Here is a 144179-nt window from a genome sequence, read left to right as displayed (position 1 = left end):
GGTAAAATTCAAGACTGCCGCAGTCTGGCTGGGCACGAATAACCGAGCCGCCACAAAGCCTTGTAGGTTCAAACAGCAACTACTTTATTTCAACTCTTACCAGCACTGGACGCGCGCTTTTCCGCCAACGCCACCCACTTGGCCTTCTCCCGGGACACACCACAAACCAACCGGAGAATCCTCCTCCCGCACTTCCCCAACCAATGAGAACTCTCCGGGAATCCTCGTGAGAACTCCAAAGTAGCGGGCGCCAGAGACAGCAAGAGCCGCCCCATTGCCTGACAGTAAAGGTCAAATATACAATACAATCAATCCAGCATCACAGCAATTTTATATATATATATATATATATATATATATATATATATATATATATATATATATATATATATATATCTTAACTCAAATCATCAGCTCAATGGTTCGCTGGCATCACCTTTCAAACATTCCCTCTGGCAAATGCCAGGCGTCATTCTGACTGGCCCGTGGCTCTCAACACAAGACAGAGAGACATGTTGAGCTCTTGAAGAAGTGAGAGCATATATGTATCTCTGAGATGTCTAAAGACCATAGTCCAGTTGTGGAAAGGGAATGAATGAAGCTGCCACAGCCATCAGAAGACCCAGGCTGGTGCTGTAGGACTTGGGCAAGGCACTCCTGGATCCTCAGCTGCTCATTTGTGAATGAGAGGGACTGTGATATGCTAAATACACAAGACAGTGAAAACACTGTAGGACATTGCCTGGGAGGTTGGAAAGCAATGCACCCATGTGCACATACTTGCATGCATGCACATTTGAACATATACACAGAGTATATGGCCATAAGCAAGGAGGGAAGCTTTGGTGAGATCACATTTTATTTCTCCTGTCCAGGACTGGCTCATGGGCAAGTAAGTATTCAAGTGAGTAAAGTTTTCCATGGCTGGGCTCCTTCTCCCCAGCCTCCCTCCTGGGTCTTACTCATAGAACTGCTCAACGCAATCAGCTCAGAGACCTCCACTAGGGCACACCGAGAGACTACCTAGATAGGCTCCTTCCCCTTTCTATTGTCCTCTCTCAAAAACTGCCAGTCCTGTGAACAGTTTCTCCAAAGTCTCCAAAGTTCAAAGTCCTCTAAAGTTGTTTCACTGAGAAATTCATCTGGCAGACTAATTAAAGCTAAAGATGACTGACAAGGTAGAGAGAAAGATAATTGAACAATTAATCATAGCATAATGAGGACTATGATGAGGGAGGCCCAAAGAAGGGGAACCTAAGAGTACAAAGGCTCCCTATAGGCAGGGGATTTATGCTGGACCAGAAAGGGCAGGAGGAGTTATGGAAGAACATGAGAGGACAGAAAACAAAAAAAGAGCCATTGAGTAGAAGAAAACATGACACGTCCTGATGGTGACAGGGTGGGTGTCACCTTTGCCTGAAATTTCTACCTCCTAGTTCTGGAGCCACACTGAAGTCAGGACCTCCAATATCTCCAAAGATGGTGCAGGATGATGTTGGTCTGCCAGAAGGTCACAGGGAGCTTCCTGAGAACCTTACTCCATTGAGGCTACAGAAATACAATGGTTTGGGTGACTAAAACAATAAACATTTATTTTTCACAGTCTAGAGGCTAGGAAGTCTGAGTTTAAGGACTTGAAGATCCACTGTCTAGTGAAGGCCCCTTACTGACGCACAGATGGGCCCATCTCCTCTCTGTGTCCTCTTGTGACAGAAGCAGAAAGAGAAAACAAGCTCTCTTGTGTCTCTTATAAGGCTACTCATTTCCATTTGTGAGTGCTCCCCCCTCCTGATAGCATCTAATTTTAATTAACTCCTGAAGGCTTCACTTCTCAGTACCACCACATTATAGGATAGGACTTCAACATTTGCATTGTAGGGGACACAATCATTGAGTCCATAACACTGAGTCAAGGAGCTATCTGGCTGCAGAGGAAAACTTAGTACACAGAAAGCATGATAAGGTGGGGCCAGTCTCACAATGCATCCCAAGAAGCAAGAGAAATTTTACTTCACAAGCCGAGATCAAATTTCAGGACTTGTGGAATGCATCTTGCATCCAGAATGCAGCCCTTGTTACCTGTCTGCAGAAGGCTGACTAAGAGACATCTCCACAACCATCACCAGCCTGGATCAAGGCCAACAAAGTAGGTGTTCACTCCTCCCCACAAGCCTGCTGTTCAAATTCTGGCATTTCAATGTACTATGTACATTGAAATGTGCTGTGGAACTGTGCTATGGAGAAAGGAGCAAAAAAAGAAAGATCCAGCTCCTGTTCTCAAGGAGCTTGGAGTTAGCAAAGGCAACAGTCAAGCCAGTGAAAAGCAGTGAGTGAGAAGCACCAACCTGGACACAAGGCAGGTCCCCTAAGCTGGCTCCTGGGATATCTATAGTGATCACCAAAGATTGGGAGATCCAGCGTCTAGTCCACAACAGCCCTGCTTCTCCCAGAGTCTCCAAAGAGCTTCTGAGACCTTCTTGAGCCAGGAATCACTGCCTTTGACCCTGAGAACACTGGGGTCCAGAGTACCATGAAGTGTTAACACTCCCATCTCTATTTTGTTTTCCATCATCAAATGGACAATAATAAACTCTTGCAGCCAAGGACTGGGTAATGTATTTTTCTTCATCTGTCATGGAGTTAGGCACATATCAAGTGCTCTATAAGTCTTTGTTGATCTGGAATTAATTGGTTCCATTTGTTTAGCCATTGACCTTCAGTGGTTTACAGGGGAAGCCAAGTATCATCTGGTCAGTATCGTTCAGTAGCAAAGCTATCAGTAGGCTTTGGTATCAAAGAATGCTTGCTTTAAATTTTAAATCTTCCACTCACACTCATGTGACTTTGGGGATATTACCTAAACCCTCTCAGTCTAATGGTTTTCAAAATCAACTTTGGAATAATGTCTCTTCCCAGTGCTATGTGAGGATTAAATATGAAAATGCACTCAGATGATATTGAACACAGTAGGGTCTCAGTAAGTATTTATTCCAAATAGTAGAGGTAGGAAAAGTAGGCTGATCCTCTAGTGTGTGTTAGGTGATTGGCTAAAGAGCTTCACAGGCTTCATCTCTTTTAATCATCTTGTTGTTCTTATACCTTTGGGTCAAATGTCACTCCAAGTTAATAGGAGAGAAAATGGAGTCTCAGAGAGTTCAAATCATGTACTCAACAACAGGCACTGGTCATTGGTACCCTTGCACCCTATGCCAATTCTCTCCCACGCCAGAGCCTAAGTTTTAATCACAACCTTGTTTTCTCACATATGGTCTCCAGCTTTCCCCATAGTGAGAGAGTCAAGATCATGAAAGTCATGCAAATTGCACAAGGTCACCGCTGATTACTGGCCGTGGTGCCATGTTGACGCATGCGTTCCAGTAAAAGGACCGTCTCATCATCATTAAGCAACAGGATCCCCAATGTCTCTACTCCTTTTGATAACTGGAAATGATGTGAAATGAGAATATATGAAAAGTTTCAACAATGCCTGATGCCATTGTTTCCGTCACCAGTGACTTACTGTTCCCATTCACACTCTCAGAGGGAGGAGGAAAAACAAAATCCCAGTATGTTCCCTACCCGACACAGAATGTCCCCCAGGAAGGCTCAGAGATGTCAGAAAACATACTTGGGTTCTACAGTTAGCATGAGAGTAAGGTGCTGTGTGGGCTAGCTCCTGTCCTTGCCATATTCTGTCAAAGTCCATAGTTTGCAGGTCATACCCATGAGGCCATCTAGACTGCCCCCCAGGATCTATCCCAGTCTGAACCAGCTGTCAGAGTTAAAGAAGCTCAGAATTAGAGCGAAGCTCTATTGAACAAATTGATGGGAATGCACTTAAACTCCCGTATGCAACAGCCTTTCATTTTGGGATCGCAATACCTCCATGGAAAACAAAAGATAACAATTTTATATTTAAAAACAGCAAGCCTTAATAATATGCCAATAATCATAAGGGTAATGTGAATATGTTCCTTTAGCCTGTTGTTCTAACTTCCTCCAACTCCTTCTCAGGGGATAATATACACTCTCCCTTATTCACAATCCTCCTCCTCTCTTTGTAGCCTTGTCCTGGTGGGGCGGATATAAGAGATAGACAGACATTTTTGGAGAATCCATTCTTTATCAAGAACAATGTCGGGAACTTATTCCACATATGTTGGGTTGCTCCTCACAAGACTAGATACCGCCATTTCCTTTCTACAGATAAGAGCAATGAGGTTTGGTGAATATAAGTGATTCACTTAAAGAGTACATCTTGTGAGTGTCCAGTTTCTTGGATCTTCTTCCCATGAATTTTCTACCATCTGGGAGAGAAGCTAATAAAAAGGTAAGGAAAAAATCTGCCCCCCCCAAAAAAAATGAGTTAGAGCTGGATGATTCACCAATCGTATGATACAGCCTTCAGGGTCATGTTTTTCCACTAATATGTCTCTCTGTCCAAGGGTTAAAAAAAAGAAAAAGTAAGTATATTTTAAAAGTCCAGTAGATGCAAGTAGATTTAGATGATAGAGAAGGCTGCTGGAGTTATTTGAACTGAACCCCTGATTTACTGGTTGATTCATTCATTGTTTGTATTCGTCACTTGCTTTGTACTAGGCACATGTTAAACCTATAGATAGGAGTGTCTTAGATATAAGTGCCTCGTCCAAAGTAGAAACGCACCTATTCCTTTGAAAACAAGGAAGAGAAGAATAGAGGAAATAAATGAGATTTAGTCCTTGTCCTCAAAGTGCTCAAGGTCTAATATTAATCTGAAAGTAAATTAATGAAAAATAGTAACTACAATTATTAGATGTCAGAATTGATGCAAGCTAAAGGAAATAGAGGAATGTCGTGCAAGGGTTCCCAGAGGGAGAGAGGGACTTCCAAGTTAAACCTAAGTGGGAAGTTGCAGGAATATAGATGTCCTGGACAGTCGTATGTAAAGTGCCAAGGTTTGGGAATTCCTTTAGGAGTTCAAGTACCTCACTGAGACTGCAGTATAGATGGTGGGTTGATATGTGAGTGTGCCTGCAATCACATTGTTGGGGGAAAGAGATGAGCTGAAGATATTGGCAGAGGCTGGGCTTTGCAGAATCTTGAAATAGTCTAAAAATATAGACTTCTCAGAAGAGCAGGCTACAGGAAGACTTTCAGCAGGAACAACATACCTTTAGATATCTAGTCTGTCTTGCCTAGAATTGATCAGAGCCGTTGAGACTGGGGGCAGAGAGTCAAGATAAGACACAGCTCCTGCAATTCAGGTGGGAAATATTGGCAACCTAAGGAAAGACAAGCTCAGTTTCAAAACATCCTATGATCCAAATTGATAACTGGAGATCATCAAGATTCTGGAGACTTAAGCAGAGATTTTGATGCCAGAATTCATGGTGTAGCCTTCATGTGGTGTACCTTTGTGGACCCAGCTTTAATTTTTTTCAAATAGTTAACTACAACAATATTAATTCTTTCTAATTACATAAATCTTTCAAATGATAAAGTGTTTCCCCTTATTTTTAACCCAATGTCTGCTATCCAGTAAGTATTCAATAAATGCATGCCCTCACCTGATTCCCTCAATTATCCTTTAGATGAGCAACAGAGCTATGATCAATATCTCCATTCTCCAGGAGGTGGAGAAATTCAAGTTAAGAGAACTTGAGAGCCTGAGGGTCCAAGAAAATCACAAAGCCAGGGATGAAACTGAATCCCATGTCCTTTTAGCCAGTGTTCGACCTCAAGGCTACAAATGCTCCCTGCATACTGTTTCCAATCCCAAAGAAAGAAATTGGCAGACTCAACAGAGAGGTTTTGACCATTTATGTCAGGATACAGGGGTGCATCATGCCTCTGGGTTGGGGAAGCATACACAGGATATAGACAGTGTGCCCATTGTACAGATGGCTTTTCAGGTATTTCATGAGTAAATCCTTTACTTTAGAACCAAGGTCACTCTGCTCAGATCCTCTCCTAAATACTGGAGATAAGGGAAGTGGCCAGATTCCCCTTCCCAATTCTCTCCTTAACACAGTCTTTCAGAGACCTTCTTCCATCTCTGCAAGCTTTCCTAGGTACTCATTAGTGTTTCACCCAACAGCTGGGTGTTCTACCCTGCCCCCCCCCCCAAGTGTTGGGAGGCAAGTCATAATTCTTGGGATTTATGAGTATTTTAAGGACAGTTTGGGTTTTCCAAATAATGCTGAAAAGCAGGATTTGAATGCAGGGTACACAAACACAGGTTGGGGGGGTGGCAGGAAATTGAAATGCCTTAAGGGGGCAGAAAACTTTCTGTCCCCTTAACACTGGGGTCTTTCTTTCATGGCTCAATAACTTCAGGTCACACTGACCCACTGGCTCTGTATGTGCTAAAATCAGAGCTGTGCATGTTTATTCCTACTGACAACAAACAAGCGTTCTGGTCATTGTCCCTGCTCACATCCCATTTCCCGCCAGCCCCTCCATATACCAGAAGCCAGTCTTCACGACTGGCATGTGCTGAGCCAGCTCTGGCAGACAGCTAAGATTTCTGAGGGGTCTGAACCACCAGCCTCTGTATTCCAGGATGACTCCCCCGTGAATGGCATTAGGAAAGACAGATGGCAAAATCCATCTTTCTAGCTCCTGAAAAACCACATCCTGCCAAAATGCTCTTGGCTCTTGGTCCCAGCCCTTCCCTCAGTCTCCCTTCCTGGACCAGGTGGAGATGAAGTCAGCCTCTGGCTCCTCCAGCTCTTGGGCCACTCAGCTCAGCCCACAGCTCTCCCACACCAAGCGAGGTGAATGGCTGGTCACTAGGACAAGGAGAAGAGACAGAAGCAGACCCGAAGGAACAGCGAGCACAGTGAGAGCCTGCCCTGGCTCCTCGTAGTGGGCGTTACTGCTCACCCATCCCTTGCCCCGTACTTGGAGGATGCTGCACCGTCAGCTTCTGCATCCTGGCATCCTGAAACTTGGCCAACGAAGCCTGAGCACAAGCAATGTGCGTCCCTCCTAGGCGGCAGCTTCTAACAGTCAACGTGTGGTTGCTGCCTTCTGTTCTCTCTGCCAATGTTCCAGACCAAGGCTGCTCAATCAGCGTGGGTCCCAGCTGAGGCAAGGGGAAGTGGAAGAAAGCCACAACTGAGCCATGTGGCATGGTGGAGAAATAAACCTTGTGGTTGCACAGTGGGGCTTGGGGCTCATTCGTTACCTAGGCATAAATCCATCCTCTCCTGATGGGAGGCCACTTTAGATCTCCTTCTCCCCAGGATGGGCTATGCACTCCTTCTCTGGGTTCCCTCTAATAGCACCTATCTTTTTTCTATATCATCATACGTATTTAAATATATCAGAACATGTATTTATTGGATATCTGTCTGCCAGATCTCTGACCTTCTGTTTCTTAATTTGTATCTATATGGTTCCCAGCATACAAGCATGTTTGATAAATAAATGCACGTTGAAATGAACAGAATTTATCTATTCTTGCAATGAATGTTTCATGTTATCCCATCTTTGGGCATGATATTATATTCTATGCTTGGAAGAAATAGGAAAATAACTCACATACCAATGTGGCCTCCCTAAAGCTCCCAGGACAGCTGGGTTGCTATAGAAGATGCTTGTCAGTTGGCTAAACTATCCCCCATTGCCAGCGACATTATCCCTCACCTGCCCCATCTATTGAAGCTGAAAAAAGCAAGCCAGAGTGGTGACGTAATTTAGTTCTGGACAATGAAATCTAAGTGGAAACTTACTGGGTATTCTAAGGAGACTTCTGCTCTTTGGATAAAAGAATTGAGGGTAAGTCGTGTTGCCCATCCTCCCCTTCTTTCTGACTTGAATGTGAATGAGATATCCAGAACTGTGACTGCCACTTTGAGATGATTATGGAGGAAAAAAAAAATTCAATCCAGACACCAGCCTTGACTTTCAAGGCCCAACTTCTTGACAGGTGAGAACTGCAGTCTCAAAGTTGTTTCTTCCACTGTGGATCAGATTTTCTGTCACTGGTGACCAGGCACATCCTAACTGATACCAGGAAATAAGTGATTTATTTCTGGAACATCAATCTTTGCCATCTTTCTTTATTACATAACTCCAACTGACCCGTCCAGACTCTGCTCAGTCTCTACATCACTCCTGAAGTTTACTTTGTATTTCAGAGCACAAATCCTAGATCCCTTAATTTTCCAAGAAGGGCTGGGTATAATATCTCTACTATTAAATACTAGGGATAAATTCTGTTCCAATTTTTTTTTCTATAGATGTCCCCTAACTAATCCATTCTCTTTGGACTGCTATATTTTAAGATTTTTCCCCCACTTGAACTTGAGAATTCCTCTGTTGACTACTGGGACCTGACAGTAACCTGGGACCAACCTGGGACACCAGTTAGACACGGAGTCTGCAGGGTCAATCTCATGCTTCATGTTGGTGAATATCTTCAGACCTAAGAGTCATCTGTGGGGAACGGGTTTATTTGTACAGACTGAAAAACTTCTACATATTTATCCCAGAATCATCTATCACTGATTCTTCCCCTTGACACTGAAGTTGTACTAAGTGTGTATGCATCTTGTTTGGCTTTGGTGAGGGCTGTCAAATACACTGTCCCCTGGCCCAGCAAGCCTTCTACTCCCTACTAGCTGGGCCTTCCAAAAAAAAAAAATCACATGCCTCCTTGTGTAAAATGATCTTAGAGACCAGGACCTGGGCTCAAACCCCTCCCACAGTAGGTACTGAACTAGAAAAGAGTAGCACATCAGAAGGGGAGCATAAAGACAAATTCCAGACCTTTGTGCATGGAGATCATGCTGTTATGTTAGGGTAAAAGAGTAACCTATAACCTCAAAAAATCAGACCTCAAATATTGGCTCCACAACTTACTACTGTGTGGTCTTTGAAAGGTTAGAGAACCTCACCACGTCTCAGTTTCTCATGCAGAAAATGGGGATTATAAGTGTACTTACTTCATAGTTTGCAGTGAGGATATGTTAAGTTCATACATACAAAATGCTGAGCACATTATCTGGCCTATAGCACTTGCTCATTAAAAGTTAGCTGGCACTATGAAGCTACAAAGATAGAGGTGCATTAGTTGGTCCCTAGGATCAAAGTTGGGGGTCTCTGTAACACTTTTTAAAGTGAAAAATGCATGCAAGTTAACAGTCGAGATGAGGTACCAGGAAACATAAAAGCACAAATGTCAATGAAAACTAGATTAGTCAAAATACAATTCTGAAAGCCAGATTTGTTAACTCATGGGAAAAATCTCTGGCAGGTGATCAAGTAACTCAATTTGGAGAAATAATTAGACTGCAGACTGGAAACAAAATGACTAAAAGGAAACAAGGGTTAGTTTGGCCTCGTAGTTAGGAGCCCTTTCTCACTGCACCACGCATTTTCCCTGGGATGAGCTCAGTTTAGGAGACTTGGTCCCCTCCACCGAGAAACCAAACAGCTGCTCTTCATTTTCAATTCCTGTCAAGGAAGTTGGATGCGAGAAGCTGAGGCAGGAATGCGAAGATGTGACAGTGAGAGAGGCCACATTCACTAGGGGGCCGTGGAAATGAGGTAAACGCAGAGGCATCCATGATTTCCAGACTGAAACGTAAATTAGGAAAACATCAATGTGATGAATTCTCTTACTCCAAACACACATTTCCTGCTTCAGCTTGGAACTGGTTAAGGTGCATCATGGCTGTGTGGGCTGGGTACGTAGGTCTGAAGCCTGGAACGGGACCCTGCTACCTCCAGCTAACTTGCTGAATGAATTTGAGTAAATGTCTTCCCCTCTTCAATTGCTACCAACTCCAAATGAATGAGTGGGGCCCCACAAGTTCCTTCCAGATGTAGATGTATAGTATATATGGCCATGAAGAACAATAAGTAACCAACTGTTATTGTGGTCTTGAGGACTCCAATCAATGACACCCCTTTTTTCTCCTCCTATCCCCAAATTCAGAACCAACTGCAGAAGTTGAAATTAGAGTCATCTTTGAATGAAGGAATCAGAGTGTCAGCTTCCTTAGGTAAAAGCTTGGTTGGAAACCATGGTGTAGGTATGTGAAGTTGTGTGCTTTCCAAGACCGCAGTTGAAATTAACATTGGAAACACCTAGACCTCATGTCCTCCCCCACCTCCACCAGGCAGACCCCGGAAAAAAAGCAGACCAGAGCACAGCCCCTCTGCAGGCAGCCACAGAGGGGACGGTGGAGCCAGCTAAACAGCGGTTTCATAAACACCAAAGGGCTTCTTATTTTATGGTATACTCACTGCTTGGAAAAGTCATTGCACTTGGTGCCACAGGGCAGGATTATAGTTCATTTGGCTACTTTTTAGTTGAGGGGCCATGGACATGTCATAGCCCCTCTCTGATCTGCTTCCTTCATCTGTTAAAATCGTGGAGGATAATACCTGTAGACGGCTGTCTTAGCCAGCTTTCAAACATCACTGAGACAAAATGCCTGAGGGGGGATTTTTTAAAAAAGTGTAAAAGTAGGAAAAATCTATTTTGACTTACAATTTTGGAGATATCAGTCCATGGCTGCTTGGCCCCATCACTATGAACAAAGAGAGAGAGAAAGGAAGAGGCAAGAAACAAGACCTAGCCCTCCAGGACATGCCCCCTGGGACCTACTTCCTGCATCTAGGCCCCAGGCCCCACCTCCTAGCTGCCCATTAAATTATGAATTCATCAACAGATTGATCCCTTGGAGGGTCAAAGTTCTCATGATCCAATCACCTTCCTAAAGCCCCACCTCTGAGCTGCTGTACCGGAAACCAAACCTTCCACCCATGAGCCTCCGAGGGACATTCCAGATCTAAACCATGACAACAACCGGAGGGTCTGTGCCCCCTCGTCTTTCTCTGAACAGCCCTGAGCACTTTCTATTTTTGTACGCTGTTATTTCATTTGGTGCCGGTTGATGAAGGGCCCTTAAAATCAAGCAACTCATCTCATCCAAATAAAGCAGGGGGGAAAATGATGGATGCTTACGATGCTAGTGAACTGCTGGCTGTCAACTTGATCTTCTTTGCAGCCTAAATTGATTTGATTAAAGAGAAGATAAGAGTTCCTCTTACCCCCCAGGTCTGAAAAAGAGCTCTTTACACTAAATTGGCAGCTGTAAGGAGTTTAAACTTTCCTCCTGCTTAAGAGTTGTTCCAAAGTTTGAAAAAGCTAAGTTAAGTCAAAGTGTGTCCTCATGGAACATTCAAGAGGAATGATTTCCATCACACAAGTACTACTAGGAGAGCGTGGTTTCTCTGCTCCTCAAGGAAATGTCTAGTAAGAGGATTTGGAAACAGGTAAAGAGGAAACAGAAGACGGGACTGGAATAGAAATAAGGTCCATGGAAGGTCACTCTGAAAGCCATTAATCAGCTTGGAGTGGGAGTTGGCTGAGACTTAGCATTTCCTGCCCACACACAGGAGCCAGCTCTCTGGTCCTCACAGGGCGCAGAGGTCCAGAAGCCATCTGAGTCCAAGTCCAGACACGGGAAAGAGACGGTGGCAAAGAGGGTGGACCTCAAGAGAAGAGCATCAAAGCCGTCCCCCATGGGAAGCTAAAGATGTCAGGGACAGAGAAGGAATAGGGTGGTCCAAGAAGAAGGATGGAGCAGACCAATGTGAAGGAGGACACTTGAGCTGACTGCACAGGAACAACCTGGTAAAATCAGCACCAGGAAGATGGCCGCGGAGTTTAGGAACAAGAAGACTGTGCTGAGCTCCATGGGAACAGACCCAGGGAGGGGGGTGAAGGGGAGAAGGCTGTGTTAAATGAATTGATAAGCGTCTAGGAGGTGAGGAGAGGTGGTGAGTAGGAACGCAGCCAGATGGGTGTCACACAGCCTGACACAGAGCGTGTAATCAGAAACATGGAGACCAAGAAGAAAGAATGAGATGAAAGTCAAAAAGGAAGGAATGTATATCCCAGGGCGAGAAGAAAGCCTCGGACAGAGGATGGAGAGGCTAAGGTTTCTACAGACTCTTTTAGGTAAATTGATAGTTATGTATTATTCAACAACATGCATCCATGAGTTAAATTACAAACCTGAGGGAACAACCAAGAGAAAGTTCCCCTCCCTTTGGACAGGTTCTTTGCCTCTTTTTTGGCACATTTTCCATTCAGCCTAAATATTTATGCAGACAGCTTTACTAGGAGCTGCACCCTCCCTTTGAAGGGATGTTAGCAATATGACCAAGAACCAGAGAGAAATGACAATGAAGGTAGAAGGTGGGGCAGGGGGATGGGCATGCTGGGCCAGAGGCTCGGGCACTGCACTTTCCAGAGAGAGGTTGGGTGAAGTCTGGCCTCGTGAGAAGGAATCAAGAGCAGCACCTCCAGGTGGGCAGGGAGAATGGTTCACCTGTCATGTGCTCCAACTTTCCCTGTGCATTCATGTCCTGGGGACCACAGATGCAATGACGGGACATGATGGGAAAGCCCTTCTCCACCTGACTGCCATCCACCCACCTGTGACCTTGTCTATGTCTCCTTCTCCACTCTTCCTTTAAAACTCCAGTATCCCCACCCTGACTTTCCCTCTTATTCCGGTTCACCACTCTAGCTCCTCATTCAAGATACTGCTCTGTTTTTTTTTTTTCTTCTTCTTCTTCTTCTTCTTCCTGGGAAACGTTTATCACAGATCAAAAGGCATTGATCAAAAGGCATTCCCTTAAAGAGACCTTCCCTGACCACCCTTTTTAAAATAAACCCTCACACGCACATCACTTCATCAAACTCCCCTATACGACTGCTACTTTGAACGGGACTTTGTTTAATCATGTGCATTACCGAGGAAAGCTGTTCCTTCATGACTGCTACACCCCTTACTACCTGAAAGAGCACCTGGCACAGAAGAGGTACCTACTAAATATTAGTCATATGGATGATATCATTAATTTGATTGAATCAATTAACCCTCCAGGAAGGCCCCTCTAATTTCCTTGGCTGGACTAGGTGCCCCCATCTGGCTCTTACACCCCCTGAGTATGTATTACATATGATTCTATAGTGTAATAAAATAGGCCATTGTCATGAGTAACTCTCCAGCTTGTTGGTAAGTTCCTGAAGCTCATGAACTATGACTGATTACCTCTGCATCTCCAGGGTCTCACCTGCCACTGGTGATCACTGAACTGAAAGGGAAAGGCTTGACAGAGCAGATGCTAATAGCCAACAGCCAGAAAAGCAGGAAAGGAACAAAAGGTAGACCCCTGGGTCTGGTCAAGTACTTGCCTAGAGGATGAAGACATAGTCTGCCATGTATTCACGTTATTTTAATTGACTGGAAAAATACAAGAAGCATCCATTCTGTTATGGGCCAGGCTATATGAGCAATGACCACACACACTCCATTTTGCCCTGAGACTTGCTATCATGTAAGAAATTCTTCTCCTACCTCTGCACCCATCAACAGGTGCTTAGCAAAGCATGTTTGGCAAACAAAATGGCAATTCTTATACAATGTAAAATTGTTCTCTTTTGGGTTCCCTTTTTTCTTGGACCATGTACTCTGTCAGAGAATGATTGTCTAGATGTTAGTAAAACTATTCTTTAACTTGTACTCAAATAGGGTCATTTTTACCCACTTCCTCTTCTGCTTATGATTTTAGATCTCATGATGTTTGTTTATGGTTTTGGATCTTAGCAACAGCCATTTATGATTAATGTACTGGCATGATTTTCTTATAGTATAAAAGGTGTACTCAAATCCTTGGAAGGGGTCACAGGGTGTAGACTTGTACACTTTGGCCCGTGAGCTGGTAAATCCGAACCACCAGCTGGTAAATAAAGATGGTTCCGTCTCCTACTTTAAGATCACCTTGGTGATTTATTGCAATCTCACCATAACAATTCAGAGAGGTGGGCTGGTCAGGAAGAGCATTCTGAACTGAGGGTCAACCTACTTTTATTCTGGATCTGACCTTATTATGAATGGGAGCAACACCCTTCCCTTCTCTTGGTCCATTCCCTTGGATGCAGTGAGAAGACTGGACCATGGGATCTTAAAGGCCATTCCAACCCTGACATCCCAGGACACTACAGACCTAGGACAGTGCAGTGGAGGAAGAAAAAACTATACATCACATAGCCCTGCTATCAAGACGTGACTGCGCAGACTTTCGAGATAGATCCACTTGGCTTTGTACAGAATCCGGAACTTAGGAACTTAGCAAAATTTCTTAATCTATCTGAGCCTCCATAAAATGGAAATAGTAATTTCTAACTGCATGCTTCTTACATGACAGCTTGCTCTGCATCTCTTCCTCATATATCCCACAGCTGGCCTTTCAGCCAAGCTGACTTGAGACCCAGAAGATTTTATAAACATCTTCCTGGCAGAGCGGATCTCTCAAGTGTTGCAGCTTTAGCTCACCCAACCCAGGAGAAGACAGCCTCTCTCCTGGGGACAAAGTGCTCCACTGCTCCCCTTTGATGCCTCTGAGCTTCTCTATTTGTGTTACCCATGAAGACTCTTGAGCCTTCCTTGTGCTAGAATTCCATGGTAAACATTTCTACAGATGACTTACTGCCTGTCATAACTTTCTGTTGCTCCCTTTCCAGAAAGGATTCCTACAGAATGAGGTCAGTCACTTACTAACCATGACTCCCATTTTTTTTTTTTTTTGCCCCTTTTGGTCTTGCTTTTCAGATGCTGAGCCATTGCCTCGGGTTGCGTCAATGGGTCACTTCCAGCAGCTGCGAGAGGAAAATATTCCAGCAGTCCAAGACAGAGCCCAGAGGATCTGCACGATGAAGCACAGACTCCAAACCCAATCAGAAGCCAATGGGGGAAATTCCAAGCTAGTAGGGACAATAACTATGGAATGGAGTTAATGAGAAGTTCTTCTATGGGTTACTAAAAGATCTAGAAGTGGATGATATGCAAAGGGGCTGGCCCTCTCATAAAATTCCTTCCTTCATCAGTTCCAGGAGGATGTTTCTTCCCATGCTTCTGAAATGCCAGAGACCCTTCAAAGAATTGAGCCAAGCACACTATGAAGTACGCATAACCTCTACTGGAGCGTTGGGGGCAGCTGCCTCTGTCCAACCACATGGGAGCACAACCAGGGTCCTTCATGTAAACACTTTCGGTATTCTCAGGAGGATCACTGATGTCTCATGTGATCCCAGAGTGGGCACACAGGCATGTGCTCACCCTCACGGCCTCATGTTACTGAATTCTGAATAAATTTGCTAAACCCCTTTGTCTTTCATTTGACATGTGAAATGCATGATGGTTGCTAAAGTCAAGATATATAGCTTGAATGAAAGACTTGGCCAACCCTGACATAGGAAGCGGCTCCTAGTCCCATCTCCAGTAGATAATCACTTCCCTATGATCTCTTACTGCAATGACATTTTGGAAATAGCAACAGATGAACTTCATTTCATTTGATCAATCAATCGTCTATTCAGTTATTTGACAGGACTGTACTATGCCCCTAAGAGAACATAGGTTCCGAAGCTGTACTCCATGAATTTCAACCGAGCCTCCTGAGCAAGTCACCTCATCTCCTACAGGCGCAGTTTCCTAAGTTTTCACAGTTCAATCAGAACAAAACCCACTTCCTCGGGTTGCTGGGAGGATTACGAGTCTATATATGTAAATTAGTAGGCACTAATTGAGTAGAATCTCAATATGTGTTAGCTATTATTTCTGGTAGTAGTAATAGTATAGAAATTCTGAATAGTAGTGAGACAACACTGATAGTATAATAGTTTAGTACTAGTATTACTACCAGTATGGTAATAACGGTAGTATGAGAGTACTGATAGCATAGTCATGTAGTAGTAATAGTGGTAATAGGCAGGAGTGATAATATATTAGGAGCTGCAGTATCACAGGATAGTGGGAATGATATAGTAACAGAGAAGCAATGGTGATAAACATCATGATAGCACAGGAAATAGAGTTAGAGCTGTGGGAGTAGAAGAAGTCATTGTACTGAAGCATGGGGGTGATGCTGCTGATATTTGCCAGGCGCCATTTACAAGGCCCTCCCTCCCTTGCCATCAAGGAGCTCCTAGTCCCTGCCCCCACCCGACTCTCTGTCTGAGGTGGAGGGAGGCTTCAGAGAGCCCTAGAGCATTGCCTGCATTACACAGGAAACTAAGAAAAGTGAAGTGGCCCCACAGGACCACCTGAAGAATTCACGTCCAAGTTTGCCCTCAGACCCTAACACCCTTCCTCTCCCTCCTTGCCTTTTTCACAGACAATAGGGCCATTGCAACCATGTATGAATATCATTTCATCATGGACACATACACACGCACACACACACACACACCTGTCCAGATCTGCTCTGCTCCAAGTGCATGAGCAAGTGAAGGCGTCCCCGACCTGTCATGGTCTCTGCTACCTTTGTGTGCTTGTGTGACCCCTCTGCTTTACAGACACTGCCTTTTTTTTTTCAGTTGTCAATGGACCCCCATTTGGTTTATTTATATGTGGTGCCAAGAATCCAAACCAATGCCTCATACATGCTGGGCCAGCACTTTGCCACTGAGCCGCAATCCCAGCCCCGACATTGCCTTTCTTGAGAACTCCTACACATTTGATTTTGAGACTCATCTTCTTTTTAAAAACATTTCTTTTCCTAAGTATCCCCTCTCTCTTGGCTCCCAGGCAATATTAGGAAAGCCCTCTGCCTTTCTCCCCTGATCCTTTACAACAAGGTTTATCCTAGCATTTATTGCACAATGCTGGGATTTATTTTTAGGTACAAGCATTTTTTAGGTACAAATACCAATTCATTTAATCCTCCTAAGAACCCCTGTGAAATTCTTAAAATTCATTTTTCTTGTCTGTTTTCCAAACCTTAGTCTGTTTCAAGAATAACTGTTGAGCACCCACTCTGTGCTATGGATTAGGCACATAATTGGAATGAGATCGCCTTCCTCATTCTCAAGAAGTTAAGGGTCCATGAGAATTCATGAAAGTGGCACAAACCCAGCATCAGAGCAGGTGACAGAGTGGGCTTCCTAGGAGAGATGACATCCACATTTGGACTGGAAGAGTGAGTGAAATGGATGAAACAAGAATGGAAAAATATTCTTGGTGGAGAGAAATGCATGATCAAAGACAGAAGAAAATTGGTAGGGAAAGTTGGGGTCTGGGACTGGGAGAACAGTAGTGTCAGGAGGGAAGGGCAGTTAAAGATGAGGCCCCAGAGAGGGGCCAGGGCAGCAATGCAGTGCTCTGCAGGCTGTGTGACTCAGTTGTTGAGTTTGACAGACCAGGGGCTCCTCGAGGATGGGATTTTATCTGACTTGTGACAATGTCCTTCACACCCAGCAAAATGGCCAACACAGAGAAACACTCAGCAAGTATTTTTCAGATGATTACATGATCAATGAATAAAAATAAAAGTACTTTGAAGAAACTCCCTTTCTTTTTATTTTTTCTTGAGGGGAGAGACCAGGGGGGGAGTCTGTTATTTCAGAAGGATAATGTCATCCCCAAATGCTGTAAGTACAACCTCTTTAGGGCTGAGCGAGTATAAAACACAATCTACATGTCTTTTACATGAAGAATTGCCCAAGATATTCAGTTTCCTGGATCTGGAATGAGGAGATATGTTTGGGGTTTTATAGATGGGTGGAAAAAAAGGCAGATTCCAGAGAACCATCAAATCAAGCTGAGCCCAAGTGATAAGAAAATTTCCTAAAGTAGGAAAAACATTGAAAAAATTTTTAGAAAATACCCAAAGTACACTGATCATCCTAAAACCATGCTTTCTTGATTAGGAACCAAATAAGAAGGAAAAAATTTCTTCTGTGCTAATATTTCATCATCACTAGCAGCTCAAAACCCAGGGGAACTCAGAATTTGAGGATCTGTGAGTTGGGAGCTGGAAGGACTGATCTCAGAGCATTACCTTGCAGCCAGTTCTCAGGCAAAACCACAGCACAGAGTGTGGGCTTCCGGAACCCTTGTGGAGACGTCTCATTCCTGTGGAGCTGCACAGAGGAGACAGGGCTCCCTCAGGGGGTTGGCCCACAAAAGAAAGAGACAGTTAAAGGAAAGAGTCATAGTAGGAACAGTTCCAGACCCCAATCCTGGGGTTCAGAGTGTAAGGACCAGGCTGTCAGGGGCCTGACAATCAGGCACTGTGCAGCACCCTCTGGGCCTCAGATGGTACGTGGTCCACTGAGATCACAGTCCTGACCAACACATGGGGCAGGGTAAATACAAAGAGAAGAGGTTCTGTAGTCATGTAGCCATAGATTCAAATGCTGGTCCTCCCACTAGACACTTAACCAAGCTAAACTGCAATGTTCTTGCCCCAAAATTTAAAAAGAGAAGAAAAGAAAAATGTCTTTATAAGAACTAAGTCAAATTGTACATTTAAAATAGTTCCCAGCACACAACATAACCTGGTTAAGTATCAGTGCCTGTGCCTTGCTCACTGTCAACATTAGGGTTTTCTTAAATTTCTTTTTTACTCAGTTCAGAGGCCCACAGATTTGTCCAAGTGCATATAGGTTAGCTGTACTACTTGGCCCCAAATGAATATGGATTTCATAACACTTCATACTTGGGGAATGGCTCAGTTTGGGGACAGGAGGAATATACCACACGCATCTGGAAGTGTTTTTGATAACCACTTCTCTCATGGCTTGCAAAAAGCCTTTGATGTTCTTGTGTTTGATTTTGAAAATTCAGAATCCTAATGGTCTATAGGATAGATTTGGGATCAGTCAGCCTTAAAACTCAATTCTTAATTCCACCAATTACTAGCTGGGTGACTCTGGAAGGATTACTTAATCTCAGAGATACAATTTCCTGAGCCACAAATGAAAATAATATCCAAATTTCACAGAGGTTATATATTAAATGGATATATAAAATTACATATATATAAAATATGTATCATTATATATAAAATACATATAACATAGATTATATACATTTTATATATATAATTGTCCAACAGAGGAGATGCTCATTAAATTCTTTCATTTATTCAGCAGATATGCTTCAAGCACCTCCCATGAAGCAGGAGGTACTCTGGGGACTGAGGATGCACCATAAACTAAACAAAACCCCTGCCCTCATGGAGCCTGTACTCTAGCAGAGGAGGCAGACGATCAACAGATAAACAGGTGCATGTTATGGAGAAAACCAATTCGGACTGATAGGCCGCATGGTGATAAGAGAGGTGACACAAGGAACCCTGAAGCAGACTCTTTTTTCCTGTGATCACACAGTTCTCTTTTGAAAACCACGTCTCCTACCCTCTGACCACTGGCCTCCAGGAAGGAAGAATAAGGGCTTACATTCTGTTGAACTGAGTCATCTGACATCCTTTAAATAAAGCATGGGCACCAATAGAAGAAGAGTAGATGGTCACCAACAGGATGGACAGAGTTAGGTGTCGCTTTGGAGACCCCTGGAGACACACAGCTATGCTCTGTCCCTAGGCTTGTCATAGCTGACATCACCGAGGCGATTCTTGGGGAACAAGTCTTCCCCCACCGAGCAGGCAGTCCTCAATAATGCCATCTTTGTTGCAGCAGAACATCGGCGACCTTGTTCTGAGCTGGGTCCAAGCTGAGGGGAGAGAGTAGAATGGCCAGCTGTGAAAAGATCAATTTGTTTCCAATCCGCTCTTTCTGATGGTCGGAGAGGCTGGCTCCCCACACTGGCTGGGTCTGTCAGGGACAGATGCCAAGTAGGGCAGAGACTGAAGAAATGCACCCCGTTCCCACCGAAGCAGGAGCATTCAGCCTCTGAGTGGAGTGTGTGGCATTAGCCATTCCCCAGCTGTATTGCTCTGGAGAGAGAAAGGTTGGGATAGCAGAGAGGGATGCCTCAAGTCCAGTTCAGAACTAGAACTATTCAAGTCCTGCACTTATTATTCACGTTTGAAAATACCGAATGGTAGCCAGATGTGGGAAAGCAGGTGACCCCCTATACTATGGCTGGGAATGTAAATTGTTATGGGCTCTTCAGAGACCCATTTTCCAGTATGTATGGAAATTGAGTGTGCATAGTTCCTTTGTTTCAGTCAGTCGAAGGAACTTATCCTTCTGATAAAGTCTCAGAAGTGCACCAGGATGAATGTACAAGGAAGGGGTTTGTTGCAGTATTGTTTACCACAGCAGAGGTCTAGACAGCTGAATTCTATGCTGTAGCTAAAGAGAATGAAGTACATGCCGATGTATGTAGAAGAAGAGCTAAGAGAAAGAAAAAACAGTATTCGATTTTGTATGCATGCGAAAATCCACTTATTGTATATAAAGTTAACCAACGTATCATGTATATGTCTTCTTGTACCTCTGCTGAGACCTCTGTTAGCTCTTACCCTAATCCTAAGATTTGGCAAGAGGACCATGTAGGACCCTCCCATACCTATGGAGGTGTGAGATGCTAGAAATGGATAGATATCATAGATAGATGTAAAAGGATGGAAACTTCATGCTTCTATGAATCTCCTCTGTAGACCTGTGTTCCTGGAGAGGCCATTGGAAGATGGGAAAGGAGTTGGCCATATGTTTTATAATTTTTCCTGAGCACTATTCGAAAGGACAGCTAAGACCATACACACAGAATTATCCGTTCTTCAGTCTTTTCATAATGGATGACCCATTTCCTCCTTTCATCAAAGAGCAGAGAGAACAAATGTGAAGGAAGCTAAGAGCCCCCTAAAAGAAAGAGCAGTTCATGTTCACACAAAAAGAACTTGCTTCCTTCCAGCTCTAAAACATCCCCAAATTTTCCATTTGCAAATGTTACCAGCAAAGTCACAATGAGTACCAAATGTTGAAGAAGAAAAAATAAGTAATTCTACCCATTCTGCCACTAACTAGCTGTAGGATTTTGATCAAGTATCGTGCTCTCTCACTGGGTTGTTTTCCAGTTCATATTGACTATACTTCTTTGGACCAGCTCAGAAATGACAAAGGGGTGATAAATGAAGAGCTATAGGGCCCCTTCTTTTCCTGCTTCTCCCAATAACTAATCAATTTACAAAATTTCCTAGAGATCTTTGATGATTCCTCTGAATCCTTCTAGACATGGAACTCTGAGCCATCACGAACAAGCCAAATTAACATGTAAAGCAACATTCATTCGTTACTTAGCTTTTTTTTAAGGTCCATGTAAGTCCCTGGGGACTGGACTTCTGGTGGCTTTGCCTTGTTATTTCATTGTTATCTTACATCCCTGCTGTCTCTCTGGGGAGAGTTAATTTAAACATAGATAAGATAGTTCTCGTAGCAATTATCAAAATGTGGTCTATGATACCCTGCTAGATACTCAAGAATTTTCCAAGGGATCCGGTTGGCAAAGATAGTTGTAAGTAAAACTTTCAGATCATCAATTTCCATTTGCACTCCTCGGGAATCCGAGAGTAGAAACTCTTTTTACAAAAGAAAACCCTACCTCTCTTTCATCTTGAGTTACTCTCTTTGGGGGGGCTGGATGGTAAAAAATCAAACAAAAGCACAAAGTTCTGTTGTAGAAGTGGAAAAAGTGAATGACTATTGATCTAGTAGCAAATTATTTTGCAAGTCAGATGACTTCCAATGCTATGTTTACTACTAAACTGAAGGGGAACCTAATTAAAGTATCAGTGAGAAATAATTAAAAATGCTTTTTGAAATACATTATACATTGTTGTAGACTATAGGTAGTTGACTATGCTCTAGGGCTATGGAGCTGATTCCTCCCATCCACCAGTCAAGAGACTAGACATTCCCAGCACATAGGAATGATAAATATTTGAGAAAATGGAAATGCTCAATACCCTGATCAAATTACCATACACTGTATACATGTATCAAATTATTGTACCACTACCATCAATATATACAAATATGTGTCAAGATATTTTTTAAATTAATATGGAAAAAGTACTTTGCTCTTGGAAAACCATCAACAAAATATAAAATTTTATTTAAATACAGAAAAAAAATAAATATTGAAAGAAAATGTTTTTTGATGATTATTCCCTTCTGTTTTTTGAAATGTAATCTGAGAGGAAGTTATAACACTGTTATATCAAAAGCCTTTCTTTTCCATCTACTTATTTCTTTGAGTAGATTTCATATCAAAAGCCTTTCTTTTCCATCTACTTATTTCTTTGAGTAGATTTCTCAGTGCTTACAACCAAAAAAATGAAAACAAGGAATAAAATTATGTAATACCATTTCACATTAAGTTTAATGAATATTCCTTAGACAGATGTCTGATCTAAAGTTTTTGAAAAAGTCATCTCATTCAGAGAAGCATTTTTAATAAAACTTTATGTTTCATGTCATATATACCAAAATGTTAGTCAATGCATGGTAAGTAGATCAATTGGATACAACTAACAATTGTTATGACAATTTAATCCAGAAGAAATTGCTTCCTGTTCGAACATAATATTTAAAGAACATTGAAGAAATTGAATATCAATTTATATGCATGTTTTGTTTCAGGGGAGTATGATAACACAGTCAGTGAAATAAATTCAAATATAAAAATGTGCTACATTACAATAAGCATGTCTGAATGAAATGGATTGGAAATATACATTTAAGGGGGAAAAGAAGCTATTACGTTTTCCACTGTGAAGGAAGATGTTATTGTTACATTTCTTTATGAATGAATGAAATATGGTTTTCACTAAATCTATTTAAAAGAGTGATAAAAGTTTTATTTTTAAATAACTATATTTTCAATATGCTTTGCATCATATAATTTGCAAGTATTTAAAAAAAACCTGTCATCTTTTAAAAAGTACAAAGTTTTTCAAGATGAGAGGCCACAGTTCTTGAGGACCCTACATTTCACCACAGGGGAATCTTCAACAATTGCAATAGGGGGAATCAAATGGTGAATGTTCAAGGCACCTGACTTGCTGATGGACTAATCTTTGTGAAGAAGAATGGATGACCTGTGCTCTAAGTGTTCCAAGCGAAGCTGGGATGATGACCAAGTTTGCACTAAGTCTAGGCTTTCTTTTTCTTCTGTCAGTCTCTGTGCTGAGTCCTTATCCCTGGACCCACACTGCCTCGTGCATCTTGTTACCTAAACTGCATTAGGAAACCAAAAGAATTTTAAGCCCTGAAACTTTGCTTAGATGTTAAAAAAAAATAATGACTTTAAATGCAGAATTTAATGTTGGTTCTAAGGGTCAACACCTTATCAGGGGAACACAAGCAAAGCAATAAATACTGTATCATTTCCCAGGATGTTTATTCCCCTCTGACTGGTTCTAGATGCTCTCTAGTCTGAGCCGAGTGCTGAGTACAGATGAAGGCCAGGAGAGGCTGGAAGGACAGGTGCATGCCATCCACCCCCTGTTGCTTCAGTTCAAGTGGGATTTCCTTATCCATTGGTTCATTCAGTTAGCCTTACCCAGTCACGGACTCTGAGCCCAGCTCCATGTTAGGGCTGGGGGTTCACAAGGCCAAGACCACCCAGGTTCTGTCCTTGAAGTTCTTTCTGCTACAGTTGATTAAGGGAAAGGCAAATTCATGAACAAATAATTAGGCTATTCTGTAGTAAGTGCTCTTTTATAAGAACAAAGAAAGTGCCAGAGATCAGGGAAGATTAATCAATTCTTCAAGGGATGGTGATATTTAAGTGGGGTCTCCATTGGGAAGTGAGAAGCTAGGGAATTCCCTCCATACATCCTGATGTGCAGAGAAATATGATCATGAGATTTTGATAAATAAAAGGTATATTGCAGCTCAGGCTGATGATACAGTTAGCATTTAGTAGGGAAAGCAGGATATGAAGATAAGGAAACCAGCTGGGCATTGGTTATAAAGAAACTTGAAAGCTGTCTTAGACTATTTCCGCTGCTATAACAAAAGGCCAGAGCCTGGGTGGCTTATAAACAACAGAAATTGATTTTTCAGAGTCCAAGATCTAGGAAGTCCAAGATCAGGGCATCAGCAGATTCAGTGTCTGGCAAGGGCCTGTTTTCTTGTTCTGAGATGAGGCCTTCTGGCTGTCCTCACATGGTAGAAGGAGCCAGGCAGCTCTCCAGGGTTTTATAAGAACACTAATCCCATCTATGACAGCTCTGCCTATGTGACTTTGTCACCTCCTAAAAGCCCCACCTCCTGATACCATCCCGTTGGTGATCAGGTGTCAACATATGAATTTGTGCGGGACACAAACATTCAGCCATTTGGTGTTTGAGAAGGATTCTTTGAGCAACAAAAAGAAACATGACTAGATAAGGATGACAATTTCAGATGACAATTCTAGGTAACTATGCCACAGAAGACATAAGAAAATACCTATCATAGCACTGGATAAAAAAGGATACTTTAAAAAACTTTTTTTTTAATTTTAAAAAGATAAAAAAGAAATCTTGGTTGACCTCTTGACTCCCTTTGCTCTCTCAAAGAAAACGTGACTATGAATCCACAGAATGCAATGGGTCCCGTAAGTGTTTTGTCCTGAATCCAAAATAAAGGAAGAACTATGCATTTGTTTTATCAATATTTTTCAGATGCCTACTCCTTTACATGAGGCTTTATGCATTTTTTTCTATAATGTATTTGTCAGGAACAATGATCTCCACTTTGCTGATGTAGACATTGAGTCACAAGTCATAAGTAAGTTACCTGAATTTACAAATGCAGACAGCCTGGTTCCCATGCATTCAACCATAGTAATATCTCTGTATGTATTATGATGTCTATTTTACTGCTGTGGATTGTTGAGACTAAAGACCAGTAAGTAGAGGACTTCTAGGGATTGACTGCCTATCCTTGTCTCTGTCTTAAGTAAAGGCTACTCTGTACTGGGCTTGCAGGCCACACACCGAGATGAATGGAGTATTGGCAGTTCCCTGCTGAGGCCAGGCTCACAAAGGAGTGCTTACATCAGAGTGATTGCAAAAGTTGAACGAACTTAGCATTGTCACTAACCCATTAGGGCCACCCAGCATCCCTCTCCAAAAAATGGTAAAAGGCTTCATCATCTCTCTGGGATCATGTTCCTTTCAGCAGGAAAACCAAATTCTCCAGCTCACTGGAGCTCACAAGTATTCCCTCTGCAATTTTAAAGGTCTGAGCAGGCCTTCTGACCGTGGATGAGAACATGATGAATATTTCACACCTGCTTTTCCAAACTAGAAAATAATTCATTCCAAACTCTACAAAAGAAGAGCTCTTGTAACAATTCCTTTTGGGGAGAAATGGTCCATTAGAGTGGACCCCAGACTAGTGAATGGAAACCACATCTCACTCTTTCCTTCTCTGTAAGACACATATACACACTTAGAAGCAGGTATTGAAAGAGATTCTGAAATCAGGGGTTAACTTAAGGAAGGGCTGTGTTTCATAAGCTATTTCATCAAGTGAAAGAGACATTGGGCTTGCCAAAGGTCACAAGAGACAGGAAAGAACACAGGGTGGTCCAGATGCCCAAGACCTGCTCACATTATGGCCCACAGTTTTTTAGGAACAGAAGTTTTGCAAATCTGATCCTTATATGTATCATGACATCATGGAACATTCTATTACAATGAAGCACAGAACAATGTATGTCCTTTACTCTGTGGTAAATGCCATGATATTTAATGCTCTCATTCCTTTGATATACTGAATTTTCCTAGCATATTTTAATATAAAATGAGCCTTGGATAGAAACTGTATTACTGGAACCAGGAATAAAAGGAACTCAAGGATTTCAATTAAACTTATTCTGTTCCTACTTTTTCCAACAGACTGTTATGCCACACTTATGGAGCATGCAAAAGTAGATACATTTTTAAGCCTTCTAGGAACTTAAAATCTTGGAACCTCTATTGATTCATTTTCAGTATGGTGTGGGTCACATCTGCCCATACTCAATTTAAGAAGTTTCAGCAGAATGCAATTTATTAAACAATTATCTCAGAACCCAACACATAAAAGTCATAATAAATATCACCCTTTGTTTTATAATCTTATGAGAGAGGCACATATGGAGACAATTATATAGGATCCAGGAAAAGCAGGGTAATCAAGGAATAGAGATACAAGTAAAATGTAAAGAGGCATTCTGAGGTGAATACGGAAGAGTGATTTACAAAGCAGGTGGCATTTGGGTTGCACACCAGAAGACGAAATGGCGTTTTAGATAGGATGAGAAGGCTGACTTCTCAGAAGCGTGGGTAACTAAAGTGCATCATGATGTGAGTGTCGAAAGAAACACTTCCTGGCTCACTTAGTTACGTTCGTGTCATTTGTTAACATTATCAAATCTTTTCCATGTGGTTTTGCTTCCCTTCCAAAAATAGATTATGAAGGAGCAACTTTGATTCTAGTTCCCAGCACATGGGTATCCTTTGTCTCTTCCATGAATATTGATGGCTAACGGGTACCCAGCCTCCTTGTGATGACTGCACAATGACTCAGTCTTCTTGTCAGTTCCCCTGTGGATGGAGGGAGGGAGGACATTGTACTAGGCATGGTTCTCTGGAGGAACAGAACCAACAGAATATACATATACATACATACATATACATATATATATATATAAAATATGTATATTATATATTATTATTAAAAAGGGGGATTTATTAGATTGGCTTACACCACCAGAAGCTGGATATTCTCACAATGGCCATCTGCAGGCTGTAGAGCTAGAGGAACCAGTCCAAGAGACTGAAGCCTCAGAACAGGAGGGATCAAGAAAGCTACCTCAGTCCAGGACCAAAAGCTTCTGGGAATTCCATGGAGAATCCCTGGGCAAAGTCCACTTTGGAAGAGTGAAGGAGTTGGAGCCTGGAGTCCTCAGGTGATCACAGCAGCAACCAAGAACTCTTGTGAGAACTGAGCTTGGGTCTGCTGCTACTTCCCAGTTCTTCCAACCGTTGGTCCATCCAAACCCCAACTTTTGGACAGTGCTACCCACACTGTGAGCAAGTCTCCACTTCAGTTCATTGTCCCACATGCCATTTATTCCTAGAAACACCCTCATCGAGATTCCCAGAAGCCTCTTAATCTTAGGCATCTCTTAATCCAATCAAGTTGACAATGAACCATTACAAACATTTCATTGAAGAGTACCTGGCAAAACAGAGAGTGGCATCTAAATAGGTAATCGGTGCCCACTCTGGCTCATACCATAGCTATGAGAGATTAGAATATGTAGCAGAGATTGAGAGTGGATTACAGCCTCAAGGGGCACTTGACTGAAAGAATTCCTTCACCTGGAGGCAAGCACAGGGGGCTGTGGGTGGTGTTCAAGTCATTATGGAAGAGCAACAAGTTCTCATCAGAGCCAACCGTGGGCAATTCATCTGTGTTTATAAAGTTCTCCATTCCCAAGTGACATTTTCATTTGGGGGAGATCAACAACATTCATCATCATCTATTCCAGCTGTTCCTTTCCCCTATGGATCTACACCCATCTTTCCTAAACTACTCATTGTTCCTCAGTTCTCTTCCATGCCTCTGTGTCTTTGCACTTTCTGTATTTTCCACCAGAACACACTTTTCAAACTGCTTTGCTTTGGGCATGTTTCAAAACTTGGTCCAAACCTAAATCAGCTGATCTTCCCCACAGCCTGTGTTAGATGGCTCTCTCTAGCACCTTCCTCAGCCACAGAACTTATTCTGCTGTCCTGCAATAGTCCATTGCTTCATCTCCTTTTCATACTTGATGGTGAGCTTCTCAAGAACAGGTTCTGGTACATCTGGTATGTGGGGACACCTGGAACTTGAGATAGGAAGGAACAGTATCCGATCTGCATTGGGCGAGGCAGGGAGTGCATGCCTAGGTGACAGGTGGGAGGCACTTGAAACTAAGTTCGCTTGTTTCATCTGTTTGCTGAAGATCAATGTCAAGAGGAATTGATGGCACGCCTCTCACTTCTTAGTGGCTGGAAGGTCTTGAAAAAGCCATACTTTCTGCAAAAGATTGGCTCTCTCTAGAACCAAACTAAAGCACCTAGTGAGAGGCATCTAACTCCATGGTTAGGACCCAGGCCTTAAAGGAAATGAGACTTGGGTTAGAATCTTGGCTTCTTCACTTAGCAGCTGTTGCCTGTTGCTGAGCTAGCTTTCCTGACTCAAGTGAAGATATTAATCTACACATCATTGCTTTATAACTACATGAGAGAAGATTTTTAAAAGAGCTAACTATTGGTTATTATAACTACTCAATAATTAGAAGCTATTTTTACTCATTACAAATTGCTATAGACTGAATTTTTTGTCCCATCCTCCCCCCCAAAAAAAAAATTCATATGTTGAAACCTAGTCCCCAAGGTGATGCTATTGGCATTTTAGAGGTGATTAGGTCACAAGGGTGGATCCCTCATGAATGGGATTAGTGCCCTTATTTAAGAAGCCCCACAGCTCCCTTGCCTCTTCTGCCATGTGAGGAGAGTGTGAGATCACCTTATATGCACCAGGAGGTAAGCCCTCACCAAACACTAAATCTGTCAGCTCTTTGGTCTTAGACTTCCTAGAAATGTGAGAAGTAAACTTATTTTGTTAAAAGCCACCCAGTCTATGGCATTCTGTTATAGCCGCAGACACACATGGAATATATGTTCCATCAAAGTTTTTCTTATTTATGTATTTCTTGAAAAAGTTACTGAATATTTCTCACCTGTCATGGTAAGCACAAGCAATAAACAAGACAGAAATATCCAGTCCCTGCTCTTAACAAAAGATATTAACATCCTTTTGACTTTTCCTATTTCTCAGCCTCCTTGCTTCTAATAAATAAAATACAAACTATCCCCCCCCTCCTTGATGCTCTTGGGGTGAATTTGGGTCCTGGAAGGTGAAGGGCCAGTCCAGAGCACACCAGGCAACTTCGGGTCTCTCCGAGCTAGAGTTGCTGCTGATGCAATCCGATCTGGCTGCAGAGAATGTGACTAAGTGAAACCCCATCTGCTGCGAGGTTTCCCTGGGTTCCCAGGAGGGACCTGAGCAGGATATGAGGCAGCGGCAGCCGTGAGGTGAGGGGTCTGCACGGAAATGGTGAGATCCCCCACACGTACTGTGTCTCACCACAGGCTGGAGTGGGTCTCCTGAGCATGACATCATCCTGGAACACACTGGGGCTCCAGGCTGTATGCACTGCGCCTTCCCTATGGACAGAGGATGCAGGAAGTGCATGTGCATGCACATAGACATGCATGTATGTGTGCATCTGTGCTCATACACATGCAGGCCCATGTGAGTAGCAATGGCAATACAAGCTAGGACTTCCCAGTCTCAGCACTGTGGACATTTTCCAGCAGGACAATCCTTGTTGAGGAGGGCTGTCCTGTGCTACATTCAGTAGCATCCCTGGTCTCTACCCACTAGGTGCCAGCAACATCTCCACCCACCCCCAGCTGCAACAGCCCAAACATCCCGAACATTTCCAAATTCCCCCTGGCAGGGGCAAAGTTGCCTCCAGTTAAGAACCACTGACCTAAATCAAGAGGTAGAGCAAATCAGACTCCCTTCCCACTGAAGTCAGGGAAAAGAATACATGAGAAGATAAAATACAGTAATCCTCAAACTCTAGTTTTAGACATGAATTAAAAACTGAGCAGGTAACTTTATTTGGTGGTTCAAATGACAGGTATTACATAGAGAGGAAACCTAGAAGTAATAATAATAACCAATCACTTAGCACTTTCTTTTTAAGCATGGTGCTAATTGCTTCTCTGACTCCTCACTTCAGCCCCAAAGGTGGGTGCTCTGACCTACATTTCATAAATGAAGACTCTGATGCCTCATTTCATAAAGGAAAATAAACAGTCTTACCCAGGAACAGAGCTAGTAAGTAACTGAACTTGGATTTGAACCCAGATCTGCATGATTTAGTGTCTGAATTCAGGGTCATTTGGTTCTCTTCATCCATTGCTTTGGAATATGCATCCAACACCATAAAATTTTCAAGACTGATGATTTAAACCAATGAGAATTTTATAAGGGCTTCCCATCTAGCATCAGCCTAAACTGAAGTAGGCGGATTTGAGTGGGAGAGTCAGACTTTCCATGCCTTTACCTAAACAAGGCTAATCCACACTTACAAATCGACAGGAGATAGTACATAATTAACCCCCTAAGTGGGTGGTACACATTAAGGGAGGAAAAGTAAATAATAAGCTGAAATAGAAAGAACACGTTTTAATAAATATGTTTCTAGTGAGTGAAGCTATCCCGAATGGGGTGGCCCGTGTACCATGAGACTTGTCACTGAGGACTTGGGGTTGAGAACATGAATTTGGCATTGGATGGTTCTGGGTTCTTATCCCAGCTCTCCTACCTTCTAGCTGTGAAACTTCAGAAAGAATCTTATAGCTGGGATCCTCAATTAATGCCTCAGCAAAAAAGAGATTTAATGTGATTAACTAAATTCAGGTAGTAGGCATAGAGTATTCCAGTGGCCTGTCTTATCTTCATTGCACCCACAATTCTTTGTGTTTAATAGTTTGTGTATTTATGTGTTTAATAGTTGTCTCACCCATAAATCTGAAAGTTCTAAGAGAGCAGGGACTATATCTCTTACTACATACAGCACTCCATATGATACTCGGCACTTAGTAGGTACCCATTTATAACAAAACTCAGAGAACAGGAAATGTTAGTACACTCTCTTTCCCTGTATTTCCTCCTAACGTAATGAGTTTCCAGACATTGGAAATATTTAAGCAATGGAAAAATGATTCCCTATCCCTCTGTGTTCCTATCACAGGCTCTTATGGTGATTTGCACTACAGCCCATATTACATTGTTTTGCAATTACTGTTTCTATGGTTATACACTCCTTCACAGTTAAATGGATCACCTTTCAAGCCCTGTGACATGGTCCCATTACCAGTACCCAAGGTGTGACATATGTCTGAGTCCAATAAGTGTTTTTAAAATACAGACATGGATGTTTTAGGGAACATGGGTCCACTGAATTGGAACTCAGACAAAATTACCATTCTGATCTCTCACAACTTATCAATTCTAAGCTTTGACAATTCTGGTGCCAACTGTGCCCACACAACGTCAAACAACCAGGAGAAATAGACTGGGCTGCTATTTTTGTTGTTTCAGAAAAACAGACAATCAATTATTCTGCACTGAATTAAATTGGCTGCTTTTACAAAGAAAATTGTGAGCCAGATTTTCCATATCCAAGCTATCACTTCAAAAATAGATTCAGCCATTCAAACATATAACAAATATCTAAAGAGTGCTTATTAGGAGTCAGCCGTGGCTCAAGGTGCTGGTTAAGTCCTGACAGCTCTTTCAAGACTCAGAGAATGAAATGATTTTGGCACTGGGCATGTTCTCAGTTACCAAAAAGAAACCCCAGCTACTCCTATTGGATTGCTTAGGGCAGACAGGAATAAAGAGCTCAAAAATGTTAGAGACAAACTCTTCATCCTCTGGTTTCAGCCCCACTGGAGAAGGGAACATCTGATTCACAAAGGAAACAGTTAATAAACTAAGCCATGTACACTTCCTGGCGAGAGGTCAGCATCTGAAACAGAATGCTTAGGCATTGGAAAGTTTGGTATACCTGTAGGCTGCATCTCCCCAATGATACAACTCCCCTGAAAACAGGAAAAGCTATTACTTCATCTGTGATTGTTCTTCATGGGAAGGAAGAAGGAAAATAGTCATAAGCTGGAAACTTCATACATATAGTCCTAATGCGGGTACATTATGGTACTTGAGCTTAGGACATCTTTCCTTTCTTTATTTCTCTCAACCATGCTATTTTGTTCCAATTTATTATACAAAATATGATCTCAACTGTTCTGTGAGTTGTTTCCCTTGCCTACCAGCTTATTCAAGAATCTGGGATCTCACGAAGGCCGGGTCATTCATAAACCAGGACTCTTTCTCCTTGATCATGGCAGATATGCTCATTGCCTAGGTTTGTATCCCTGGAAGGGAGTAACTCTGCCCTTCCATACCCACTGGATGCCAAGATTTGGGAAAGGCTGGGAGCCCACTCCAGGCACAGTCTCTAGGTGTAGCCCACCAGCCACAACCAGTTGAAGTCTCCTCACCTCCTCTTGGGGTTACATTGGAAGACAAAGTTTGTCTCACTTTTTACATAATCTAAAACTCCTCACGCACTTTGTCCCATTCCAAGTGTGTTGGGTTGGTTCTGCCCAAGGTCTTGAATGTTACAATGTGATTTAGGGGTTCAAATGTAGGTCTCTCTAATCTTAATCTGATATATCAGACATTTGTCATGATTCTCACATTCTTACATACTCACTAGACTAGCACCACTCAAATTCAGCACCGTTGACGCTGGAGTCCAATGATCTTTGTTGTTGAAAAACATCTTCCGCATTGTAGATTTTTAACAGAATCCCTGGCCTCTTCCCACTTGATGCCAGTAGCAACCCCAAGTTGTGACAGCTAAAATATTACCAGACATCACCAAATACCACTTGGAGTGCAAAATCACCTCTGGATGAAAAATATCGCCCTAAGGTAAGCTCAAGAGGAAAGAGGCTGTACCTGTGCTGTTTGCTGCTGCGTTCCCAGCATCTACTAACCTAGGGCCTGTGTACCCCATCAATATAGAGAGAGAATGAAGAGAGAAAGAATTAGTCAATAAAAGTAGTACCACACCCTTTCCTTGTTTCCTCCCTTTTCGAGGGACACCCTGAACAGAGCTGAGCACTCCCCCTTAGCCTTGCATAATGGAGGTGTAGAAATGGTACCTTCCCTTGGCAAGGAAGTGCAGCTCTGGGTTTGAGTGTCACCCAATGGGACTGGGTCACACCTCCTGTTTGTTGTAACACCACAATCCCTTGCCTTATTGGGGTGGAATATTCTATTGAATGTCTTACCTCTTGCCTCACTTGCTTGGCTTGCCCTCCAGTGCAGGAGCTGACCCTGAGGCCACGGAGTCATCCCTGACCCCAAAAAAGGGTATTTTTGCGTTTGTGTGGTCTTTTAGTTGCCAGCCCAATTCACGCAGAGTGACCCTGAATCCGTCCACGTTCCACGCGGGCAACACTCCCGACCCTTTTATTCCCTTCAGTGTGCAGAGCACAGCAGGAAAACATCTTCTTTAGGAAAAATATAATAAAGAGGATCTTGAACAAGATTTTTTAAAGTTTTGAGTCCTAAACCCACATCTGATACTGATTTGTGATTCTTGGTCAGGTAACTTCTCTTTGCCATGTCTCTACTTGGAACTGATAATACTATCTATTGATACAATTGTTATGAGGATTAAATAGGGTTGACATAAGTAAAGTTCTAAGTAAAGCATTCAGAACACAGTAAATGTTCATTAAAAATTAGCATTCACAGTTGACAGGGGATCCTCAGTGAGAGAAGTAATAGGGCAAAACACCTTTCCCTGTGAGGGGCCCTTTAACATAGCAAACATCCACTCACACATTCACCCAGGTGTGGCCCAAGGACACCATGCCTCTGACCCTTGCACCTTTGCTTATCTCCCTGGTGCTCTTAGGGCCTGAATCTGACTCCAACACTCAACATTAGCTTGTTATATCTCCTTGATTAGATGTTGTATTAGTCAACTTCACATCACTAAAACAAAATACTGGACACAGTTCACTTAAGCAATTAAGAGAAGTTTACTTTAGCTCACAATACTGAAGGTTCAGGTCCAAGATAGGGCAATCCCATTGGTTTGGGCCTCTGACAAGGGCAGCATATCACAGCAGGTTTGCATGTGTCAAAGTGAGTGCTCATATCTTGAGCCAGGAAGCATAGAAAGAGATAGAGACCAGGGTCCCACAATCTCTTTGAAGGACATACCCTCAGTAACCTATGGACCTTCCAAAGGCTTCACCTCTTAAAGGTGCACAGCACCTGCCAATACCACACCCTAGGGACCCCAGGTATCTTCCTACTCTACCTAGGTTCTATGTATAGCTTTGATATCATAGAGTATGTACAGGTGGAGGAAAGAATCCATCAACCAACCAGAGCTTTCAAGACTATGGGAACTGAGCCATTTCAATGCCCTTCCAAAAGACCCTCCCCTCTACCAACCTGATTTTCCTTTGAAAGAATAACAGTGAGCAAAGCCTTCTTAAATTTAGACAAGTTTCAGTCTGGGACTTATCTTTGTCACAACTTTAGTGATAAAGTTTGCAGTGTATTAATTTTAACAATATGACCTTATCATTTATGTAGGTCTGATATGATTGCACAAGGACAATTTCCTAGGAGTTACTTATGAGATGAACCTCAGGTAAGACTGCAATCTGTTAAAGAGCCAAAGTATTTGCAGTTCCTTCAAAAGCAACCATTTACTACTGACTTCAGCTCTTTAAACCAGGATCTCAGAGGGTCTTTTTTTGGCAATGCTTTACCAGCTTAGATGAGCCTCTGGCGGAATCCAGTTCAAAGCTAACCCCTTCCATTGGTCTTCCAACACACAGCTGTCTCACTGATTCATCCAGCCCCCACCCCCGCCTGCCCGTGGGGATTTTCAAGGCTTCCCTCTAATTTCCTTATAAAGTATTTCCATGAGGGGACTCGTCCATCATCTGCCTCACGCCATGAGTCATCTATCTATACTCACTCAAGGGCACTCCCCATACACTGTCTGCAAGTCCAGTCCAATTCTGGCCTGGACAGGTGTTCCCAGGAATTTAGGAAGCCTTTGAACTTCCCCTACAGAGGCTGTTCTCCAAGACAGGGATGGAAAAACTTGCTTGATATCTCCCTAAGGGGCTCCTTCAGGCCCCAGATACCACAACCATGCCTGATGAGATCACTGAGCATAGGGGGACCACAGGGAAGCTAAAGAAGGAGGCAGGACGTGTGGACTATTCATAGAAGCTCCAAGGGATTGAGGAGCCTGGCATGGGTCCACTCACTCCTCTCAGATCCCTTTTTATGTCTTTTCTATCTAAGTGGAAGCAGCCCAGTTGATGGGAAGGATTATTAAGCAATAAACTTGCCGGGTTCATGTGGACGTGCTGTAATATGGACAAGTTGCTTCCCCCTGTGGGATGTTGTGTCGTGAATGAGCAGACCTGGATGCTATCCTATGCTCTCCCACAGTCCACAGTACCCAGTAAGGCAGGCGGCCACTCAGAGCCTCATTTTCTTAATGGAGCTTGAGCATAATTATATCCTAGCTCCTTTCAACTGGACAAAGTGTGCAAAGGGTAGATCCTTGGATTTGTAGATGGGCAACTATTCAGATAAGCCTGTGGCTGGCTGGGTCGGACTGACCCTGAAATGATAAGGATGAAACAAACGTGCAAGTTCAGATTTAAATTAAGCTAAATCACTTAACACAGCAAAGCTTGCCATATCAAGAGGCCACTTCAAAACTGTCAGGCTAATGGTGGAGGTCACAGCTCCTTCCAGTTTCTTTACCTTTGCTGTCTTCCAGCCCACATGTAAAAAAATCATCCTAAAGGAGCCACAACAAAAAGGTATTGGAAATCTAGAGCTATCTGTCTACATTATGGAACCACATGTCTATGGAAATGTAGTTCCAGTATTCAAAGGAAATCAATACCATTTCTCCCAGGCAAATAATATCTCAGTGCAACACAAACACAATCATTTTAAAATCCCTGTTAGACACAAGTCAAAGAAATTATCACATGGATACTGTCCTTGGGTTAGCTTCATTTGCCACTCTAATAAACTGCTGCAAAATTATTAACTTAAAACAAAGGAGATTTATTCTCATGCAGTTCTGGTGGCCAGAAGACTGAAGCAAGTCTTAATAAGCTAAGATCAGTGAGTTGAGGACTGTTCCTTTTAGAGGCTGCAGGGAAGAACCCTTCCTTTGCCTCTTTCAGCTTCTGGTGATGGCTGGCATTCCTTGGCTTGTGGCCATGTCACTCCATGTCACTCTGGTCCCTCATCACACTGCTTTCTCCTCCTCTGTAGTCAAATTTCTCTCTACCTTCCTCCTTCAGAAATATGTGTATCTACCTCCAGAATCATATCCCCATCTCAAAGTCCTCAACTTAGTCACAACCACCACAGAGTCTCTTTTGCCATACAAGGCAATATTCACAGGTCCCACGGATTAGGACAAGCATTACATGGGATCATTATTCCATTTCCCACAACCCTCCTGGCTCACTCAATTTCAGACACAAATACAAGATGGGGGTCACAGAAGTGAAAGGATTTGAAAAGGGTCACACCCTAATAAACTGAAAACTGAAGATGGAAGTCTGTTTCATTTCACAGCAAGTGCTGCTTCGTTTATACCACTGTATCCCATTAAAACTGAAAAAATAACACTCTTTGAGATAGTTTCTGCAATGGAGATCAAAAAGCAAAGCAATTTGCATGTAGAGACCTATGTCAAACCACACACTGGCAAAGTAACCTTATGTAAGTCTCTTGACCGTGCCTGACGGCAGTTTCTTCACTTATAATACGGATGTGACCTGATACCCAGACTAAGATAGTGTAAATGCTATTCTTATACAAATATAAGTGGCTGTATTTGCCACAACTCCTGCTACAGTAAGGTAGTAGGATGCTGGTTGCTGTAACAGAATATCCAAGACTGATATCTTGTAAAGCAAAGAAGCATATTTAGAGTCTGGGAAGTCCAAAAGCAATTTCTCAGTCTCTGATGAGGGCCTCATGCTATTTCCAGCAGAGTGGAAAGAGAAAGTGCCAGCAGGTGCACGCGGAAGAAAGAAAGGTGGCTGACCTCCCACAATAGCTAGCTCATTCCTATAAGACAGGCAGTAATCCATTCCTGAGGGCTTCGCACATGATTCAACCATCTCCAGTTAGGTTTGACCTCCCACTAGGCCCCACCTCTCATAGGACCCACCTCCTACTAGGTTCCACCTCCCAGTAGGTCCCACTTCCCCTACACACCTTCCACTAGGCCTCACCTCCCTTTATGCCCCACCTCCCCCTAGGCCCCACATCTGACTAGACCCCACCTCCCATTAGGCCCCACCTCCCACTGGGCCCCACCTCCCTCTATGCTCCACCTCCCACTAGTCCCCATCTTCCACCAGGCCCCACATCTGATTAGGCCCCACCTCCCACAATGTCCCACCTCTGACTAGGCCCCACCTCCCTCTAGGCCCCACCTCCCAACACTACCACAATGGCAATCAAATTGCAACTTGCGGGGAGGGGACAAACTGTATTCAAACAACAGCAGGTGGGATAGCAGTAAAGGTAGGACTACCTAGAGGAAGGCATGAGTCAGCTCAGGGCACTCCCCAGGGAGGAGAGGAACTCAAATACCCACGTGATACAGTCCATCAACCCCAAGGCCCTACCAGCGTTGCCAGCTCTGAGATAAGAGGTAGCACACAGCTGATTCTGAATGGGGGCACTCTTTCCACCGGAGAAACAGAATGTGCAAAAACCCAGGAAACGAAGAACAGAAGGGGGCCCTCGTTTAAAGTGAGGTAGTGAGGGGGTGGGCAGATGTAGCTCTATTTTTCAAAGGAAGTTAATATATTTTCCTCTAGATCATAATGTCTCAGAGAAGCACTAAACATCCCTTCAGAAAAACGTTCATTTCAATGAGCTCCTGCCTTGTGTGTGTGTGTGTGTGTGTGTTGTCCATGTGCAGCAAGAAGGAGGGGAAATTTATGAGGGATGTGTAAATGAAGAGATGGACCACTATGGTTTTGGATTACCATGTCTCATAAAAGGAGATTATCTATGTGTGTGTGTGTATGAGTGTGTGTGTATAATATATTTACATAAATATATATAATACACATACATATATATATTTTTTAATTTATGCATTTTAAAATTTACCCTTTGTATTTCAGTAAGCACATTTCAGGAACATACCTCTGAGATTATCCTTTCCATCATTTATAGATGAGCAGATAAAGGCTCAGAATAGACTAAGTATCTTGTCTCTAATAACTGGTAGCCAGCATTTTGAGATTACTTAGAATGTGGCAAGAAATAGCATAAATATTTGGCTAAGTGTTGTTTCTTTAATCCTGATAATAACGTCAAGCATCTGTTATTAGTGTACCCATTTTGCAGATGAGGAATCTCTAACAAAGGATTCAAGTAATTTCCCAGGGTCCCATTCCTTCTCATAATTTGTAGTTGAATTAGAATCGCAACCAAGTCCCTGCTAGATGGTCCTGTGATTCGTGGCTTAGCACAGGGCCTGACATGGACTTTTCACTGCTGCCCTAGTACAGAGCCACACAGTCAGAGCCCTCTTTGCCTTGTTAGATCTTTAGGCACCAAGTCCATCATCCTCGGCACAGTCCATCTGAGTTCAAGAATGGAGCAACTTTGAGCAGCTGTTAAATTAAATAAATAATAAAACATTCCCCAAAACAGAAAGTTGGAGGCTGGAATCCTCTTGGGGACCTTGTATCCTCTCAGAGATATTTATTACCCATGTGTCCTAGTCTTTTACTTAACCTCTTTGTAACCTTTATTATAAAATGGAAATAATGATAGGACCTATCCAATAGGCTCATTGTAAAGATTATAGAATTTGACACATGCAAACTGCTAAATAGTGCCTAGGTCGCAGGAACTGCCCTTATAAATGTTAGTCATGGTCACCTTTTGTTGTTTACAAAAGAAATCTAAGAAAAAACCTACAAGAGAAATAAGGGAAAATGACAAATTACACTTCCTTATAAGTATCCACCCAGCTGTGGAAAATTCGACCTGCACTGATTTCAAAGCTGTCTGTTCCATCTGTGACCTGTTTTAAGCCCAGGATGGTTTAACACACATATTCATCACCACAGCCTGGGCTTGGATCAGTAAACATGCCCCAAACTGCCTCCCCAGCGCTCTGAAGGAAACACATACTCCAGATCTTCCAACTTGGCTTTGGCCAATGCTGGCTTTTAACCTCTCTGTCTCTTCAGCCACCAGCTAAGAGGTGGCTTCAACTCCCTTCTCACTCTATGAACTCCCATAGTGTGCAAAGGCTGCTCACAGACTGCTTCCTCTATGAACCCCCACAGATCCCAGAAATGTTTTAGACAGAAGCTGGGACTCATGCTTTCATGAGCATAATACAGCTATGTGAAGTGTGAGCTTTCCACTGAGATTTTTTTGGAGAGAAATAAAACATCATTCAACTCCTAAGAAACTCTACACAGGGCATTGGTTTGCAGAAAACTTTCTCATCTGTTCGTTTATGTGGTCTTTATACAAACTCTGAGAGGTATTCAAGATATGAACTGTTACCCATCTCGCAAAAGACAAAACTGAGCTTCAAGGAGGGAAGCTGATTTTCCCAAGACCATCCACCTGGTAAGTAGCTGAGCTAAACAGAATACAACATTGCTTGTACCAATTTTTTGCTGTTTTGCATCAGGCAGTCAACCACTTGGCCCCCCAGCATTTTATGGGGGTGGTGAATTGACTTGCGCATGCTTTGGGCATGTGCGGATGGAGAACAGACACTTTGCCCTCAAAAAACTCTCCAAGACCAGCTGGGGGACTAGATGAAGGAATCAATGATAACAACTAAGAGCCTTAATTGTCTAATAATTCATTTTAAGACCATTTTATTGTTTACCTCCAAAATCTATTATAGGTCAGAGGTTATTCTAAAAACTATAATATGCCAGAATGAGATTCAAAATAATTAACCAACAACACAGCATAGGCATCAGCCATAAATAGATGCTGGCCATAAACAGATCTGCCAATCAGCAGATGACAAGCCACAGTGCCTGCCTTCAGGTGCCCATGGTCTAGTTGGACAGACAGGCAAGGTAAATATGGGGTGCAATGTGCTAAAAATGAAAAATAGTATTGTGGCTGAGCGTGGGGGAGGGGTCCTTCTCTCTGGATGTGTAAGTTATGAAAACTTCCTTTGAAGAAGTATCCTGAAGTAATCTTGAAAAACTAATAATTTATCATGTGGATAAGGGACAGAGCTCATTCTGGAGAATTAGGACCTGAACTCACGACCCACCCCTTTCTGCTCTGCCAACCAATCCACTTATTGCTTGATGGTGAAGCTGAAGTGTCCTATTCCATGAGGCAGAGAAGCCCCATCTGTCTGTCTTGCATCTCATTCATTGAAGCATTTGAGCTTTTCTTGTCCGTTGTTGTCTAAGGAGAGGTGAGAAGAGACGGAAAAGAAGCACTGGATAAAGATCTGCAGGCAAGTTGGGAAACCTTGACTCTAAACAAATGTGTCTAACTGAAGGATGGACACAGCGTTGGGTCAGTGCTCCTTCATTGCTTTGGGAGAAATTTCTGGCAATTATAAAGTCATGTGGGACTTTTGGATGGATGTTAGCATACCAAATGACACTGAAGAAGAAGAGGAGGTGGTGGGGAGCAATGAAGGAGCATCCTCAACATGGGAAGCAAGCAATCCATCCATGGAGCAAGTGGCCTTTTGACTTCCTCAGGTAGAGCTAGTCCTGGCCTGTGTTCCTCTCATTATCTGCTCTGTTTGGAAAAAGAAATATAGGTATTGCATTCAGTACATCTTTAAGGAAATGAGAATAATCTCACCTGAGGCAAGCTTCCATGTTCTCTCTGGCCTCCAAACCACAGCCTCCACCAGCAGCTCATGAGTGAAAACTGCAAACAAGCAAAAACAAAATCGGTTGTTGGCAGGGAACTCTGTAGGAGGTGATGTTTACAAGTATCCATCCTGCTCTCTCACGTGAGATATTCCCTGCCAACAGGTACGGCATCCTCTGCCAACAGGAGGATGAATGGCTATTAATTTCCACAAGCATTCTCTGCTTGGTGTCTAGAGGAGTTTGCTTGCTCGGTTCTGACTGTGAGAACCCTGTGCAGGGACAGCAGCCATAGTGGCCACTGCCAAGTCATTTCTCCTCTCTGGCCCCCTTTCCTCATCTGTTGGACACAACAATACAGTTTCCTCCTCATCTTCCATGAGTGTCAAAGGAAGAATTTAATTATAAAGCACAACATGTCAAACTCATTTTTCCTCCACTACTTCATTCATTCAACAAACATTTCCTGAGCTTTTACCATGCTCAAGGCTCAGACAGGACTAGGCAAAAAAAAAAAAAAATGCAATTATGATCACCAACCACAGGAAGCCTAGAGTCTAGGAGGGAAAAGTAGATACCCACATAATTATACCACATAGTAGCAATCATTGTCCTAACGGAATTTTGAAATATCCGTGGAGGACTTATTTCTTGTGGAAGAAATGGGAAGCTCTGTAGTGAAGTGGGATCCGAACTGGATAATAAATGGATGTGAAGAGATGGAGGGACAATTCTAAGCAAAGCACAGCATAATCAAAGTCTGGGATGCTGGAGAGAGAGCATATGTCGTAAGCAGATCCATTTGCCTGGGACAAGGTTGCAAAAGGTCCAGGAACCAAAAACAAGTCCTTGTCTGGTAACTTCTCATACAAATGACAAGATGTGGTTTAAGATACTGCATAGATTTTTGGAGAAAATTCCTTTTAAAAGTAGCATCTTCTAAAGACGCATAAGTTAATTACTCCTTCTCCATGTTATCTTAATAGACTTCTATGACAGCTATTAATGCATGACCATTCACAGCACCAGAAGCCTGCTTCCTTTCAACCTTGAGGAACAGCCTGGTTATATCTGACTTTGTTTTCTCTGTGATTGGCTAAGCCACTTGTAGTAGGCACCAATCAATGATTTTAGAATACGGAGTGGCAAGGCAGGTTGTAGAACTTAGAATTCCTCAAAGAAGTCACATTTATCACCCAGTTTCCTGGCACACTTTCTTGTCTTATTTAAATACATACACATAATCATAAAAGTATATGCATATATATCAATTATATATTATAAATATAGACCATATCCCATGTGACACCTACACTATTTTAGTGGTTTTTTTTTTTTTTTTTTTTTTTTGATAACCCAGGATATAAGCTCAGTATCACAGGAAAGCCAAGAGGCATGAAAGCATTCACTACTGGTTAAAAGACACAGCCTCATGCTACTGAAATATGCTTTGGCTGAAACACAGAATTAAAAACTTCCAAAATAACCAACATTTGAATCAGCCAAAATGATTGGAAAGTTCAAGGGAGCTGTTTTATGACATGACTATTTATGGACTTTCTTGCTATCTGGGTGGGTCATGTAAGCTGAGAATCCTAAAATACCAGAGCCAGACCTACCATAGAGATGACCTAATCTGGTCTTCCTTTCCTCAGGTGGGAAAACAGACTCACAGAATAATCAATACTATGAGATTGGTATCATTTAGTATTGAAAGTAGGTAAATAATTGAAACCTCCATTATTAATAGTTAATAATATTAAAAAACCCAAAAGATTTCTGTCCTAATTAATTCTACAGAACAAAGAAATGCCTTTTCCATATTTCAATTTGGCAATAATTTCTATACAAATGTCTAATAAGACATTAACATCATTTAAATATCATCATGTACTATTCCTGGACAGCAACGTGTCATGGAAAAAGTATGGGAGCCCGGTGTTGTAATCTAAATGCTTCCCACATGTATTCCCTTGGTGAAGTTGCATTACTTCTCTAAACTTCAGCTGTTTCATCTGTAAAAAGGGGACACCTTATAACCTCTCATACTTACTGGTTGCAAGGACATAATGACATAGTGGTCCATAATGTATCTTGTGCAGGACCTAATACAGACTGAATAAAAGAGGATTCAGTGGTAGCTACAGGTTCCATAGTGCTTCTTTTCCCTACACTATCCCAAACTAATCTGTGCTGCAACAAGCCCAGAAGTCCCCCCAGCGTGGGTGGCTGCTACTTCCCCCTCCTGCAAATGCCCCGGTGTGCCCTGGGGATACTCAATGCATACTAACCACCAAACCAACAGATGACTCAGAGCCTGGACACAATCCACAGCAGGCTGGGGAGTGAAGGAGCAGCTCCTGGCTCAAAGATTAAGTTATTACTTTTCAAAATTATTATTTTTTTTCTTTTTTAGCTGCAGTTAACAGGGATCAGTACTGAGAGGAAAGCTGGGGATCTCTCCCTAGGAGATCCAGCTGAGAAGCAGCACCAAGCACAGGCAAGAACAATATCAAAAAGCAGCTTCCTGCAGGACAGTGGGGCTAGGACAATGATTCCTTCAGGCAGCTGGGCATAGCTGGTTCTCACTTAGAAAAAACCTGGCAGGTCTGTGCTCCCAGCATGTTCCCCACCTGCTGAGGACTAATCCTGGGTTATCTCTCTGCTGGCCCAGGGAAAGCTGAAACTCCCCGAGCTTTTAAAGGATTTTATCTCCTCTTTCCAGGAATTCATCTCAGTCCCTGTGCTTTCTCCGAGGTGCTACAGAGCAGCTGCTACCCAGAGCCCGGGCAGCCCAGTTCGCGTTTCCAGCCCACAGGAATAGAGGCGCAGCAGAGCCAGGATACTACTCCCTCTCGCTCCCCGGGCTTCTGTTTCACAATTAGAAAACCCGTTTGGGGAGCAAAGCAAAAATCACACTTCACTCCCAGCCACACGGTGTCGGGGGCGGAGGAAGCGGGAATTCCTACTTTCGCCATAAATTGTATGCAAATGAGTTCCTTCTCTGGCCGCGAGCCTGAAGTGAGTGCGTCTTTCATGAGCTAACCCTGTTCCGCTGGGAGGGCTGTTCCTTTAATTCGCCAACTGAAAAAGTGGGAAAGGATGTCTGGAGGCGAGGCGTCCCATTACAGGGGAAGGAGCTGGCTATATAAGCCAGCCAAAGCTGGCTGCTCTGGCCACAGCCTGCCTACTGTCACACGCCTCTCCCGCGCAGACACACGCCCCCGCCTCTGGTCGGCACAAAGACACCGCGGCTGGGGGACACTGGGGGCGCGCACGTGGGAACCCCGCTGCTGCTCAAGCCCAGGTATTTCCTCATGAAGCCGGTGCACTCCCGGATCTAGGTCTTTTCCAGCAGGGAGAGGTAAGCCTGTTTAGCCCCCATCACCAAAGATCATTATGATGTACTGTTGGTACTCCTGGTACCACATGCATTGTTGTTTTATTAATTATAAAACTTTTGCTTTGTTTTGGCTGCTAGCAGAAAGCCGGTGTTTGTTGGTTAAGATCGGATGCACCTTGTCTTCTCTGCCTGTCCTTCTCTGATCTTGCATTTTGGTTTACTTTTTGGAAAGTTTTTGTCCCTTGCCTTTTTGCAGAGGAAAAGTAGTAATTCTCTCTTGAGTCCCTGCCTGCTGACTCACCTGTGAATGACTTTTTTTTTTCTTTTGAGTGCTAGGGAAGTAGAGTTTGAAAGTGGAAATTGCTCATGGCCTTACTCCAAGATGGATTATGGGGAGATTGATAGAGGACTGTAGAGAGAACAACAGAATTTTACATCTAAAAGGCTCTTAGAGTTTACAGAGAGTTTTGTACTCACCCTGTGGAAAGAAGTGAGTTGGAGTAGAAGAGACAGAAGCCAGTTCTAGGGCCAGATGAGAAACTGCAGGTGAGAGTGGTGGCACTCCCTTGGGTCCTTAAGGGCAGTCAGCTTCTGGTGGCTGCCTCCTGATTCTCAAGTGGGACTCCTGCATATCTGGGGGACTTATAGCCAGCAGTGTCCCACAGAATTTCTAGAATCACCTCCCCCTCTTCAGACTTCCCCCACAGAATGCCCTGAGGAACTATTTTCCCCAAATCTAGGAAGTCCACCTCTCCTGATGGACTTTGGGACAAACACAGGGGTTCCTGTAACCTGGCATTGCTATAAGAGGATTGAGAACTCAGGTTTTGAAGCCAGAGGAAACTTGGACATTTCCATCAGCCCCATACACATGTCTGAGAAAAATATGTAACCTCTTTGGGCCTTAGTTTCCACTTCTCTAAAATGGGAACAATAACTTCCTTGTTATAATGAGGAGAAAAGCAGGGATAAAGAGATTGGCAGCGAGCGCTTGGTAACTGCAAGTTTGGATAACCACTTTCATTGCCAAAAGCTGCCATCACCCTGGACGTTCAAAGGGGCACTTAGCCAATCTTGGATTGTTTTTTGTGTATTCTCCCATCCCCTTCCAGCCCCTGCTTTTTATCTCGCCCAATCTCAGGGTGTCTCTTGCTAGGCTGGCAGGTCGGAGTCTTGGCTGCATTTTACAAGCAGGAGGTTGTGTTGGCACAGGTTGGAAAAAAAGGTAGCAGCCCGGGGCTGGATGTGAATGTTGAGTTTCAATTCCAGAATGTCATGAGGTTTTGTGTTTAGGCATTTGCAGATTCTAAAGCTGATGGCTATAAAGTAAGATGCTGATGGGGAGTCTTTGGAAATGTTTTTTGTCCAGAAGGAGAGAGGGACAAGGAGTGCGTTTGAAGAATGAATGCCTCTTTTTCATGTTTTTGTGAACTTTGTGTGTGTTTATAGAGCTTTCCCATATGTGCTTTAGAAGTGAAAACGGCTGCCCACCCCAGCCTGTTTCCCACCTTGTCCTGAGATGTGGCAAGGCCAAGTTCAGGGCTGAGAAAGAGGTTTATTTAGTCCTAAATAAGCCAGTGGAAAGTTTTCTGGCATTGTGTGCATCAGAGCTGTTTGCAGGACTGGAGAGTTAGTGTGCCTTGGCCCTCTGCGTTTCAGGAAAGTGACCACATATGGGGAAAGAAAGGGGAGCATGAATATTCTTTGGTTTGCTCAGTGTGAACTGGACAAGGATTGAAAGGGGTGTTGCCATTGTCTACAATCATCATTTTTTTCCCTCTACACTTTGTTTTAAAAAACTTCTCTTCCAAATCTCACATCCTTCTAGCCCCTCCCTCCCCCTCTCAAGAGCTTACCAACCTTCCAGCCCTCGACTTTATCATCCATATAAAGAGGGTGACAATCTACATCTCATAAGGCTCTGGTGACATTCAAATGAAAAAAATACATGACAGACGCTTGGCACAGGAATCGTGTGTAATGAGGGTTCAATAAATGGAAGCTCTTCTTGACTTTCCTGCTTGGGACTTGTTCAGTATTAATGTTTTAAACAATGAGTTTTGAATTTACTTTTAACAATGTAAATGTTCATTAAATGAGTTTGAGGGGGGAACACCCTAGAATTTGACAGGTTCATGTGGAGCTCTTTTGATTGAAATGGGGTTAGAGGATCCCAACCTCACCTCCTTGCTCTCAGCCTGGAGATGTCACCGGGTCTTGACAAACAGCAAACACAGTCACAAAGCGTACAGCCAGGTGGTGTGCTTTCAGGTTGCAGATCTGTTTCAGCAAGGAATGTGGCCCCCTGCGTCAGCAGCTGTCATGGGAGTAAAAGTGATTCCCCAAATAGGACAGATGACAGGAATAAGTGGGAAGGTTTAAAAGGCTTAACAAAAACTGGCTATTTTAATTAACTTTAAGGATAGCCATAGCTAGATGCATGGTGGCCTTCTTGCTAAGCTATAGGCCCTCTCTGGACACCATCTCACTAAATCCTGACGCAGGTCTCTGAGGCATGGACTATACATATTGGACAAAAGGTGGCTTGGAGAGAAGGGAGACTGAGTCACTTTTCCAGGGTTTTAGAACTCAGAGTGACAGAACTGGATTTCAGACCCAAGTCTCCATGATCACCAGACAAGGGGTACATTCTGAGTGCTTCTACTTCTTGTTCTGCCTTCAGGGAGAAAATACTTCCTTTTTGACTAAATATGCCCCTGCCGGCAGACTGTGGCCACCCATAAATACAGCGGTAGCCTGATCGTATAACCAGAATGGAATTTGGAAAGGGAATTCAAGCTGACAGAATGAAAAACATACCCCCTTCATCCTCCTTTTCTAAGGCTTATGATGAAGTAAGAACACCTCTTCTCTCCTCCCCCTGCATCTCCACAAATGTACAGCCATGCTTTCCTATGGGAAAAATAGCCAAGCTGGCACAGGGCACCAGCCCCTTCACACTGAAGCCACTTCAGTTTGAAAAGTAGAAAGTGTGTTACAAACATCTAGTTGGCTGTAGCTACGCAAACCCTTTGTGATGATAAAACACAGACCTGCCAAAATAGCTACTTGTGAGGGCTGATGATGTGTCACAGATGTAAAAGGGGCGTCTTGTTTCTGATGTCTCATCGAATTCTCACCCTGACGCTACAAGTTATGGATTACGATCTCCATTTTATGGAATGGATAGAGAAACCGAGGCTCAAGCAAGTTAAGTCTCAGCTGAGGTCTTTCCATAAGTCAGAGGCAGAGTTGGCCTGGAAGCCAAAGTTTCTAACTGAAGCCGTGCTGTTCTTTCTGCTGTGCCACGTGGCTTCCTGGAGTCAGGCAGGCAAGGACTGACCAAGTGCAGAATCTTAAGTGGTGTCTTTCAGTGAATGACCAAGATGGCAGGAAAGCCCCCTACTGGCATTGTCTATTGATTTTACAGAGTAACCTGGCATATATCATCTTTCACTGTGTTCAGAAAAGGTCATGGTAGAGCAACTCTCTGCCTGGAAATAGAAGAGTTCATATTTCAGGCCTGGGGGAGAGAAGACTAAAACCAGAGGTAGCAGTCAGATCATCACTGTTGGTTTCATCCCAGAAAAGCAACACTTCTCCGTGCTGTCTCAGGTGGGACCTCTGACTCATGCACCTTCTCTGAGATCCAGATGAGGAGAACATCTGGTTTTAAAACAGTGGATTGGGAGACAGATAAAGGAAATACGTGTGCCCAGCCTTGGGGCAGTGAATACCAGGACAACTGGGAAATGGTTGTGAGCTCCATGCCACAAATTCAGCCAGAGCCTCAGAGAGGAAGGTTAAGATTCCAACTCCACTCACTCTTGAGAAGATCCCGGAATCCCCCTGAACCTAATCCTGGACCAGTTCAAACACCGTCAACATGTGGGAAATGTTAGATGGTGGCTCCCTTCCAAGGGGAAAACCCCTCAAAGTGTTAAGCACAGTCTTCTGCAAACTCCAGGCAATAATTCCATCCCCCACAAAATACAGCAGTGTCCTGACCTACCGTTAGGGGCAACTCATGCCTTGCGACTTCTCTGTGGAGGAGATAAGGCTCACCCTATGTACAGTCGGTTTTTCAGGTTTGCCTTAAGCCTAGATTTCTTGGTTCTGTCTGCTTCCCCTTTTCTCATATTTCTTCCACTTTAGCATCCACCTCGTGTTCTGCACTGTCATGGATCTCTTATCTTCATCATGGAGGGAAAGCGAAGTGCCCCTGTTGAAAGCAGACTGTAACACTAGAAATGTGTATTTCTAGTTTATTTGTAAATGGAGGTTTAAAAAATTATTTCATGGGCTGGGTTGTGGCTCAGTGGCACAGTACTTGCCTCGTACAGGTGAGGCACTGGGTTTGATCCTCAGCACCACATGAAAATGAATAAATAAAATACAGATATTGTGAAAAAAGTATAAAAAAATTATTTCATGCCAACTTGTCTCAGATTGAAAGTTCCTGAAGTTCAGAGGTTCTTAATTATGTAGCCATCAAAATTTGATGGACTTTTAATCCTCCGCAAATACCCTCTGCCATAAGCTCTGCAAGCAGACAGCTTTGCTTCAGAATTAGCTGCAGATCACCTCTTACCCTAAAGGAGGTGAGCTGGCTTCTGCTAACTCCTATAGGCATGTGTCCAGCGTGTTCTTCCAGGAGCAGCCTAGGGGATAACCGTAAAGCTAACATTTATTGAGGACTCCACAGGCATGATGCCATTTGATCACCAGCCATTGTTTTTAGTAGCACTGCTCCCCATTCAGATATGGGGAGCCTGGGGCTGAAAAAGTTTAAGCAGTTTTTCCAACACCATGCAGATAAGCAATTGGTAGATCCCAAAATCAAATCCAGCTCCAAGATCCTGGAGAGTGATAACAACTGTTAGAATCTCATGCTCAGGGCCATTATTCTCATGCCTGTTGGAGTCTGTTCTCCCCAAAGCCTGCTGGCAGGTACCTGGCCCTTGTAACTTACTATTGATGAAACTCTCTGCTATCCCCCAAGGAAACGGAACAGAAACATCACAGTACTGCTTGACTTCCCAACGTCCTTTTGTACACTGCCTTTTGACTTTTTTATGGTTTATGAGGCGTCTTCACCTGTGAGGTCTCTTTTTAACTCTTTATTGACTGATTGATTGATTGATTGATTTAGGGATTGAACCTAGGGCTTCCTGTCTGCCAGGAAGGCACTCCACCATTGAGCTATATCCCAGCCTGCAAGGTCTGTTTTTCACAAAGATACTCATGGATTTACAAATTTATATGCTTCTCTACAGATATTCCCCGTACTTAGCTATTAATTTACAGATACAGTAACTGAGGCCTCGAAAGGTGGTTCACTTGCATAAAGTTGAAAATGGTGGCTTTGTGGTCCTCCCAAATGGTGCTTCTCTCGCTGTGCCTCATGGATACTAGGGAATTATTCCCATTTCCCAGGTTAAAAAAAAAAAAAAAGATTGGTGACAATCGGCTACTTGCTAGAGATATATTTACATTTTTAAAGGGTAGATAGAGAGGGTAATGCTTAAACCATTGAACTTCTCATGGTGGATGTCAGGCAAAGGGATACTCCAGAGGAGAAGAAGAACTCAAATTTTACTACCCAGAGAGTATATAGAAGGGTAGGTCATACATGGTAGGTTAAAAACAATGACAGAGATATGACCAATGAGTAAAACTTATTGAATATTTTGTTGAAGGCTCTAAGCCTACAGATACAGCTCAGGGAAACCCTGGCAATCAGCAGTGTGTGAGGGAACTTTGATGCACATACAGTGCCACGTGAGTGCATGTGGCCTCACCTGCAGAAGCAACACATCGTAGCCAGAAGGGGAGATCCCACAACTCCAGTGGATCCCCTGACAGCAAGAGACCCTTGGGAACATGGTGTCCAGTATAGTCATCAAGATACAAAATAATGTATTTTTTAAAAAGATGAGTGTGTTCGGAGAATGAAACCATGACTTTCCACCTGGGAAAGAGAGAGTCTGGTGGAGGTAAAGGTCTATGGAACTTTGGTTCAATAGAGGGAATCCACCTCTGGAGAGCTTGGAAAACCAAAAAGAGGTCCAATGAAGTCAGGTGCACCAGACCCCAGAGGAACAAAGTCCCCAGAGGAAGTGGCCATCTCTCAACTCTCTGAGATGCTATGGGTCTTAGATGGTCACTTAGAAGTAGCTTGATGCAGAGACATTACAAAAGAGTTCTCACATAAAGATGGGATATATATAATATACAAATACACATATACACATAAATCATAAATTTATATATATTTATAAATTTAAATTTATATACATATATATATACATAAATTTATATATAAAAATATACATATTTGTGTATATGTATGTATATATATATACACATATATATATTTAGAGAATGTTGGAACTAAATGGGCTTATGGGCAGCCTCTAAGCCAGGAATTTGCAGGCAGAATTCAAAAATCCCCCCAGAAGTGATTGGTGATGTAGAAGCATAGCAGGGGCCTCAACTTTATTTCAACTGAAGTTCCTCCATTTTTATCTGTTTTGTACATTGAGCTTCCTCATGAAATTTCATTTGGTGGAAGGATTTTGTGGCCAAAAAAAAAAAAAAAAATGTTTTTACAAAGTGCTGGCCCAGTTTAACGTCCTTCTTTTAAAAATGGTGAAACTGAGACATGGAGAAGGGAAAGATCTTGTGCCAGTTGGCATCAGGGTCAGGGTGGAATCCTAGGTCTTCTGACTCTTGCTCTTGGAAGCCAGGGACAATATAAAAAGCTGCAGAACTAATACATTCTCTGAGAAAAGATAAATGAACGGTCCTATTCTCTAAGCAGCCTTAGCTCACATGGACTGGCCAAGGATAACTAATAATTCTGTATTAGTTATTTATTGTTACATAATAAATTATCGCAAAATTTAGTGGCTTAGAACAACACACACATACTATCTCATGGCTTCTGTTGTTCAAGAATCTGAGCACGGCTTAACTGGATGTTCTGCTCTTGGCTACCGTCGCAGTGCTGGCCGTGGTTCAGGTCCCATCTGAAGGCTCAAGTGGAGAATGATGAACTTCCAGGCTCACATATGTAGTTGTTGGCTTGACTCAATTCCTCAAGGTCTATTAGACTGAGGGCCTCACTTCCTTGCTGCCTATAGGTCTGAGACCACCCTCAGTTCCTTGCCACGTGGGCCTCTTTCAACAAGGCCATTAATTTCATCAAAGCCAATAAGAAAGAAAAAAGAGAGAGAGAATGTGTGCTAGCAAGAAGGGCATCACATTCTTTTGAAACCTAATCAGGAAGGTGACATTCTATCAACTTAATCTTATGCTGTTGGCAACAAACAAGTCATTAGGCCATACCACAGTCAAGAGAAGGTGATTACATAGATATGGGACTATCAGGAAGCAGTTATCTATGGGGCCATTCTTACCTGCCTGCCATGGCTCTAACACTCTAATGTCACCAATATTCTGGCAACCACTTATCAGTGACAATTTCACTGGATCTGTCGGTACTTCTGCTGATGTATAATCAATGATTATGGCAGCCACTGAGCAGACTGTTTTTGATTTCTCCATCTCTATATATGAGTGCTTTGCATCGATGTCATAGTTCATTAGGTATCCCTGATTTCTTTTGAATGTTATCGCAGGGCAAGGTCCCCCCAAGGAAATGACTCCAAATATATTTAATTTAAAGGCAAGACATTCAAGGCAACAAAAGTTGTCCTTCTTTGGTAGGTACAATGAAGTCTAAAACCCCGGAGCCAATTCCTTTTCCTTGACCACTCCCCATATGCAAAATTTTGTAGATCTTGCTGCCTTGACAAGTGCATCAGTTCACAGCCTCCCCAGCCCATCCATTCTCACCTCCAAGGTCAGCCCCTGGCATTGCCCCAGGGGGCCACTGAAGCAGCTTCCTTTTTGTAGGTCACAGTGACGCCCCTTTAATCTCCCCTCAGCCTTGGCCTAGGAAGTCGATGATATTTCTAAACCGAAAGATTTCCACATGCTTCTTTTCTGCCCATGAGAAAAATTCAGATCCCTAGCCTGGCATGCTAGGTTTTCCATGACCTGAACCCTGGTCTCCAAACAGACTGTTCTAGTCCGATTTTACTCTGTTGTGACTGAAAGACCCGACCAGAACAATTGTAGGAGAGGAAGAGTTTATTTGGGGCCTCGCGGTTTCAGAGGTCTCAGTTCATAGGCAGCTGGCTCCATTCCTCAGGGCTCAGGGTGAGCCTGAACATCATGTCAGAAGAGTGTGGTGAAGGGAAGCAGCTCACATGATTATCAGACATGAGAGAGAGAGAGAGAGAGAGAGAGAGAGAGAGAGAGAGAGAGAGACTGTCTCTGCTCACCAGATACAAAATATATACTCCAGAGTCACACCCCAGGGACCTGCCTCCTCCAGCCACACCCCACCTGCCCTCAGCTACCACTCAGTTAATCCCATCAGGGAATTAATTCACTGATAGTGTCAAGCATTTCATAAGCCAATCAGTTCTCTTCTAAACCTTCTTGCACTGTCTCACACATGAGCTTTTGGGGGATACCTAATATCTAAACCTTAACACAGACCCCATTGTTCAATTTTCCACACCAACTGTTTTATGCTTTTCATGTCCTTGCAAATACCATTTCCTCTTGCCGAGAATGCCCTTCTCTCAGTTTTTCACCTACTCATATTATCCTTTCAACCTCAGTTCAGGTACCACCTCCTCCAGGTAGGTTAGATACCCCTCTCCTGCCATCCCACTCCACCCCATGGTTTTCCACATCATCCTCATTATTGTCCTGGAATTGCCTGTCCACTCATAGGTCAACCCTTCCCGACAGAACTTTTCTGGTTTATTTGAAACTAAGCAAAACTTGAATAAAATTAATCTTCAGCAACCAGCAGGAGCTATCACTGTGTCCCGAATGTGGACACCCCCTTTCTCTCCAGTGTTTATTCAGAAAGCCCAGAGCTTGAAGCTGTTTTTAATGCTTCACCCTCTGGGCTTGCAACTATGTAGAGGGATGGCATAACATATGACAGAAGAAAGCCAACCCAGCCTTGGGACAGGAAAGGGTCTCAGAACAGAGACTTCAAGGAATGTCCTGACTTTCAGAGGTGGCTTCCAGGATGAAAGCATGCATTGCTTGGGATTTGGAAAAACCAGTACCAAGGACAGAGGAGGCCTGTCTGGGAATTTAAGGCTGAGTCACTAGAGGTGGCTGAATAGCTGAGGCTATAACAAGGCTCAGTCAACAAGCAGTGGGAGGAATGAATGGGCTCAGGGAATGGATGGGGACAGAGAGCATTCTATCTCGGACACAGAGAAATTCACAGCCAATGGAGAGGAATGAATGATGGTTAAGAGTATGAATGTGGCATAAGAAAGCTCTGGGTTCCAAAGATATTTGCTTGCTGGGTGATCTTGGCCGGGTTAGTTAACTTCTCCATGCTCCATTTTCCTCAAATAAGGCCAATGATAGCACCTATTTCACAAGGTCATTGTGATGGTTGAATGGCATAGCGCAAGTCCATTGTTTAGCACAAAACTCACAAACCTTCATATGAAAGATTGGTGGCCATCATTGCTGTGGTTACTCATCATTGAAATTGTTCTTGGTGATAAGACCCCACTAGAGAAGCTGTTCTCAACAGCGTGTCCTGTGAGAGAGCATTCTCATGAGGTATACCTGAAAGAGTGTTCTCAGGCCAAATGACTTGGGAGAACACGTGACACTATCCTGCTCTTGGAAACTCAGCTCATATGTCCCTTCAAAATATAGTTCCAAGGGCTGATGTTACACTAGAAAACGAGACAGGAAAGTTCCTTTATTCGCAGAGCTAATATTAGGGGGCGTGGCCCAGTCCACACAGGCTTCTAAAACAAATACCACACAACCCGAGTGGCTTAAAAACAGCAGGAATCCATTGCTCCCAGTTCTGGAGGCTGTGAAGGCTATAGATAAAATGCCTGGGGGAGTCCACTCTCTGGTTCATAGGTGGAACCTTCCAGGTGTGTCCTCACATGGCAGAAGGGGCAAGGAAACTCTCTGGGGCCTCTTTTATAAGAGCACTAATTAATCCCATTCATGAAGGCCTTACCCTTATGACTCAATTACTTCCCCAAGTTTCCACCAGCTAATACTGTCACATTGGTAATTAGGTTTCAGCATATGAATTTTTGTAGGTACATAAATATTCAGATTGTCACATGGGGGAAGATAGACAAGATAAAGGAATCAAACTTATGTTTCCATTTCAAGAAGCTAAGAAGAAATGTCAAACAAGGTAAGGGAACAGTGTTTGGTGGAGTGTCAGTGGTGCTCTTTCAGATACAGTGGGACTTGGAAGTGTCTGAATGAAATGGGGAATGAGCTCTGTAGACAATGACTAGGAGTTTGGATTTTATTTTGTGTGTGATTGAAAGACAATGGAAGTCTTGGGGAAGTAGAGTGCATGACCTGAGAAATCCTGCAGCAATTAATTTGTTCAACTTTGATGAAGCCAGTATCCCTACACTGATATGACCATGGATACCCTTCGGACACCTATCTGACCACAGATACTCTCAGGACACTTTATGACCACAGATACCTTCAGGACACTTGCCTGTAAATATCTTGAAACGTAGCCTGGGCAACCCTACCATGAAGTCCAGGGTCATGAGTTTTAAAGGGTCTATAAACCTGTTCTCACTCATCTAAATCTACAGTAAACAGCCAAACCACTTGAGCCCAAACAGGCATGCCCAGGGCAGGAAAACCAAACTCTAGACGTGGAGACTCACTGGGTATCATCCTAATTAGCAACTCCCTTTGGCTAAGATAATCAGTGAGCACAGCCAGACCTAGGCAGATCCTCAAACTCCTTCTGGGCCAAAGGAAACTTGCCAACATCTGCCCAGAAGCTAATAAGCATTTGCAAACAATACACCTTGGCTTATATGTTCTCCAGAGAGGAAGTGTATAAAACAAGATCCAGCCAGAAGTTTGGAAGAAAGACACAGGTCATATGACAGCCTCCAGATTGCTGCTGGAGGTCTAGGAATTGAAAGGTGAAGGTGAACCTCTTGGACTCTGATCTGTTTATTAAGCAGTGAAAATTTAAAGTTTTCACTTTACAGGAACTGAAGGAAGTTGCTTGAGGGGTCAGCTCGGTGTAGTTGAAAGCACACATTCGAGAGCCACATAAGCCAGTTGCTAAACCTCCCTGAGGCACATTTTCATCTCCAAACAGGTATAGCAATAACTATCTCACTGGTTTGTCATGACAAATGATAGCAAGAACAAATAGCATTTAGTGTAAGGTTTGGCACAAAACAGATATAACTATATAATAGGCACTCGATAGCATGTTTGTTTCCTTCTTATGCAGTTCAGTTTATATTTGGGTTTAGAATAGTAGTATTTATCAAATAACAATAGGATGTCAGCAAACTATGAAGAGGTAGCCTATTTTTGTAAATAAAGTTTTACTGAAATGTAGCCATGCTCACTAATTTGCATATTATCCATAGCTGTTTTATCTATAGTAATAGAATAGTCGTGACAGAGATCATCTGACCACAGAGCTTAGCATATTTATTCTCTAGTCCTTCAAGAAAATGTTTACTGGCCACTGCTGGTCAGCATAGTAATTTTTTTATATATAATTTCCAGTCACCATAACCAAGCAAGGTCTACATTATTATATAAAGAGATTGAAGCTGAAGCAAAGGTTCATCTAGTAAGTCCCCTCTCCAACAACATGATGCCAAACTCTATGCCTGGAGGAAGCTTAGAAAAATGACAAGAGAATTGGGTTGTTTGATTCATTCTCAATTCATTCTTAAAAAATCATCTGATTTTTTCCTCTGGATAAATTTCTTGACTTTCCTGCCGTACGCTGAACTCAATGATTCCATCTAGAAGGAACCATCTCCCTTTTCCTTACTTCATGTTTGGACATGTAAATCCTTCCTTTCAGAAATGGAAGTGATATTTTCAGATTTGCTGAAATACTCTCAGACTTGACTGATATCTTAGAGGCCATATTTTTTTTTTTTTTTTTAGATATAAGATCTGATTTTCCAAAAAAGACAGATTTTTAAGCTCTCTGTCTGCTGCTTCTCACTTTCCCTTCCTCCGGGTTATTAACCTCACTAGGCCAGACTGAAGGAGAGCAGCTGTTCTCTGGGGGCTTTGGATATTTACCCAAGACAGATATTTTAGTACTTGATTTTGTGCCCTCCTCTCCAGTTTAAAACTGTACATAAAATTGTCGCATGCACCCCAGCTTCCCATCTCCACCCTCCACACTGTCCCATGTTAGGAATGCATCAACTTTATTTACATTAATGAAATTGAGTTTCCCTCTGATAGTTATTATATAAATATTAATTATTTAAATCAAAAAATGACTCGCACTTCAAAGACAACTTGGTGTAGCAGAAAGAGCTTAGGGTTTGGAAGTATGAAACTGGGTTCTTAATTCTTCTTCAAGTGATTACTGACTGGGCAACTTATTTAACCTTCTGTAGCCTGCAGTCCTTGTACTAGGAAAGTACAAGCAGCATCCCCTGAGGCATAGAGTTGGCATTGTGATAAAATGACATCTGTGAAGTACCAGGCACAGAATGAATGCTAGCTTATTTTCCTCACTCTTTGTTTAAACATTTTTTTAGGGGGGTGGGTACCAGGGATTGAACTCAGGAGCACTCAATTACTGAGGCACATCCCCAGCCCAATTTTGTAGTTTATTAGAGACAGGGTCTCCCTGGTTGCTACGTGCCTCGCTGTAGCTGAGGTTGGCTTTGAATTCACGATCCTCCTGTCTCGGCCTCCTGAGCTACTGGGATTTTAGGCCTATGCCACCGTACCCAGCTTGGTTTAAACTTTTGGAGATCATCCAGCCTAGGGATTCACACTTTATCAAAGTTGGGTCAAACATAGGTATATCTTCATGATTTCTGTCTCATCCACTGGGAAATGAAAGGAGAAAGGGTCTAGGATTTGTTCTACCCCAGCACTTCCCATTATGTGCTGCTAAACCTAATCTGTGATGTACTTAGACACAAAATAATTGAATGAGTTTGAGAAACACTACATAAACTGTCCCCTTCTTAGAGATTTCCATGAACAGGGACACTTAAAAGACCCTGGAAAATCCTGAAGAAAACAAAGCTGGGTAATTTGTTTGGCTTAAAATAACATTTGGTTTTCAAACAGCATTTTCCAAACATGTTTAATTAGGAAATCCTTTTTCCCCCGCATTAATACCTCTCAACATGTTGTAGATTACACTTCAGAAAATGCCGCTTAGAGTTACACAGTTAAATTAAGCCCAAGTCAAGGATTAGACGTATCTCTCTTTTTCAGGCCCTTGCGCTGTTTTTCCTGCACCGTCTGTAAATCATAAAGATTTCCATTGCTAGTAGTTATTCAGGACCCCAACGCTGGTCCTTTTGAAGTCAGTCCTTTGAACTCAGTCATGCAAACCAGTCTTTGACATTATTAAAATGCCGCAGTAAAGCTGATGGTTAAGAACGCAGTCTCTAGCCCGTGAGTCAGTCCACTGAGTGAAATCCCTGCTCTCCCGTTCTAGCTGTGTAACCTGGAGCCCTCTGAGCCTCTGTTTCCTCATCTTTCAGCAAAAGACCTCAGAGGTCCTGGAGAAGCATCAGTTAGATAATCCACATAAGGCACATGAAACACAGATGTGCTTAATCAATGTGAGTTATTATTGTCGCATTGAAATGATCCCCTTTTGAGAAAGAAAAAGTAGACAATGAAAGTATATTTGAAATCATACAAATCAATTCCTGGAGAAGTTTTAGCTGTCCCTGAGAGTCCATGTTCCTGCTAACAGTCTTAGAGGCCTATTTTCATTTCAGGAGTTATCAACTCAATCCAGGAGTCTCTACTTCTATCAAGTTCTACCAACTTTACTGAACTTGATTCCTGCAGGCTTTTGTAATTGTCCAAGCTTCCATCTGGCTCCCTCTGAGGTACATCTTGGTCAAGCAGAATTCCATGCATCTAAATATCAGCGAGTTGGGTAGGAAAAGAGTTCCAAACCTTTCTAGTCCTGCTATGCCAAATATTTGACGCATACATCCACCCTCCCCAGCTCCTATGTTGAGCTGTGTCTGTAACCTGTCCTTCCCAGATAAATCTCTTTAACTTCTTAACCTTGGCTCAAGCACTTGAGAACCTCTTTCCCAAGACGTGTGAAAGAGCCAACTAGATTTCTTAAAATACTGGATGAAGGACAAAATGGAAGAGATCATTGTTCCATTGGGAAATGAACTCAAATCTATTTTTGAAACATTTTTTTCAGAATTTTCCAGGAATCTATATAGTTGCCACTGGGTCAGACCCACTTTTTGTTTTCTTTTCTGTCCAGGCAAGAAATAGAAAAGAGAAAGCAAGTGCTCTGCAGCAGTTTTACTTCAAAAATTAAAACCAGACCTTACCGGGGCCGTTTGTGGTCTGAATGTATCAATGGATCTAGTCATATTTCATCTGAGCTTTTCTTAGGTACACTAAACCACAAATATGAATCTCATTATTGTGTCTAGATGGAAATATTTTATGGATTAAGATTTGTGGATTTAATTTGGTTGGTAAGGAAACTTCGGTTCAAGGAGTACGAGGGAGGGAGTCCCATAGCTTCACCAAGGCTTGAGCCAAACAATGTAGGAAAGACACATTCAATATTTGGGGAGTTTTGTACTTAATATTAGCTATTTGGCTTGAATCTAAAGTGACACCCAAATTAAGTTTGATAGAAATATTGCCAAGTTAACAATAATACATGGGTCACTAGGACCGAAGATGATCTAGAATTGAGCCGCACGTTGCTTATTCTACGGGAGAACTGGAGACAATGAGCAGATGTCCCTTGCCCAAGGTCACACAATGAGTGGTTAGCAGAACTGGCTCAGCGTTCCTCTTCCTGTTCTTCAACTGGTTGCCCTTTCCACTGCGTGGTCCCATAAGAGCCAAGATTCTCCAAGAAGTTAAGATACATAGTAAAGACCAAAATTCAGGAGAGAGGCCTAAACTTAATGAACAAGAGATACTGCGATAAAATTGGAAAGGTTACTAGTGATAAGCCAAGAAGCTTCCTTCATACCCAAACTGATTGTGTCAAGGCCTGGCTAGTCCACCTCCTGCTAGTGGAGCTTACTTTGGTCATACAGAAAGCTTGTTTCCAAGTGAAGCTCTGGGCTCCCAGGAGTTCCTGGGGGATTGACTAGATCTCATGGAAAGGAGGGAGGCCTGTCTTGGTAACTCCTGCAGAAATGAGCCAACTATAGAATTGAGGCTGTGATGAATTCCTTGATACATCTTGCCTTTAAAGAGATCACAGAGACAATTACACTAGTTCCATCAGGAAAATGAAAGCATTTGTTCATTCTTTAATTCTACAAATCCAAGAACCTGGTATGTTTAGGTTTGAACCAAGAAATATTTTCAGCAACTGCATTTTGTGACTCTGCAGGAAGAAATTATAAGCTCTGTTGTTATAGAGGATACATTTGTCTTCTCCTTTTTTGTGCCATTAACTTAGGGCCTGGCATATGGCAGGTATTTAATAAATATGTACATTGCAGTTGAAAGAACCTTATTGTGGAATTGGGATCAGAATTGACATTTTACAGATAGAAAAGATGGGATGGATGGGTGGATGGAGGAGCATTGAAGTGAAAACCCACCAGCACCAAGAAGTCTGGAAATCTCTGAACACACATGCTCGCCAGGTTCCTACCCCTGATATTTCTCTCTGGAGACCCTTGCAGTGACCTCAGGCTAAGAATTAGTGGAAAACTTTCATGTACATTTTTTAAATGTTTTTCCCAGGTTTACTGAGTGATAATAGACAAATAAGGGCAAGTAACATAATGATCTGATATTCATAATACATTGTAAAATGGTTACCAGATTCAAATGATTAACACATGCATCATTTCACACCTGTGTGTGTGTGTCTGTGTGTGTATGTCTGTGTGTGTGTGTGTGTGTGTGTGTGTGTGTGGAAAGATTACTGAAAATCTATTGTCTTAGCAGATTTTTTTTTTAAATGACCGGTGACATTTTATTTTTTAAAATTTATAAAAAAATTTTTAGTTGTAGAAGGACAGCATACATTTATTTTGTTTATTTGTATGTGGTGCTGAGGATCGAACCCAGTGCCTCACACATGCTAGGTAAGCACTGTGCCACTGAGCTACAGTCCCAGCCCTTTAGCAGACATTGTAATGTTTTTGTTAGTGCACTATAATTATACGTAATAGTGGAGTCTGTTGTGACATATTCAGACAAATACATGACAAAATTTGCTTCAATTTGTTCCCTAGAACCTACCTAGCTTAGTCTCTGGGTTGTGATATGCACCTGTGTTTGGAGGCCTCCCAGGGGTATGAGGAAAAGATAGACTGCAATCACATAACCTTGACCAAGAGACAGAGAGGCAGGACCTCTGGATTAGAATATCTGCTTTATTCACCAATTTCCTGGGTGACTCTCTTTAGGTGTTTCAGTTATTATTCTCCTAAATAAGTAGATGCAATAACAGACAAGTTTCATGTCAAATACTACCCCTACCTGACTGGATGTGGCTGCCTGGAGTGATAGGTTCAGAATAAATATCAAGAAGGGCTCCCCAGAAGTATTTCCCTATTGATTAGTGATATCTGCCACGTGGATCAGAATGAGTCATCCAGATGCCACGGATTTGCCACCACTAGACTCAGTGATCTTCTCCAGTGGCTTCTAAGCCCTGCTGAAGTGTGATTTTGATTCTATCATCTGACTTCTGTCTGAGTATGGAAAGTGCTGAGAAGCTGGGCCAAATGTTTCCCGTTAGACGCACAGTCCTGAAAGACTAAACCACAGGCAATCTGTTCTGGAGAAATTCCGGGCTTGGCAACATGGAGAAATATCCCAGTAGCAGCGCTGCCCCTGAAAGGCCTTGGCCAGAGGACTGACCTCCCAGAAAAGAAGAGGGCCCCACCCAGGCTCATTGACTTGCTTACCCTGCTACTGACTAAGGCCAGACAGACTAGGAGGAGAACCAGGGTGGTAGCCCTCACCTCCTCACCCTCCCAAGGATTCCAGAGTATCCCTGCTACTTCACTAACTGAAACAGAAAAAGCAACAGTGGGGTTTTCTTGGGGTGGAGGGGAAGAGATGGTCTTTTTAAAGTGAAGTGAAGGCTTTCCTAAATTCTCTTATGAATCTCTCACCCATCCGAGACTAGCTTCTGCTAACTGCATTCTCCATAGAAAAAGAGAAATTATGCACAATAGTTACCAAAACTGCCTTCTTTTTAAGTATTAGCTACTAAGTGTTGCACACCCAATATCTCATTTATTCAAGTTTCTCCTCCATTGCAGTTGAAAGAACCTTATTGTGGAATTGGTATCAGTGTTGCCATTTTATAGTTAGGAAAATTGAGGCTCCGGGAGGCAAGGTTCCAAATCCAAGGTCATAGTTACTAGCTGGAATCATACGGAGTTGCCACTACCCAGACACTTTTGACCTAAAACAATGGCAACTTCATATGGTGCAAACTAATATCAAGTGGCAGAAACAAGATCCACCAGTATTCACCTGATTCTAGAGCAGATATTCTCAAGCATCACACAGTCTCTTCTTGGCTGTTTGTCAGATTTGGCACTTATCACTCTTTCTAGTAGGGATCTGTTGACACGTCTGCCTCCTTTAGTGGACTGTGAACTCATGGAGAGCAAGACCTGTCCATCATGAATCTCTGAAACACTGCACCAGCCCTGGGCTGTCCCATAGCCTGTTATTTCATTCATTCCCCTCATCTCTGTTGAATTCATTTTAAAAAATGAATTCTTAGGACTTTGGATGACAACTGGCTTCACTGTGCCTCTTGTATCCTTTGGGGCCACAGAGTCAAGCAAACTCCAACTTCCTTAGAATCGAGACCTGGTAACCCTGCACCATTCTACTTACCTAAGTGGATAACTGCTTCTCAGTGCTGGAATTCAAACACCTGGGGCTCAGGAGGTCTTTGGTTTGTCATTTAGAGATTTCTCAATTAGTTTATGACTCAGGTTGTGCTGGACTCATTGAACTGAAGAGATCAAATGTCCTCAGGAAAAAAAAAAAAATCCAACTTAAAGCTGTTTCCTGGCTTCTTTCTCTCCCTGACACATTCCAAGAAGGAATTTATGGGTGTTGGGGAGGACAAGGGGTGAGGAATTTCTAGAACATTTAAGAACGTCCATGTAAGCAACTCTATGCTTGAATGACTGGGCACAATAAAATTCTCTGGTCTGTAAGCCAGAAGAAAAAGTTGGTGTAAGCTGCCTCGTGTGCTTCCAAAATGATGTGGAAACAAAATCATCTGCATTTTTAAACACTAGGAATCAGGCTTGTCCTTCCAAACCTAGGATATTTCACATGCATACCTAACTCACTCAGATAAATATGTTGCACAGGCTACGAAAAATGAAGTCATAAGGAACTGATTCTGAAATATGACTCTAGCCAGTGGGAAGTTTTATCTTTATCGAGAATGAAATCGCTTATTGTTTATTCTCCAGCTGTGACCAAGGAAATTTTCAAAGCTTGTTGATTCCTTCCTCTAGCAATGGTCTTTGTCCTGTGGTGAGGTGCCTAAAAATAACCCTTAGTTTATTCCGTGCAGCTTCCAAAAGGTTAGCCACCAAACAGCTTGCCCAGCAGAATCTTTCTCCTAGTATGCTAATTTTTTTTTTTTACTACTTGCAACCAACCCCCAATTTAGACCCCCACATTTGCACTTGTTCTGTCTTTTGGGGACACAGAGACAAGCCAGCTCCTACTTCTCTAGAATTTGTAATGATGACCCTGCCCCCACCTGGGTCCTGGTTTTCCCAGCTACAAAGTAAACAAGCACAGGTCTGTAGTTCTTCCTCCTACAAGATGTTTCCCAGACCTTTCATTACCAGTCATTTGCCATAAAGATAAGAATCCAGTGTGTCTTTTAAGGAGCCTCTGTAGAACATTTGCTCATTATGACGTTATGAAAGCCCTACTATCAGAACTTGATCCTTCATGTCTGATTTAAATCTCCCAAGCTACAGTCTTAAGTAATTTTTCCGAGGTCTGTCCTCAAAAAAATAAGATAAAATAAAATAAAATATAACATAAACCAGCCAGTTGTCTACATGAGAATAGTTTGAATTCTTAACGGTCATTATTTGCTGCCTAGATTTTCCCTCTCTGGAATAAATATTTTTAGTTCTAGTAAATTGATCTTCACAAGGTCGACCGCCTTGCTCATCAGTGATTTCTGCAGCTTCTTTGATCTAGATCCAAGCTACTGCTGAGTTTAGGACTGGATTCAAGGAGGAGGTCAAGCTCCAGTTTAAGCAAAAGAAGGGTTATTGGTGTGGACTTCTGCTAGGTTTTGTTCCCAGGAGGATAACAAAATAGCAGCTACTGTTTAGTGAGTGCCTACTCTGAGCCACACCATGCTGAGTGCTCTATGTACATATCCCTAATCCTTAATGTCCTTAATACCCTCATCATGGTTTGACACCTCAGAAGGTAGGTAGCTTGCCCAAACTACACACCAGGAGTGGCATTTGAACCCAGGTATGTCTGATTCTAAAGCTTAAGCATATTCCACAACTATAAAGATGTTATGGATCTTTTCCCAATCATAAAACCTACCCTCAGACTACCATGAGCCAATGGGAGACACCCAACACTTAAGAATAACATGCCCTGTGCTGGGCACGGTGGCTCACATCTCTAATGCCAGCAACTCAGGAGGCTGAAGCACAATGATCACAAGTTTGAGGCTAGCCTCAGCTACTTTGCGAGACCCTGAGCAATTTAATGAGTTCCTGTCTCAAAAAATTAAAAGAGCTGGGGAATGTGGCTTAGTGATAAAGCACCTCTGGGTTCAATCCCAAGCATCAGATAAAGAAAGAATACCATACAGTGTTAGTGCACATCACACATACGCAGTAGAAATCTTCACCCTACCCACTCTCTGAGCATAATTTCCCTAACTCATTGCCTTGGAGTCTCAACCAACAACCCTAGGGGTGTTTTAGATGGAAATCTAGGTTGTTTAACAACACAGACAAAGGTGTTAAGTGAAATCAAAAGCATTTCAGGTGAGGCCCGCAGCCCTTCCTCCAAGGAGAAAAAAAAGAAAGAGCTAAGAAATCCTGAGAAAAGGGTGGGAGCAAAAGAATTGTGAAGGCAAATAGAGTCAGAACAGGCATTCTACCAGATCATGCAGTTAATCAATATTCATCAGAGAACAAATAACAGGGACATAATAGTTTGAGAGAACAGAGTACCATGCTCTTCTATTCAGGATAATCTTCATTACTGACCTTCCCTACATCACCCACCCACAGCTAGTTATTTAGGGAACATTTTTGAATAAGAAAGCATGATCAGAAGTGGTTTTGTTCCTAACCATGGAGTAGACATGCCCTGAGTAGTCACTACTTGAATCATAGGAATAAAATTAGGATGCGGTGGGGGTGGGGGTAGGATGCTCTTGGTTAAATGCACAGTGATGCTTTTGAGGTCTTTGGATCCCTTCCCAATCCTATAAAAATGCCGCTCAGTTCAGTGTTCCTTGCTGCCAAACCTCTCCAGGCATTGGAAATATTTTCTGTCCTATGAAGAAGATAATCATTTGTGATCAAGTTGATACATTCTATCATTGTGATAAGATCTTTCTGAGAAAAAGAGTAGAAAACTTCTTATAGGATTAGTAACCCCAATATCATAGCTTATTGTCATCAGTAGCTAACTTAGAATTTGCAAGTGTAAGAAGACCATACCTATAAGAAAATGTCAGTTTTTAAAATAGTTTAAAAAACAAAGAGCTAGCACTGGAGTTGTAGCCCACCAGTAGAACACTTGCATAGCACACACAAGTGTTTGGGTACCAATTCCAGCATTATAAAAAAAAAAAAAAAAAAAAAAAAAAGCTCTTCAATAATCTTGACTCAGGTGTACTTTCTGATTAAAGAGGGTCATGAGTGGATTCATGGTTGCATCTAAGGCATTGGTCTGTATTAAAACTACCCAATTTAGCCACATCTTCCTATTTCCACTCAGTTTCTCAAGTGCCTTTCCACTATTACCTAATTGCCCATATGGGTCAATAGCCACATGGCAGATGAATAAGAAAACTTAGGAAAGTCACAAATGTTCACAGTAGCAAAGTGTCCTCCATAATGTTTTCATGTTATCCCTTAATTTCATGTTATCCATAATTTCTCAAGCACTGTAATCAGTTAGATTGAAAACCCACAGTATAAATCCTTTGTATCCTTTCTTTGTTCCCTAAATAATGGTGATTCCATTTTCTTCTTAGTCCTATTATTTAGTCCGCTAAGAGTAGACAGTTGGTCTTATATTTATTTCTACCACCCACAGAACTCTGATTCTGGGGAAACTCAGCAGGCATTCTGTATGTACTTGTGGGTTGGAGAAATCACCAGAGGCTCATGGACACCCTTTCTGAGCCATCTGGTGTTGTGGATCTCAGTTTAAATAACAGTTTCAGGAATTCCTTCTCAAGCTCATCTAAAAACTAGACTTTGGAGGGCTTTAGATATAAACCAAGAAGAAAGGAAACTGAGCATCAGCGAGAGAGAGAATGCTATGCCACCACCACATAACTAGAAAGAAGCTCAACTGGATAAAAACTCAGTTTACCTTCTGGTGTCTTCAACCTTGTCCTCCACCTCGAGTGGCAGAAGAGAACCAGTGGATAGTGTTAAACTCTGTTTGGGGAGTCCGTAATAGGAGGCAGGAGTCACAACACATTTCCTGGGAGACTGTGGCCTTTGTATTCCTATAAGAATTCCCTCAGATGGTTTGGCCAGTAAATACTGAAGGAATTAATGACTACATGAGCGATTTCTATTTAATACTTACATCCTTTTAAACCCTGTATTAGCCATTATGGTCTTCACTGTACATAAAATGAAATAAGGTGGGAAAAAAGTCATATAACTTGCCCAAGGACCCAGAGCTAGGTGAGATACAAACTCATGTTGACTTCATTCCAATGTTTGGCACTTTCCTCTATATATGGCTCTCTCCTTAAATTTCTAGCCATCGAATAGTGAGTGAAATTGTGCCTTCAAGAATGCAGAAATTCTTTTAGAGTTCATTTTATAATCATCACTATAGTATAATGAAGAAACACAGGAAGCCCCAAGCACCCGAGGTATAAGACCAAGATTCACTCAAAATTGTACATATGCAATAGGTTCCGTTAGATATTAATAAGTTTGTTGTTTCTTTTGTTTACTTGTAGAAAGTCATTCTTTCCAGGAGATCAGGGACAACCATTTTGGATTCTACTCTGCATTCCTAAATCCCAAATCTCAATAGGCTGAGACTGACATCCTAGAGCCTTGGCCAAGCCTCCCTCCGCCATGGGGGTCCTGACCGGATTATTGCCGGGCATCTTCCTGGCTTTGCTTGCCCTCCCTTCTGAAGGTGGAGTCCTAAAGAAAGTCATTCGGCACAAGAGACAGAGTGCTGTGAACATCTCCCTGCCGGAGGAGAACCAGCCAGTGGTGTTTAACCACGTCTACAACATCAAGCTGCCCGTGGGGTCCCAGTGCTCGGTGGATCTGGAATCAGCCAGTGGGGAGAAAGACCTGGCCCCACCCTCTGAGCCCAGTGGAAGCTTCCAGGAGCACACCGTGGATGGGGAAAATCAGATCGTCTTCACACACCGCATCAACATCCCCCGCCACGCCTGCGGCTGTGCTGCCGCCCCTGATGTGAAGGAGCTGTTGAACCGGCTGGAGGAGCTGGAGGTCCTAGTGTCCTCCTTGCGGGAGCAATGCACCATGGGAGCTGGCTGCTGTCTCCAATCTGCTGAAGGTACGTGTCCCCATCGCTTTAAGATGGGGAAAATGATGAGCATAGCAAGACCCATTCCTTGTTTCCAAAGTGGGTTCCCTGGGAAACTACTCTGTCAAGGTGCTCATTAAAAAGATTTTAAGATTTAAAAAAAAAAAAATGTGGAGAATGTGGCCCTCTCCCCTGCTCCTGAAGGAGTCAGGGTTGCAAATGTTTCTCACGGGAATTGTCAGGCTGCAAAGAATTCTCCTTTTGAAAACCTTATTTCACTCTAAGTATATGCTTCGAAAACTTTGGCTGTGAAATCTACCCAGTCTTTACCCAAAAACCAACGATCATGAAATCCCTGCCCCACAGGGCACACTCTTTGGAAGGCTCTAGCCCCTTCACTGCATTATACAAAGAGGTAAACCAAGGCCGGGGAGGTGGATGGGATTCTCAAGGTCCTGCACTGAGGAGCTGAGTTAGGTCTTAAGAGCACTAGTGCACATCTAAGTGTGCCTCCAAGGTCCAGTGCTGCCCTCGCAGGAATCAGTCTGTGGGAACTGGACATTCATGTCTTGATAGTCACAATCATGTCGGAAGTCCTCCCCAGGGCACCAGACACTGACTTTATTATCTTGTTTGAGCTCCTCAATTCCCCCTTTAAGATAAGGCTTAACATTCCTTCTGCAGACCTAAGGATTAAAGTTCAAAGAAGTTACCCAAATGCCACAGGATGACAGAGAGTGATGAGGGGCAGGCGCCTTGGATACGCCTGCTTCTCCAGAGCCCATGCTCGCCTGTTGCATCTGTCTTCACGTGCATCCCAATTTGTCTGGTTTGGAATTATTGTCTTCATTTTCATCCCCTATCATCAGAAGGGCTACAGAAGATTTGATAACCTCAAATCAGAAGCAAAAATCTCATTTCTGCCACCCGGAAAAAAAAAAACAGTACCATAAAGTTCTTCAATAGTTATTTAAGAGTAGTTATTTAAGTTATTAGTTGTTTAAGAATAGACCTAACCACTAAATAACCACTTGGTAGCATTAACTGAGGAGTGTTGTAGGACATGTTCTAGGAATCTAAAGGAGAATTTTTAGAAGTTTTCATTGGCCATAAGTTACTTTATCTTCCACATGTGTCAATTTTCTGGAAAAATACAGGTGAGAGAGTACAGGGTAAGATTAATGACACAATTGACACAATTGTTTACAGGAGGGCTGGCCAATCAACACTTATAATCTTAAATTCCCCAGTAGTCAAATAAAAGAAAAAGAAACAGGTAAAAATAATTTTGATCATTTATTTTACTTAAATCTATGTAGCCAGAATAACCATTTTTCACCCCAGGAACAAGATAAAAATTAATATTGGATATTTTATTCTTTTATGTTAAATCTTTGAAGTTCGGTGTATGTTTTCTGCTTAAATGCATCTCAATTCAGCTGAGCCACAATTTTTGGTGCTTGGTAGCCACATGGACAGTGGCCACTATATGGGAAAACACACATTACATTCTCATTTTTCAAACCAACATTAAAAAAAAAAATTTCTTCCTTCCTGCTATCAGGAAGGAGTGAACATATAATAATACAACTAGATCTAGATGCAAAAACTAGGAAAGTGAGCTCTGCTTCTTCACTTGGGATAAGCCCAGTGGCTCCTCACATTGCACCAACCAGTATCTAGTTGCAAAGGGCTGTCAGCCCTGAAGCTGCATCCCTCAGGCCCGCCCACCACCTTAGCCTACCGGGGAGCGTAATGGGGAAAAGACAGAGGCACAGGCGTTTTCTGGGGACAGGCCAAATTAAAAAGTGTCCTGACAGAATTAGAAAGCCACTACTTAGCTGCCTCATTTCAGTTTTGGAAAATTCGAAAGTTTTTGTCACATAAGCCCACATATACCAATTTGAATTGACCCCAAAATAGTTCCGGAAAAGCAAACAGAAAAAAATCACAATGAGCATAGAAGTAAGCTCTTAATGTCCTCATCTGACCCTTGTGTGTCCCCAGAAGACATCAGTCCCACTGGGCCTACAAGGACACTGAGCTCCAGAGAATCCAAATCCCTTCCCAAGCATGGCACAGCTATTGAGTTCAAAGTCAGAGTGAAGTTCAGTCCAACAAGAATTTCTCAGGTTTCCTGTATGCCTGACCTTGTCCCAGCACCAGGGAAGCAGCCCTAGGTAATGAACAGCACAAGACAGTGACTCACACTGTCTGGAGTCCCGGGACTCCTTGCAAATGTGATGAAAATTACTGATCCTTTCCCCAGGGGTAGAAATACACACACTTACACACATGCATGCATTACCCTTGCCTACAAGTCTACAATTTCAGGCTGTGGAAATTGGGAATCCCTGCTTCTGTAACTGGATATGAGTCCAGTCTGGTGTTACGCAATAAGCAGCTGGTTTTCAAACCAGATGGAGCCTGAACCATCCTCAGGCTGAATTTGCATCTGGGTTTTAAGGGTACCAGCAGATACTGCTGCTTGGGCACCTCTGAGAGCCTTTGTTCTCTTCATTGCAGGCCGCCTGGACACGAAGCCCTTCTGCAGCGGTCATGGCAATTTCAGCACTGAAGGGTGTGGCTGCATCTGCGAACCTGGATGGAAAGGCCCCAACTGCTCCGAGCCTGAATGCCCGGGCAACTGTAACCTTCGAGGCCAGTGCCTCGACGGACAGTGCAACTGCGATGAGGGCTTCACTGGTGAGGACTGCAGCCAGCTGGCCTGTCCCAGCGATTGCAATGACCAGGGCAGGTGCGTGAACGGGGTCTGCGTCTGCTTCGAAGGCTACGCCGGGGCCGACTGCAGCCAGGAGGTCTGCCCGGTGCCCTGCAGCGAGGAGCACGGGACATGTGTGGACGGCCGGTGCGTGTGCCAGGATGGCTTTGCTGGCGAAGACTGCAACGAGCCTCTGTGTCTCAACAACTGTTACAACCGCGGGCGCTGCGTGGAGAACGAGTGCGTGTGCGACGAGGGCTTCACGGGCGACGACTGCAGCGAGCTCGTCTGTCCCAACGACTGCTTTGACCGCGGTCGCTGCATCAACGGCACCTGCTACTGCGAAGAAGGCTTCACGGGCGAGGACTGTGGCCAACTCACCTGCCCCAACGCCTGCCAGGGCCGCGGCCAGTGCGAGGAGGGGCAGTGCGTGTGTGATGAGGGCTTCGCGGGCGCAGACTGCAGCGAGAAGCGGTGTCCCGCGGACTGTCACCACCGCGGCCGCTGCCTCAATGGCCAGTGCGAGTGCGACGACGGATTCACGGGCCCAGACTGCGGGGAACTCAAATGTCCCAATGGCTGTAGCGGCCATGGCCGCTGCGTCAATGGCCAGTGCGTGTGTGACGAGGGCTACACCGCGGAGGATTGCAGCCAGCAGCGGTGCCCCAGCGACTGTCACGGCCGGGGACGCTGCGTCCAGGGCAAGTGCGTGTGCGAGCAGGGCTTCAAGGGGTACGACTGCAGTGAAATGAGCTGCCCCAATGACTGCCACCAGCATGGCCGCTGTGTGAATGGCATGTGCGTCTGTGACGACGGATACACCGGGGAAGACTGCCGGGACCTTCGCTGCCCCCGGGACTGCAGCAACCGCGGCCGCTGTGTGGACGGGAAGTGCCTGTGCGAGGAGGGCTTCACGGGCCCCGACTGTGCTGAGCTCTCCTGCCCCAGTGACTGCCACGGCCAAGGCCGCTGCGTGAACGGGCAGTGCGTGTGCCACGAGGGCTTCACAGGTAAAGACTGCAAGGAGCTAAGGTGTCCAAGCGACTGCCACGGCCAGGGCCGCTGCGAGGACGGCCAGTGCATTTGTCACCAGGGCTTCACAGGCCCCGACTGTGGACAGCGATCCTGCCCCAATGACTGCAGCGAACGGGGACAGTGTGTCTCTGGGCACTGCATCTGCATCGAGGGCTACACCGGGGAAGACTGCTCAGAAGGTGAGTACCTGTGCCAGTAAGAGTGATAATGGCTGTGATGTTCCTGGTGTGCACTGGAGGACTATTTGTATCAACACACCCAGATTCTATTTATATGTGATATTAATATATTTATATCAAACACTCGTGTGTGGGCTCTGGACATTGAAGACTATGGTGATTCCCTTGGTACAGGGTTACCTGGCTGAAAACGCAAAGGCTCAGAGAGGTTATGTAATTTTCCCAATCACACACACACACACAGCTGGTGTTTGGGTCTGCCTAACTCATGTACACTGAGTTGAACATCTATTGCCAAGCTGAGGTAGATAGAGAGATAGAGATGTCTTTCCTTTCGCTAAGCATTGACCTTCTTTTCTACTTTCCACTGACTTTGAGCTGACAGCAAACAACCCCCCCCCCCAAATTTGGATGAAGTGATAATTCAGCAACATTGAGTAGACAGTAAGATTACATAGAATGAATGGTTTTAAATGTACATTCAGCTAGATTCACTGCTGATCACCTATAAGGTAGGCCTGCCACTTAAATTTCTTTTATTTTTTTAACTGCTTTTATCTTAAGGGCTGTGAGCTCCTTAATGGAGCCCTGTTCTCAGAAATTAGCACAGGGAATGGTACATAGTAACTGCTCAGGAAACACTGGTGGAATCATATGCAAAGACTAATAATGCTCATGTTTAATGAGATCTTTGTACCTCTCTCATTTACCTGTATTGTAATTGTCATGATAGAATCTCTGCTCTTGGCATCTAGGAATAAAGGGCTCCATGTTTAACATGGCCAAAGTATGACAGTCTGGTGGGTAAGGATACAGGCCAGTAGGGAGGCCATGTGAGCCTCAGACCTGATAGGGTTAGCACACTTGAGCAAGCTCAGGTGGCCCTTTCCCAGGCCCACAGCCCGAATCTGAGCTAGGATTCAGGGAGTGGAGAAGTAGACAGGGGCAGGTCATAAGGAGCATTGAAGGCCACACCACTGACCTGGAACTGAGTAGAGGACTACTGGATTTCAGAGATGGGTCCCAACAGGGGGTCCTTCTGCACTTTAGAGAGGGTGGAAGCTGAATTTCAAGGGGAGAGCCTCGGGCCTCTGTGGATTACAGTGGAGGAGGCAGTGGCCCATGGAAGCAAACGTAAAAGGATTTCATAGGTACATTACTCACCCCAGATGTCCTTCCTCACTCCTGCCAGTGTCCCCTCCCAAAGACCTCATTGTGACGGAAGTCACGGAAGAGACTGTCAACCTGGCCTGGGACAATGAGATGCGGGTCACAGAGTACCTCATCATGTACACACCCACCCACGCCGACGGCCTGGAGATGCAGTTCCGCGTGCCTGGGGACCAGACATCCACCACCATCCAGGAGCTGGAGCCTGGTGTGGAGTACTTTATCCGCGTGTTCGCCATCCTGGAAAACAAAAGGAGCATTCCCGTCAGCGCCAGGGTGGCCACCTGTGAGTGAGCAAAGCCCCTCTGGACAGTCCCCCCAGCCTCTCCCCACACAAAGTGCAGGGCCTTCCCCATGAACTACCCTCACTTTGCCCCCTCAGCCCCCCTTTCTCCTTTTGTAGTTATCCCAAGTAAGCCTGGAATCCAGTTGAGTCCATTATCTTCTGTTGTCAACTCCTCATTTCCTACCCGTCTCCCTCCTGGCTCTCCCCAGGTCCTTTCTCCATAGCAGGCACCATGTATCAAGTGTTCACCAGGCATCAGACTTTGTACTAACTCATCCAGCCCATGAGACAGGAGCTGTTGTTAACCCTGTGTACAGATGAGGAAACTGAGACTGAGTGGTTAAGCATGGTTAAGGACCTCATCCCAGATCCCACAGTTGACAAGCGGAAGAGATGGCCTTTGGACCCTGGCAGTCCTCACAAATTTATGTTCTTAGCCACTGTTTTCTTGTGTGTGTGTGTGTGTGTGTGTGTGTATGTGTAAATATTAGGGTTCAAGTTGTTTCTTTAAGAGTCTGGCATCAGCATAATTACCTTCGTACCTGAAAAGCAAGCTGTGGCTAGAAGTTCGCCTTGTCTTGCTCAGTAATAATGGCATTGGCTGCGACTTAATGAACTTGGGCTGCATGCCAAGAAGTGGGCCGGGCAGTCTGCATGGAATATCCAGCTCAGTTCTCAAGGATTCCTAAGGACAGTCATATGTACCTCCTTCTCACAGAAAAGGAAACAGTCACAGAGCATTTTGTGCATCTTGCCCAAGGTCACTGTGTTAGTGGTGGAGCTGAGATTCTGGCACATTCTATCTAACTCCAAATTCTGTCCTTTATTAGGTTTAACCCTATGAAATTGCAAATATTTCATCCTATGATTAGCTGCAATATTAATTTTCATACTACCATACAGTAGACCACATCCTAGAAGACACTTTAAACAGACTCCAGCTGTGGTTATCAGCCCCGGGCGATGGGCAGCCATCACGGGTTGAGAGGCCCCTATCTCACCTCTGCCCATCCTTACGTCTGTTTTTGTGCTGTTCCTTACAGACCTGCCTGCACCTGAGGGCCTGAAATTCAAGTCCATCAAGGAGACATCTGTGGAAGTGGAGTGGGACCCTCTAGACATTGCTTTCGAAACATGGGAGATCATCTTCAGGAATATGGTAAGGGACACAAGGGAGCAGGTCTATTTGACCTCAAGGTTCTGGAATGATTGAAGGATTCTGCAGTTTTACATCTCTTGATTTCCTTAGCTTTGGGTAGAATACCAGGCTCCAATTAGCACTTGGTGTGTTAGCATGTGTATTTTAAGTGATGTTAGTTTTGCCCTGATTTTAATAAGTCAAAAGTATAGTAGTTAAGGCTAAAAGCCTAGACAAATTCAAGTGAAAGTATTTCTAGTTTCCTTCTTGAAAATCTCAACTCAGAGCCAAAGAAAAGAAGAACCAGGCTCTTCCATGCAACATCCCCAGGCATATCTCAGATTACACACCAAAGGCACTGGGGTGGCAGGGAATCCTGTTTCTCAATTTCACCCCAGACTCTGCTACCAGCTAGCCATGTAACCATGGGGCAATCACACAACTTCTCTGATGCCAGCCTTTCCATCTGTCAAAGGTGGCATTGTTTGTGGCTTTAGAATCCCTTTGCCTTGCCCATTCTGTCCTTTGACTTACATGTCAACAGGTGATTTAGGGAGATTGACAAGCAGAAGAAATGAATTGGAGACATCCTTTCTCATCCCTGTATCCTCCGTATATGGATCTGCTGCCTATGTAGATAGGGGAGCCTAACGAGTAGAGGAAAGAGCCAAAGAGGAACGAAAGATACAGCGAAAGACTCACATAAGTGGAGATGTCGGCACCTCCTTTAAGTCTTATCAAGGGGTTCCTCTCTTTCAGAATAAAGAAGATGAGGGAGAAATTACCAAAAGCCTGAGGAGGCCGGAGACCTCCTACCGGCAAACTGGTCTAGCTCCTGGGCAAGAATATGAGATCTCACTGCACATCGTGAAAAACAACACCCGGGGCCCTGGCTTGAAGAGAGTGACCACCACCCGTGAGTATCACCTGTGACCCATGAACAGCTGACTGTGCCTTGTGGAACCTTCTTGTTGATAAAGTACCTCCTACATCTGTATCACTTAGCTTTTGCCGATTAACAAAAGGCACATGTGTGCAGGTGTGTGACCCCTCAGCTGAGGGGTCGGGCTCATTGAGCTGCCCTGGACTGGGCTCATTCATATACTTGTGTAATCTGGGACTGATTGCCCAGAATGGCTTCACCCAGGATGGTGACTTTCTGCTCCATGTGGGCTTAACCTTTGGTTGCTTACCCGGGGCTAGAAACACATAATTTGTGTCAGAGCCCATCTCAAAGCCATGGAACTTAAGGGGTAGGAAAACTTAAAAAATTTAAAATTTCTTAATGAGAGGAGCTTCACTGTCACATTGCAAAGGAGCAGGAAGATAAATAATTGAGGACAAGGAAAACCACTGCCACATTATCTAAGTTAATACTATCACCCAGTCCCATAACAGAGATAGGGCAGATATTCATGCTATTTATTTCAAGAGTAGAAACTAAGGCTTGGAGAAGCTGAATCACTTTAACTAATACTTAATACCATCAGAGCCACAACTTTAATCCAGGGTTTGTTTTAGAACTCTAAACCCATTACCATTTAATAGCCTCTGTTTTGAGCAGAATGTTGAAACCTAAGTCAAATTTCACTCAATCCTAATGTTGTCAGAACTTCTTGGAGTAGAATAGGATTTGGATCACTACTAGATCATTTGGTGGGGGAAAAAAATAACAATAATCTGAATTTGAAGTTGCTCTACCAGGAAGCAAATTTTTAAAAAAGAAGAAAATAATTTTGCATTGCCATTTAGGAAAAGCTCTTACTTTTTTCAAGATAGCATATGTGCCAACTCTTAGGAATTGACTCTTCTTGGCAGGGGGTTGTTGGAAAAGTTAAACTGTTGACTAATGACAAGAAAGAACATCTTGCATTTAAATGTTTGCACATTTTGCTGAGCTCAGAGCCAGTTCCTAGGATCGTCTCCCTCATAAGCAAGTGTGTTCCATCATCCTGACAACATCTCTCTGCGGTAGGTAGGAGGCAGGTACCAACAGGAAGAAATCATTAGATCACCAGAACAGCACAGAAAAGATCAAACAAATGTGCTTATTCACTGTAGAGAAAACACCCTGAAAGTCCAAAAGACATTTCTTTCACCAGTCCTTTTCTTTTTAATCTAAATTTGAGGATCACTGCTTTATTTTCTTCTTATTGAAGAACAAACACCCAACATCTGGAGTTCCATAATAAAGTACATATCAACATCGAAGGTCAGATATTTACCTGTTCATTACGCTGATATACCTGAAGTTTTTCCAGATTTGAAGGACCTTAAACTTTCAGTGCAAAATGTGGTTGGTTCCTTCTCTCTGGCACTTAGATGGAGGTTGTATTATTGCTATTGATATGTGAATATCTTTTAACAGTGTCACAGAAAGGGCGAAAGACGTGGCCTTAGATTTAAATTTTATCTTCACATTCACCACCTTTTGGACAAAATCCATTTCTTTAAGCTTTAGATCCAACATTTAGAAAATGGGTTTTCAGTGTCCTCCTTGTGAGGTCATCCTGAGAATTCAGGTACACATTACAAAGTCCCATGCTTGGAACGCGATTGGCACAGAGCAATGTTAGTTTCTACGAGGAAGCAATCCAAATGTAGGGGGGGATATCAGTGTCCTTGACTGCACCCAAGCTCTGATAAAAGGAGAGCTAAGGGAGGTGGCATGTATGGCCTGGGTGCTTGCTAGAAGCTCTAAGAACTTAGGACAGGCAGCATCACTGTCAATTTGCAGTGTCACAGTCACTGTGCATCCTGCGGGCTCATCACCTGCAGAGTGAGACGGATGCATCAACACCTGGTCTTCAAAACCATTCTGAACTATCCTCATGGGCAGCTATGAATCATTCCTCCTCCTCACTCCTTGCAGAAGACTCACGCCTTCTATTTGATATTTTTTAATCAACCAATACTGAAAACACAGACTGAACAATTTTTATAAAGAAGGCGGGGGGTGGGGGAGAACATTTACTGAATGCTTGAAATGTGCCTGTCTCTACACTGGGGACTCAGAATGGCCAAAGACTCATTCCTGGATGAATGAATATGTGAGTGAATGATCCCATCTAAACTGATTCAAAGAACAGAGAAATCTGCTACTACACGAGGGGAAAAGTGTGATACTGGGAAGATCTCTAAGGGCATAGCAGCCCCTGGGAGGGACCAGGGAGGCTGCCTGCTAGGAGGCGACAGGTAGGTAAGATCTCTAAGGGTGAAAAGGAGAGTTTTAGATAAGCAAGGGCCACCTTAGGGAGGAGACACAGAAGAATGCAGAGGCAGGTGACGCAGCCAGGCTGAGCAGCTAGGCAGGACAGGAGAAGGGTGGGACAGCAGGAAGCCAAGAGGAGGATAGAAAGATAGTCCAGGGCTGAGACAGCGGTGGCTTTTCATCAAAAAACGACTTTCTGTGCACCATGAAGACAGTCCACTGCCACACGCTTCTGCTACATGATATTAACTAAAAGTCATCTACCATCCAGGAAAGATTTGCCCAGTTTGTTAAAAACATCGGAGAAATAGGTCACTTTTGTTCAAAGGACATATCCCCTAAGCATGTTTCCACAACTCTTGAGAAGAGTGATGATGAGGATGATGATCCCAACCAAGGAAGGAGCACTGGTCATGTGACTGCCGCCTGCCAGGCTCTGTGCCAGAACTTCCCAAGCTTTATCCCCTTTTATGAAATGAAAAAAAAAAAAAAAACCCTAGAGGCAGCTAGCATATCTCCACTCATAGCTCATCAGACAGGAAACTGAGGCTCCAGATGAACTCAAGTGGTCCATATCTACCTAGATGCCCACCCCCAGATCTGGTGGGATGCAAAGCCCCTCCTGCTCAGCCCCTGGTACTGGCCTTGATCTCTGAAACTCCTCCTTCTTTCCCTATCACAGGCTTGGATGCCCCCAGCCAGATGGAGGTGAGAGATGTCACCGACACCACAGCTCTGGTCACCTGGTTCAAGCCCCTGGCTGAGATCGATGGCATTGAGCTCTCCTACGGCATCAAAGATGTGCCTGGTGACCGCACCACCATCGACCTCACACATGACGAGAATCAGTACTCCATCGGGAACCTGAAGCCTGACACTGAGTACGAGGTGTCCCTCATCTCCCGCAGGGGTGACATGTCCAGCAACCCGGCCAAAGAGACCTTCACCACAGGTAACAGACCTTCCTCTGTAATGGGTAAGGAAAGGAAAAATGGCAAGATTTCTGTTCCGATCCATGATGGGGTGTCCTCTCAACTCAATTTCCATTAAGAAAAGTACAGAGGGGATTTCCAAAACTTTCTTTTTCCTTTTTCTTTTTGGTATACATAGAAGATGTTGGTTAATCACAGACAAATTTTAAAATAAAATTTAAATAAACATTTTAGAGTTAACATACATTATATAGAAAACATGAACAATAAATAAGCCCCTTGGCTCCTATTATATTAGTTTAAAAGTACCAAAATGTCAGCTGTTTATTCATACATATTTTGTCAGAGCTCAGCATTGTATTAGCTATTAGAAATATAGTGACAAAGTTCAACAAATCAGTTCTGACACTCGTGATCTTATTTGTAAATTTTGGAATTGTTCTTTAAAAATAAAGTCTAAAGCTGGGCGCGATGGCGCACGCCTGTAATCCCAGAGCCTGAGGAGGCTTGAGGCAGGAGGATTATGGGTTCAAAACCAGCAACTCAGTGAGACCCTATCTCTAAATAGGGCTGGGGATGTGGCTCCGTGGTTGAGTGCTCCTGAGTTCAATCCCTAGTACCAAAAAAATAAATAAAGTCTGAGAAAAATGGGAATTATTGAAATATCATGAGTGTCAAGAATGGGAAAAAATTGCCAGATCTGTAGACCTGAGTGTAAGCTATGATCGAGACCCAGGGACTGCGGGCAGCTTTGTCATTTCTCCCCAGGGGCAGGAGTGTTTTGTGTCTCAGCTTGAACCGTCAGACCCCTGCTCTCCTGGTGCCTGGAGTTCCGATGCGCATGCTCCTCCTTCTCCCACACAGGTCTAGATGCTCCCAGGAACCTCCGGCGCGTCTCCCAGACTGACAGCAGCATCACCTTGGAATGGAGGAATGTCAAGGCAGCCATTGACAACTACAGAATTAAGTATGCACCCATCTCTGGTGGGGACCACGCGGAGGTCGACGTTCCCAAGAGTCAACAAACCACAACGAAAACCACACTCACTGGTGAGCTTTGCCTCTCCACAGGGCCCTAGAAGGACAGGCACCTGTTCCTGCATGTCCCCAATGTGCAACCTTCCAGAGAGAAATAAACCCAGGTCCCAGAAAGTCCTCTCCCTTGAACTTCAACAAGTTCGTTTGTACACATCACACTGAGAAATCCATATCCAGGGACCAGTTCAGGATCTTCTTTTTTTTTTTGATCCCAGGAAGCTTTTCCAATTCTAGGTTGAATCTCAATGCTCACATTCTCTCTCAGGTCTGAGGCCGGGAACTGAATATGGAATTGGAGTTTCCGCCGTGAAGCAGGACAAGGAGAGCGATCCAGCAACCATCAATGCGGCCACAGGTGAGGGGCACCTGGGACTCCCACCACCTCTGAGCTGGCGCAGAGCAGACAGGACAGGGCTGATAAGGCAGAAACCTACTTAAAAAGAAGTAGAAGCGCCAAGGAGAAAGGGCCCCCCAGCCGCTAGCCCAGGCGTTTACATTCAAACACTTTGCATGCCCAACCAATGATGTGGACGCTGCTTTTTATACAATAAGGGGATGGAGGGATTTTTTTAAAAGAAAATTTAGAACCAGACATTATAAGAAATCCACCTTTATAAGTTGATAACCAATTCTACTTTTTAATGTCATTCCCTACTTAAAACACATCTGGGGATTTTTCTATTAACCCCTTAACATCAATCAACCTCTTCACAAGCAGAATATAATTGGCAGGATCATAGTTAGATTCAGGACCATCCTGTCACTCCAACAGAAAGTCCCATCCCGAGAATGGCACATGCTACCTTTTATGGCCATAGTCCCTTCCCCCTCCGCCTACCCCTCGGCATTCACTAATCTTCATCTTTAAAATTTTGCCCTTTCAAGAATTCTACATAAATGACATCTTGTATGTATTTGTCTGCTCAGGATACTGTGACAAAAATACCTTGGACTAGGTGGCTTATAAACAGAAGAAACTTAATTCTCAGTCTAGAAGCTAAAAAGTGAAAGATCAAATTGCCAGTAAGTTCAGTGTCCAGTGAAAACCCTCTCTGGCTCATAGAAAGGCCTCTTCACTGTGTGCTCCCATGGGAGAAGAAGCAAGGAATCTCTCTGGAGTCTTTTTTATAAGGCCATGAATCCTGTTCATGAGACCTCCCAGAGGCCCTACATCTAAATACCATCACACTGGGGATCAAATTTCAACATAAGAATTTTGGGGAAGGTGTCACAAATGTATAGTCCATGGCAAAATAGTATGTCACCTTTAACACTGGCTTTTCTCCTTCAGCATAATGCTTTCAAGATTCATCTAAATTGTTTCTAGCATCTGTAGTCCGTCCTTTTAAACACTTTTACCTGAGTGACATTTTGTGGAATGGATATGCCAGGACATTATTTTTAGTCTTCCAAACAAGCCACAAAGTAACATATAACTAGACCCATTTTGCAAACCTAAAAACCGGAAACTCAGAGGGGTGACCATCCTGCAGCCATGCGGTCCTTCTGGGGCTGACCCAGGATTCTAGCCCAAACCAGTTGACTTTCAGCGCCAGAAGCAGCTGTGCCTTGCAGCCTTACGAGTATCCACCTCTCTGCTTTTCTCCCAGAAATTGATGCACCCAGGGACCTTCAGGTTTCTGAAACAACGGACAACAGCCTGACCCTGGTCTGGAGGACACCATTAGCCAAGTTTGACCGCTACCGCCTCAACTATAGCCTCCCCACGGGCCAGGTGGCAGAGGCCCAGCTTCCAAGAAACACCACCTCCTATGTCCTCAGAGGCCTGGAACCAGGCCAGGAATACACCATCCTCCTGACGGCTGAGAAGGGCAGGCACAGGAGCAAGCCCGCACGTGCCACGGCGTCCACCGGTGAGTCCCCTGTGCCTTATAAAGCCCTCTTCTGAGGCTGAGCTTTGCAACCCCTTAGCCAGGTTGTCCTTCCATGAGCAATGGGTTTCCACCGTGAAGCAGGACAAGGAGAGCGACCCAGCAACCATCAATGCAGCCACAGGTGAGGGGCACCTGGGACTCCTACCACCACATGCTGTTTCTTCCATCCAAGAAACCTCTAGGTCCTGCCTCCACAGAGCTGCTCGCTGGTCTATCCCAAGCATTGACTTTCTTATGATCCACTTTTTCAGCAAAGTCTCCTTGCAGGACAAGAGTGGTTTTTAGATATTTTTTTTTCCCCAGGAGGGCTTAGAGTAATGGGGTTTGTGTTTGTCTTTGTTTTCTTTTAAAACTAGATGTTTCACAGAATCTCTTAAATTGTTGATTTCCCTTCTTTAACCCAACAATTAATTTACTTTCCTTTTTTTATTTTTTTTTAAATTTTAAGATGACCGGGATGTTGACAATAATTTGGAGTTATTTTCCCTGACATGTTTTTATTCCAGGTCTTTGGCTTTCCTCTAAGGTTGCCCCTGAAGAGATATACATGGTCCTTTGATCCTCCCGTGGCACCTTCTCATTTTCTCTTTTCTTTTACTCATTTAGAAGTTAACCTGGTCTATCCATGATGACAGCTGAATCCTGGCCCTTTAATGTCCCTTCTAGCCCTTTCAATCCTAATCACTAAACCTGCTGCCCCATTTTCTTAGTGGCTAAGTTGAGGACAATCAGGAAAAAAGATAGTTCTTTCTATGTGATGCCTAACACATGCAATTTTGGCCACTAAGTATTCAACTGTGGGATTTGGCAAGTCAATGGCCTAACTTTCAATTTACTTAGTAAGCATGTATTGAGCACCACCTGCATGCATTGGACTGTGCTGATGCCTGAGGGGCAGTGGGTTACGTCGTCACATTGCTAAGTTGACCCATGTCTCCTGCTCACAGTCCTCAGGGAAGATATGATATTCATAGACCCATCAGGAAAGGGGGAGAAGGAAGGAATCAGGAATAGGTAGTGGAGGTCTCATGACAGAGGTGTTCCCCCGGCTGAGCCTCCATAACCAAAAAAGGGACAGCAATGGGAGCAATTTGGCAATGCCTTAAAACATCTTGATCTTTTGTAAATATGTTCAACTGAATATCAAAGAATTCTCTAGTAACAATCACTTAAGCAAGAGAGAAATTGTTTTCTTCTCTCATAAAACAAATCTGGAGCTAGGTGGTTTGGAGACCACAGAATAGTTTCAAGTTGTCAGGGACTCCACTCCAGCCTCTTCTGTCCCTCCGTTCCAGCATTCTTAGTCCTTGACTCCCATTCTCGATGTCATCTGAATGTCACATTATAGCTGTTGCAATATGTCTATGTGCTGGGCAGCATTACCAATAGAGAACCCAAACTCCAAAATAGGGCTGCCTCTTAGACGAGTCTTTCCAGAAAACTCAACAATCCCCAAAAGCCATTGGCCATTCTTTTTTTTTTTTTTTTTCATGCAGAAGAACTTTATTAGAAGCAAAAGTGAGGTGAAAATAAAGGAAAGTGAGGCTTAAGCCAAAAGCACTCTCAAGAGAGAGAGTGGGCCGTCTCCAAACAGAAAACAACAAAGAAGACAATACTGTCCCCAATTTCATTATTGTTTTATGGTTAATTTGAAAACTGGACTCCTCCTCCAGCAACTTTCACCAATCTGGTGTTTAACTCCTCCTTCACGTGGGATGGTGGAGTTTTTGACCTTAGTTGGTCCTCTCCGAAACTGTCATGGTGGCCATTCTATTTAGGGGGGGTTTCATCTACAAATCAATCCAATGTTAATGTGGGCATTGGGGTCAATCACTGATCAGAAGTTACTTTAGTGTGCCTGTGCTACTAAAGGAGTCTTCCTCCCCAGATAAGTGGAGATACTTTTATTCCTAGCATCATGTCAACATCAATGGACCCTATTAAGAGTTAGTCCCATTAACCCTTTTTTCTTGACATCTCCTTTTGCTTCTGTTTCTTTTTCTACAAATTGCCACATTTTGCTTTCTTGTTTACTTTGGCAGAAGTAATTTAAAGAACACCTGTGACCTTGCCTGCATTTTAATGCTCATTGCTAGCTACTACCTAACAGAGATGGTCTGGGGGGAGCCATGCTTTGGTAGATGGGGAGCCAGTGTGGGCACAGTTGTCCTCTCTGTGCCTCTCTGCACTGACCAGGCCATTGGCCATTCTTACCTCCAAGTGAGAACCAGAAGGGTAGTCTCGTGTCGGAACACGCTGTACACTTAACATCATGGTTGTTTGTAAGAAAAAGAGAGAGATTTGGTAGATAAAGAACATTCTCTGCCAGAGAGTGTAAAGTGAGCCCAGATGGCCAGTCCTCTTAACTCCACAGGGACTGCTTCACTCAGCTGGAGGGTCCTCTGCATGGGGGTAGTTTAATCAAGTATGGGGGAGGGGCAGAAAGAATCAAATCAAAAAAGAAATAAATCTATAGCAGAGATTTGACTATTTCAGCTTGGTATGAGATATCAAGGGATTAAAAATGAATCCAAAATATAAAAGAAGAAATCTTTCTTTGCTCCTCCCCACCCCCCACTCTCAACTTTATCCTGAGTTTGACAAATGCTGTGTCGCAGAGTGATTCCTGTCTCAGCCCTCCCTCGTACTTTTGGGTCACAGCCATGCTCCCGCTGTTCTCCAATGGGGAAGCCCCAACCTCAGCAACCCAGGGAGACAAAAACCTCTCCAGCGAACCCCAGGAGGGATCCCTTATCTGAAGGAGCACCCCGTGTTGACATCCCAAAGCCTCAGCCATTTCATTTCCCACACCACACCTCCTTCGGTCTACTTCAAAGACATCACAGTTTGTGTTCAAAGACAATTCTCCATCACAGGAAAAAATGTGCAAAGTCTTTTTTTATTGGGTCTTCCTCATTGTCTGCAGAACATGTTCCCCCCGTGACTTTCTCCACAGAACAATTTTATTTTATTGAAAGCAGAACAGATGTGTCTTTCTTCTCTTGAGTTCTTTCAAAATCTCTTGCATTCGCTAAGCCAGTGAAATACTATGGCCGCCCTCCATGCTGAGTTCTCAGACCACTGAAGCAAGGCAGGCAGATCTGTGCTTTCAGGAGCTCAGCATCTAGACCTCAGCCAGGCGCCAGGGGAACACTCTGCTCCCATCTCCATCTGTACATGCTGTCCTGCTCCCTGAATGCCGCACTGCTCCCAGTTTTCCACACGATGTTCTCCCTTGTCCCATTCAGCTCAGGTGTCCTCCCAAGCAGGGGACTTCCACATTTTTATGCAGTATGGAAACGCAGCCTCCCTGGATCTGTCCCTCCTGCTGCGTTAAGCTTCCCTCCTGACCCTTCTCTGCCTCCTCATTGGTCCGTTAGTCAGTTTAGTATCTATGACTATCTCCACTTGCCAGATTGCAAGGACCGTCCCCTTTACCAATGTTGCACCCCTAGTGCCTTCAACACAACTAAGCATGTGGCATGAGCCTCCTGAGCATTTGGAGAACTCCAGCTGCTCCAGAGTTGGCGTTTCCAAAGAATTCTCTGGTCTTTTTGTTCCACCTCTGCATTAGCAATCAATATCTCCCCTGAGAACTCAGGGGAAGGAAAAGGAAGTCATTCCCCCAAGTCTTTAATTCACCTAAATCTGGATTTATAAAAAGAAGAAAGGAAAGGAAAGGAAGGGAGCGGAGGAAGAAAGAGAGTCTTCCTGTTGGCATGGAAGAAAATCAGTGTGCCAAGCATTTCTCTCCCTGCCCGACTCCTCTTCTCTTCTCCTCTGCCTTCTGCAATTGTATTCTGATAAAATCAACTAAACCCAGCTTCAGGCCAAGGCCATGGGTGTACTGAGAGCCACCACAGGAGGCAACGGGAGCATCAGGCAGAGATAATAAGTAGAAGCACAGATGAGGAAGCATGTTTCCATAGCAACATGAGACTCAAGAGTGATATTCCCATGATTTATATAAATTTTGGAAGAAGGAAGGTGGAAGTTTGCTTTATCCACAGCTACGGATGCTAGAGACCATTCTACCATTGATATGCCATTTTGATTGTCTCATGAAGCAAACTGAAGTTTATTCAAATATTTATCTTGCCAACATGTGTGTATTTTGTCCATACTCTGAGTCCAGTCTGCTGGTACAGAACAGAAAGACAGCCCCCTCCCCTGAACATGTGATGCAGACTGTCATGAGAAAGACCCAGCATCAAACCAAAATGTGAGAACGTTACTCACCTGCCTTAGAGGGACACGTGGAAGCCACAGGAGGATAGAGGCAGAAACCTATCACACACCTAAGAAGAACAAGCAAAGAGCCCAGAGAGATTTTAGAAGAGGCCATGAACGTTCAAAAAGGAAAAGGAGCTGGGCATGTGCAGAAGGACCAATGGCATTTCCAACAGAGAGCAGCATCTGAAAGGCTCAGAGCACAAGAAACTGCACCCCCATGAGACACAGCTGTAAGGTCCTGCTGTGTGTTGGAGCTGGAGAGTAGCAGGGTTCAAGGGTGGAGAGGTCATCAAGGACATCTGTAGAGGGCCCAGAAAATTATGCTAAGGGCTTAGACTCTGTTCTTGATAGATACAGAGACTCACCAACAAGTTTTTAGGCAGCCCAGACTTTACCCAGACTTTTCATTTTAATTAACTCTGCATGAAAAATTACTCAATTGTATGACTAGATGAAACAGGATGTGGGGGGTTGTTGTATAAAAGTATTGGTGCCATTTCATCTACCTTTGGGGTCCTCAGACTTAGATGCAATTATCCTATGGGAGAATTGCTCTTTATCTCATAAGTGAACAATGAAGCGGTGTCTCCTCAAGTCAGCACTAGGTCATTGCCATCTTCAGGATGGTGGGAATCGAAAGATTTGAAATTGACACTGCCAGAAATTCCTCAGGGCCAGCTGCTCAACCCACCCCGAGCACAGACATGAGATTTGGAAATTCTGATTTCCCAGGCCCACTGACATTGTTCAGAGGGTAGATTCCAACGCACAGCTGTAAGAAAAAGACAACAGCCTTTTCATCAAGAAATGCCAAGAAAGTCAGTGCGGAACTGTTCAATGGAAACACTTGGCTTCTGGGGGCAGGAAGCCCACGGGGTGTCATGAGCTGTGGAAATGTGGACTCAGCACTAATGGGAAGCCTCGTGGTGGCCACCTAAACTCCATCCGCTCTGCTTTCATTCATGGTGTCCCCTCCGTTCATAACTCCCGTTCCTGTCTCCTTCATTTCTCTATTAATCTTACTCACAGAGCTGCACCTTTGACTTCTCTGACTGGCATTTGTTTAGTAGAGGGTTCTGGGCAGATGCCAGCAGCACCCGCTACTAATGTGACCACACACTCCTCTCAAGTGACTGATGTCACTTGCCAACTGCCACCCAAGCCAGCAGGCCAGATGTGACCCCTCAGGTCATGTTTTGTGTACCTACGTGCTGGGTCAAAGTAAATTCTAAAAATGAAGAAAGCTGAAGGATTATAAGTTGTGCCAATAGGAAACAATGAAGAATGTTCCCCAGAATTTGGAAAAGTCTGAGTTAAACCAGTGCTCCTTCTCAGTTACCCTACCCTCAAAAATGGAGAAATAGCCAAAAATTTTGGCAGAAGATCATCATCACCATGACTATTGCTATTTACTGTTGGACATGGAATTATATGAAAAGGAAGTGGGGGTCGAGTTCTGAAAGCATCAGTGACCTACACGAGTGCTCTTTCAAAGCGATGAGGGGATTCTCATCAGGAAGAGACATTTTCTGCTGTCTGTCTGCTCTTCCTTTTCCATCCGTCTTTACTCTAACAGCTTAACATGGGATCTGTGATCACCTCCTCCCTCCCCCAGGTAGGGACCTCTCCCCACATCCTTTGTAATCTGGAATCTGAAATTTTTATGATGGGTAAAAAAAATAATGTTTTATGTCATGTTAGAGATTAGGCTTAAAATACAGATTCCTGGAGAGGAAAGATGGTGTCTTCGTTCACTCAAAAATATAAATTGTCAATGTCAGATAAGTTTCTGGCAATGATGTTGAAAAGCAGGAAAACAAAAAAGAGGAGAGCCAGCCAAGAAGGGGAGTCTAAGAGCCACAAGATCGAGTTTATTGTTGCTTAGATTTGTTTTTGTCCTGCATCTCTTTATGCATGAGGACTGCTGGAATATTTGAGGGCAGCATGCTCCTGAGGTTAGTTATGATTAAATCCCAAGGTCAAGGATAAAATCCTATCTGCAGGTATCATTCCTGGTCTCACAAGGGCCTGTGTGCTTAAGGGTAGCAGATTCTCCTTTCTTTCCCCAAATATAGACACATCAGCTTGAGTTTGGGGTCCTTTCCTTCTCATGGAGACAGTGTCTAGGCAATTGTGAACCGTTATAAAGCCTTGGGCATGAGCACCAGGATATGAATTTGGGTTAAACGAGGTATCCATGGACTGTAGTTCAAGATCAGGTATCACACATGTTTTCTGTACACAGCCAGATGGTAAATATTTCAGATTTTTCAAGCCAGACAATTTGTCGCAACTGCTCCACTGTGCCGTTGTCGCCCAAAAACAGCCATCGTGCATGTTTAAGGGAACAATCGTGACTTTGTTCCAGTGGAACTTAGTTTACAACACCGAAATTTGAATTTCATTTGATTTTCATGCATCAGGAAATATCATTCCAGTTTGGAATTTTTTGTCAACCATTCAAAAATGTAAAAACTGATGTCACTTGCCAACTGCCACAGGGGCCGGCAGGCCAGATGTGGCCCCTCAGGTCGTGGTTTGTGTGCCTATCTGCTGGGTCAAAGTAAATTCTAAACAAAGAAGAAAGCTGAAGGGTTATAAGCCTTGCCAATAGGAAACAATGAAGAATGTTTTCCAGAATTTGGAAAAGTCTGAATTAAACAGATTCTAGAAAAGATATGTTTTCCCCTCTGAAAGGATGTCCTTGTTCAAATTGTATGCTAATGTTTTCAAATTAAAAGAATACTGTCGTGAACATATAGGGCTCATTTGAAATTAGCCATGTGAGGTATAAGTACATAAACTGTTCTTTTGAGTGAGTAAATCCAGCTCCTATTCTCTTGTTTACAGTATCCCTTTCCAGAAAAATCTGTTCTTCCTAGGTCTGGTAGAGTCTCTTTAAGCTCAGCCTCAGGCCCATGACCCCTCTTAAGGCACACTCAGACAAGTGGGCTTTTGCTGCAGTTCCGTGTCAGATGAATAAAGAGGCTGCAGACCGTTTTAATTGAGCTCAGTAAGTTTCATTTCTCCCAAGGCCTCAGTCTTTCTTTCTGTCCCATAAGGGACCCCTTTTCAAAGGTGTGTCACCTTTCTCAGGTCAGTCTTACTAGTACAGTGTTCATTTACCTCTTGTCCTTACTGAGTAAACTGGTTTGAACCCTAGAAACTGGCAAGATTCCAATATGAACTCCAGCAGGCCTTCCAGGGGAGATGGAGGCAGCAAAAGGAGGGGGCAGGGTCTAAGAGCAGCCAATTATCTCAAGGTATAGAAGGCTGGACCAAGATCCAAGGACAGCCAAGGGCCACCTTCCTATAATAAGATATATTCTCCAAAGTAATAATGACTCACATAGATGAAAAGTTTCCTAAGTCTTCAGGACACAGGTCAATAGGAAAATACATTTCCCAAACACAAACCCAAATATGCATGCAGGTAAAACAAGCACTGTATGGTTTTTCTCTTGGGGTTTTACTGGGGACAGCATGGCTAAGGGGTTTCCTGAGCAAAATCCTGCCCCTGGACTCCGAGGACTTTGTATCTTTGGCAGCGGGCCTCAGAAGAAAAGCATTTTGAGGAATAATTTAACTGACCCCATCTCTGTTCATTATTCAGAACAAGCCCCTGCACTGGAAAATCTCACGGTGACTGAGGTCGGCTGGGATGGCCTCAAACTCAACTGGACAGCCGCTGACCAGGCCTATGAGCACTTTGTCATTCAGGTGCAGGAAGCCAACAAGGTGGAGGCCGCTCAGAACCTCACGGTGCCAGGCAGCCTCCGGGCTATGGACATCCCTGGCCTCAAGGCCAACACCCCTTACAGAGTGTCCATCTATGGGGTGATCCGGGGCTATAGAACACCCGTGCTCTCTGCTGAGGCCTTCACAGGTACTTCCTACCTTTAACCTACAGCTTCTCTTTCTCCCAACAGGAAACTGCCCCTGGATAATCAGGCAGATAATCTAGCTTTGGAATGGACTCGTTTTGCTGTAGGTTAGAGTGCCATAGAGTCCAACAATGGACAGCAAGGCTCTCAGCACAACTCCAAGGCCATCTTAACCTTCACTCCGCATACCAAACCCTTTTGAAACTGTACAGAACCTATTCTGTGGGACTCACCCTGTGGCCTCAGGAAGGGGACTGACTGCAAGGGAGTTAAAACACTATATGTAAAAGGAAAAGAAGTCATAAATAAGTTAATCCCCACATCTGATGTTTAGGGCCATTCTTTAATAAGAAAACAAATAGTCCCCAACCTCTCCCTCTGCTCTTCTCTTAAAATTTAGAAAGTTGCATGATGCATGTTTATCAAAGTTTTTAAAAGCCTATTCCTGTGTTCAAGATTCCCTGCATCTTGGTGTGTGATTTAAACCAGCTCTTTGTCCTTCTCCAGGAGAATCTCCCAAATTGGGAGAGGTCACGGTGGCCGAGGTGGGCTGGGATGCCCTCAAACTCAACTGGACTGCTCCAGAGGGGGCCTATGAGCACTTTGTCATTCAGGTGCAGGAGGCTGACACGGGAGAGGCAGCCCAGAACCTCACAGTCCCAGGAGGGCTGAGGTCCGTGGACCTGTCTGGGCTCAAGTCAGCCACACGCTATAGCATCATCATCCGCGGGGTCATTGGGGACTTCAGCACAGCCCCTCTCTCTGTTGAAGTCTTGACAGGTATTCTAGACTAATTCACTCATTTGCTCCATCCCCCTGTATCTGCTCAGGAGGAATCAAGGCTCTCAATTGGGTTTAGCCCCTACCATGTTGGGGGAAATACCGGTGAATCATCTCTACTTCCCAAATATCACATCCCTTATTTGGCCGCGTCCTCATTGTAGTCTGGTAGCCAGTCCCATGGAAAATTCCACCTATTCTTCATTTACAAAAGTGAGAGGTTGCTCTTTCCAAAGCAAATTTCAGTCATAATATCTAAGGAGTTGGAAAGCACTACTTGTAAGTGAAAAAAAAAAAAGAAAAGAAAATAGCTCTGAACTCATGCCAAGCACACTCAAGGACACTCCAAAACCCTGTTTGTATGTCCAGAATGGAAGTTGTGAACAATTCGTAAAACCACCTTTCATTCCCAATGGTCGCACAGAAAAACCCCGGCTTTAGTGCCAACAATGAGAGCACGCTCAACACCGCTGTAAATCAAGCATCTGCAATCGACACTAACCAGACAGCTCATCCCAACCTCAGCCAAAATGCCATCTCACCTGGATCCCAGCATGCAATTGCCTTTTTTAGTAACCCAGCAACTTTATGTCCTTATGCAGAGGAGGTTCCAGATCTGGGAAACCTCACAGTGACCGAGATTAGCTGGGATACCCTCAGACTGGACTGGACCACACCCGATGGCATCTATGACCAGTTTATCATTCAGGTCCAAGAGGCTGGTCAGGTGGAAGAAGCTCTTAAACTCATGGTTCCTGGCAGCCTGCACTCAGTGAAGATCCCAGGCCTCAGGGCTGGCACCCCTTACACAGTCACCCTGCATGGGGAGCTCAAGGGCCACACTACTCGACCCCTTGCTGCAGAGGTCACCACAGGTATATGACCCCTTCCAGACCTGTTGCTGGGATAGAAAATTCCGTACCATGTAGCAGGGTATCCTCCTTAAAAGTGGTTGGCAGGCAGCATGAATCTGTAATTCAGGAAGGTTTGCGCTGGAATTCCACCTTCCTGGCTGAATATTCTTGGGTATATCACTTTGCATCTCTGAGCCTTTTCTCATCTTCAAAGCAGAGATCACACCCCTACTTTGGAACACTGTCATGAGCATTAGTGAGTTCATGAATGAACGTGCTTATCAAAGTGCCCATCATGCAGTCAGTATTGAATAGCAAATGGCTAAATGTGTCATAAGCAACAGTTTTATTGAAAAAAATAGCACAAACAGCAGGACCATGGCACAAGGATAAGGGAAGAACTTTCTAGAAAAACCTTATCAATATTGGCTTTAGAGTTACTAATGTCTAGCTCCTAGTCAGATGGCTACAGAATCACTCTAGGGAATGATCTGGTCATCTTCAGTTGAAAGTATCCACATCTGTCTCCTTATCAGATATTCAGGATAAGAATATTTCCAAGAAAGGATAGTACTTTTCGAGTTCTTTGTTTGTTATTCAACTTGGAGAGAGAAAACAGTTCATCTCAATTTTTCCCCTGAAAATAGGATGTTCCATCTATCATAGAAAACTGTGAACTCTTCTTGAGGTTTCTAGAAATAGCTTCAAAAAGTGCTTTGGTCAAATGGGCCAAATCTGTGATAATCAGGTTTTTCTCTAAGCCCATGTCCCTTGTATTTTACTTATGCCACACAAATTAGCTAGTTCAAACAAGTTGTTTTTCTTGCTCTTATATGCCAAATAAACTTGGTCATTGATAGAAACCACACAGGATCTCAAAAATAAAAAGGTGATGTTATCATTTACCTCATTTGGCCAAGTTATTATCCTGTGTTTCCTCAAATACCTTTAAACAAAACAATAGCACAAAAGGTCTTTGAGAAATGTGTGATTGGGTGCAGAATGATCTACCTTCACAGTCTACAAATTTTAGCGATAAAACTTCTTTAGCAAATGAAATCTCCCCAGGAAACCCTCTATATGACAGACAAAGAGCAGTTCTTAGCTGGGAAGGAAGGGGGAGATGCCTGCATCTGTGTTCCAAAGAAGTCCTTCCAGGAAAGTGCCAGGTCTGTGTGGGGGACAGTTTGAAAACAGACCCTCTAACAGGAAGAGTTTGCTCAGACTCTCCTGGCACACTCTTCTGATCCAGGGATACCTGAGAACAAAGCTCCCCGACCTTTGCGGGAGTAGGGGCGGGGGTTGAGATCCCTGCAGATATTTTGCTCCAGAACTTCTGATCCATAGCCACTTTAGTTTTAAGGAGAGAGGCTGAGAAGTTGCATTTAACCCTGAGAACCATCTCATAAAGCAGTGGATTTTTTTTCTATACCCGAATGCAATCTTTTAAAATCAGCAATAATAACGCCATTCAATTTCCTTCCTACATCATATGAAATTAATAGCCGGCCCTGTTCTGCACCATTTACTGAGAAAAAAATAGTCATTTTTAATTGAAAGTAGGCACACACATTTCACAGGAGCACCCCCGTAGTGTGACACAACCATTCTTCACTCAGCAGCAAAAAGCAGGTGGGAGGAGAGAACCAAGCAAGAATCCAGTAGGTAACCTCTGATCCCTGAAAACAGAGGGAAATCCAGGGATGAAACATTGTGCTTATCCAAACTTGAGACAGCACATGCTTTATAAAGCCAGGAAGAGAGTTGGTGGCCAATACTGAGGTGATCCTGATTCCAGGCCTTGAGAGGAAGCAAGTCAGCCCCCCAAATGACTGAGAAGTTCCAAGAAGAAATAATGACCTGTTTTCTTAAGCTGCCACTTGTAGATCATTCACTCTGTGTCAGGTAGGATGTGAAGGGGTTGATTAAAAACTATTATATAATCATCACACAAGCCAATGAAATGGTCCTGTCAGCCTCATTGAAAGGTGAAGAGAGAGGGGCTCAGAGAGAAGCCAGGTGACATGCCCAAGATGACTCAGCCAGCAAATTACAGTGTTGGAATTCCTACCGAGATCTGTCCACCTCCAAAACCTGCACTTTCAACCCCACTTCCCTCAACAGACCCACCTTCTCCATGCTTCTTAGCCCTTAGCAGCTGGCGATGCATGCTCAGGGCTGCCCGGAGGGTTATGCATCTGTACAGACTCCTTGGCTGTCTCAAGGCTGAGCCATGCAGAGGTTCCCCTTTCTGACCATTTTCAACTCCTGCAGAAAGATGCAGCCAGAGTACCAAGTTCAAAGCCCAAGCATCCACAGACCAGGAATCACCCAAACAAAACCCTCCTCTCCTCTTTCTGTCTTTCCTGGAGTTGGGCCGTGGGACTTGTGGCTCCTCATTTTCTGTTTGCAGCACTGACAAATACCTCTCTGTCCTTCTTCAGAGGAGCTCCCTCAGCTGGGAGACTTAGTCGTGACTGAGGTCGGCTGGGATGGCCTCAAACTCAACTGGACAGCCGCTGACCAGACCTATGAGCACTTTGTCATTCAGGTGCAGGAAGCCAACAAGGTGGAGGCCGCTCAGAACCTCACGGTGCCAGGCAGCCTCCGGGCTATGGACATCCCTGGCCTCAAGGCCAACACCCCTTACAGAGTATCCATCTATGGGGTGATCCGGGGCTATAGAACACCGGTGCTCTCTGCCGAGGCCTTCACAGGTACCTTTTCCTCCACTGTTCATGTTTTCTCCCCAGGGTTCTCTGCTTCTTCTCCAAGAAATGGAACAGGGACTCGGCTTCTCTCCATAACTGGATCCTTGCCATGTGTCCTTAGCGGCTGGCCATGCATGCTCAGAGACCTCCCTGTGGGCTGCACCTTTGTCTGGAAGCCTTTGCCGTGGCTGTGATGAACACTGTGGAGGCTGCCCTTTCCAGCCTCCAGCCCCCGGCCTCTCTCCCATACCTTACCTGGCCAGTCCTACAACTACGTCTCCTTTGCATGATGGCTTTTTGTCTCATGGATTAAACCTCATGCTTTTAATTATCCTCTCCAGTGCTGGAATATCACTAGAAGCCCATCTTTTCCAATGGTGAGGAGACACATGTTATTTCTTTTAGAGAGTCTTTTTGTCGCTTGACAATGGTGCTTTACCATCTCCAGACCCTCGAGGGTATGGGTCCTGCAGTTCTTGCATTTAAGAAATGTTTCTTTAAAATGCACTGAACAGAACAAGAGAACTGAATTGCCCTCCTCCAGGCCATTCCCTCAGATACTGAGTCATTGTTACAACATCAAATTAGCCAACAGCTAGACCAAAATGAAAAAAAAAATAAATCATGCAATTATGACTAGCAACCATACCAAAGAGAAAGCCATTCATTAGCAGAAGTACAGTCAGCAGCATTTGAAGTAAGGAATGTCCCAGGCTATGAAAGAGCTGGTACCCTTTCTGCTGTTTGAATCAAGGGTTGCTCCCTGGAGTGCTTGGCCTTTAGAGGGCAAACTCCCACCTCTCTTCACTCTGCTCCAGTTACCAGGCTTCACTGTTTCCCTGGAGGGTGTTAAAGTGAGCGGCCTTCCCACCCACCACCACCATTTTCCATTGCTCATCTTTACGATGTGCCCCAGTTGGTTTGATGCTCATTGAGGCTGCTCTGCCTTGCTTTGCAAATCACTGCCTCCCTTTTTATATAATTATTGCAACTGAACTTGCACAGCAAGCCTGTACATCCTCATTGATTTGAAAGCATAGATCTGCAATTTAGCCTTAGTCATTTCAGTAACCCTTACTGAGGAACACAGGTGACCACTGCATGGACAGTGACCCAGAAATACCTAGAAATTGTGGTGGAGGCTGCCCTGAATTTGCCCGGGACTTTTTAACCTGACATCCACAAATCATTTGTTCCCAGAAGGCAGACAAATCACCCATCTGATCTCTCCTGCAGATCATGTGGTTTGGATTCCATTGATGTTTTTATGTGTGTGTGTGTGTGTGTGTGTTTTTCTTTTTAATGACAGTGGCATTCTTACCTCTGATGAGCTGGCCGATGGGGAGGAAGGGCCATAATTCCATCTGATCTGTGTTTCAACAGATCGTTGGGTTGGTCTCAGAGACCTGGAGCCTTCTTCCTTGCTAAACAGCACCAACTTTTCAAAGTTGCTCCTGCTCCTGCCTGCCCTATGTGTGTTTATTCCTGTTGCAGGAACATCTCCAGGACAAAATATTATTTCCTGGCTAAAAAGAGTTACCGAAACTGCCTTGTCTTGGCTTCACACTCTTGGCTGGCGATACAGTGCTAGTCCTCTTGGCGCACACAGAAGTGATTAAGAGAGTGGACCAGCTATTTTACCAGAATGTGAGAACAGCTAGCTGGCCCTTATCTGAAGGATGAAAAAAATATATATATCGAGAATTACACTGAGAAATTTGCCAATCCCTCCAAGTCACAAAAACAGAAGCCTCCAGGTGCCACCTCGGGAGGCTGATGTGTCAGAATGACTTAGCCTTCATTTGAATAGATGGGAGCACCCTCAAACCAAAGCAAAGGATGTCTGGGGAGGCATCCAAGTCATCTTGGTCTCCTAAGTGCAGTTCAAGAGACAGGAAGCTACCAGCACTTCTGTATTTTGAGCCATGGCCACCAGCCCTGAAGCGGCGCTCTTGGAGACAGGTGCAGCTGACATACAGCTGTCGCACTGAGATCATCCAGCACCTCTCTCTCCAGGGATCTCACAGGGCCTGATCATGCATGGCAAGTGCAGAGAAGGGAAACCTAATCTCCATGCCTTCCTTTCTTAACTTGTAACAAAGTCCCTTCTCTCATTGGCACTGAACGGTCACCGCAGCTTCATTTCACCATAACCCCTAACTGTGGAATCTCTCTTCCCAGCGATGGTTTGTTAACAACTTCAATCTTAAAACACAGAGGAATAATTAACTCCGATTTATTTGTTCCTTCTCTCCTACCCTCCCCCCCCCTTTTTTTTTTCAGCCAAAGAACCTGAAATGGGAAACTTAAATGTTTCTGACATAACTCCTCAGAGCTTCAACCTCTCCTGGACAGCTACTGACGGGGCCTTCGAGATCTTTACCATTGAAATTATTGATTCTAATAGGTTGCTGCAAACTGCGGAATATAATATATCTGGTGCTGAACGAACCGCCCACATCTCAGGGCTCCCCCCTAATACTGATTTCATTGTCTACCTCTCTGGACTTGCTCCCAGCATTCGGACCAAAACCATCAGCACCACAGCCTCCACAGGTACATGTGCGTCCCCCGTGTCCTCGGGCTTCTGTGCAGGGTGCAGCCACTCCTGCTCACCCATCAGAGCACATACCAGTCTGCTCGCTCTTTCGTAATGTGGGGCTGGAGTGACATTTCACCTAACTCTCTTCCAACAGAAGTCCGAATCGTGGATTGCCGTAAAGCCATGTGCCTGGTTATCCCTGATCAGGACATTTATTTGCAGCACACAACGTAGTTCGGTCCAGATTGCCATATAGAATCTGGAGAAAAGAATTCTCTCCTTTGGTAACTTAAAAGCTATAATGAGAGTTGCTCTTAGCTTGGAAAGATGTAGAAATCATCAATGAATTCTTCAGAATTGGATTTTTATGTTATCTCGAGGGCCTTTGTCTAGTTCCTACAGTCCTAAATTTTTTCTTACCCAGATATCCCAGTGAATTAAGGAAACCGTTGATAGTATTTTGTTTTAAATTGGGAAAATGAAGAGAAAGAGCATAGATTACTTATCAGGTGAATGCAGGAGACAACCATGCCATCCGATTACCCCAATTTCAATACCACTTCCAAGGGGAAAAGTCGGATCATGCTTTCTTGCCCCCAAAACAGTGAATGGTACATGACACAAATAAAAGTAGAATGGCCATCTTCAAACAGGAGGCTTAGTTTAAAGAGGAGTAAACTGCTCTCACTTTGGATTTGTGGTATCTGTGACATGTGTGCCCTATGCCACATGTTCTGCTGTTCAGTAATAGAGAATCCTGTGGGGATTTAGAAAGGAGAGTTTTGTCCATTCAAGGTAGCACTCTTAGCATATTTCAGATAATGCATTCTCTTAGTAGGTAAGCTAAGACGTCCCAAAGTAAAAACAAAAATGATATTTAGAGAACAAACTCTGGAAACTTTTTCCTTGTAGCTCATAAATTAAGGGTCCATTTTCTGGGGAAATCCAAGCATTGTAGCATCAATAATTATCTATCACTTGAGTTGACCCCTGGTTGAGGGAGGGTCTGTCCTCATTCTACATGAGACTTCATATGGTTTCAGGGTGGTCAAGGCAAGGAGCCAGCACTGTCTAGTTCCCAGCTCAGCCAGATTACAATCTAACAAATCCTAGGGGAGAAAATTAGTCAACCGTATGAATTTGGTTCAAATTGATTTTCAACAAGACAAGTCACTTTCCTGGAAGATACAGTCTAAACGTTATGGGTTTAGCCTCATGTGTTTTGATCTTGAACTACGATAGTGTTTTAAATTGAAATGCTTTCGTATCTTTTCTTCTTGCTTTAGTAGCCAGATCTCTCCTTAGCCATCTTACTGTCTCAATGTGACCTGGGGCAGTGTGTCCATCTTGCGGAAAGCCCAGGAGCCAGGCTTTGATAGCCTTCTTGTAGAAGTTAGTAATTCTCACCACCCCCAGGAAACAGTGGTGCGCTCTGTGCCCAGGGCATCCCAATGCTCGGTCATCACCAACCTCAAAGCTGCTTCTAATTACACAGCCCACCTTCATGGGCTGATTGGTGGGCAGTGTGCTCAGACCCGGATGGTCCAGGCAACCACAGGTATTTCCCATTGTGGGTTCTTCACTTGCCATTGAACTTCCTCTGAATCACATCCCAATGTCAACCCACTTCTCATCCTCCTAGTTCCAAGAGTTCTTTTTCAAGTTTGATAGAGCCAACCAAGTCACAGTTTGAAAGCTTTAAAATAGCACTCACCCCAAATTAAGGAACTTCAGCATCTGACCTCTTTCCTCTAAAAGTGCCCTCGCCCCGCCCCCCAACACCAGTCTGTCTGTGTGTATGGAGTTAACTTGACTTGCTCTGTTTGAATTTCTAAACCATCCTTTCATCCGATCTTGAATAATCCTTTCCTTTGCCACCCATTATCATCTGCCTGTGGTCTGTCTAATCAAAGTTTGCCTGTGTTGTATGCAAAGAAACGGTGTGCATGTCATTTTTGATTCTTTGATCAGAATGATCTACAGTCTCTGTCTAGCAGAATTTTAAATAATGGTGCTACTAGTGGGCTAAGAAGAGATACTAAGTCACAATCCAAGAACCACCTGAGAGGACCTAGTGGTCTCTTCTTGTTCTGGAGATTTTCCTTTGCCTGGATTCCCAACAGACTGCTCTTTTTGGCATTTACTCTGTCAAGCATGTGTTGTCACCCATTCATGTCTGTTCTGAAATGTCAGAGTCCTCTTTCCATCCACCATCTTGTCTAAGTCTTGGTGCATGTGGTGAATATTCAGTGCATTTTTTTGGAACATGTCTCTTTTCCTGCAAGTCGACAGCATGTCAAGGAATTACTCCAAAGGGTTAGAAATGGTGGGAGAAAAATGCCCCTTGCTTGCATGAAACACTGACCACATCTGAACTAGCCTTCTCTGTCTGCGTTTTTCCTCGAATCTTACATTTGAGCTTAATTGTACCTTCTGGGGATCAGATGAAGCTAAAACTAACTTTAAGAACCCAAATCTTATTCTGCATGATGAATATATTAGTACTACCAGTTTTTGTCTGTGAGCATGAGAATAATCCCAAAATGCATCCTTAATTTGGGATATTGCTTCTATAGCAAAATATAGGCAAAAAACAGAGCTTGGAGAATTTTATCTTTTGTGTGGTTAAAGAAATTTATCAGTGCCATAGCTCAAAACTACAGCATTATTAGCTTCTCAAACTAATTGATAACATAGGAAATTCCTTGTCATTGCTTACCTCTATATTCTGTTTCTGAGCCAGATCTTATTTACCCTTAGAGACCTTAGAGCATCAAGTCATGCTGTATAATTTTGCAGTTTATCCAAGGGAGCACCTTCTTTCCTCCAAATATTGGAGCTAAAGCAAAACAACACCCAGGACCTTAGAAGTAATAGTCTGCTTCTCTCAACACTAAATTCTGTTCCACTTGTTTCAATCCGCCAGAATATTGACTCTAATATAGAATCTGGGTTAAACTTATATTAGTGTTAGTGATATTTGTTAAATGAGCATTTGGGAGGTCAACCTTACTTACATTTCTGTGGAAAGAAGCCATAAAGCCCCTTATATTGAATGAGTGGCTCTTGCCACTGATTGTCCAGAATTTAAGGGACAAGAGAAGCTTATCCCAGGTAGAATCATCCATCTTTCAAAATTATGTAGTAAGTAAATTTCCTAATCAGAAAAGGCAGTGCTTAGCTTCAAGTTTTCCTTGGCTTTCGCATCCACCAAGAATGGAAGCCATTTTCACCTTTGCGGTATTTGAGGTGAGATCCAGACTTTTCTATAACACATACATTTGGATTTCTATGCCACTGCAGAATTTCTCTGACATTAGCCTTTAATTTGTGCAATCCTAATAGATCAAAAGAAGACTAAGATAACTCCAAAGAAGCATTTTCTAAAACATTGCTCAGTGGAACTCTAGCTCTGTGGGATGTTTAAAGAATATGCCTGAGATGGGGTATCATTGATCAATAAGTTCACAAAATGCTTGGGCTAACCAAAATCAAATACATTTATTTATAAAATCAGCTTTTTAGAGCCTTTCAGATGCTAACATACTCTGCGAGTCTCCACAATAGAATATAATATTCAGTGTTTACAGTGCTTTCATGACCATGAATCTGTCTTTTCTTAGAACATCTTATAGGGCTAGTGTCCCACTACAGACTTTGGAAAATGGAGCTTAATACTCTTACATTAATCTTATGTATCTCTCTAATGGCTTCTCTGCTTTTCTTCTTATGTGACTAAGGACATGGCCATGCCTATAACTTAGAAGAACACAAATCCATACTTGCAGAAAAAAGCAATGTATACTCTGTTGTTATAATCAATGTTAGTAAGTATCAAGGTTAGCATGTTAGCCTAACATACTATTTTTTTTTCTGCAAATATTTGGAGATATTGAGACATTTGTGTTCTGTGGTGACATTCTGGAGAAATATTCTGCATCTTCTAATAATGTCTCTTTCTCCCTCTCTCCATGTTCCTTTGCCTTCAGAGCCAGAATCACAGTTGGGCACGCTAATTCTTAGCAATATTACTCCTGACAGCTTCAACGTGTCATGGACCACTCAAGCTGGGCTTTTTGCAAAAATTGTTATCAACGTGAGCAGTGCTCACTCGCTGCATGAGTCCCAGCAAGTCACAGTCCCAGGAGATGTACAGCAAGCTCACATCTCTGGCTTGGTGGAGAACACTGGCTATGACGTCAGTGTAGCAGGGACCACCTGGGCTGGCGACCCCACCAGACCCCTCACTGCCTTTGTCGTTACAGGTATTCAGAGGTTCTCACTTGTCTGTCTGGAATTCTGACACAGGGAAAGGGGGAAAGAGATAGATATTCTAAAGGCAAATTCCATCCAAATGCAGTCTACGCTCTAAATGTAAACTTCCATATATTTAATTATAATGGAAAATAATAGTTGTTTGTATTTATGAGGTACAAAATGGTGTTTAGATATATGTATATGTTGTGGACTGATTTAGTTGAATTAAAAAAATGAACATATCAATCACCTCACCTACTTTTCATGGTGAGAACATTTAAATCTATTTTTTAATGACTTTGAAATATACAGTGTATCACTACTAAGTGTGGTCATCATAGTGCCATAGCTTACTAAAACTTATTCCTCCTGTCAAACTGGACTTTGTACCCTTTGGCCAGCATCTCCCTTTTCCCTGCTCCTGCCAACTCTAGCCTCTGGTAACTAACATTATACTCTAGTTATATGTTAAACTTCTTTAAAATCCACATATAAGTGAGATCATGTAGAATTTTTTTTCTGCGCCTGGCTTATTTCACTTAGCATAATATCTTTCAGGTTTATCCACCTGGTTGCAAGTGAAAATTTCTTTTTTAAGTCTGTATGGTATTTCATTAGATATAGTTAGAACATTTTCTTTATCCACTCGTTCATGGATGAACACATAGGTTGCAAAATGACATTACTCATAATGGCCGGGACACCCCATGTCAACTTCTAAGTGAGGAGATTGCTGAGGCTTCTAGAAGGGAGAGATGCTTCACAGCTACTGTGAGGAAACAGAAGCATGTTCTCAATGGCTATGTAAGGCTTTCAGGGAGTTTTATATACTGTAACATTCACAGTTGGGAGACACTGACTAACGAATAAATTCTAAGTTAGTAAAGGCCTATGACAGGGATTTTGTCCATAAATCATGCCATAAGGCAGTTCATAAACTATCTGTCCTAGAAATATAATAATCTATCTTAAGAAAAAAAAAAAAGAAAGAGAGAAACCTATTCTTAAAATTGACAAATACAGCAGATTGATGAAGATTCACCCTGAAATGACAGATAAATTATAAGTTTAGTTAAAATCTTACCCATCTGTCAAATTTGACTTCTAACTTCACTTTGATCTACATAAAGAAATGATTATCTATTTTCTACACTGATATTATCCCAGATCCATGGTAAAGGCTAAAAATGGTGTGCATTTACCAAATCCCCAGCTTGAAAATGTTTTAAAGTCTCTTGTCTTCCACTAATGACAGCTTCTAGGAGACAGACTTTGCCATCTGACTTTCACACTAAACAAGTCTTTCCCAGGTCTAAATTGCTCTAATTAAGGACAATTGAATAGTTTCCTGGAGGTGTTAGGGTGGCCTGGCAGAGTGAGGATTTGAGATCAAGCCTGTTTGGTTTCTAAATCTGCCCCCATCTACTTAGCTACATACCCTCGGCAAGTTCCTTATATGTTTGAACCCCAATTCCCTAAGTAAGGCAGGAGGACACCCACAGGTGCCTCTGGTAGCCTGTTTCAGGGATGAAGCAGATGCAGTATAACTACCTGGATATAGCTCAGTGGGTGTGATACAGATGTCAGGTCTTTTCTGGTGCCTCCCAAATGTATGAGGAAAGTCATGTTCTCAAAAGTAACCCGCAAGGCTGGGTGTAGCTCAGTGGTGGAGCCCTTGCCTAGCATGCACAAGGCCTTAGATTCCATCCCCAGCATTGCAAATAAGTAAGCAAATTTAAAAAATGCCCAACATGCCTCCATTAAACACTAGTGCTATGCAGTCATGATTTGCTTATCATTTGCAAGAGAACCCTCGTTATCTTACATTTGAATGTAAGATTAAAACGTGGCTGCATTTACTATCCTCTCCAGTTATTGAATGTGAATTAAATTATTTAGTTCAGTCTGCACAGGCAGAACTTAGTAATTCATTAAGGAGCTTGGAAGAGCATGTGTGAGGTGAGCGTCTCACTGCCCTGGAGGAGGGGAATGGCTACAGATGCCATCAGGCCCTTACTTGTAGCCCCTTGCAGGACCTCCCACAGAACAGAGGAGAGAGGGAGGCTGGGAGACCTGGTCCCAATAATAGATCCAGTAACAGCATTGTCTCTGCTAATCCGGATGTGAAAAGACTCAGCATTTTAAAAGAAGTATATTTAAAAAGAACAAACCATGAACAGGAGGGACTTGAAAAAACAAGCACTCCATTGACTAATTAGCCTGAACGCCTTCATTTTCCTTGGAATTCACTGTTTTGATGGCTTGGAGGGGCAAAGAGGCTGGCTATCAAATAGAGCGCTAAATAAAACTCAGAGGCGGAATTTGAGACCCTTGCCTTGCAGAGGTCATTTGGACGCTGTATGTGATTTCACCTTTGCCTTTGATAGAGTTGATTCTTGGGAAATCTATACATGGGGGGAAAATGCCTCAAAATAAACAGCAAATGTTGCAAAATAGGTACAGGAAGCCCAAGTCACAGCAAAATTTAACTCTCTGCTTAGGGAATGGGGGCATTTCTTCACTTTTTCATTCAGTCACCAAACATTTCTTTTTAAGCATTTTTTTTAAACATTACATCAATTAGACTGTCAGCATTAGCGCAAGGTCATTTATCTCTTTGAAAGTTTCCATTTAGCCACAGTGGACAAGAAAGATCTAAACTAGGTGCACTAAAACAGCCTTGGCTGTGGGATTCCCATCCCTTTCCCCCTCTGCTCAGAGATCAATATGCTCAGCATTACACAGTGCTGCTTACTGCAGAGGAGGTGCTGGCCTTCCCACTGGTCCTCCTGTGCTTCAGGACTTGCCAGCACTAGGGCGGAGGTTGGGGACAGGAGTACTAATTAGACAGCAGCCTGAGCAGATGGAAAGAACTGGGAGTCAGAAGACCCTGCTGGAACCCCACTTACCACCTTGCAGATGTGTGTTCTGGAGAAAGTGATAGCCTTTCCCTTTCCTTAGATGTCCTGGAGATTGAGGGGTAAGGTGGCAATGTGTCTACCTTACAATATCATTGGGACAGATAGGATGATGAATGTGAAACCCCCTCAGCTGAGAAGTATCCATAGAAATTTAGCTGATACAAGCTCACCCTTTGTATCACCCTTGTGCATGAAAAGACCCCTGGGCAACTGATAACTAGGAGCACCTGGGGCACAGATGTTTGGTGAATGAATAAACAAAGGATGGTAAAACTTGTTGAAGGTCCAGATATGTCCTTGTTTTCTAACTTTACCCAAGAAAATGAGCAGCAAAAGAATTATCAAATCTTAGGATTTCTTATTGGACCATAACCTCAAATTGTTAATTTTGACACATTAAAAAAAATCGCTAATGAAGATGTGTCTCTGATTGGCCTAAGTGATTTAATTCAAAATGTGAGTTAGAAATAAAATGTGAATTCGAAGTAAAATAGAAACCTACGAAGTAAAAGAGGAACATACTTTAAAAAAAGAAAGCAGAAAAAAGTTAATTTGCTTCAAAATCAGAAACAGCAGGAGATAAAGGAGTCCTAACCCAACACAGACATCCTGTTTGAATAGACAGAAATGCGCGTGGTCTTTGGAATCAGACTAGGCTGGAAACCCTGCTCCATCACGTAATAGCTTGTGACTTTGAGCAAGTCATTCAACTGTTTTGAAACTCAGTTTTCCCACCTGTGATATGGGAGTGATACCCACCTAATAGACTTGCTAAGAGCATCCTACTAGGTAACACTCTCTGGCCCCAGGAAGCTCTTCCTGGACATTTGTTTTCTGAGTGTGTAACACAGTGAGTGACGGAGCGGGTGTCTCTGGTGTGCGTGGAAACCTGTGCTCTCACGGCAGAGTCCCTGCTGCTAACCTGAGTTGTTTTCACCCCTCCCTTCTTTCAGAGGCCTTGCCCCTTCTGGAAAACCTAACCATTTCCGACATTAATCCCTACGGGTTCACAGTTTCCTGGATGGCATCGGAGCATGCCTTTGACAGCTTTCTAGTCACGGTGGTGGATTCTGGGAAGCTTCTGGACCCCCAGGAATTCACACTTTCAGGAACCCAGAGGAAGCTGGAGCTTAGAGGCCTCATAACCGGCATTGGCTATGAGGTCATGGTCTCTGGCTTCACCCAAGGGCACCAAACCAAGCCCCTGAGGGCTGAGATCACTACAGGTATTTCAACTCAAGTGAGCCATTCTCTCCTCTCCATGGCCCCCCGTGTCATCTGTCTACAGCGTCACCGTGGTTTTAACCTCCTTGTCCATATTCCCGTCTTAATCCACAGATGTGGCCTGTTCTTTCGTGTCCTCCCACACCTCCCCTTGTCTTATGCATCTAATGAGCACTCCTCATTCCCATCCCAGAACGAGAAGGTGGAAATCTTCCCTCTTCGTGTCCCCAGTCCCTTAGCCTGGTCTTGTGTGCTTACTCTGTATCAACCTCCCTGTGATCATCCTGGCTGGTCCCCAGTTACATTTCCGCCTTCTCAAAGAAAAAATATACCAGTGAGTATATTTTAAAAACATATTCAAAACCTTTACCATCTCGAAGTCTTAACTGTGATCTAACCAACTCACCTAGTGGTCTCGTCATTGGAACACTAAATTGGAACTTATCACATTGGTAAATGCTAACATCAGAAAGATTTTTTAACACAGAACTAAATCCATAATCTCTTCAAAATTTAAAATTCCTAGAGAAATATAGCATTAACAATTTTAACAGTCAAAAACCTATATGTTTCTCACAGTCTATTTCTAGAGATTAGTAGCTCCATAGACCATTCGAAGGTCCTGCTTGGTGAAGGAATTGCATGTTCAAATAAGTTTGGAAGCACTGAGTTCAAGTCAGACAGGATCCTTGCCCACAAGGCTTTGTGGAATAGCCTATGGTATATTTCCCAGAGGGCTGTATTTCCCAAACTTCTTTGACAATGAATATCTTTTAAGGAGGAGGATCAAATAGGCATAACTGGATTTTAGCACACTTTGGGAAACCCAGCTCCAAGTTTACCTTGATCCTGAGTTTTTTCTAGTGAAGGCAATACAAGATGAACCCCTGGGTCCAAACAATATATCTCAAGAGGTTCCAAGCCTCAGTTCTACAATCTGAACGCTTATCTGATGGTTCCAATAGCAAGAAAGAACAGAAGTCCAACAAACAAGAAAATCAAGAGTAGGAGCCTTCTTTAGTAAATCAGTCGGCTCCAAGAATAGAGCATAAAAAGACCCAAGCATTTAAAAAACCATTTTGTTTGGGCTCAAGGGAAGTGTATCAGAGTCATCCTGGGCAGCTCTACAGATGGTTAATGCTGGTTTATTTGTCTTTTCAAAAAGAAAAGAGAAAGGTCTCATAGCAGATGGGCACTCAGCCACTGGAAGACGGAGAGCGAACATAAACAAGTACTGGCTCTGAACTTATTTAGTAATGCACGGGAGGGGCCGGTGCCGAGTCCAGATGTGGGTTTATAGACGTGCTTTCAGACAGAACTCACACATGCGAGCATCTGCCTGGCTTGTTCTGACCGCGTCCGCTCCAGCCCTCCCCTCTCCCAGCCCTACTAGACTCGTTAATGTCGGATGATTTTATTTTCTGTATCTCAGGACACTTCTATGTCTGAAAGTCGGGGCGCACTGCCTATTGATACCCCTGCAGGAGAGGAGATGGCTGCTAAATGATATTCTCTTTCCTCCTTCTTCCACTTTTTTCTCCCCCTCTAGAAGCTGAACCAGAAGTTGACAACCTTCTGGTTTCAGATGCCACCCCGGACGGTTTCCGTCTGTCCTGGACAGCTGACGAAGGGATTTTCGACAGTTTTGTTCTCAGAATCAGAGATACCAAAAAGCAATCTGAGCCGCAGGAAATAATCCTCCTTGCCCATGAACGTACCAGGGACATAACAAATCTCAGAGAGGCCACTGAATACGAAATTGAACTCTATGGAATAAGCAATGGAAGGCGTTCCCAGCCAGTCAGTGCTATAGCAACAACAGGTACTGTAAACACACAGGAGAGAACAGAGGAGTCACCGCGGGGGCTCTCCTTCTCCAGGGCTGAGTAATTACAGGAGCTTTGGACACACACAAGCTCCTTCAAGTGTGAACTGAGTCTTTACAGCACAATGCCATTTACCTAATAGGGTTGTGAGGACTCAGTGAGATAATTCATGTAAAGTCCATAGCAGAGAGCCTGGCACACCCAGGGCTGGAGAAAGACAGCTGTCATATTGTCTCCGATGCAGCATCCGTAGTTGCAATTATCACATCTTTCAAGTTGCAAAGACTCTGCCTTCTGCCTGTTACCTCGTTGTATCGTATCCAGGCATACAATTCCTTGTTCTCTGGTCCAACGTTTGATTTGCACTAGGTGTTCAATTTGCACCAGGTGGGGAACAATGGAGAAGTGGCACCTCTTCCTGTGAGGCTTCATATTTATAAAATGTTGCCTGTGAGTAATTAGTACCAGGCTCAGCAAGGAAGGGGGCAGGAGCTGGATTCATTTCATGAAGCGCTATTCAACTCTTTCAGCAACTCTAAAAGCCATTGAGAGGGGGAAATGAAACCCTTTCCCACGTAAGCCTTGTCAAGGAGGAAAAAAGAAAAAAGCTTTAATAACTTGACTCTTGATAATAATACTAAGACTAAATGACTCTTTAGAAGGAAAAGGAAAGACCTACAGGAGGTGGGTCGAATTCTTTCAGGAAACAGGGAGATGCAGAAACAGTATCCCACGGGGACAGCTGCTTCAATGAGTAGCCAGAGGAAAGACTCTCAGGGGAAGTAAATGAGCCCTGAGAAATGGCACAGCTCAGCCCCTTCTTTGGGTGCGTGAAGAATATGAGGCTCAGAAAGGTGAAGCCATCTGCCTAAGGTCACACAGCTAGATTTGGAGTAGAACCCCAACCACCAGCTTCTTTTAGTACTGTTAGCTAAGTAACAGAGATTGGAGCACAGAAAACCAATGAGTATACATACTTGTCCTCTCTGAGAGGCACAGAGCCTGGCACGAGCCCAAATGGTCTTTTCCTGGGGTAAAGCTGGGTATTTTGTTATGTCAAGTTTCAAGATCTAATAAACTACCACAAACTACTAAGGGAAATCAGGATCAGTACTCATAGACATGCTGGGGTCCAGGCAGCCAGCTAGTGACAGGAAAACCCTGCTCCTTGTGCACGCGAGGCCCCCCAACCCCTGCAGGTCAGAGTCGCCCCTCCCCGTGACTGCCTTTAAAATGGCTCCAGATCAGAGACAGAGCCTGATTTTTGACCTTGGTTTATAAACACAGCTCTTCAAAGTTTACTTCTGATCTCTGATTTTGTTTTGCTGATTTTTTTTTTCTAGAAACCCTGCGATGAGAGAGGGAGAGAGAATGAATAATCATGAGCTGCTTTTTTTTTTTTTTTTTTTAAAAAAAAGAACAAAGAGAAGCAGAGCCTGCTCTGCTGTTCTGGAAGGACTTCTTGTAGATTTCCCTCTCTGGGGCTTTGGCATTCACAGCCAAAGAGGAGAAAGAGAAAAGGGGTTGGGGGGAACACACGTATGTGCCCTCGTATGCCCACATGCCCGTGCCCTGGGACTGGGAGAAGGCAGGGGAGGTGACTCCAACACAGCAGACCTCTAGCTTCACCTGTCCCTTGCCAGCTGCAAACACTTCCCCTTTTCCCACTTCATTCTTTCTCCTCTCCTCTTGCCTCCCTCACACCACTGTGAACGCTCCTCTATGATGTCCTGCCCTCCTCCTTCCTTTCCGACAGCTAGCTTACTTACAAGGACCTGTTCCCTGAGCAGAAGCTGCCCACCCCAAGTGCCAGGAGCAGCAGAGGGGGCAGTGGTTACCCTAGTGCTTAGCTGGTGGTCTCCAGCAGATCCCTGGACTCTGATCACGTTCCTCCTTCTTACCAGCCATGTGACCTTGGGCAAGTGCCCTTTCCTCTCTCAGCTTCAATCCCCTCATCTGGAAAATGGATTTCAACTCAACAGGTTAGCCACAAGGTTTAGCTGAGATTGTGGATGTTGAGTGTGTAAACAGATTTTCCTTGCCCAGACTAGCAGCACTAGTTATTATGATATTTGGTGATATAATGTAAATTTTATTTTTAGTGGAATACTCAGTTCAGATTTTTTAAGTGAAAAAGCATGTTCAGCTGTGTTCCTGAACCCTATGGCTCTGTCCAAAGACGACCTTTGTTGCCAATTTCTTGTCCTTCTGGAAATATATAAATAGAAAAGAATTGACATAAATTCAGTATTTTTACCCTTTTTAAGGAGCACAGTGTTTAACACATTACCACATGTCCATGCTTTGCCCCAGGCATTTCTTATTTATTAATAGATGTCAGAGGTAAGCCCATCCGTGTTATTTATTTAGCCATCCCCTACTGATGGACACTTACATTATTACTTTTCTCACCCCTTCTTTCTCTCTGTCCCTGCACTTACAATGGCTTCTCTTCCTCTCTGTGGTTGGAGCCATTCCTTACAACAGTCTGGACCCCCCTTTAGAGAGAAACTTCTTTCTCCTCCAGGAAGTTTAGTGCCAACATGCCTCCATGCACCATCTCCAGGGCCCCAAGAATGGGCAGAGAGCAGGAAGAAATCCCAGCAACTGACTAAGAGGACTTCACTGTGTTGTTCTGGAGGTTCCTCAGGTCTACCCAGGGTGCCCGAGTGAGGACCCAGAAATGTTTATCTACCCCAACCCCACCCCTGTCCACAGACACATAAGTGTGTGACCCTCCCCCAGTTCCTGTGTCAATAGGGTATCAATACCCCTTCTCTCAGCCCCCAGAACGTGCCCCCACACCCACCCTGCTCTACTTTTCCCAGCCAGCAGCCACACAGCTCCCTAGCTCCTTGCAGTTCAGCTGAACTTGAAGCCACACATCACCAAGGAGCCATAGCATTGTCCCTGGGACTGGGTCAGCAGGTCTGAAACACCTAGGTGGCCATCTGCCCCTCCACATGATGAAGGCTCTTTACCCCCAGCCTCTCTGCCTCTGACTCACACCTCCACCAGGAGGGTAAAGATGATCACCACTAATTTCAGAGCACTAACTTCATGCCAGGTGCAGCCAGACACTTCACTGAGTCTCCACACACCACACACACAAACCAAGGGAGTGCCCCCACATTCCACCCCTTTTCACAGATGTGAAAACAGAGACTCAGGGGCCTAAGGCATTTATAGGGAATAAGGCCAGAGTGGAATTCAAAACCCAGTTAGTCCAGCTCCAAAAATCCTTGCTCTTAAACCATACCTCCTCCAGCAGCTGCTCCCCTAATGTAGCACAGGGCCTAATGCATATTATGTGTTCAAGAAAACTATGTTGAAGAGTCAGGCACAGTGGTGCATGCCTGTAATCCCATTGACTAGGGAGGCTGAGACAGATGGATTGTAAGTTCAAGGCCAGCCTCAGCAACTTAATGAGATTCTAAGCAATTTAGCAAGAACTTCTATCAACATAAAAAATAAATGGGGCTTAGAATATAGTTCAGTGGTAAATTATCTTTAAGTTCAATGCCCTGTACCCCAAAAAAATGTTGAAAGGGGAATTAATTTTTAAGTGATTGTTATTTGCCATGTAACAGAAGACACTTGGCATAGATTTGGGAGGCAAATTTTTATTTGGCAGATAGGAATCCTTTCAACCTCCTAAGAAGTTTTTAGCAATTCCACATATTTCCCTAATGGAAGTTTAAAAATAACTGATTCCCCTTGGAAATAGAGACAAGAAGCATCATCTGAGTCTCCCCGACTTTTCAATAGATGTGATTCAGCTGCTGTGTGTCCAGACACATGCTGAGGGGCTGGAGGCTTTGGGGCCCTACTCATGCAGAAGGAGACTCGCTAGAATAACAAATAGTCTTCAACTCCTAGGATGTTCTGTGGTCCAAAAATAGTACGTCATTGACCCTGGAATTCCACCATGATTGGGTCCTTCTTTCAGGTTATGCATAGTATCTCCCTGCCACAGCTCTTAGTGATCACACCCCGAAGTGTGTGATAGATGAAGTCACTAATTCTCATGGCGTGTAAGACGCGAGTGCCATCTTACCAATGATAAAGCTAGAGTCTAGAGAAGAAAGCTTTGGCTATCAGACCCAAGTTCTAAAATATGCCATCATTTACCCCAGAAAGGTTTTCATCCAGAGCAGAGGTCAGAGTGAACTTGACTGCCTGAAGCAGGTCATCTGGATCCCATTTTGTATCTCTCGGTGGGACCCATCTAGGTCTTTCCTGGGGGATACGTTAGAATCCAGGGTGGCTCGCAGCAGAGTCACATGGGAAAGAACATAGAGGGCAATCACAAGCACGGAATCGTTACTGCCCGCCGGATGCCGTGCTAGGGTTTACATCCATTATCTCTGCTAATCCTCACAGCATTCCTGTGGGAATCACTTTCCCCACTGGATGCATGAGGCAACTGAGGATCCCAGAAGGCGGGGGACATGCCCCGGGTCGCCCAGCCTCCCAGAGGTATTTGGATAATCAAGATCTTGCAGGCTCCTGGGGCCCTGCGGTTTCCAAAACTTGATACCGAGAGAACAAAAGCCCAGGCAACCACGGAGTTTGTTCCCAGGTCACAGAAGAAAACAGGAGGAGGAGAGAGATGTCTTAGATGACAGAAGAAGGCAGGAATGGGCAGGAAAAATAACTGTCCCTGATGTCTGGGGGCTGCAGAACTTAATGATCAGCATGGCTTGAAGAAGGGAATGAGGGGTCCTGGGCTCCCCAGAGCCTGGGAATTGTTTCCTGAAATCTCTGGCCAGGCATGGGAAGTTCAAGTGGGCATAACCCTGAGCCAGAAATCACAAAACAGCCAAAGGAAACTGGGTTTGTTGGGGAGACATTTGGGGACCTGGAGCCTCCTCTGGGCCTGGCTTTCCCCACACGTACACCCAGTGCCCAGCGGGTGTTTGTTTTGGTGATGGCCCGAGGTTGTTCCCCTGGCTCTAGACCTCCCTCCAGTTCTAGAAGTGGGTTTGTCAAGGTCAGATTCCATGTGACTATTATTTCTAAGATCTCGGGCTGTACTTGGCTTGGCCACAAAGTCCCGTGATCCAGAAATGTCCCTCAAAGGATATTGGTTGGAAAATGGAGCTTTACTTTGGTCCTCTGTGTAATAGCTACCGCCGCACCATCTTCTCAGGGTTTCTAGATGAGGGTGAAGCCTCGTCATATCAGTTGCAACAAAGTGTACACATGTCAAGTCTTGGCGAAAAGCTAAAAATCAAACCAAAGAGGGAACATATTACAATCTTTTAAGTCACTCCCCACTTCCTTGGAAGGCATTGGAGATGGTAACTGTCCCTGTGAATGAAAACTGCACCACGGGCCTGGGCCCTGTACCTGGAACGAAAGGACCACTCTTTCTATCCAGTCACAGCTTGATCACAGGTCACCTGCCCTCCATCCTAAAGGCGTGGCTCCAATGGAAACCTAGACTCTAGACACAAAGTCTTCCTAGATCCAGAATCCAGGATCAAACATTGTGGGCAAGACCACTAACTGTTTCTGGGTTTCTCCTATGTTTCCTTCTTGACAGCCATGGGCTCTCCAAAGGAGCTCATCTTCTCAGACATCACTGAAAACTCGGCCACTGTCAGCTGGACGGCACCCACTGCCCAGGTGGAGAGCTTCCGGATTACCTACGTGCCCATAACAGGAGGTAGGGGACTCAGAGAGGGGAAGGGCCGCAGGACCCTGGAAGCTGGGGTGGGAAAGTGAGAGACCCTAAAAATTCCCATCCCCCAAACATTATCAAAAAAGAATCCTTCCTTTATTTTTGAGACCATCCTTTGTGAAGTCCTACAAAGTCCTGGTAGGGGGATCATTTTATGAAGATCCTCTCTGGCCTTGAAATTCTAAAGTGTCCTAAGAAATTCATTCTCAGTATTGTTTGAACACAAGGACAAAGACTCTATGAACACTGGCCTTTTTCTCTGTGAGCAACTCTTCTGACAGGCTGCTCTTGGATATGTGTTGAGATTTTTGTCCTTGGGTGCCAAAATCTGTCTGTCTCAGTATAGGACGGGGAGTTGTGGCTTGGCAGAGTTGCAAGTTCCAGTTCAGAACGTGGATTTTAATAAAGACCTTAGTGGAGTCTGTAGTGAGCTCTCTGGTATTGTAAAGGTATATAAAGAGGGGATAGTCAGTCACAGGAGTGTCATAGCATCTCCATGGGGAGTTTGACCAGCCCTGAAATTCTAAAATAGATAAATTCTGAACTTGGTAATAAATACAAGAGCACAGGCTTGACTGTAACCATCTTTTACATCATCAATAGCATGTCTACTAACAAGGGAGTCTCCATAATGCTACTTAACCGAAGAGAATGGTTTAAGGAGTTCAGTTGGACATTACAGAGTGAGCTTTCTGTATGCCTTGTGGGAAAAAAATAAAGGAAATAAAATTCATGCAACATGCCAGCTCTCTATGAGCAGAAATTTGCCATTTTTAGTACATTGTGACTTCATGTTTTTCCCCTCTCCTGGCTTGGTTTTTGGCATAGTGCACCCATGGAAAAAGCAGGATACAAAAAGTGAGGCCTTTCCCCCACTCCCTTGTGCCAGAGAGTGGGAGAAAATGAAGAAGGAAATGGTATTAGATAAAGACAGAATTTCACTTCCCAGTGGGACAGCCGAAGTTCTCAAGGCAACCGTGAGTGCCGGTCCCTGAGGCTCACTGTTCCTGGTCTTGCTCCTCCCGCGGTCCAGGTACACCCTCCATGGTCACTGTGGATGGAACCCAGACTCAGACCAGGCTGGTGAAGCTCATTCCCGGGGTGGAGTACCTGGTCAGCATCATCTCCATGAAGGGCTTTGAGGAGAGCGAACCTGTCTCAGGGTCGCTCACCACAGGTATGCTGGGCGTGGGCTTTCCTTCTCCAGGGCTCTCTTGGCTGTGTGCCTTTCTCTCTTGCCTTTAGAATTTTTGGCTCAGGACTCAGCAGCTGTGGGAGGTTTATTTATGAAACCCTAGTGGGAAGTGAACTGGGTTTGGAGTTCCAAAAGTCTCATCTGGGGCCCACCTCTGGCCTCTCCTGAGTTGGGTAACCTTGGACACATCCTTGACCTTCTCAGGCCCCAGTTTCCTCAATTGTTATAGAAGAAGATGCCCAACTTTGGGGGTCATAGTGAGCTGGCTTGAAATCCCACTTCTGTCATTTACTGGCTACATGAGTTAGTTTCTCTGGGGTCCCGGGCCCTCTGTATACTGCTGCTTCCCCCTTCCTCAGATTAGGATGGAGACTTCAGGACACGGACTTCAGCAAAGACCACAGTGAAGTCTGTCTTAGGTCTGTAAGGACCTGCAGGTGTGAGCAATTGCAAGGTCACTCGCCACCTCCCTCCTTCCCCTGCCTGTTGCCATGGTGACAGCCCTCTGAGCAAGTGCCTCCCACAAAAACAAACTGGCGACAGTCATCAGGTAGCCACCCCTCTGTTTTGGCAGCTCCAGAATTCCGGAAACTGCTGCTAACCCCTTTATATTTAATGCGCTCAGCCATTTTCATCCCCACTTCACAGAGGAGATGTGTGGAAGGTACCAAGCCACAAAACCAGTAAACGTTGAAACCAAATTTGAACCTAGGTCATTCAGACAGCAAACCCTGTATTATAAAATAAAGGCTTATTTTCCTATGAAAACCTGAGTTGCAGCTGTAAAGGAGAGAAGTAATGAATGGCATTGAAGGAGAATGAAGTGGAAAATCTATCTTCCGACAGCCATGTGTCTAAACAATTTATCCTTTGAGATATGAGCAATTATCCCGCCCAATCCACTAAGGGAACCAAAGAATGGGCCTTGTAGGAAATTTTAAAAATATCTTAATTGCCTAAAAGAGTTGATGATATGCAATTAAAACGTCCCATCTGAAACCAAAGTCCTGTCCGCCCTGCTGCACGGGCCTTTATTTTCCCAAAGAAATCCTGCTTTCACGGATCGTTCCCAGCAACAGATCACACAAAAGCTGGGTGTGTTTCCTCCGGAGGCCCCTGTGGTCATCACCAGTCAGAGGAGACTGTGTACACCACCGTGACACAGGAAGGAACCAGGAGTGGACAGTGCGGGCTCCCAGATAACTCTGCCACCTCCAGTCATGTCATCCCTTGAGGCTCAGGTGCCTCCTCCTTAAAATGGGCACATGGGAGCTGCCCTTGTCCCCCCTGGGGGCAGGGCAATTGAGTATGAAGAGCAAGAGAGAGAGGGAAACGGGAAGGGACGTTGGGTAGGGAGAGTGGTCAGTTAGAAGAGGCCCTTTGAATGTCCTTTCTCAGGACAAGTTATTTGAAAGCCATACCTAATTTAATAGATTCATAATAACCACCATTGCCGAGGCTTCTTTAGCCCCTCGTCTGGTTGACCCTATAGCAGCCCCCCTTTGACAGCTGAAGAAAGTGAGGAGGTCTGGTCCAGGGAAATGACCTTCCAAGGGCACAGAGGCACCAGGCAAAGAAGCCACAATAGAACCTGAGACCAGCAACCTCCAAGGCCTGGTTCAGTATTACCTAGAAGCCCTGTCACCAGAGATGCCTCTCAAAGCCCCGACAGGCCTCAGACATTGTCTACCATGCAGTCTTCTATAGGTTCCCTTCCTGGGAAAAGGGGTGTGACCTCTGATCACGATCCCTGTCGCCCATTCAGCACTTTTCAATTTACCTTTCCACCCATAATATGTGAAAATCAAAGTAACACTGAGGAAAGGCCAGCCAGAATTATTATCCCCAGTTCACAGGTCAGGAAACTGAGGCCCAGGGTAAAGAGCCAGCAGGGGAGGAGTCTCAGGTCAGCCTGGTGCCGGCTCAGGACTCTGAACTGGTCCTGCATCTGTCACTGTGACTAACGCCAGAGTCCTTAAGCAGAGCGGACGGCAGAGCAGCTGGGTTCTGATATCTTCCCCAGTGTGACCGTCACCTCTTCCTCCATCTTTCTTTTGCAGCTCTGGATGGTCCATCCAGCCTGGTGACAGCCAACATCACCGACTCAGAAGCCTTGGCCATGTGGCAGCCGGCCATTGCCACTGTGGACAGTTATGTCATCTCTTACACAGGGGAAAGAGGTAAGTGCTTGTCCAGGCCCATCCTCACATGGAGAGTGTCTGTCTTGCTCCAAATTTCCCATTCTGCCACTCCATGCCATGTTGGGTGCAGAATGACAAAAATGCATGGGTAGACTGGAAAGGCCAGCAATGTCCCCGTGGTCCTTAGCTGCAATCTCAAGTGGGTCTGGCAGATCCATTCCCAGTCTCTGCCTGTTTGCCTCGCCCCTTCCTCCTCTGCTGCTGGAGTCTCTGCCTCTCAGTGTGAGATAGACAGCCCCTCATCCTCTGCAAAGCAAGAGCCCAAAATTTAAAACATTAAGCAGACCATATCAGGTGGCACCCAGGTGGGCTTCTCAGAGGCCACAGGAAGGACCAGTGGAAGCAAATTTTATTTAAAAATCTGAAATTATTTTTCCTTGTATTTGTAACCACCTACATTAATTTACCCAATTGGCAGGTTAAACACATGCTTAAGGCACCAGTGAACCGTGGCCACCAAAAAGTCAAATATAATTGAGAGAGGAAGAAGAGACTTCCAATGAGCCCATCCACAATCTTGTAATGATCTATTGTAGAAAGAATTCTGCTATTTCAATTTCCAAGTCATTGTAGCTTTCCTATTGTATGGTTTGTTCTTGTTCTGCTTTTAGCGACAGTCAGAGGCGGCACCATAACCTGTGCCTCGGGCCATTTCGGGTTTTCACTGGGCCCTGGCACCGACCTAAGAGACTTCTTTGTGAGGACAGAGCATAGGCAGGGCAAGAGGTGGGGAAATAGGATCTATTCTTTTTATGCTTTAATTCTTATTCCTTGTGAGCAAACTCCTCCAAGACAGGGAAGATGTGTTGTCTCACTTAAAATAAATAAGAAGACAGTTCTCAGGAATCATGGAAAATATGGATCTGGGAGTAACAGAGGTCCTTGGCCAGAGGGGAAGGAGACTTGGATCATGAGTTAAGGTCACCATCTTGTCCCACTTTGCCAGGGACTTTCTCGGTTTCAGCCTGAAATTTCTACACCTGGGAAATCCCGGAGTCCTTGGCGAACCAGGATAGCTGGTCACCTGTGATTAGGCAGGGAACGAACGTGGTTTGGTTCCCACCATTGGTCAGAATAAGCCAGTGGGCCTGAGAGATGGTAACCAGACTCTGGTGTCTGTGATTAGTGTGACCCCTCAACCTTAAGGATTTTGTGATCCTTGATGATAAAATATTTGGTAACTTATAATAGGATATGTGAGTAAATGAAGAAGAGAAAGAACAGGCAATGGACAAGCTAACATGGGATCGTCCGTCAGCTTGGGGACATTGCTGACAACTGTCCTGTAGCTTGTTCCTGAGTCTCGGCCACAGAGATGTTCCCCAGTTCCCCTTCCTCCAATGTGATAAACCTTTCCTAGAAAGAGAGAGGAGAGGAAGGACTCACTTCGGGAATCGAACCAGCTTTTCTGCAGGGTCACGGCAGCTTTCTGTGTTAGAAGGGGGTGGGTGTGCTGTTTGCCAAGTTCAAGGGTGGCCCAGACAGCAAGAGGTAACTGCCTTGGTTCATGTATTTCATGTTCAGTGCCAGAAATTACACGCACGGTGTCCGGGAACACGGTAGAGTATGCGCTGACCGACCTTGAACCTGCCACAGAATACACACTGAGAGTCTTTGCGGAGAAAGGGCCCCAGAAGAGCTCCGCCCTCACTGCCAAGTTCACCACAGGTACCAAGACACCCAGAGCTGGAAATTCCCCATTTGAGCAGCCCAACCACAGCCCGCATCTTGAGCGGCAGCCCCTGCCCAACTCTTCCTCCTTAAGTCAGGCCCTTGCAATGTGATGACGTCAGCCCCCGTTAAATCTACCCCGTGCCCATTCAGTCAAGACCCAAAGAAACACTCCATTTCCTTTTGAACTGAAGTGACCTGGTTCTCCCCACAAATGAGGAAAAGATTTTAAGAGGAGGGCTTTTAAAGTGGAAAAACAGTCCCCACTGGCCCTAAATCCAGCATTTAATGAGCCATGTTGCCGGCAGGGAAGTATTTTGAAAGAGAAAGATTTTTCAGGCAAGTTTTCTTAGATGTGCACTGGGTTTTCATGCATTGAGATCTTTTTGCAAACTTCAGCAGTTGGGGAAAGGGAGAAAGTGTTCCCTCTGTCAGGGTGGAGACTGGTATCAGCATTCTTTTGGCCTCTTATTTACAAACAAGAGGTCTGTAATGGTCTCCACAGCTGTATCTTCTCCCCAAATCCATCCCAGGCCAACAGAGACCATGCTGGCCCCATGGAAACCTGGCCCTTAGGATGAGATGAACAGTAGAGAATTCTCTTTGGAGATCACGTGGGTCAACCTCCTCATCTTAAGACCCCAGTCAGTGGCAGGGGAGGAACCCGAGACCAGTCCCCTGATGCTCTCTGTCCTACACTGACTGACTTGTCCATTTTTTTCTCCAGATATTGATTCTCCAAGAGATCTGACTGCCACTGAGGTTCAGTCAGAAACTGCTCTCCTCACCTGGAGACCTCCCCGAGCGTCGGTCACTGGTTACCTCCTGGTCTATGAATCCGTGGATGGCACAGTCAAGGTATCTTCCAGTATATATGCAACTCCCCATTGCTGGTTGACACATATGCATGATTCCCAAAGTCGGGAAAAATCACCTAATACTGTGACAGGGAGCTTAGCAGAAGAAAAAAATATTAGTAGGGACCGGTTGCTGTGTCAGTCCTTCTGAGTGAGACTCTCCCAGCTCTCTCATCCGCACCAGCCTCCAGTTCTTAAGGCCAGCCAAGATCAAGAGCCACTCTTTACAAGATGTGAGGGCATTTTAGGGGCTGAACTATTGGCCCATTAACATTTTATTGAGACCAAGAGCCTCTTCTGCATTCTTGCCATATATATCATCTCCCAGATGGTATCATTACATTACCTATTTCAGCCTATCTCCCTAAGTCCTTGTGCACTGTTAATACACCCATTGTTTACTATTGTAATATTTATACCCATTGCCCATACTATTCACATGGTCTCTCTGTGAACTTTTTTATTTTACTTTTTAGTTGGACCTTTAGACAAGTGAAAGAGATTTCCCAACTTTACCTTCCAAACTTGTTATGGAAGTTTTCATTTTGATGATCCTACTTGGTATTTCTCAGATCTTTCCTTATTCTCTGCACATTCACCTTGTTCTAGCATTTTTGTTTCGGTTTCATGCATCATCTTCTCCTCAAGTCTAAAATATATGTCATTGATATCTATTTTGCAACATCATGGCATTTCTTCCAAACATTTTCCCCCAATGTTCTGGTTGCTGTTTGGGTTCATTTTATTTGGGTCTCCCTCTTTCATATGGAAGACTTCCACCCAATGTCTGTTGGTCTTGTTGGCTCATTTACACAAGAGTCAAGAATAAAATGCTCCTGGGGATTGACAACAGCACCAGCAGGGCTTATCAACTTGGGGCTCATGTAGAAAGATTGGGCAAGTGCCCAGCAGTTTTACTGGGGGGCCCTGGAAAGCCTGGGCCCTCACAGTGTGCAAAGCTTCCCTTCAGCTTACATTTCCAGTGTAGCAGTTTAACCTCCTCAGCAGCTGAGCCTGGTGGATTTGAATCCAGAGTCTTCCCCTCTGGCTCAGCCTGTCCAGAGAGTGAACCCCAACTTTCCATCTGGACTAGGAGTGGTTGAGAGGATCTGGGGACTTAAGCATTTCTTACTCAAAGCTTTTAAACAAAGATTTCCTCCAAAGGTATCTTTGCTTTGTACACATTCATCATGAACTTGCTGGACTTGGTGACGTGTGTGGCCAGTGGTCAGTGGCTCTGCCCACTCTATTTCATTAGCTCCCATTGTCCCCATTCTGCCCTGTTAGTGGTCTCTCTGTCACCCACTTCCCATCTACCAAGATTCTGTTGACATGACATGTCTATTGTGCTCTCCCTTCTCGTCTCCCTTGTCTAAGTGGATTTATACCTTATATTTCTTTACTCTCATAGTGAGCATCAGAAGGAAACAGAGGTAAACAGGTTATAGACAATCTGTCATATTTAGGCAGAAGTCACATGACCCTCGTTCCTGGCCCTTCCTGGATTTGGTATGTAAGGAACTTATTGCATGAACAGGTAGAGGCCCTTTATCTTCTCTGATACCATTATTCATATCTATAAAATGGGTTCTAAGGTTCCCTCTCAGTCATTCATCCTAGGACTGTTTACTTGAACCACGAATCCCATTTCAGACTACCCTGACTGCCTAGAAGATAAGTTCACACAGCAGCTTAGAGAGCTGGCAGGTAATTGTATCCCCAAGGACTGCCGTGAGCCCAGCTTTGCACCCGACAGTTGATCCCTCCCCAGGGATGAGACCTGAGGGTCACCCAAAGGTCCATGGGTGACTGGTATTAAATGAGCTCTCACCCTCGTTTACCTTCCTGCATGCCCAACCCCAGCTTTATATGTTTCACTCCAGAAAATCAACCTAGGGCCCTTGTTAGAGTGCAGCTAGACCAGGATGCAGGATCATCCTCTGCCACCTACACCCTGAAACTCAATTTCCCATTGGAAGAAATCAGGATAGCAAGTTTTTCCAGTTCCAGACCCATTGCTGCCTAAACTCAGCCAGCCATGTACAGAGGTTGTAGAGAGCATTGTTGTCGTGCTCAGTTTACGAGGATGTCGGCTGAATTTCAATCTCAGGCACCAAAGTCATCCGCTAAAAAGGAATTGGAAGCTAGTGAGAGGACTTGGAAACACAAGAACTCTCCTGCAAACTGAAGCCAGTCACCTCCGCTAGACAGCAGTAGTTAGAGTGGACTGCACACTGTGTCTCCTGGATACCTCTGTTCTAGAAGAGACACACTGGGTCAGGTCCAGCCTGCACATGCCCCACCACTGAACCATTATAACATTATAATCATCTCCTGACCCAAGATGTCCCCAGCCTGACAATGACCGTACATCAGAACCTCCTGGGGAGCTTCCTGACTATGTACCTAGCCAGGCCCCAATTTCTCTCTCTCTCTCTCTCTCTCTCTCTCTCTCTCTCTCTCTCTCTCTCTGACACAAGTAGTCTGGGATGGAACCCAGGTACCAGGCTGTCTTAAAGCTTCTCAGAAGGCTGTGATAGAGCCACAATGAGGGACCACTGACCTAACTGGTCTCAAAACTCCTGCCCTTGTGTAATTCATCCAGCCATAGACCAACTTAAGCTTCTTAAAACACAACTGGGTTCCTGTAATTCAATCATTCAAAAACTTTCAGACCTCTCCATTCCTTAAGCTACAAATTCTATAACTTGACATTTAAGGTCCTTCGTGGTCTGATCTTTGCCCACCTTTTCCATTGTTCCCCCAGGAAACCAACTGCAGTTTCAGTAGTTGCCTCCTCCTATCACCAGAACTTATTCTGCCTTTCTTGGCCCCAGGGCCTTTTCTTATGCTGCATTCTCCCTATTTCTGAGATTCCAGCTGTGTACATGAAGCCTGGCATAGAATGGGCTTCAGTAGGTTATTGCTGAATGAATAAAAGTACACACAATAATGAATGAATGCATCCGTTACCTCCTGAAAGTATCTGTGAGCAAACTGCTGTGTATTTTTCCCCTGCCCTTAGGAAGTCATTGTGGGCCCCGACACCACCTCCTACAGCCTGGCAGACCTGAGCCCATCCACCCACTACACAGCCAGAATCCAGGCGTTGAATGGGCCACTGAGGAGCAAGCTCATCCAGACCATCTTCACCACAAGTAAGGGGACCAGGGAGCAACCAGGAATTGGGATATGACTTTGTGAGGCTCAATCGACCCTCCACTTCCTTTGCATTTTTCAAACAAATCTACATCTACTTAGAAATATGTGGGTGCAGGAGGTCATAGGCATCCCGATGAAAGGAAAGGAGAGCTGGAGGTAAGCACCCCTGGATTCTATCACGGCTCCGTGTGCTGTTGAGTCTGAGCAAGACCTCAGTGAGGTGCATTCAAAATCACAAATGGTCTTCCCAGCCATCGAGCTCCGTGGGCCAGGATTATGGTGCCCAATTATCTGACGGGGAAATGGAGGCTCCCAGAGACTAACTGGCCTGTTCTAGGCTAGCCTGGGAGTTAGCGTCTGAGTGGGCTCAGGTCCTCCAGGGCCAGGGAGCCCCTCCCCACACCTCCCACTGGGCATCTTCTGCAGATGGCAGATGAATAGCCGGTTCTGTTGGTGAATAAGACGTGGCATCCATTCATGACGAAGAGAACAGCTGACCTCTGGAGCTGCCTCCTGCCCTTCCCACCCCCCTTCCCCCAATCATTCTGCAATACTCTACCGAGGAGGGGCCTTCTCTTTGCCAGAACTTAGGCCAGGGTCTGGGAACACAAAGCTATGAGTGAACCTGGAAGACACTCTCAGGCCAAGGCTATGGAATAAATGACAAAATACCACATGCTGCACCTCGGGTGAAGGTAGAGAACAGTGAGGAGGTGGTCCAGTCAGAAGAATGAATTGCTGTGACCCTAAGTACAGCCCCAAGATGGTCCATGTCTATCCAGTTTTGAATTTTTTGTGTCATATCATTACACTCGAAAATCCCCCCAGGAATTCTTCTTTTACCCAAGATTCCCAGGCTCTGAATCATTAAATGGCTTTTCTAGCATCATATAGCAAGTGAGTGGCAGGTTCAGGACTAGGGCCCTCATCTCAGAATCTCCTTTAGCGGCAAAGACATGTCCACACTGCACACTGACCTGTATTTGTCTGGGGAACTCCAAGCTCCAAAGCTTTTATGAGACTTCTAAGCCTCCTGTGCCCTAACAGAACACCGCACGCCACAGGGGACCATAGGTGCTGGAAACCCAGCCTTCCCAGACAGCACCTGGGTGTTCCCCAGCTCCTGGATGCCCCAGGTAGGCCAGGTTAACCTCACATGTGTCCCTTGTAGCAGCTCCTCTCCTACCATTGACAGTTTCTGTCAGCATGGGGGACGGAGGTGGCCCCTCACATCCATAATCCCTCACCTCCCAGCTCCCATGCAAAACAGACTTTATCTCCATCCTGCACATGACAGAGCCACAGTTCAGCGAGGTTTTATTGCTTTCTCCTTATTCTACTCTGAGAGTCGCTCTTTCACCTTATCCCGCAGTTGGACTCCTGTACCCGTTCCCCAGGGACTGCTCCCAAGCCATGCTGAATGGAGACACGACCTCCGGCCTCTACACCATTTATCTCAATGGTGACAAGGCCCAGGCACTGCAAGTCTTCTGCGACATGACCTCTGATGGGGGCGGATGGATCGTGAGTGTCACGGTGGCTCCAGAGTCCTGGGTCATGGGCTGGGGGCACAGCAGGTGAAGAGGGTGCCATGTCCTCCTGGGCACCCTCACACCCAGGCACATGAGGTTTGGCAAGATGGTGCCTGTCACATGGATGCACTCCTGCATTATCTCTTTAAACTGATGGAAAGAGGCTGGGCATAAAAAATAATATGGGAAACGATTTTCTTATAATTTATCTCATCTGAGCCGCCTCAGACAACTCTGTAATGTGTGACAGTGATCATCAGACCTAGAAGTTACATTATTTAGTACCACCCAAGCACTTGCTATCTTCCAGGCACTAGATGGAGCCTGACAGGAATTATTTCAGCCCCATTACCATCTGAGCTGGGTAGTTTTTATTTTGTTTTGGTTTTTTTTTTTTTTTTTTTAATTAATAAACTGTATTTTCAGAGAAGTTTTAGGTTCACAGCAAAATATATCAAGAGAGTTTTCCTATAACCCCTGCACCCACCCAATCTCCCCTGTCTTCAACATCCCACACCAGAGTGGTACATCTGTGGGAGCAGGAGAAGCTCCATTGATGTGTCACTGTCAACCAAAGCAGGGCTGAATTTCCAGTCCCTCTTTCTCAGGTGAGAACAGAAGGCTCAGAGAGGGGAGGCAACCTGCCCAAAGTCACATAGACAGAGCAGGAGATGGGCACTGCCTTTCCATAGCCTGCTGTTTCTCCCTCCCAGAGAGAGGCCCTCCCTTCTGCATGCAGATCCGTTGATTCTCTTTGCAGGTGTTCCTGAGACGCAAAAATGGACGGGAGGACTTCTATCGAAACTGGAAGGCCTATGCTGAAGGATTCGGGGACCGCAGAGAAGAATTCTGGCTGGGTAATGCAGTGCTGCATGCTTGCCCATTTCTGCCCTCCATGTCTTTTGTCCTAATCCGCAGTGATTAGGGGGGGTGGATAGACTAGAGGGGGAGGGGCTCTGGTGATAGGAGCTCTGGCAGTGGACTCGGAGTATCAAATTCCCAATGGGAGAGACTTTTCAAATGCTCTGGGTCACTAAAAATCATCATCATCATCATCATCATCATCATCATATGGAGGGAAAGCCAACACCAGGCCTAAACCTGAAACTGAGTGGATCATTAGCTGCTCCCCTCCTGTGCTCAGCGGAGATGGGCCCCTCATAACTGTAAGCTCACCCTCAGAACACCCATGCCAAGTGCTAAATTCCATCTTGCACATGGAAAACAGATCCTCAGAAAGCTTGGAGGGCTTGCCCGTGGTAATGTAGCCAACCTGCAATGTGAAGTCTCCCAGGCCAGCCCCACAACGCCATCCCTCCATCCCTCCATCCCTCCATCCCTCCATCCATCTATCCCTCTGCCAGCCAGCCATGCCATTCACCCTAGCCACCAACCTGCCAGCACAGAGCATCGTTCTATGCACCATTGCCTGAGCCTGCGGATGTCCATCCTGGTATCATCCATTGCCTTACATTTGCAAGGAGCTGTAGAATTTTAAGGGCACTGTCACTGCTTTATCACTTGTAATCTTCGGAATACACTAGGTGGTTGGAAGGGCAAAGATGTCAACCTGATTTTACCTGAGGCTTACAAACATGTTTTACCTGGCATCATACCAGCAAGGAGCAGAGCGGTTTTCAGGCCCAAATGTGTGTGACCTGCACCGCTTTCAAGTACACCCTGCTGCTGCTCCCACAGGAAAGAATAGAAATGACAGCCTAGGTCACTTGGGCTTCTTCATAACCCTTACCTATCATCCACAGGGCTGGATAACCTGAGCAAAATCACAGCCCAAGGGCAGTACGAGTTGCGGGTAGACCTGCAAGACCATGGGGAGACAGCCTTCGCTGTCTATGACAAGTTCAGCGTGGGAGATGCCAAGACTCGCTACAGGCTGAAGGTGGAGGGGTACAGCGGAACAGCAGGTACAAGGCCACCTCACTTAGAGCCTACGAGCCTACAGAAACCCTCATGGTGCTTCTGACTAATTCTTCTACTCATTCTTCCCTCACTCCTTCCTATATGAATGCATGCATTTATTGAACTAGCAAATACTTGATTACCCACCAGAGGCCGATGAAAAACTCTAGTTGGAAAAGGTTAGGTAGATATTTTAGTTGCTGAGACATGGAGTAAGTTGTGCATTGGACAATCAGGATTGATTTCTAACGATTCAAAACATGTTTCTTATCCATCTTTAGATGTCAGTTATAGACTGATTCTTTTTTAAATGGTCTCTCAGAGGCCTTATTCTTCATCTGATCCAGAGCTTTCCTACTCTGCACATCAGAGCCCCTAGAGATCATGCCAATGTGTCTGATGCTGAAACAGGAGGTCTGGGTGGGGCTGAGAGTCTGCATTTCTCACAAGATCCCTAGAGATGCCGACGTTGCTGGTGCTTCTGGTCTGTGGGCTACACTGAGTAGCAAGCAGTCCACCCGTCACCTAAATGCTTACATCTCTTCTAAGACATCCCTGTCACATGCCATCCAGCCTCAGCCTACATGCTCCCCACCTCTCAAATGGCCCGTTCGTTCCTGCTTTTGTTCATAACCCTAGTTCTCATTTTGAAGTCTTCTTTGACTTAAAATGATTTTTTTTTTGCATTTTCCTGGCTGCACATTAGAGGAGAACTAAATAAGGAAACATCAAGTACCGAGGCCTCCCGATAGCATCTTCTTGGGTAGACATTCCTTCTGCATTACCCCCATTTAATCCTCCCAAAAACCTTTCAGGAAGATGTTGTAAAGGTGAGGAAACAGGCTCAGAAAGGCCCAGTGATTTGCCCCAGGTGAGGCCATTTATGGAAGGTGGATGGGGGTGGCTGCAGGGGACTGTGGCCCACGGTCTTCTTGGGGACAAGAAGGGATCAGGGTGAGAGTGCAGACCACCCTGTGCAAGCTGTGCCCACTTTGGGTGGCCTTCTTTTCTGTTTGTGAAAACAGAAGACACAGATGCTATGGCACGTTTCCAACCCATCTGAGCCCCGAAAGAAAACATCCGGAAAGAGGGAAGTCTCCAAACAAGGAGTTGCCAAAAGCCGGGCTTCAATCTAAGGGGGCACAAAGCTCTTTTGAGATGGCAGTTGGGTGGCAATGAGGAGAGATGGCCAGGGGTGAAAATTGTTTTATCTCTTGCATGCCTCAAAGAATTCTGACATTTCATTCTCTGACAATAACTACCTCTCTGGTTGAAGTGGCTTCGGGCAAGAAGGACACTGTTATATGGCAAGAACATCCCCCAAGCAGGAGTGTGGCCTCTGTCCGTCTTCTCTTTGTATTTCCAGGGAGGAGATGCACACATTTTCCTTCCCTCTCCTGAGTAAAATAGAATTATATGAAAATGGGCTACTGGTCTATTAAACATTTTTTAAATAACTACATGATTAATTCAGAGGCTATTTGACAATACCTAATATCCAAAGGGCTGAATTATAATCGTGGCTATAAATGCTTGTATGTGGGAAAACACATTATTATTACGTATAGATCTCTCGGCATACTCTCTGAGCTATCTTATGTAAAGGGAATACAGAAAAATCGTAAAATAACATCAAGCCTTGCACCTTCTTGCACCTGCTGTCCCTGTTGGTGCCTCTCCCTATCCGCTGTCACGACAGTGCCATGAGGTAGATGGTGTGCTGGTCCCATTTCATACATGAGAAAGCTGAGGGTCAGCAAAAGGCTTGATTTGTGCAAGGTCACAGGGAGAGATGAAAGAGGACTCCAGGCTGGACCCCTCCAAGCCCCCTGCAGCCCTCTTTCTAACACATTGTGTCTCTTCAATCAGAAGTGGGTCCCCAGGGTAACACTCAGGGGCCGTGCATTCCCACCTTCCCAGGGGCTGAGGTTTAAGGCCACCCTACCCCAGACCTTCTGATGGTCACCTCTGAGTCTGCGCTTCACAGCAGAAGGGAAACTCCAGCTGGCATTTCTCAGGGGCCAATTTTTCTTCCCGCTCAGGTGACTCCATGGCCTATCACAACGGCAGATCCTTCTCCACCTTTGACAAGGACACAGACTCGGCCATCACCAACTGTGCCCTGTCCTACAAAGGGGCTTTCTGGTATAAGAACTGTCACCGTGTCAACCTGATGGGAAGATATGGGGACAATAACCACAGTCAGGTGAGTGGACTGCAGAGCTGTCAGGGCCCGGGAGGGACACAGCACAGGTCAGGCCCTCCATCCTGGCTGGGACCAGGGGTTACAGCCTCAGAGACACGACCACATGCTTTCTGCTTGTCCCCAATACAGTAAGAGATCTCAGTGACATGGCCGGCCAGCTCAATAGAACCTGCACCTTAGCCCCTGAAGATCCCAAGCAGAACCACTGGTCAGACGGGTCTCAAACTTAGAAAGCTCTCCTCTGACACAACCTCTGTCTAAACCCCAAAAGTAAAGCCAGTAAAAGTGAAGACCATCTAGGTGAAGCAGGGTGACAGAGATCCTGCAGAGCTCATCCCAGAGCACCTTCAGAACCCCAGGGACACTTTAGGGTGAAGTCACAGCCTTTGAGTCCTTGTACTTTATGAAGGAACTAAGGCCCCCAAGAAAGGTGACTTTCCCAAAATCATGGAATGGAAATGATCCAAGTCTCCCCACTTCCAGCCCCTAGCTTTCCCCCTACAGCACACACAGCTCTAGCATGACTTCTGCAATCACAGGAACAGGTCTTTGAGATCCCCTTTAGAATAAGGTGAGCAAACCCAATGCAGGCATCTCCCTTCCCCGGGGCCCTGCCTACACCAGAATGCACCTGAAAAGGGAACACCTCGTGACACCACCTTCTTCATCAAGACCAGCCCCTGCCCTGGCCCTTCTCAGAGGCTGGCCCCACCCCAGGGAGGAGAGATGGGTGCTCACTTCTCACAGTCCACACTGATCCCTGACAACCAGGATTCCCACCAAGTCTGCTCTTGGGATCCCAGGGGCTTTGCAGAAATGCAGTGGTCCAAATGACACATCACAACCCCAGGGATCAGAGTCGATGATCCCAGGTGGGATGCTACATCTAGCTTTTTCTTATTTGTACTTTAGTTCTTGATTTGGGATATTTTTTAAGTGGCCTCTGTGATCGGTTCCTGACGTGAAGCAGGGATTGTGGGCTATTCCTCTCCATAACCAGTGATTTTGGTGCCTGTCTTTGTGCCTCAGTTGACTGCTCACAAGTGATACCTGTGACCTTACCTGTAGATCTTACCTTGACATAATTTCTGGCACTTTTCTAAGCACTCTCACCTTCTCTATCTCATGGGCTTTTCCACTTGACCCTGAAAAGGAATCAGGATGAGATTTTTCATGCCTATGTCAGGAGGAAGGTGAGCTCGAAGGACGCCTCTTAATACTGGGTTCTTTCCGTCTCATCCTACGGTGCCTCAGTGACACTTGCTCTAAGCATTCTTCTCTCGCTTTTGTCACCAGGGCCCCTAATGCCAGGGTGATACAAAGACCTGTAAACAAAACAGTCAAAAAAAAAATGCTACATGTCACAAAAAGAAACCTCCTCTATCGTCCCATCTCGCAAGGCTAGAAGAGGTGACCAGAGGACACAAAGGAGTCACAGAGAGCTGAGTCCCAACTCTGGCTGCTGTGTGGCCCTGTGAGCTTTCTTTCCCTCTCTGGGTTCAGTCTCCACCACAACCCCAGGAGGACCTGGCTTCCATCCCTGAACTTCTATCAGAGGAAAGAACAAGGGCAGAGGAGGGCAGCTGATGGACCAGGCTGTCAGGCTGCAGTGCCCCTGGGTAACTGAGCCATTATGTGCACATTTGCCTGTGAAATGAACCAGCTGTTCCTAAATCCCACCTCCCTATCAAATTCAGCTCACCCATCTCTGTAAAGGCCAAAAATTTAGAAACTAATAATGTGTCCATTTCTTTCCTTCATTTCACCAGTCATTAACTTGACCAGGAACCTGTTCCCTACAGCTCTGTGCAGCTTATAGAGGAGAGGGGTCAGCTGGTGTGGAGGCTCCAGGAGCCCTGCTGCAGCTGAGGTTACTCAGCTTCCCACACGTGGGGGCCACGGGCCACATGCACTTGGTGGGCAGACACGGCCATCAAGAATCCCCACTGCAAATTCATACGTGGAACCAGGAAGCCCAGTCACAATTGTAGTTTTTTTTCTTGTAGAAAAAGTTTTGGCCAAAATTTCAAGTATATTTCTCCTTCCTTGAGATTAAAGAAGTTATATTCACTGAGCCGCCACAAAGTGCTCACCCATGTGATAGCATCTGTACAAACTCTTCATTTTCCAAGGTTGATATCATTAGGTTTTAAGATGGAAAAGAAAAAAAAAAAAAAGATAGTGAAACTGAAGTCCAGAAAGTTTTGACAAACTTATTCAAGACCATTATTTCTTAAGTGAGAGAACTAATATTTAACCTTGTCTGTTGGGTGGCAAATCTTGTGTTCCTCATATGCTCTTGCTGCTATTCCACACCAAACCTCTGTTAAAATTCTTCACAGGAATCCTGTCAGTTACACACACACACACACACACACACACACACACACACTCCCTACACCCAGCCTCTCACTTCTGTAACCTCTAGTCATTACCTGAATTCCTGCAGAACCTGTCCCTAAGAGTGGCCAAGTATCATTTGCTAGACTCTCTTTTTTCCAAAATGGCAGACTCAGTGCAAACCCAGGTTGAGTGAAGAATTGGGTCCCATTTGGCCAGTCCCTTTAAAGGTTGCAAAACACAGAACAACAGAGAGTTAGACAAGAGACAGCTGTGAGGTGCCAAACGGTTGAGTCAAAGCAACTCTTTTTGTCTGAACAACTAAACAGCAAGGGTCATTCAACGTGTCAATGGAGGCCAACCCAGGGTCCTTCTCTTTTTCACAGGGTGTAAACTGGTTCCACTGGAAGGGCCACGAATATTCAATCCAGTTTGCTGAGATGAAGCTGAGACCCAGCAACTTCCGAAACCTCGAAGGCAGGCGCAAACGGGCATGAATTCCAGGGACAACTGGGTGAGAGAGGAGTAGGGCCCAGAGAAAGGAAAGGATTTTACCAAAGCACCAAAACAACCATCCAACCATCAAGCACACCTGGGCATCTGGCAAGAGTCAAGCTGACCCTGACCACAGATCACAGAGAAACTGGCCTTCCCCACTCTGCGATGACTTCCTCCACACCAAAGACGACAGTCTGCAACAGGTCTCCGCTTTGTGGTTCAATTCAGCGAAAATCTTCCAGTGGCAACAACACCCTGGTTTTACTTCTCTTGGGGGGGGCTCTGGGAACGGGAGTGGGTAGGCTGTACAGTGGTAGTTTGTTCTAGAACCAGCCATATTTTACACAAAGCTGTATAATTAATTATCATTATTTTTGTTAGGAAAGAGAAAATGCGTGTCATGGGAAATTGTCCCCCCCCACCCCCCTTTATTTTCCTTTTTACATTTCATCCAGCCAAAACCAGAAAAGCAATACTGTTTCCCATTTCAAGGAGATGATTAATATTATTAATATAATAATAATGGTGATGATGAAAACTAAGGATTTATAAAGAGATCCCCCTTTTCCAAACACATCTGGACAGTACCTGATTGTATTTTTTTTTAATAAAAGCACAAGTACTTTTGAGTTGGGCTGTGACTTTGCTTTTTTTCTCCTTGAATCTGAATTCCACAACGTTGTTGTTTTTGAACCAAGGGAGGAATGTTGGAAAGGATAGGTACAGAGGTGGTGGTTAAGTGGGAGGGAAGAGAAAAAGCAAACCCGTGGATGAGAGGGAGGAAAGCTCTTGGACAAGTTGGGAAAAATAACGACTGAAGATTCAGTATCTTGCTCAGCATTTCCACCGCTAATAGTTTATGATTTAAAAAATGCTCTTCCACCCACTTCCTAATGCAACCTAGGAATTCTAAGAAGTCCATGCAGTGAGAATTGTTCTTATACAAGGGTAAAAGTCCCCAACTGCCTCAGCTCCATGGTTCCCAGGGTCCCTAACCTCTCTCAGCCTCACTTTCCTCTTCCGTAAAGTTCAGATACTCCTGCTTCTTATTTCATAGAATTTCTGTGAGGGATACATTATGTCATCCACAGGAGGCTCTCAGCATGGTGCTTGATGTATATTAAGTGCTAATAAGGGTTGGCAATCTTGATTGTCACTTTATATGGGATAGGCTACGGATAGAGAGATACAATGACTAGGCTGTAGCTATTTGCCCAGGTCATAATGGAGCTGGGATTTAAACCCAGGCCTTCTGGGCTCCAGTGTCCCTGCTGTCCCCCAGGCCACTTGTGAAAATCCCTCCCACTGTGGGCCATTGCCTGCCAAGGGGTAAGTCTCAAGTTGAAGCAAGGGGGGATTTTGATTAGCTCCTTCATTTGGCTCCTATATCTCTGAATTCCTGGATCTAGAAAGAATGTCTGTTTGAAATATCACTTTCTCTTCTGCACCTAAGCCCCCTAAGAGGAAGAGCCCAGGGTGTCCAACCTTGGCCTGGACAATGCAGGCCCATGACAGCCCCGTGGGTCATTCACATTGAGCAGTGTCGTGTGAGTTACAGCCACGCTGCACAGCGTTTTTAAAACAAAGGAGGAGGAAGTTGCAGTTCAGTTTCTGAGATTTTCAGCAAATTGACTTATTTCATGAAAGCATTTGGGCTGATAGGCCTCATTCAAATGGAATGTGATGTCTCAGAAGTGGAGATCAGAGGAATTTATAGCTCCAGCCAGATCCTCCGCCGCTGAGTTTATCTTGCTTTAATAAATGCCGTCATGTTATATACACAATTTGCTGTTCCAGATCACAAGACCTGTTGCCTGCGACTCAGCCATAGCAACGCTCTTCTGGCTGCACAAACCCAAACACACGGGCTCCCTCGCACAGGCCCCAAGAGGGAGGCTTAACTCTCCAGGGGCTGCTGACTTGGGAGTATCGAAGCCCAAATCCTTCCCCATCTCCAGAACCGTGGACATACCCGGGCTGCTAAGGCATTCCCCAGAAGCCACGCAAGAATCAATTCTAATTGGCAAAGAAGCCACCTCAAGCAGGAGTCCTTAACTGTGGCCTCAGGAAGGTTGTAGATGCCCCAAATGGGGACCAGGCAGGCACACGCGTGTGAGGTCCCAGCATTCAAAGCCCACCATTGCTTAACACTCGTTTAGTGTCTGACTCTGAGGCTCTTTCAGGAAACTGCCTCCAACTCAAAAAGTCTCTTGAAATTCAACTCTGCCCTCAAGGTCCAGGCCCAATGCCACCCCCACGAAGCAGTCAGGAGTCTCCACTAATTTCCAACTTGTTCAGGCTGTCCTCTGCGCCTCCACCACCTGCTTTCCTCCCTTCTCCCTGCTCTCTCCCTTCAAAGCCACTGATACAAATTATATTAATGGCCCTCCAACTTCTAGTTGGGTAAAATGTAGGAGGCACCAGCAAGACATTGGAGGGGAGAGACTGGGTTGGGGGAGACTCTGGGTACTTATTTTCCACCTCCATCTCTAGCATGTCTGTGGGCTGACGACTTTCCCCATAAGGCCTCACAGTGACAGCCAATTGACTGTCCTCAGACCCCTCTTTCTGTCTCTCTCTGGGTTTCAGACCACTGTGCCCAACACTTACTCCTTCAGGCCTGGGGACATCATGGCACTTCAGCTGCTGCTAGACCTAGCAACTGTGCTGGCCCTGGAGGTTTCCCTCTGCCCTGTCCACACCTTTGAAAATAGTCCCTCTACTCAGACTCTTCTCAGGGACGCCAAAAGCTGACCTGCCATCAGCTCCACCCGGGCACTTGGTAGCCCCATTATAACCAGCTCTTTGCTTACCCATTACTAGTCCTATCTGGGTCTAGCTCCCAAAGAGGCTATTTATCATTTAATGGCTTCATAGCATCTAGATTCCTATCTTGCTCTAGAGAGTTTCCCAGTGGACGAGGACTCTCCCTTCCACCATGAGGGCCATAGGGAAGACACTCTTTCCTCCCACTGGTAGTCAGGACATGGGCACATAACTTGGGCTTTGCCAGTCACATACCCATAGAGGGATTTGGGACTTTGAACTTGGAGCAAGGAATACAAAGCAAAAAGCCTCTGAGACTGGCTTCCCCCCTGTGTCAAGAGGCCATCTGTTAGTGTCATCTGTGACAAGTATTTATGGCAGGATAAGGGGGTCTGCCTCTAATGGTGACAACCATCCCAGCAGTGACTGCAGAATACTGGCTGACGAGTCCTTCTACCTGGCCTCCTCTGGTTCCTGAGAGTCTTCTGAGCCTTTTCTCCAAATTTCCCCACCAATTTTATGAGCTTCCTGAGATACTTCCAGAAAATTCCTTTTCTGCTTAAGTAATCCCAGATGACTTTTGATGCTCGCAGTCAGGCACCCTCCTTCCCTGGACCATGGTCCCCTCACTTGTATGGACCCTCCTGTGGAGCAAGCCCTGTGCTCGGCACTTGAAATACTCAAAGTCATTTCACCATCACAGTAGACTTAGATAAGATGACTCCATTTTCCATAGGCAACTAAGCCTCCAAGGCAGCAGGTGTCCCCAACAATCACACAACTGGTGTCAGACCAAGATTCAAAGCCAGGTTGCCTGAATCCGAAATCCAAGTTCTTTAAAATGAGGTTCCTTACTTATTTCAACAAGCCACAGTAGACTGAGAACAGCACTTCTTCATTTAACAAATATTTGTTGATCACTTCTCACGTCGGGGGGATTCTTCAGTGAAGAAAGAAGGGTCCCTGCCAATGACGGACCTTACGTTCTATCAAGGAAAAAATGAGTATAATATATGAGCCAAGTAAATGGCATGTGAACAGGGAGTAAGTGCCATGAGAAAAAGGATCAGGTGGAGGGGAAGGGGCTGGGGTGCCAGAGCTGGGGGCACATGGCAACGGTAAAACAGGGTAGCCAGAGAAAGACAGGGAGCAACCAAAGATACAGTCCAGGAAGACTGGCTGCATTGAGCCAGCATCTCTCTAATTTTAAAGCAGGGAAAACAGCACCCAGAGAAGGGATAGGTATTGCCCCAGGTCCACAGCAAGTTGGTAGTGAACTGTGATATGATCCTAGGGCGCCTTGCTCCCCGCCCAGTGGAGCAGACAAGTCTGTCCTCCAGAGGAGCAAGAGCTCTGCAGGTTTCTCGTCCCCAGCCTCCTAGGGCCTGAAGGCTGTCCAGCATGCCCTCCTCGGCCAGGCCTTTGAGACTGCCATCCCTCTTTCCCCTTCTCGGCTGCCTCACTCACACTGTTCCCATTTCCCCCACACCAGCCCCGGAGAACCCAGGGGCTCCTTGGGGGCTGTGCCGATTGGGCCTCTTCTCTCAACATTATCACTTCTCTTTTCATTTAAAAGCCAGTGTTGGGCTGATCATGGTGGCACACACCTGTAATCCCAGAGGCTCTGGAGGCTGAGGCAGGAGGATCACGAGTTCAAAGCCAGTCTCAGCAATTTAGTGAGGCCCTAAGCAACTCAGGGAGACCCTGTCTCTGAATAAAATACAAAATAGGGCTGGGATTGTGGCTCAGTGGCTGAGTGCCCCCAAGTACAATCCCTAGTACTTCCCCCGCCCCCTGCAAAAAATAAAAATAAAAAACAGTATTGGGCAACACCTACTTCCAGATAAGCCCAGCACTAAGTGAACAAAATAACCCCCGTCCTGGCCTCTGTGGGGCATCCATGCAGGACGACGAGGCTGGCAACTGCCACAGGATCAGACGGGCAAATGTTTTAGAAGAAAATGCAAAACTAATGGGGGACCTGATGGGAAAGGTTTCCCCCAAGGAAAGAGCAGTGGGGCGTTTGAATCAAGAGCTAAACAAGGAGGAGTTAACTGGGTGGAGGAAGAGGGGCGGCTGAAGGCAGGGGACACAGCACTCTAGAGGCCCACGGCTGGCTGGCTGTGTGGAGAGAAGGCCAGGACCCAGGCTGGGTAGGTGCAGCTGCAAGGGAGCAGGACTTCTGCCGTGTGGGTCTGCCTGGTCCAGAATAAGGTTTTGATCTGTTTTCTTAAATGCAATGGAAAACTACGAGGGAGCTTTAGCAGGGCAGTGTGTCAACAGTGTTCATTTTTATAACCATCTTTTTGCTGCAGTATGGATTTCTTCTGGGAGGTACAATAGAGGGAGACCTAGGGGGACGTCACCCCAGGAGCCCAGCTGAACGGTGATGATGCTCAGCAAAAGGTGACCTGGAGAGGAAGCCTGTGCTTCTGAGGGATGTTTAGAAGGTAAAGCTCATAGGACTGGGGACCCCCGAGAGCTCCTCCAGGTCCCCACTCCCATTCCTGAGCCGCTCTCAAATCCTACCGGGGATTTTCCCTGGGCATGAGTGCCAGTTTCAATTAGGCCGGCCTCGTTAGAAATGTGGGAACTCGAGTCCCGCTGACTCTGGGAGCTGGGAGACAGCAAGGTCCTGGGGCACTAGGCATCACTCCTTGGTACTAGGTTAGGGTGCAATGTAGAATCGGGGAGGGTTCCTGGAGGTCGCTGTGCTTAGCAGGAGGTCTAGTGGCAATGCCAAGGTGAGGCCTATCCTGGATGGGAAGAGCAAAGGCAGCGGGAAGCAGCGGGGGCAGTGGTAGATTCTTGCCCGGAGGGCTTAGTGTCCCCTGAGCACAACCGACAGTTGCTGAAGGTATGGAGGCCGGGAGGGGCCTAATCAACACAGCTGTCTGAAAATCTCTCTCCCTTACTAGGAAGGCATCTGCCTATCCACCCGCATCCTCCTGCCTCAGTGGGATACAGGAAGTGCAGCCTCTGTGCACACTGCAGGGTGTGGGCCGGTGCAGTATATCAGTGGCCAGCAGAGGGCTCAGTCCCCTACTCCTCCTCCTTCCCCAAGGAGCCCCACAAAGGAATTAGCTTTCTGGAAAAGAAACAGGGAGTGGCTTTGTTGAGAATCACTTCAGTCCCACCTGAACTGGAAAATAGAGTTCAGGGATTCACAGGAACACATGCACACACACACACTCAAAGATAGGCAGCGCCGCCTTTTCCCAACACATTTGCAACTATAGGTTGAAAATTTGTGTCTCAGGACAGAGAAATGACTCTCCCCCCTCCTCCTAAGCCAGAGCTAGGACCCAAACCTGGTCTTCTGACCCCTTAAGCAGCAGAGCGTTGAGGAGCGTCCTTCCGCAGTCCTATTCCTTTCTCCGCTCTTGCATCCAGAACACCCGGAACACCTGGCCCTTGCTGATTTCCTTATCACACTTCACAGTTTGCAAGCCCAGTGCAAGCCAACATAACAACTTCTTAAAGCAATCATCTTGTGGGGAGAGTCAAGCTTGCATCCCAGGTTTTCCAATTACTGAGTCATCTTGCACTAGTCACTTGATATTTCACTCATTGGAGTGAACAGTGAGGATTTTTGATAACTTAGAACAAAGGACAGTGCTTGGCCTGGAGAAAATGCATTTGACAAAATTCAAAGACAGGGGGAGCATCTGGATGAACTACTTACATCGACCAGCAGATGGCAGCCTCCTCCCGGTGTTAGGAGGGTACCAGTAGCGCAGGTCCTTGTAGATGTGTTGATGTGGATGGGGCTCCTGCCAACTGGGCTCCCAGACCCACAGGCACCTTTGGGAAAGCAACTTCTCTCCATGAAAGGCTCCAGCCCTCCTGGAAGTTAACAGATAATCACTTCTGTTCTTGATCCCCTTCTGCTGCACAAAACCCTCCTGCTTGTCACTTCTTGCAGATGTATACTAAAGGAGGACAGGAACATGAGACACAGGGAGGGAGTGTTTTTATCCAACGTCCAGTCTCCACTCCAATTCCACAAGGACCTCTAGCAAGGATCTGCACCCTTCTCCAACCTGCTGGGTGGCTCCATTGTATTCACGACCCAGCCCTCATTTATTTTTATTCAATGGTCTTTCTGGATGAGTTTGAATGCCAAGCTCACGTATTTTCTCTTGTCCTGAACTTGTCCCTTCAACTTGCTCAGTCACTGAACCCTCAGCAACAATGCTTCTATTCTCCTTCCCTACCCTTACCTGACAAGCAGAGCCACACAGTGAAAAATGAGACTCGTTCCTGATGCCGTCACTATTCCTGTGGCTGTTTGCTTTCTCTTGTCTGAAAGCCCAGTTTGGATGTCGATCCCTGCAGATTATATTGAGCTTCTTGAGCAACACTGTGAATGAATTCAAGGACCCTGGGTCCTCTACACTTGCCCCCTAGAGCCAGTCTGCACCCCACAGTGCTGAAAACCAATTTGTGGAACAAAGCGTCACTACTCCAGCCCTCCAATGCTTGCCCTCTGACTCGAAGTAAAACCCTCCTATCACAGAGAATTTGAAGCCATGCTTGCTTCCCCGTCTTAGGATGCTCCAGGTGCACTGGCTCCCTGCTGCCCTTCAAACCCAGCAGACACACTCCACTGCCAACTGCCAGCCATTTGTCTGGAAGGCTCTTTCTCCATGCAGGCGTCTTCCAATAGCATCATCTTAGTGAGCGCTTCCTTGCCATCCTACCTAACACACAGCATGCACAGCCACGTGCACACACACACACACACACACACACACCTTCTTCACGCCCATCCCTCTTCCGTCCATAGCGAATATTTCCACCTGGTATGCTTATGTAAGTGTGGACTTTCTGAAGGTCAAGCTCTGTGACAACAGGAACTTTCTTTGCATTTCCCCTCCCTCGCTGTGTCTCCGGCACCCAGAACAGGTCTGTAGTGGGCTGTTAAAGGTCAGAACAGAGCCTATTCTGTCATTTCCCAATTGTTACCTGTTTACTGAACATATGATCCGACCCTGAAGGAGCCTCGATGATTGTCTATCCGATTTGCTGAGTGCCAAATCTATTCTGTATTCCCAGACCATCATTTTATTGCTGAGATCAACAGACAGTGAGAAAGTGATTTCCCCAAACCACCGTGTTATCAATGTGGATTCGAATTCAGTTCCCACTCAGGCTCATGATTACCTCAACAGGAGGCAAATGAAGAGTGTGATTTAAAGAAATGGGCAAAAAACAATTGCTCTATCAAGAGTTCCTGGAGATAGCCTCTCCTACCAAGAAATGGATTGTCTTCCAATGGAGGGATCCAGCAGGATAACTAGAGGGGAAAAAAATACCACAAATAGCAGGCATTCCAAAGACAGAATGTCACATGTCCAACCACAATAACTTCTTCAAGGACTTTCCTTGCACGTGGCTTCTTGGAGAGCATTCTCCCCATTTGGCAGAGGTCCTACCACCCAGCCACGCTGAGAACCATCATTTCTCAAGGGTCAGTGGGAAAGTAGCAAATTAACTGAACTCTCCATCTTTTTATTTACCCTCATTAACTTAAAATGCTCACTCAGACGATGGAGGGAGGCAAGAGGGGCCTTCCCAGGTGTGGTAAGAGCAGCACTGAATCAGCTTCCCCTCCCTGTGTGCCCTCGAGATCATCTCAGTACGTGCCTCTGCCTCCCAGAGTCACCGAGGCCTTAATCCTTCCCAGACTTTGGGCTTTCTATGGATGTATTTCCATGCAAGCAGGCCTTCCTAAGCAGCTAGCACAGGAGAAGAGGACTAGGAGCTTGGGAAGACCCAACTCTGTGGAGGTCAAGGCCCGTGAACCTCTGGGCCCCTCTTCAGGTGGGTATCAGAGCCATGTTTTGAAAGGTGTCTCTACCCAAAAACTTAATTCAAAATAAAAAAAAGAGACTTTAACTCAGAACAACTGTAGGGCAGCTCCAGAGCAGGCTGCAAGTTCACAAGGATGTGGATTGCTCTGCTCTGTGAAGCAATGCACCTCCATTGCTGCATCCCAATCCTGCATCTCAAATGCATAGTGCTGGAACATAGTAGTCACACAATTAGGGTGTCTTTATTAAGAAATCAACTTATGGGCTGGGGTGGTACTCAATGGTAGAGTACTTGCCTGGCATGTGTGAGGCACTGGGTTCGATCCTCAGTTATCACATAAAAATAAAAGTATTATGTCCATCGGCCACTAACAATGTAAAAAAAGAAATCAACTTATAATAACTTCCTGCAAGTTACTGAGAAGAAACCAGAGATCACAACCAGTCCCAGTAGGAAAGAGATTGGCACTCAGTTAATAGGTGCCTTATTAATAATATAGTTGCCACCCTTAGAATGAGGCGTGTTTAGACCACAAGCACAGTGGGAAGACTAGAAACTCTACACATTTCTCCTCCAAAAGAGGAGAGTGGAATAGTGAGCAGGGACATGACCTCTGCCTCAAAATTTCTGAAGATCCTCATAAAGAGGAGAGAGCAGACTATCACTGGTAAGTGAGAGAAGAACTAAGATCTGGTAGTGAAATCTGTAAGGGAACAAACTACACTTAAAAAAAAGAAATAGGAAAGAGAGAGAGAGAGAGAGAGAGAGAGAGAGAGAGAGAGAGAGAGAGAACTTCAATGACCAAAGCCACTTTGAGAATGAACAAGCCATCATAGAGGTAATGAGCACCTGATACCAGGGTTCCCACGTCTTGGAGGTAGCTCTGGTATTAGAGCTGCACTGAAGCACACTCCCTCTGCTCCTCTGGTTTAGTTCGCTTTGCGTGCAAGGTATTGAAAGTGCTTCTGCTCCCGACTCTCAGTCTCCAGCCCGCTTCCCAAATGCAACAAAACAAAGGGCATCGTAGGGCTAAGACACCAGGAAGCACAGGTGCGGTTCTTAGAAAGACAAGAGGGAGAATAGAAAAGAAGGGTAGCCTGTTCCTCTGCACAGCCAAACCCCCTCCTCCAGGGGACATGCCTGGGAGGAACAACACTTACAAGGTGACAAAACCCTGAAACCTCTGAGTTTAACTCATTTTTCTAAAGCACACTTCTTAATGGAAAAGAAATCTGCAGCCCCAGCCCTGATCTATTACTGGAAAAGGTCACTGCCTCCTGGGTCAAGGTAATTTCTGCAAAAGATAGCTCCAGGGCAAGGATCACTTTTAGGCAAAACTTCCCAAACTTCACTTAGGAAGTTACATGAGTCCTGTTCAAAGGCCAGGTCTTCTTCCTAAAGGAGATTTTTACTGAAAAGAGATGTGACATTATTATCCAGCTTCCTCTCTCAGTCACCACTTAATCCTTTTCCTTCCCCATCAATCTGCAAGGGCATTTGAATGGGATCCAGATGACTGGCTGTGATCATGTAACACATGTTTTTTAAACAGTCAGCCTTGAGGACGTCGGGCAACACATACATTGGTCACACAATCAGGAAACTGCCTGCCCAAGCAGCCGATGGGTGTGTTGCAGAGGGGAGCATTTCCTAGAATTCTTGGGAGTGGACCAAGATTCATATTCTGGTCCTGGCCAATTTGATGGCTCGGCTGTGTGTCTTAGCATTCTTTGTGATGGCAGTCCACAGCAAGAAGGAGAGCAATAAGCTAAATCAAGGAATGAGTCCATCAGTCAAGTGTTCCTTGCCCTACTTCTGCTACAGCCATAGGCGTGTGACCTTGGTCAAGTTCCATTGCTCCTCCAAGGCTCACATTTTTCATCTATAAATCAGAAATAGTAATGACAACCTCAGATGATTGCAATGGAGGCAATGAAGTGTATAGAATGTCCCAGACAGGGTCCGCCTGATGAGCGGTGCTCAGAAAATGGTCTCTCCCTCCTCCCACAAACATGCTTCCCACAAAGTAAAATGATCAATACCCATTTGACTGGCTGGTCAATAGGTGGAACTAATATGAATGCTCTCAGTTAATTTGGGAGGAAGAATAGACGGGTCATGTCAAGGGCCTCTGTCAAGTGACTACTTCAGGACAGAGAGGGGAAATATAAAACGTCACAATATCTCTGCAAAATAGGAGAGGCAGCTCACGTACATTTGTTTGTCATTTCCATTATGATCTCTACTTTGGTGTTTGAGTTGCATAAAGCAAAGTCCCAGATCTTCCAGACAATTGCATAAGGCTCACACCCTTAACGACCTATCATAGGAAAGCTGAGGATATAGACACAATCAACGGAACTGAGAGTCATCTGTACTTCAGAGAACCCTGTAATAGATTCCTGCTGTGTCTGCTGCCCCCACACAGCCCCAAAGAGTTTATTTCTACAAATGAATATATATATATATATATATATATATATATATATATATATATATATATATATTGCTGTGATGATGTGATCAGGAAGTGAAATATACATCAAGGACCAATCTGTTTTGACCACTTATTCCAGTCATCATGGCTCAGCTCCATGGTATCCTCTATTTATTCTAGTTCCTTCCACTGTTCTCCATTTTCATTTTTGTCCCAATAGACCCATTCTGCTTTCTGTTGAAACCATTGCAAATCCCTCTGCAAAACAGTAAGATAGAAGATTAAAAACATGAAATTGCACACAGATTTCCACTTTGAAAAACTACCTGAATCCTCTTCCTCAAATTCACCCTCCTGAAATAATGGACAATCCTAAAAAAAAAAAAAAAAAAAAGTAGCATTGAGCACTTATAACACTTCCTGATGTGTGCCAGTCCCCATTCTAAACGCTTCCCACAGAAAAAGTGCACTTAATCCTTGCAAAAATGCTATGATGTAGCAGAGGTTCAGAGGAGGAAACTGAGACATGGAAAGGGTTGGTGATTTCAAAACTGCAGCATTAACCGGGCATGGTGGTGCACGCCTGTAATCCCAGCGGCTCTGGAGGCTGAGGCAGGAGGATCACGAATTCAAAATGAGCCTCAGAAACAGCAAGACACTAAGCAATTCAGTGAGATCTGGTCTTAAATGAAAATACAAAACTGTTTGATTTAGAACTCATTCATCTCAGGACTGTGAAGATGACTGTGAACATAATTAACACACTGCTAATGGCGGTAAGGTCATCAGCCTGCCCAGCTCAGACAGTGTTGCTGACGATAGGAGCAAATTCCACTTTTCTTTCCAACACTCAAGTTCCTCACAAGGAACCACAGAATCTGAGCACAGCAACAGAGAGAAAGCCACGGGGTTACTTATTGTTGCACTCTCCTTGAAGGAGAAAAGAAAAAAAAAAACTGCAAAAGTAGAGGTGCCCTCCTGTGCTCTCTGCCTAGGAGGCAGGCAGGTCTTTCTGTAGACTCCTCCTACAGAATGGAGATGTCTTCCTGCAGCGTGGAAAATTGAGACAGGGACTGTTAGGTCACCACAAAGGGAAACCAGCAGCCTGGGCTCCTGCCCAGCCCAGAGGGTGACTCACACCCTACTCAGAGGAGCTGCTCCTGCTGAGCTGGCCTGATGGAGCAGTGGCTCCCCAGAGCAGCTCAGAAAACCAGGACAGATACTTCCCTGCTCTTCTGCAGCCCAGACTCTCAAGAATTCCAGGGGCCTCTACAGGATGCAGGAAAAACAATCTGCACAAGCTATTTTATTTTGTGCCAAGACAAAAAAAAAAAAAAAGGCCTATTTCCAGGTTCTAGATTCACATCACCTTCAGAGTTTTGAGATGAATGCAATGGAATGGATATGCGTTTTCTTCAGGGACATGAAGGAAGTGGTCACTTCTCCCAACCTTCAATGACATCTTCTGCATGGCCACACTGAGGGAGGAGAACCCAGACACAGAGAAGTGCCATCAAATTTTCCAGGACCAGAAGATGCATGGTATCCACTCCCAAGAGATGATCCTGCCAGCCCCTCACTGCCTGAAGACATAACACCAGGCCTGTTTGGTCTCTGCCCAAGTCCTAGTCCTGCTGCCCAGTAACTCTCTGCTGGTTGTTCCCCTGTTTCCAGTGCCCGACCTGACTCTAGATTTCCCTCCCCTCACTTCCTGACTCTTCTGTTCCACACATGATAGTCAACTGAAGCCACGGCATTTCTTCTGTGCCGCTTCCCACTCTTCCATTGGCATATGGTCCCTCTCCTTTTATAACAAAGCAGGCAGGGTCTGGTATCAGTCTTGCTTGATCCCGTCCCACAACCTAGCGACACTCACATGTTGGTAGATTTTAAGCCACACTGGCCTGTCCATCAGAAAAGGGTCACGGGAAGAAAAGTAGCATGAGATGGACCAAGCACAGGTAGGCAACCGTCAAGATTTCAGAAAATTCCTCTCTGGAAGGAGGTCATGTGTGCCTAGACCTTTAGTGTGATCCAGGGTACAATCTGTGCAAGAGGCCTAGAGTGGGCAACAGCTCACTGTGTCAAACAGCTCTGCAGACGCTTTCTGTGTCCACATCATATTACCTGTGGACAGGTTCCCTTCTCAGTGTGCCTCTCAGTCTCTCTGCTTCTCTTCTGTGAGGCTTTCTCAGGATCCTGGGAATCCTCTCCCATCTGAACCAGGATCAGTTTCAAAGTGGAACATCCCTGGAGGACCCTCTACCGGTGACGGATGGGAGCAAATGACAGATGTGAGAGGCTCCTGTCCTGCAGCAAGATAATGGAGAGACATGTTTGATATGGCTCTCACCTCTGTGGAACCAAGCCCTGGTTGCCCAGAGCAGAAACCCACTGAAGAGCACGACACATATTCACTTTTCCTTCCTCTCTCTCGCCCTGCCTGTTCTCTCCCTCCTGTGTCCTGAGATCAGCTGCCAAGCCCTTGTCTCAGGTTCTGATGGAGGTCTGACAATCTGAGAAGGGAGCTCACTGTAGTCAGAACATATGAGAACCAGAATGGAATCCATGAGGCCAGAATGGATTCCAGCCCACGAAAAAGCCCTAGATTCCAGCCCCTAGTCTCCCAGTGCCTGGGAGAGCATGATGGTGGAGGTCTCCATGGAAGGCCTGAGACAGGACCTCGGGTGCCATGGGAGCAAGAGAGGGGAGAAGGGGCACCGGATGTGTCTACATCAGGGTCAGAGAGATCTTTTAGACCTCAGCTAAGTTTGAGGGCAAGAATTGGGAACAGCAGAAGAGGGACACTGAGCCAGAAGGCTGAAATAGGGCCAGCAGGGAAGCCACAGGATGAAGGTTTCACTCAACTGTTATGCAAGTGCCCAGAGCTCACCTCTAGCACATTGGATATGGCATAAAAATAACCGCAGCTTTCCTGAGTGCTGCCTGTTTACAGTCAGTCTGCTAAGCAGTTTTCATAATGAGCTCACTTGGGCCTCAAAACAACCTTACAAGTTATTCTCCCCATTTAATAGATGTAGAAAGTGAGACCATTAAGCACTAGAACTAATATTCAAATCCAGGGTCACTGGATTCCAAATTCCATCCTCTGGTCAACCAGCCACCCTACCGGGGACTGGTGGTGCTGCTTCCATGGTTCATGGTCAAGGACTGACCCTGAACTTGTACTTGAAGGTGGCAGGTGGGAGGGGCTGGAGGAGGTAGGAATTGATGGCCAGTGTCAGAATGCACACAGAGCATGGATTCATCGGCATGACCAGGGAGGGGAGATGTTCCCTAGATTGCAATCTTACAGCCAGAGTTTATGCCCCAAGAGGTCAAATTGCAGCTCTCTCTCCAATCAGGAGGAACCTTTCTCAATTGTGTCATCTCCTTTCAGGGGCAGAAGGGAAAGGTCAGGGTGGGCAGGGTGGTTGGCTCCTTGCCGTATAGAAAAAAACCCCACAGGAATCATTCTATCTGTAGACACACACCCATGCACAAACCAATCCAGGGCCTGGATTCACCATGCTGAGGGTGGGCAGGGCAAGCTGTCTTCCCATTTCAGGAGTTAACTGAGGAGCAGAGATGTTGAGAGGCTGGACTGTGTGTTAGAAATAGCCACCATTGGAGATGGAACCAGAATTCCCACTCTAGTCCAAGGTCTGCCTCCAACTCACCTTGACTCACCTCAAGCTTCCTATTACCTCTGACGCTGACTTTGCAGTCTGTGTGTTCAGGAGGGAAGAGTCTAAAGATGGAAATAACCTGATTCTCTGAACAACTGCGCAGGGCAGAGATCCAACTCTCCAGTAGCACCAGACCCCTGTGCGGGCAGGCAATACATGTTTATAGTGTTACGCCCCTGAGCGTAGGGAGCCCTTCGTTACAACGGTTAGCCGACCTTGACTAATACAGTCCCTCCATGGTCCAGTCTGCCACTTCCTCTGACCTTGGTCTAGCAAACTCAGCATCCTCTACAATTTCCATCTGGCTCTTTCCAAGCTAGACTTCACTGTCAAGTTCCTTGAGTTCTGTGATGTCCATTTCCCATCCCCAATCCTTGCCCAGAGCTCTTCTTCAATGCCCCTAAAGCCAGTGAGAAAGCAAAGCCACATCCCACCCAGCTCCACTGCCTGTTAGAGGAGAGCCAGCCCTATCAGATAACCCAAAGACTGATCAAAGACCTGGCCTCAAAAGAACTGGTACTGACCATACATTGGCTTCTCGTGCACTATGTCATCCTGAGCACATCTCCTCAGCTCCATCACCAAAATTTAGGGTCTGGCCTCACTAAAACATCCTGCTTGCATTTTAGGATTCTAACACATAGACTCAAAACACAAGAGAGAAGGATGTGGGTCAATTAGTCAAAGCCGTGTGATAATTAATGAAGGTGATTTCCCCAGACTCTGAAGGGAAAATAAAAAGATTTCATTGAAAGGGGAGAGAATTGATGAAGCTGATGTTGTGTTTATATAGGAAAAAGATCAGACCATTTCCGTAGACCAAATC

At 44.7% G+C, this 144179-nt stretch overlaps 1 protein-coding gene across 1 annotated transcript; it reads left to right on the top strand.

Moving 5' to 3' along the window:
- The first annotated feature begins 43593 nt into the window (after positions 1–43593).
- Positions 43594–129226, top strand: Tnc (tenascin C). The gene is made up of 28 exons (XM_027949423.2): positions 43594–43723; positions 65991–66568; positions 69065–70474; positions 71667–71930; positions 72974–73089; positions 73828–73984; positions 76962–77231; positions 78076–78261; positions 78515–78604; positions 79860–80123; positions 87991–88263; positions 88769–89041; positions 89644–89916; positions 92340–92612; positions 94890–95162; positions 103280–103552; positions 105100–105372; positions 110925–111047; positions 112096–112239; positions 114318–114437; positions 115983–116126; positions 116857–116987; positions 120012–120144; positions 121521–121672; positions 122441–122537; positions 123444–123605; positions 125643–125806; positions 128533–129226. The coding sequence occupies exons 2-28, from the start codon at positions 66112–66114 to the stop codon at positions 128641–128643; spliced, it is 6606 nt and encodes a 2201-aa protein (XP_027805224.2). The 5' UTR covers positions 43594–43723; positions 65991–66111; the 3' UTR covers positions 128644–129226.
- Positions 129227–144179: the final 14953 nt, after the last annotated feature.

This window comes from Marmota flaviventris, chromosome 13, assembly GCF_047511675.1.
Source record: "Marmota flaviventris isolate mMarFla1 chromosome 13, mMarFla1.hap1, whole genome shotgun sequence".
In the NCBI taxonomy this organism is placed as follows: domain Eukaryota; kingdom Metazoa; phylum Chordata; class Mammalia; order Rodentia; family Sciuridae; genus Marmota; species Marmota flaviventris.
The sequence above is the reverse complement of the archived record's forward strand: the minus strand, read 5'-3'. Positions and strand labels throughout refer to the sequence as shown.

What these genes read in the sequence shown, in the direction of transcription:
- Tnc (XM_027949423.2), top strand. Translation starts at nt 66,112, where the DNA reads ATGGGGGTCCTGACCGGATTATTGCCGGGCATCTTCCTGGCTTTGCTT. An exon ending in GAAGAGAGTGACCACCACCC is followed by an intron (nt 73,985 to 76,961) that starts GTGAGTATCACC and finishes TCCCTATCACAG; the next exon opens with GCTTGGATGCCCCCAGCCAG. An exon ending in CAAAGAGACCTTCACCACAG is followed by an intron (nt 77,232 to 78,075) that starts GTAACAGACCTT and finishes TCTCCCACACAG; the next exon opens with GTCTAGATGCTCCCAGGAAC.